The sequence below is a fragment of the Melospiza melodia genome, chromosome 9 (genome assembly GCF_035770615.1).
Source record: "Melospiza melodia melodia isolate bMelMel2 chromosome 9, bMelMel2.pri, whole genome shotgun sequence".
Lineage (NCBI taxonomy): Eukaryota > Metazoa > Chordata > Aves > Passeriformes > Passerellidae > Melospiza > Melospiza melodia.
Window position 1 is genome coordinate 25,069,359 of NC_086202.1, and position 144,179 is coordinate 25,213,537.

At 38.5% G+C, this 144,179-nt stretch overlaps 1 protein-coding gene across 1 annotated transcript; it reads left to right on the forward strand.

Moving 5' to 3' along the window:
• Nucleotides 1-229: 229 nt before the first annotated feature.
• SH2D4B (SH2 domain containing 4B) lies at nt 230-59,011 on the forward strand. Its single transcript, XM_063162858.1, has 8 exons — nt 230-413; nt 13,069-13,228; nt 14,300-14,447; nt 22,011-22,155; nt 28,641-28,845; nt 29,832-29,959; nt 53,320-53,540; nt 56,252-59,011. The coding sequence occupies exons 1-8, from the start codon at nt 230-232 to the stop codon at nt 56,342-56,344; spliced, it is 1,284 nt and encodes a 427-aa protein (XP_063018928.1). The 3' UTR covers nt 56,345-59,011.
• Nucleotides 59,012-144,179: the final 85,168 nt, after the last annotated feature.

Below are 144,179 nucleotides of genomic sequence, written 5' to 3' on the forward strand. Positions count from 1 at the left end.
GAACTTTGTCCCTGTCAAGCCAAGGAGCAGAATATGCCTGCACAAAAAGAGCCAGAGCAGGAATCAAACCTCTCCTGGGCAGGCAGGTGTGGGAGAGCTCCTTTGCTGCAGTTGGCCTTCTGGAGTGCCATCAGTGGGCTTTTGTCACTGTAGTGGGTATAATTGGAAGCAGGTTTCTCTCTCTTTTATTTTTCCTTATCTTTTTTATTTTTATATTTTTGGAGTCATCATGCTGCAGCAAATTTTGCGTGACATGTATATTGACCCTGAGCTCCTGGCAGAGCTGAACGAAGAGCAGAAGCAGATCTTATTCTACAAGATGAGAGAAGAGCAGCTGAGGCGCTGGAGGGAAAGGGAAGAAAAAGCCCGAATGGAGGAGGCTGTGCTGAGAAAGACAGCAAGGCGCAACCAGAGTAAGATTTCTGACCTCCTTCTCTGCTTCACAGCTGGGGATGGTGGGCTTGCAGCTGGCTGTGGTGCAGCAGGCATCTGGAAGAGATTGCAAGGATGAGTGCCAGCTGTCCCCATGGGCAAAATGACAGTCTGGGACTGCAAAAGCTACGTGTTCCTGCTCCTTGTATCTCCAGGCTGCTCCTTTGTTTTGGGAGTATCTTAGTGATGGAGTAAGGGGAATTGTTTTAAATGCCGGTTTCAGTCAGGAGTCACTGCTGATGTTCTGTCAGTGGTAACTGATGTATCATGACCAAGTTTCTCCTCTCCTACTCCTAAGGCTTTTCTTTTATCACCTGACATCCTCATTCTAGGTCAGGCAAAAGCCTGTGCTGTTGCAGTTTCTTCCCTTGGCATCAGGCTGTAGTAGGAAATAATTTTGAATTTGAGCTTGTTATGAAAGGCTCTTTGTGAATAAATGTAATACCAAAAGAGCCATACTATATGAGACTAAATTTCCAACTGTATTAGTAAATAGTCTCCAAGAGATTGTTTAGGGAATAGGACAATAGTGTGGCAAGCCAACAACCAAAACCAAAGAGAAGGAACCAGAAATGTGTTTGCATACAATATATAGTTAAAACATGGAGCTCCTCCCAGAGGCTGCTATGAATGCTGAATGTGTGTGTTGACTTGAAAAGTGAATAGCACAATGGTGGAAGAAACATCAGAAAATAACTTCTCCAAATGTCTTTTCCTATTGACTGGCCTTGGGTCCAAGTGGTTTCAAGTAAACAGAAATACTTAATTCCTTGCTCTTTTTTCTGAGTTAGTGCCTTTCCAGCTCTTTCCCCCATCCACAGGATGAAGTTGATAGGCTGGTGTAAAATAGAAAACCTTTTCATCTTGGAAATGTAACTACAGTGATTCCTCACTCAACAAGATGTCACAGGGATATGCAAACCACCCATTTCCCTGCCAAAGATCTTATCACATATTTAAATCTATTAAAGCTTGAATATTCAAAGTTTCTATTAACTTTTGGTAGCTGATTTTGAGAAAACTCTGTAATGGTTATGGGACTGCAATCCCATTTCAAATGTTGCTTATTTGAACACAGCCATGGTAGAAACACCTCAATACAGAGATATTGTTGGATTCAGTTGTCAGACTTGAAATATCTAGAGCTTCTGAACCTCACAAAGTGCTCCTTAGATAGTTATAAATTCAAAGACTATTATTAGAAAAGTGCTTCAAATTAAAACTATTTTCCAAGACTCACTTGAAGCACAGACCTGCATGGAATGACTGGAACAAGTTACAACAGTAGCCTTAAAATGAGGGAGGAATGACCAGAAGACCCTAGTCAGCCATAGAAGGGTTGAAAATGACCCCTCAGAGATGGCAAGGTGAATGTTGGAAAACGTCATTCTGTTAAATATTTATTTTTTTCATGTTAGTGCTCTCACTGTGAATGGCCCTCTTGAGAGGGATGGCATCAGAACAGCTTCTCTCATACAGCACAAAAGCCTTGTTCATTTTGATTGATTTGTAGCTGAGAAAAAAATTAAAAATGCAGTTCAGCTCCATATACCAAAACAACATCATATCATTGAGATAATCTGTATCATGCTCATTCTTTGAGGGAGACAGATACAGAAAACTCTAACTGCAAAAATATTTATCTGATGAATTGTCACAGTGTTGACACCTACATTTCCATATATAAATTATACATTAAACCTGTTCAGCTTCCTACTGCAGGAGACCATTTTCTGGGTAAGTAATTTTCTGATTTGTAAGTAATAGGAGAAAGGAGAGCAGCAGAGTACCCTATAGATTTTATTTGCTCTAACAAAGGTAGTCACAAATGCACATTGAGTTAAATTTCATAAAAACCCATTTCCATTTTACCTTCTTAAATTGCCAATTAAAGGTATTGCTTAGGTTTGACTTTTGCCCACTGTTAGGGAATTTCTACTTTCTTCAGAACTGTAGTGAAGAACTATTGGAATCAGATTTGCAAGTCAGGCATCTGGTTCTGCTGGAAATATATTTTTACTTTCATGAACTGATGTGCACCAGAGTTGGAAAATAAAACTTCTTTCAGGTGTGCTGATCATTAACTGTACAGATACTTGTAATTGATTTCTACTGCATAGTTCCACAATGTGATGTTAAATGGTCTCTCAGTGAAGATGGTTTCTGGCTTAAAATAAAAAAGATAAAAAAGCCAACTGCAAATTATGGATATAAAATAGTAATTACTGTGCAATAGTCTTGCCCATAGACTCAAGTAGAGTAGATGACAATAATATTTTTTAATCTTAAAATATTTTTTTCCTAGAAGACAATTGACATCATAATTTTTTGTACCTTGAAGCTGCTTAATTTTAAGTTGCCCTTAATATATAAATGAATTTCCAGACCTTCTTCCTCTGCTACATAGCGTGGAATGTAGAGTGTTTTTGGTCCAGTTTTAAATTAGTGTCTGTCAAGAAATGCAAAGCTACCCCAATTACATGTTCTTTATTCCCTTGAAACTGAGGGATCTGAGGTTTTTCACCTGTGGGTTTGGTTTTGACTCTGCTGCATGACAAGTTTTATGTTCATGCTACCTTTTTTAGGCCAGGAGTTACTCTGAGTTTATAGATATTTTTGTAGCCTGAAAGAGTAAAATAGATATGAGACTTCAATATTGCTAATGTTGTGCTGAGTTTCTGAAAATGTGAATGTTGTTTGTGAATACAACATAGCATTTGTATAAAATAATTTTATTCTAATTTAAGTGGAATTATCTTTATAGCACTGCCTTTCAAATCCTTCTGCTTTCCTCAAAGTTTGAATAGCCACATAAGAAAACTTTTCTTCCCATCTCTTTGGGATGGATATAAGATTGAACAAAAGCTGCTAATGGACACTTCTCCAATTCAAATGCTCTGAAAAGTGCCTTCTGCTTGATCTAGAGTTCTATATCCCAGCTGCTGCAATTCCCCATGGATTCAAGAGCTTAGCTACCGTGGGATGTGTGCACTCAGCAGCACAGCAAAAGGATTGGATTTTTCAAAACAAAGCAGTGATTGTGAGTTCAAGTTTGATTTCCTATGGTGACTTAAGGATGAAATGGTCTTATGTTTTAAGTGTGCTGTCCTATGGAAACTACAAGTGCAGAGCTGGGGGCAAAAGGATTGGCATTTGCAGGTCAGAAAGGCTAGACTTAAAATCATCCTCAGACTTAGGGAATGATCATTAACATGATCATTTTTTAATTGTTTGGAAACTAACTACCAAAGGCCCCAAATCTGCATTTTTTAAAACAGTGAATGCAGGTTGTCCATAAATGTCCTATTCAGTACCATAAAATTTGCTGTTTAGAAAACAAGTCCAAACCATGAAAAAAGATGTAAGTTGTTGAAGTTGTTGAGAGTGTTTAGCAATCCAAATAGGGCACCTCTCTGTGTAGCCTTATTCCTAATTTCTAAAAAAAATATTAGTCACCTGCAAAATGTAATGCTAAATGGTGCCTGCTTCTTTATTTGGATTGTTTGGTTCCTTGTGTCTTGAGGAAAGGTTAAAATTGAAGTGAGTATCAGAATGAGTCAGTGTTGAAGGAATTATTTCATTTTGAGGGTGAATGAATTATATTCAGATTATTGAACAATTTTAATTTCTTTGCCAATTAAAAACCACAGATTGATGTCTAAAGGGAAGCAATGTATAAACATCACTTCAGAATTAAGTATTTCCTTTATATTTATTCCTATACTGAATAAATTGCTCCCAATTTCTTTTTTTTTTTTTTTGCTATTTGTACCTTGCCTAAAATTATTAGTAGAATTTGGGCATTATATGGGTCCTACCAAAGCATTTAGTGAGCTTATTCAATGTAAAGGAAATCTTTTGTAGCTTTAATTGAATAATGACTGCTGGCTGGTGCTGGAATAGCATCACAGGTGAGCTGAATTCTTGGAGGTCCACCTTCAATTCACTTACAAATTGCTCCTGGACAGATGTTTCAGGAACATACTTCATTGTAATTAAACACTTTGCTTGTTCCTACTGTGCTAAAATCACTGAGAGAAGTCTCCTCAAAATGTCAAGATCCTTTGGGATTCTCTGAGATTTGAGTGACAGGCAGCTTTGCAATTTGCACAGAAACATATTTGTGTGATTAGGCAGGAGCTCTTTAGCCACTACAGCTGAGCTGGGAGGAAGCAGAGGGCCCTGCCAATTTTGGTTTTGACACTGATGCAGTATCCAGAGCTGCCAGCATTCCCAAAATGAGATCTCAAAAACTATTGAGCATTAGGTAGCTGAAGGACAGTCATGTGGGAGGGGAGACAATGCTGGTCTGCTGCTGTTATTTCTGCCATTTATTCATTGTGAACTGCAGCTGGTGGTGCTCAGATGGGAGCTATTTGTAAATGCTCTTATTTACCTGTCCTTAACAAGAGAAGCTGGGAGAAAATAGGGTAAGCTTATCACAGCATGGCTAGAAAATAATTTATCTATCTAAATGACATTTGTGTTAGAAAGGTCATTAGAGAATAGATGATGCTGTTTGGAAGCAAGTATCTCAAATACACCAAGTGGATGGCTGGAGAATACATCAGTGTCAGAGGAAGGCCAGTGACTGAGCATGTGTTTCAGTGGGTGGACATGCAGTGACATTTTTCTGACTTTGAACTTGGAAATATATTCCTTATTTATGCTCAGGCCTCTACAGACCCTGGAAATACTTAGCTGAGATTTTATCTCCCATGGAGACAAGTTCCTGTCAGTGTTCAGTGTCTCTTTCTCTGTATCACTGGATATGGATCTAACCAGGGACGTCAGACCTCAGTATTTCTGAAATTTTTGGCATTATGTGATCTTGAACTCTGAACAGTGCTGTCCTTTGTTTCCAATTCAGATATAGATGGAAAAGTAAAAAGAGAACAGGAGCAAGAACGTAAAAACAATTTTTGTTAGGGTACAGAGCCACCTAATTTGAAGTCATTGGACAAGTTTTAATGTAACACACAATGTAGAGCAGCTTGAGATGTGCTGCAGCTTTGTTATGCTCTGTACCTTGGGCCAGAACTGAGCTGCTCAGGGCCTGTGCCTGGTGTGGCTGAGTGTTGAGGTAGGGTTAGAGAGCAGCTTCTGAACTCAGTTCTCTGAACCTGGGGCTATCAGGAGACCTCCAGCTGCTGGATGACCTAGGTATGCACCAGATGGAACAAATCCTGAGGGATTTCTCTCGCCTCCTATGATCTGCAATAAGTCTGTGCTTTTCCGTTTTCTCTCTTGTGCAGCTGATTTCTCTGTTTTGCAGAAAAGTGACAGCAGAATATTGCTGCCTACCTGGGGCCTTCTCCTGCAGACACGCAATCCTCAGTGCTCCTGTTCCCTGAGACATCTGGCATCAGGCATTCTGTGAGAGAGGCTGCTGGGTTAGTGAGCCTCTGGCACAGAGGGCAGTGCTGTGTTTCTCTGCAGTGTCATGTTCCTCTTCCTGTCTGACACAGCAGTGCTGGACTTTCTCCCACATACTGTGCCTCAGTAATGATATGAGGTTGTGGCTGTCTGCAAACTCATGAATACTTGATATGGAAAGAGGGCAGAACTGTGGCCAAGGGAAGAATAGGATTTGCCCAAGCTAATTCAATATTTTCTTGCTGATTTTGCCATTTTTTTACATAAATGACTAAAACATTCAAGGACAAAGGAACCTGGTTTTGAGAGCAGGATTTGGAAGGTACAGGAAAACTCAATGTGTTCGAGTCAGCAGTGGATTTAGCCAGACATTGATGGCAGTTCAATAACCTTTGAGTCCACTTGTTCACAGTGGTGCAAAAAAGCCTCACTGTAGGGTAAAGTTCTCCCTGCTTCCCTGGTCCTGTGTGCCTGACAAAAGGAGTGAGTGCAAACCTGGCACGCTGCATTAATCAGGAGAGCCTGGTAGAGAAAATGATCCATAGCTCCCTGTTCATTCTGTGACACAGAACCCTTATCCTCCTGCTTTGAGTCTCCAGCAGACCCTGAAGCTGCCATAAAGACTTGGTTTTATTTTCTCAAAGGGAAAACCTGGAAGCTTTGTGATAGGTCTCTGAGAGAAACCAAGCCTTCTATATGGATTTTACACTTTACAAGATTCAGTTTGGATGAAGAATCAGAAAATATGGTGCTATGTTTTTGAAATTTTTTAATGAAGAAAAAAATCTCAAATGAGCAATACTGATGTGAATGATTTTAAAACCTTTAATTTTCCTCTGATGCTTACCTATATTTTTATGCTGTTTACAGTGAGAAGGTCAGCCATTAAAATGGACAGACAAGAGGCTGCCTCTAGATTGTACAAGGAGTTAGAACAAGGTCTTTAAGAAAGAGTTTTGAATGTTATCTCCTAGTTGAAATTGGCCAAGTACAAAATTGTTACATGTAACAGTGTGCCTTGGCCAGGGAGCGACAAAATTGTTTAGAACATACTGGGCAGATGCAGCTTAAATGGTATTTTATTTCTGTGTTTCTTTTTTCTTCTTCTTTTTGGTTTCTAACCCTGTGTGTGTGGTACATATATACATACCATGTCCTCATGCAAACCCACTTACCTTTGAGTGTTGTGTACAGTTATCCCTGCTACATTTGTTAATTACCAGAGTCCTGTGTGAGTAACTGCTTCCTCCCTTAATATTTGCTCTCTTCAGTCACTCTTCTTTTATTTGATGCTGCAGGGGTTTATTGCAGCATAATTATTTCCATGGTAACAGGCTGTAATTCCATAAACAGAAGATTGAGTTTGTTATATGATCAGGAAGCAGCTGGAGAGCCATAAAAGGCTGATTTTTCAGCAATGCTGAAATCCTGCAACCCTCATTGATATATTAATGTAATCAGCTGAATTTCTTTCTGCCTTTGCAAATCCTCCCCTCAATGGAAAGGCACATAACACAGTATTGAAATTCAAAGGTGTGTAAATTGAAATGTCAGGGGCAGAATTTCCCCCCATTCTTCTAAGAATTGAAATGAAGGGGTTTTTTGAACGTGTTTTGGGAAGAGAGGGATTCTATGGTCCCTAGCATAGAATTAGCAGAGGCAGAGCACAAATTAATTGTAGATCTTCAGTTTATTGTGAGATGATGTTATTTTCATTACTTTCCTCATTACCATCTAGTTCTTCTCTGTATATTTTAATGGATTTACAGCAGTTATTGTTTTGAGAAGTGCATTCTGTCCTTTGAATAGCCTCTCAAAAACATTCACAGTAATTTCCTAGGTTTTCTCCTTAGAAAGAAGTGAAATTCTGTTCGTGTGTTTGTAAAAAAAAAAAAAACTAATTCAATTCTTATGTTGGCTAAGCTCAAGGAATTGAGAACAGCCTAAAGCTCACATGCTCATTTTCATCCTAATCAATGAGCTTCTAACACATGTCCTCTAGCTAAATGAAACTCTGAATGGAAACTCATCTACCCTGCAGACTAGCAAAATTCATGCCTCTACTTTAAAGAAACCATAAAAAATAATTTGCTTGGAAAGCCAAGAAATCTCAAGTAAGGGACATTGTGCTTAGACCAGAGTATACCAGATATTTGAATTGCAGAAGAACAAAAAACCACAACCTTACAAACACAGGAAACTCCATGAGCTATGGTTTAGCTCTCCATGGCAAAAGCTGATCGAGCTGATCAGCTTTTAATGCACATGCAGCCAGTTTCAAATGCCTAATGAATTTCAGGAGTATTTTTCTAGCCCAGAGAAAGAATAGAGATGTTTTCTGTAGAGACTCAAAAGATACTTGGTGTGACTGCAAAGCTTCCCAGCGGGTGAGGAAGGACAGTCAATTGCTATTGCAGAGATTTGTAGCTTCCAAGCAGGAGAATTACCGTGGAAAGCCCAGAGAAACAAAGCTGTTCATGGAAATAGCAGATTCTTTAGTACATCATTCAGCAGAATTTGAATGCTGTCCCGTGGTTCTGAGATTATAAATCAGTGATCACAGAATTTGCTGAATTTATGCCCTGTGGTGTTTCCTACCACAGAAAGGCAGGAGGGTGCTTGGTGCTCTCTGTCATTTTGCTGGACTAAGCTAACAGAGTGGGTGATGGCACAGCTGGGAATCCTGACACCAAATCAGGCCTCTAGCCCCTTGGAATAGCTCCTGTGTAAACACTGGGGATGGATCACAAATGGAGACTGCTGGGGATTCTCTAACTGTTAAAGCAATGGTGACCAAGCTTGGAGAAAGGAAGCTGACTCCAGCAGTATTGTATTTGCTCTAATTACCATTATTTCCAAAGCCATTTTATTTGGTGATGTTAAAAAGGAGGCCAAGAACCCATAAAACTCCTGAACCCAGTGAGTTGCTCAGCTCTTCTGCTCCAGCTGGCAGAGGCAGTGTGGGGCTCTGGTCTCCTGGTGTGTCTGTGTTTGTTCCAAGCCTCAGACACAACGTGGAGGTCTGAGCTGATAGGATTGGAACCCAGTGAGCCTGAGGTGGGATTCCCTGGTGCTTCTCTCTGTCCCCAGGTGTCCAGGCAGTGTCGGTGCTCCCTGGCAATGTCATGGCAGTGACAAGGTGACAATGCCCTGCTGGCCCTGGGGCAGCTCAGAGGCCAGAGCAGCCTGTGGTGCCCCATGTCTCAGCTCTGGTAGCACTCCAGCACTCTGCGGGTGGGATCAGGCGTGCTGCTGGCAGAGCCTCGTGATTCTTATAGGTGAGAGCTCGACTTTCCAATTGCCCTCCCGGGCATTGTTTTACACTTTCATTGCTGTTATAGAATTGGCTGTGCAAATAACAGACGAATAGAAAACATGATTTGGTCTTATTTTTGATTGTGTGCATTTATATGTACAAACTTGAGTTGCTGTTGGTTCTGGCTTTAGGTCTCCGAGAAAGTTTTTGCTGTGGTCCCTTTGTGCTGCAAATTTGAAAGACCTGATTTTGCATTTTCTGACCTGGTATTTGTCTGGAGTAAGGAGCCAGAAGCCAGTTTATTGGTCTCAAAGCAGTATGAGTGTAGTTTTAGGGGACCTCCATGTGAGATAGTAATTAATGGATGAGCTTCAGGTGAAAAGAACTTCAAAAGTTTATATTGTCTTTCTTTTGGTGCTACAAGGATATTTTAGGTGAAAAATGGCGGAAGAGTAGGGATGGCAAAGACCTAGTAAATTATTCACTAAGTTTTCCTAATAAAACATTGCTTGTTTCTAAAGTACTTCCATTTCCACTCTCCAATCCAGACTAGCTTTGATGTCCGCTGCTTCCTTAAGGTTATTATTTGCAACTTGTCACAGTCTCTCCAAGAAGAAAAAAGTACTTTTGTGGTCAAGGCACAAGACTGGGGCTGAAGAGGTTTAATTTTTGTTTCTTGACTCTGATTAGGCTCTGTGACTGGGCTCAGCAGCCTACTGCTGACCAGGAAACATGAGCCTCTCTTGCCTCCTTCTCATTTACATTTCAAATTTGTTTAGTCAGGACTTGTCTCCTTTTACATTTAGTTGAATTTTTCTTTTTTTTTTTTTGGTGTTTTTCATTTGGAAGTAAAGTGTATTAACAAAACATCTTATTTTGCAGAAAAAAGTTAATACTCGAGAGGCATTTTAAAGCAGGAATTATTTTGTAATAATCAGCCCTAAATAGTAGTAATTCTCTGCTTGCAAAGCAGGCAACACTAGTTTCCTGCAAGTACTAGGGGAAATGATTTTCTGGACTTTCTTGATCTTGCCATAGGTTCTGCAGTTTAAAATATCATTAGCCTAGAAGAGCTGACCCTCTCACTGTGAATGTGATTCTGCAGGCTGCAGAGGCTTTTTGTATGGCAGAAATTCTGCTTTCACAGTGCCAGATTTTCTCCCTGAGGTGCTCTTTTTTTTTTCCCTGCACAATCATTTTTGATGTTATTTTGTGCTAAGAATCTACTGAGTTTTATGATCAGATTGTACAGTAAAGCTCAGCTGCAGCTTTATAGGAACAGAGGTTTAAGAAGGTTTGCATGGGAGTAATTTCTTGAAGCAAATTCAGTGGCTGGATGTGAAAAGGCCTTCTTTTCTTCTAGAGAAAGATCTGAATTAGATCATCTGTGCTCAAGCTGAATTATATATATATATATATATATATATGGGGGTATGTCTGTTTAATGATGAAGGTTAAAATTGCCAGGTTTTTTAATACACAAATCTTTCAGTTTTGACTATATTTGAACATGTACTTTATGCAAATACAGTAGTACTATGTGTAGTACTGAACCAACAACACTGGTGGTTTCAAAGGAGTTTATACATCTACTGGCTAGAACTTTATAAAAAAGATCCATTGTTTTAAAAGAAGAAAGAACAATTTCTCAAGACACATCGACAAATCAGCTATTTCTTTTATTGGACTGGGTTGCAGTGGGTTAGTTGTGCCTCTGAGAAACACATTAATAAACCTTTGGCACAGAAAACCTTGAGAAAAGCAAAGATAAAATTTGTCTGCTTACCTGAAAAGTTATATTTTTTTTTTTCATTCCTAGTTCCCTCTGGCAAGCTCATAAATTAATAGAAATAGTGAAATTGTCTCAGAACTGGAGTAGTATTTTGTATCCACCAGTTATGGTACACATCAATTAATACAAGGAGTGTTGTTGTCTTTTCCTTAATGTACTAAATGAAGGAGAGACACTAGGATATTCAGACTCCTCACAAGCAAGATGATGTGCTGTGATTTTAAAACAAACACTGCCTTTAGTTTTGTGGAATTAGTGTTCCTGGGAGTACTCATTCCATACTTCTCAAGATACTTTACCAGGAACTGCAGTAAGAGAAAACCTTGGAGTCAAGTAGTGATATGGCCAGTCAGGTCTCAGCAGATGGTATTCCAATGCTGTATCCAAAAAATACAAGTTCAAAATAAATGTTGTGCTGACAGGAACACAATGTACAGAATAAGAACCACAGTGAAATACATTCACATTTATAACCTGAGACATAATCTGATAGACTGTGAAAGAGCAAATGCTTTTGAGGGTTATTGAAGGAAAACACTATTAGCTTAAATTTCCACCCCTCTTTGAAGTTAGTACCGTTAGGCCAACGCTGGGGATTCGTATAAATTACATTTTCAAATTTGATATAGAATATCAGCTTTCATGGTGAGATCTGATCCATTCATTGCCTTCAGTCTGGATTGTCAACACTTGTGAGTGTGGGCTGGTGCTGACACTGCTGCTGTCAACAGCCCCACTCCACTGCCTCCTGCAGTTTTCTGCCTTCAGCCTGGGATGTCAGAAACACTTTATTGATTGTGCATTGGGAAACTTAATCCGGTTAAATGGATATGTCCTCACACAGAACAAGTGGTAGCTTAAGGTGAGAGTAGCTAAGCTGATGCTGCTAGAGAGAGATGGAGGAAAAGTGGAAGCAAAGCCTGCCTGTTATTTGGCAGGCCTGTTATAAATAGGATAAGTTTCTTTTGACTCTTATGGGAACACTGGAGAAAAACTCCTTAGGAAAATGGTACTCTGTCCATTTCCTCATGTTTTCACATGAGACAAGGTTTCTTTTAGAAGATAAAGATTTAGAAGTTTCCTTTTGTGATGCACAATTTTCTCATATCAGTGTTTGGGTAAGAGGATGAAATCTAGGGGACTAATATTCAGGGAATGATGAAAACTGCTGACCCTTTATGTCCTTGTAGTCTGAATTCTTTGAAATAAATCCAGTATTCATTTGATAAACGTCTTTGTGGCAGAATCTCCTTTTGTGGAGGACAGTTTCAAGAAATTTGCAAGAAATGAAACATAAAAATTGATGCATAAGAGGTGTTTCTACAAATTCCTTATTATGAACCTCTAAAATGCTTATAATATTTGACAGTTGTATTTATCAAAGCAGAAGGAAAGACCAAACCACACTAAGTCAGGTAATGTAAATAACTATTAAAATGGGTTCAGGTAGGATCCAATCTAGTGTCCTTTGTAGTCCTACATTTGTACTTGATCGCTCACCAAATGCAGTCTGTTTTGTAAAGAGCTTTTCAGGCCTTTTGTGGTGTTCTTAAAATCACTCTGTCAACACAGTAATCATAGATTTTTGTGTAGTTTGTGTCATGAAAACTGAACCAGAAATTTAATCCCTTTCAATTGCCTCTGTGAGCAGAATAGGCTCTGCAGCACTGAGTGGTGTGCTCTGAGCATGCAGGCTCCCTGAAACTCCTGCTTCACACAGTGGGAACACGAAATTCCTGCATTCTTTGAAGGTGTTCCCATGAAGTTTCTCTACCTGTTCAACACTGGACATTCTTTGTGCACAAAGCATTTTTAGTCACATAATATGACTGGTCATTGCCCATCTCTTTTTCCATGCTCTTCATTCATCCCTTGTTGAGTGAAGTGAGCAAATATAGCAATTAAAAAGGGATTATAATACTGGAATTCTGGGAAATGCATGCCTGAATTAATAATTTTTATTTTTGTGGGACAGTGAGTCTTTAAAGATTGGGTAATCCGCAGCATGAAAACCTTTTAATTTTTTTTCCCCAGCGTTTGGCACGATCTGGTCAAATCTGAAGATTTCTTTGGACCTCTGAGCAATGTTTTCTTCTGAATTGTAAATGGCAAGCTTAATGTTTTCTAAGTTGCAGATTCCCCAGCCTTTCACGTGTCTGTGCAGGATCTGAGGCGGTGTTTACGTTGTGGTGTGTTCTCGGTGGTGTTGCAGGTAACGGCAAGCGCGTGCAGTGGCTGCGGGGCCAGGACGGTGAGGTCTGGGTCTGGGTGATGGGAGAAGCCCCGGGGGACAAACCCTACGAGCAGATCTCGGAGGAGCTCATAGCAGAGCGGGCCAGGCTGCAGGCACAGAAGGAGGCAGAAGAGCTATGGTGAGGATTTAAGAGTCTGAGTTCAGGGTCCACTCGGCATAATGGGGAGGCATGACCTTGTAGAAAGGTGGGAGGTAATGGTGGGTGAAACTGGTAAGTATGTTTTGTGAGCGTTTGCTTTCACTTGCTTTTTCAGGTTTTCAGCTTGTTAAAAATGTTATTTTGCTTTTATTGAATATTGAAAGCCAAAAACCCTATTTGCAAAAAAAAGTGGTGCCAACTTTTTTCTCTGTTGGGAATTTAGCTAAACCATTGACCAGCCTGCAAATAAAGAAGAATGAAGCAGTCTGGTTTTGAGATGATTAAATTAGATATGTTTGTTATATCACAGTTGAGAGCCCACAATGGGGGTTTAGTACATAAAATCCTTTTTGAAATTGGTTTTATTTGCAATTTGCTTGTATTAATTTTTATTCCAGCAGTTCAAAACTCATTATACAAAGTGCCATGTGGTGCTTCTAGCAGGGCCTCTTCCAGGTTTGGGGGACATTCAAAAGTGTTTTGATGATTGATATTCTTAGAAATTAGGCCACCTGCCTCACACACTTCCCTTTGTAGTGCAGCACTGAAAAGTGACTCTTTAATATCAGGTTATTCTGTGTTATCCTTTTTCATATGAGATTATTCTTGCTTTGAGTGCTTGCATATTTAAGCAGGGATTGAAACCTTCAACCTGTCCTCTGAATTCCTTTTACATTGTCAGTATGAATAAACAATCTAGCATAAGAATTTGGAAGACATTTTTACTGGTATTTGAAAGATAGTAAATTTCCAACCATGCTTTGCTAGACCAATAGAAAAATATAAGGTATGACTTAAAGACATCCAAGAAGTACTTGTCTAACTTAGAAGTGCCATTTTAATTATCAAAAATTGTAAATTGTCTGCTTTCTGGATGGTTTATTAAAATATGATTTGTGCGAGGTCTCTTGTTAAATACATTTTAATTCTTTGCTTGCATCTTTCCATGAAGGCTTATGCTAATTATTTATTGCAACCAGTGTGTAAGCATTGATCCTCAATTTAAGAAAATTAGTGCATTAAATTTTTTTTTCACATTCTTTTCTGAAGGAGACAAAAGGAAGCTGAAATAACAAAGAAATTCCGTGATGCTATGGCTCAAGAAAAAGCCAGAATAGTGGCAGAAAAATGGAAAATAGAAATGGAGGATCGGAAAGCAGCCAAACTGGAGGAAGAAAAAATTCAGGAGGAACTAAAGGTTTGCATAGAGAAATTTAAGGATTTTTTTATAGTGTTTTCATATGGATTCACAGTTTTTGTCACCTTCAGTGCATGCTTATTAATAAGCTTTAAAATCCAGAGTTGTAATTTTTCATTCTGGAATATACAGATAGCTACATGGTGTTCAGCAGAACAGCTGGGTGAGCGATGAGAAAAAATTACAGGTCTCATTCAGAAGTGCCAGAACAATCAAACTGGTTATTCAGCTCACACATTAACAGAATTGTTCAGTCAGCTGTGCTGGATGAATCATCCGGGGGAAAAAATGTACAATTGGGAAAGATCTCATTTTAAGTTAGTTTGTTTGAATGTATTCTGTGTATCTTGGATGAGTTTGTTCACATAATGAACTTCAAAACTGTGCCACTACTTCCTTCAAAATAATAAGGGGTGGATCCTTCCCCTACTCCACATATGGGAAAAGTCCAGTTGGCTTTTCTAGGAGAAGTTAATTTGCTTGATTTTTTTGACTTTACAATGAACTTTTTATGAGCTCAGTTACGATATTTTAATATTTGTTGGAAATAATATTTTTCACATTTTCTAGTTGCAAATAGCAATTTCAAAACAAAATAGGAAACACATCTGTCCACCCTTTTCATATTACTTGATAAAGATAAAAACTTGTTTAAAAATGAGAAAGTGAAATATAATGGGTTCATGTAGAGAAGTCATGACAGTCCTCTGAGAATGGGATGTGCATGCTGGGACTGCACGTGGTTGGTGAGGCTGTGTTTCCATGGAGAAGGCTTTAGAAAATCTGACTCTGAGGATCCATTAACTTCCATCCACCCTCCTCTCCCCTGCTGACAGCTTGCTGTGTCTCTTCTTCCTTTCCTGGTGCAGTTATTTAAGGTATGGAAAGAGGGGACAGACTTTTCCCTTTGGCCCTTTGTGATGGGAGGGATGCTGAAAACTTAGTGTTAAGTTTATGTGGTTTGATTGCAAATAGCAAATTTCTTGTCACTCTGCAGACTGTGGGCCTGGGATTTGAGGTGGTTGTGGAGCACAAAGCCAGGGCAGTTCCTGCAGAGGAGGCTGCATAGAGTTGCTGATTTACCTTTGCACAATTAATTTGAATTCACAGGAGAGAATGGGGCCTTTGAAATGTGATGTCAATGAGTAATGAAAGTATACCTTGCTGCTTTATTAATGTATGAATAATGAGCAGAGCAACTAATTAAACACTCTTTCCTCTGCTCTCTGGAAAGTAAAGCCCTCTTGAACAAAGGCTGACAGTGTTCACTCATGTCTATGTGGCTGACTCACAGGACACTTGATGGGGAAAATGTCCACAAGCTCACTGCTACTGTTCTGTTTCAAAGAGACTTTTTCAAAGAGTAGAGTGAGCGACTTCTGAGACTTTCAGTGGCCAGTATTCATAGCTTTCTATTAAGGCAAACTAGTTGTTCAGTTGTTGATAAAATTAAAAGGAATGGCACTAAATTCTGTTCATGTTCATGTTGATGGAAAGGCAATGTCACAATGATCTGTGTTTCCACTGTTTCCCAGGACATGAGCAGGTGTCCTCCATCCAGCTGTGTGCCTTGTAGGAGCACTGCTGGAAGTGGGATGAGATTATGGTTCAGTTTCTGCTTTGAACTTCAGATACTTAACTTCATCTGGGATTTCTCTATCTTCCTAAAGTTGCCAACATATTTGTTCTGCTAAGGAAGTAGAAACCCTTTCTTTCCCAATGGTTTCTCTTAAATCAAGCATTTGAAGATACAATTTGCAAAAATTTAAATAAAAGGACCGAAGTTTTCAAGACAAGACCCAGCTGAAAGGAACTCCTGACTTAAAGAATTAGTTTGGAAACCAGATGTAGTGATTGTTTCTTTAAATGCCCTTTATCAAGTGTTCCCCAAACCAGATATGATGTAGTGATTGTTTCTTTAAATGCCCTTTATCAAGTGTTCCCCATAATTTCCTGTATTAATCCAACAACAGAGTCTAATTCCACTTTCAGCATAGGCTCTTCAATTAGGCCTATAATCTGAGATCTGCTGGGAGAGACTTGGTCTGGCATAGGGTTCCACCAGCAGAAATCCAAATGCAGGACTGATTCCTTTGACACTCTGCTGCTCAGAAAAGCAGCTTATCTGTTACATGCTCTTGAAAGATCAGATCTTGTACACTGTGCATGGTGCATAGACAGGAAAAGAAAGTTGTCTTTCTGGCATCCACGTCCACCTAGAAGGAAGGAATACAACTAGGGTTCAGGGAAAAAGATGAATTAATGAATCTACTGATGTATGACAGAAGTAATTGATAAAATGAAGAAGAGGGTGTGGAATTTGATGTAGATCTGTAGGCAAGATTGCTGCAACAGATTTAAAATATTTAACACACTGGTAATCATCCCTCTGTGATGATGACCAGGCCATGTTTAAAGAGGTCTCCAGACTGAGGTATGGAAAGTCCAGTGTCTGCTAATGCTTCATCCTCATGAAGCACTTTGACTTGGGAAATTGAAACTGTCTCCTTTCTGCTGGCATGTTTAATTTCTAACCAGATTGTGTCACAAAAACTCCTTTTTAAAATGCTTTTATTCCTCTTGACCAGTCATGGGACGTTAGGGCTGTCTGCACTAGATAAATGATATCTTACATATCAAAGTGAGTGATGATCCCTATTTCCTTTTCCGACACTACTCCAAAAGTATTGCTTTCCTTGGTGTTTCTAAGCAGAATTGACTTTAATTTACGATGCTAGAATGTAACATTGACTACTTTATTTTTGCAGTTTAAGGACAGCTATTCTTTTATGCACCTCTTGCAAAGGACAAATAAGAGAGCCAATTACTATCATTAATCTTTTTGCTAATTCACAAAGGCTAGGAGCTCATAGGCATAATTTTCTACGGTTATCAGTAGCTGTCATTAAGAGTCTGAACAATGTGCAGAGCTAAGGCAAATTGAAGATGTGAGTGTCATCCAGCCAGGGGTGGGTATCCTTCAGCTACATTTAGAAATAAAAGAGATGTCTCAGTTCAGTCTTCACGTGGTCTACATAAAGCAGGAGAATATTAATAGTAAAGTACTCTCCTTATGACAACATCAGATACCTGCCAAATTTAATAATATAAGCACAGTTGACAGCAGAGCTAGATTGCCTCTTAAAAATTCCCTGGGAGATGAAATGTGTCTCATCAAAGAAGATAGGTTCAGAGAACAGAACAATTAGCGCTTCTGTTCAGGAAATATCTAATTAACCTTATGCTCAGTAGAAAGAATACACTTTCCATTGAGCTTGGATAAGCTTTCAACACATGCCTGCATGCTTAACTGTGCCCCCAAGTGCTGTGGACCTGATTCTTCAGAAAATTGCTGCCAGATGTAGAGTTTAGGAATACAGTGAACTGTCACCATTGCCATTTGGAGTACTGTGGGTTTCTTATAATAGAGCAGTGAGCATTCTGTCTTGATCTGAAAAAACTCTTGTCTCCAAGTAAACGTCAACCACTGTTATCTCCAAGTGCAAATAAGCTGTAAGTTCAGCTCTGTGCTTTGCTGTGCCAAGAAATCATTGAACTCTTTTCCAAAACCAGCATATATATAATTTAGGAACATGACAACAGCTTCTTGCTGGGGTTCAGCACCCAATTCATTCTGGAAGTGCCTTAGTTTGGTTGTTTCAATGGCAATTACAATAATTCATTTTGCTTCCTTTTGGGTCACTACAATTCAGTAATTCTTTTTTCCTCCAATGCTGCTGTCTCTTGAACAATGTTGTAAATGAGGAAGTTGTTAGTTTTGGTTGGGAACTGAGTGTTCAGGTTTTATCTATCCTACTTGCCATTGATATTAATTTTAAAGGAAAATATCTTCCTCAGTGACATCAGTAATGATTGCACTTCTGAAGCCACTATCTTCAGTCTGGATTGCTGGCAAAAGCTAGCAAAGCTCAGGTGTTTTCCATGGGTTAATGGCAAAATCTGAACCACTAATGAGGGTAGCTTACATGTTAGGAATTCAAGCTGTGAAGAGTCTCTAAGCTCCAGAGACAAACTTTAAGTAGATGGTCACTGGATCTATGGTAAATTACTTGAGCAGAGCCTGTTCCAGCATGTGCAGCAAATGTCAGATCTCTCCAACCAGGAGCAGTCCTTGGCTTTGCTTTCCAGCTTATGGAACACAGGGTCTTTGTGATCAGAGTAGGCTGATACCTCCTTGTATGTGTGAATAGCATGTCCTGGGACACACCCATGGCAGAAATCTCGTAGCTTCTGCATAAAGCATGAGTGCAGTTCATATGTTTGTCTCTGTGCAAATGCATGCACAGTGAAGTGATGCAAAGCCTGTGTTCCTTTTGACAGACACTGGTAGTGGAGAAAAAAGTAATGCCTCAGCAAACACTTTATTTTCTGATGCAAGTGAGAGAATTTTGTCAGAAGAAGTCTGGGAAGGAGTTGGACATATTTCTGCCTTTACTCAGAGCTCTGTTGGCACCTGTCAGGTGGGTCTGGAGAGATGTCTCATCTCTGAACACAGCTGGCTGTGTCAGCCTTGCTGAGAGCAGCCTGTGCTGCAGCTGGTGACCCTGGGGTTCCAGATTTCCTTCCTCAGAGCAGGGTGTCCCTGAGGGCTCTCAGCTGTGTTTTAGGAGCCCTGACTCTCTTGCCTGGCCCAGGTGGTTGCTGAGTGGGCTCAGGAGGTTCAATGCAGCTGTAGTGCATCCGGCTGGCTGCAGCTTTCAGGGCTGCCAAAGACGCTGCCTGCCAGCCTGAAGCCCTGAGAGAATCCCAGGTAGTATTTGCTTCAGAGAGGGCTGTTGTAACAAGCACACCTTGTGGGTTTTGCCCTGAGCAGCAGGAGGGTGGTCATTCAGCTGCCCTGCAACATGTAACACTCCCCAGAAAGACCCCAAGAGCTGTGGTAGCCAGAAGCCCAGTTTTCCGCTGTAAAAACCCCCACTTCTCTATTTTACCTTTTCTTCAGTGTATTTTTTAAATCTTTCTGCAAAATTTAAATGATGACCTAACTCCTCTCATCTGCCTTGGACTAAAACATTAAAAATTAACCATGGCTAATATTAAATATTATTTAGAGCTGCTCATAGTAAAGCTGTCAAACATAGTGAGATACACATAGACAGAAACAAGTTGGTGGTAAATTCTCAACTGCCAGAGGATATATAAGATCATTTAGCATGTTCAAATTCTCCAATGGAGTAAAGGCTGGAGAGGATTACTGCTGCCTGTCGAATTGCCAGTGTGATTTGTTTCAGCAGCTTGGTGTTTCACAACAATTTGCAACTCTGAACAGAATTGTCACTTCCTAATTATTTTGGCAGAGCTAAAAGGGTCAGGCAAAGAGTACAATCTCTCTCAACTGTCAGGCAGAAGATGGTGTTTGTAGATATTAGAGCTCTTCACTCCCAGCTCTGATGGGCAGGATTAGATTCCTGGGGAGGAGCACACAAACTGCTCGATGTATTCTTTCAGTGTAGTAAATAAATTCAATTGTTGTTAATTTTAAATACAAAAACACACTGTTTAGTTGTACTTGACAAAGGATGACTGTTCTTTTCCTGTGTCATACCAGCAAGGATTGTTACTTCTCACACACCACTTGAGGGAGTTGGACAATATACCTGCACATCTCTGCACTAATTTAATAAATATAAGTTAAATCTCCTCTTTCTGTAAAAAGGAAAATTATGTGAAAAAGATTTGGTGAATTCAGAATCAACTGCCCATGTTAAGCTTTTGTTATCTCTTTGACTTAAATCTCCTTTTCAGTTAAAAAGGTAGGATTTTCTTAGTTTGCATTGTTACCTTCCATTAAGAATGTAAACTCTACCTGAATTCTAGATTTTAGTGTTGTGTGGGGGTGCTATTTGTTTGCTTTTCTTAGACCCTTCCATCTTTTTGCTAGAAATGTTTCAACAACAGCTGCATTAAGAAACAAGCCCAAACTTACAACAAAACTCTTGTGTGATTCAGGGAAACTGCAGTGAGATTGATTTTCCCCCTCCTCTATTTTAAGTTTACCTTGTGGTTTAAGATGTTGAATAGAAAATATTCTGATAACCCAGGATTGCTTCTGTGTCTGTCCATCTTCCTGAAGGATAGACTGAATGTATTGAATATTTTTAGGTAGTGAAGCTAAGTGAATAAATATTCTCCTCATAAGAATAAAGAACAGTTGATCTCATATTTTTTTCAAGAAGAGAATAGAACTATTTACTTGCAGCTAAAATGTGGAATCCCTAATTCTATATTAAAAAAGATAATTATTTTTTCTGAGGAAGCTGCTTGGCTTTGAAATTAGCATTGTCTAAAAGCATTGACTTCTCAAAATTACTGAACTGTCCACTCAGCTCATGTTTTTAGGAGCCAGGAAATAACAATGGAAGGATGATGCTAGAAATAATCCAAGATAGTAGCACTAGAATTGTCTGAAGAACAACACTAGGCTTTTATTTCTTAGAAGTAGTAAGAGCAGTCTAATGCATTGTTCACAGAATCATATAACATTAAGGGCTGTACTCTCAACCTTCATCCTAGAAATTTCATAGGAGAAACGTTTTGCAACAACCTACTTGGGTTTCCTGTACTTATAGTTTAGGTCAGGTAACTAGGATAGTAATTCAGGGTGATTTTACTCAGAGATTTTTAAAAAAATTCTTACCTGTATGTTTGTTCCCATAAGGGTATAGTGCTGGTTCCATTATAAAATTAAATAAAAACTGGTTTTATTTGTTATTCAAGTTATTTCAATAATATGAGTAACACTTAATGAAGTTCAGTTTTGAGGTTTTTGTGGGCTTCAATTAAACAATATTATTTAAATCTACTTCTTCACTACCTAAGAGATTTGGGAAAACTCATTGGAAAACAGATACAGATTCCTAGCTCTGCATTAATTGAGCTCCTATGTTATTGAAAATGTGAAGGAGGCCAACTGAAGACACAGTCTTTCTCAGATTTCCATCTCTTTTAAGGCTTTCTTGGAAGGGAGTTTTTTGGCATGTTACTCTTAGCTGCATTTTACAAAGTGGCTGTTTTGTGCTGAAGGATCTGCCTTTTCCTCCAGAATGTAATGATCTTAATTTTTGGAAATATTATTCCCTGTGCTGGTTATGATGACACACTGGGACAGTTGCTAAACCAAGAATAGCAATAAATCAGTTCCTGAATTCTAAAGTTCTGTGGCTGCTGTGTGTAGTGCTTGAAGGCAGCATTCAATGGGGGTACACATGGACTTAAACCAAGCTTTCCTCACAGCCTGGAGAATAGCACAGGCTTTGGTGCCATGTGATAAAATGTTTTCTGTATAGTTTTCAGATCTTAGATGCTTACAAGTTCCTCATTCCTTTGATACCTGTGGTCTCAAAATGTACCCTCAGGAATTCCTAGGAGTTGGGAAAATTCAGTGATGCCACTTGTGAGAGGCGAGAAGACCAAAGTTAGAAGAGATAGTGATTTGTCCAGGGTAATGCAGCTTCTCTGTGATAGGAAGCAACTGAAGCAGCGTCTCAGCTTTTGGCACATTCTACCTCTTTAGTCACTTGTTGCTTACTTCATTTTCTCTAGAAAAGAGAAGAAGAGGAAAGACAGAAAGGTGAGGAGCTGATCAGGCAGCAGGAAGAAATCCGGGCAAAGGAGCTGTACCTGAGCCTCAAGCAAGCTCAGCAGCACAGTCAGCACAGTGACGACGACCAGGAGTGGGAAGAACAGTGTGAGTAAAACTACCTTCACAGCACTCACAGATTTCTGAAAGCAGGTAAAAAGACACTTGCAGAATGGAGATGATGTGGCCAAAAAAACTTCTACCTAGAGCAATACCAAGTGCTGTATTATTTTGGTGGAAATTGCCAGCTTAAAATTACAAACAGGAGTTTTGGATTTCTTCCTGAATCTGTGTCAATGTCTTATAGAAAAGTTTTTGTGTACAATGACTGAGATCATTAAATTTTGTCTAATGTACTTAATTAACAGTTTTGGCTTAGTAATAATAACTCAGGGCATAGTTATTTTGACAGCTTGTCCTCAGCTATCTTTGAAGAGATAGAATCTGTCTTCATCAGTATTTTAATTGCTTCCATATGGTAGTGGGGTGAAGCTATGGTATCAATGCTGAAACTCACTTCATTCCAAAAGATTACAGTAAATCATACTTAGATTGTTGCTCTAAAAAAACACCTGATGATGATGATGATCTCATTCTATGGAAGTACTGTTCCTTTTAGATAGCCTGAAATTCTTTATGAATATCATAATTGTAATTAATTTCAATTTTCTTGGTGATTTTAAAAAGTGTATAAGGAATAGAAAAACTACATTATTATACAGATGTACACATTAATACTGTAGACAAGTAATGGCCCACATTATGAATAAATTTCAAAATATACAATTAGTTTATTTTATGGCTTTAGTCATCACTTCATTAATTCCTGAGGACTAATTACTGTAGTGCTATTACCTGGAATTGATCTGATAATGAATCACTGTGTACAAGATGAATTAAATCTATATGATACACTGGTGCCATTTTCCAAGCTCATAATAGAGTATGTTAATTTTGATCAACAAAACCTCTGCATATTACACTGTCAATAAAGATAAAGTAATTATTTTCTGGAGAATTATCTAAATCCAGGTGTACATGTTTATATGGAAAGGAAAACTAACTTTCTGTATTTTGGGTATGTGAGAGTAAACTGAGTTGAGAAAAAGTTGCCTTTTAGGTCTGCAGAAAATCAGCACCAGCTGGCAACCCAACATAGAGGATGGTATTATGTACTTTAGGATTTCTTTGATACTATATAAGGAAAGAAAAAACATTTCAATCATAATATTAAAAGAAAAAAGTAATCCAGGTTACCTTTGCATTGAAATAAAACAAAATACTACAAACACTACTAAAACCAGGTATCATTTTCTTACTATTGCATTAATGAGGTAACTCATGTTTTGAATTGTTGCCTCTGTTTTCTTGAGGAACACTGCTTGTGCAGGGATAGACATCAAAAATGCTGTAGAATAATTATGGGAGAAGGGAGGGAGAAAAAGGAATAAGCTATGGAAAGTCTTGACCAGGAGTTCTGTAATGGCATTTTTGGTCTGTTAAAACACTTGTGACTGCATCACATGCTGGTGGGGATGGTCTGCCACCAGTACTTTTTCTTGTGGAAGCTCTGGGGTATTCTGTATGCTCTGGAGGAATTCAGTCACCTTGTCTGTCTGCCTTCAGGCCTGTCCCCTCAGCCAGAGGTGGCTGAGAGCAGCTCCGGTGGCTCAGAGCTGCTGAGCCTGGTCACCAGCAGTGGTTCTGCCTCAGCACCTTCTCTCCTGCTGCTGGGTTTGCAGCCTGCTATAAATTGTGTGCTGCCAGAGTTATGCTGTTAGCAGTAATTGATTTAGCATTAAACTAACTGCAGACTAATGACTGGAGTGTTCCATATCCTTGTTTATCCTCTTACGCTTATCTCAGTGTCTCAATTTATCCCTGTTGGTTTGAGGGCTCAGAACCATGCTCCATTAGCAAATGGGTGCAACAGCTGAAGATAGGAAGATGCAGTGTTCAGTGCCTTATCTGAGACCAGTTGCTGGCTGGCTTAGACTGTGCTATCAAACTTTGTACTGAGTTTCCTCAGGTGTATTAACATCTTCCATTTCCTTAACTTTACTGCAGGACCCAAAATGTGTAGCAGATAGCAACAAATATTTGGAAGTGGGAACATCTAAAATTGCTATGAAATTAGTTAGTACCTCAGGCTCACCAGATTTTTCATTTTTTATTTCAGTTCCAGACATATTTTTCTTTTTATGATAATCCTTCCATTTTGTCTGCAATATTCCTGTGGGGCACTGAGAGGAAATTTAGTGAAGTTAGGCAAAGCTGTCCACGAGTCAGCTTTTCTAAGCAATAAATAAATGCATGAATGCATAAGAGAATTACAAACAGATGTAGTATTTATATTTTTTGCCACTACAGACCTGCAGTGGAGATCATATTGTCTATTAGGAACAAGACCAGGCTCCTTTGGGTCTTACCTCCTTGAAGTGAGCCCTGCCCTGTTCCACAGAGCTGGAGCTCAGTGGAACAGTAGTGCTAGAACAGGTATTGGGGAAAGGAATGTAGCAATGATATTGATGACACTACTGATTTGTTTAGTAGATAGAATTCAGAATGTGATGGGGATTCATCTCTCCTCATCACATTATCCCCCAGCTGTTTATTGCCAAGGCAATAAGCAAAGTGATGCTAATATTAGTTTCAGTTGTTCATTTCAGTTTGCTTCTGCTATTTGCCAGAGAACAATAATGGCCCATAGAATTACTGTGTAAACTGAAATACATGATTTTAGGGCTTTTAGTATACTAAATAACAAGTGTAGAATAATTTGGAAAATCTGTGCTAAAAGGGAAAAATTATGTTGTAAGAGCAATTACTTTGATTTAATATAAAAGATATATATTGGGATATTTTAGAGGGCAGTTGTAAGTTAGCAAGTTGAGCAGGGATATTGGTTGGTAGGATGTATTGTGGAAGACTTATTCAGAGAGTTTACTGTTCAAAACTCTTATTTTTGAAATTGAAAAGCAAAACTAAATTTGGATAGTAGAGGGTACATATTCTCACTAGTTTTGGACATTTCTGTGTGCTGTCCATTTTTAGGTTTCTAGTTTATTTTAGTGTGACCGCTCTTTGAGAAAGCAAAAAAAGTGTCTGTGAAACATGATAGGAAAATCTGTAGAACAAATATTAATCTTATTGAATATTGCAAAAGGCATTCTGTTAATACACTTACAAAGCCCTACAAACTGCATCAGGTAGGGAAGTGCTCAGATACCGTCTGACCAGCTTTATTCATCTCCAGAAAAAAATTATTCCAGTAAAAATGAAGACAGAGATGAGTGAGTTGATCTATTCTTTTGCCTTTCCCTGAGCACCTACTTTTGGTCTCTCTTGGAAGAAGGATACCAGGCTGACTCATTATAGCTTCTTTTATAATGTTGTATTTTTATGTTCTTCTACGAATGTGTCTATGAATTTAATTTTGCCTAACTTTTAAAGGAATTCATTGGGTATTTATGTTCCCCAAAAATTCAAGTGAGCTTACTGGCAGGAGCATTGATAAAATGCTGAATTTTAAAGTGAGTGGTCCCCAGTTCAGCTATGCATTAACTAAGCAAGTGCTCAACCTTACATGTATGTGCCCTCTGAACTCCAGTAGGTCTCACAGTGCACAGTGAATAGGAATGAGATTATTCATGTGCTTTCAGATAAGATGGCTGAATTGAAGCCATATTGCAGAGTATTTGTGGGAAGTTATATTTTCCACTTAGGAAAGGGAAAAAAACACTGAGTGATTTGTATGTGCACTCAGAAAATCTGAAGATTGAATTTTATCTATTAGCTAGTCATTTTTGAATAGCTCATAAACAAGCTTCCAAGAATTTTTAACGAGGGGAAAGTTTAAACAAAAAAAAATAAAATCATGATGGATATTCATAGCATATGTTTGGGTTTTTTCCAGCTTTCACATATCTGACTGTAAATCAAAACTAGATTGATTTAGAAAATAGATTATAGAAAATGGAGAGGTCCTAGTCTTTCACAAATTATTTGATGGAGTTCAGTACCAGCGTAGTATGAATTAATCCTCATCTATATCAAAATATCTGGTATTAGAACTTTGCCAGGACTGCTAATAGGGATTTCCCAATCCTAAGAAGATATAGAAGACAAAAGGCACCTTAGGTTAGCATAAGGAAAGAAGAGATTTTTATAAACTGCTCATTGAAAACAAGGTGATCCCAAGCCAACCCCTCTAGGACCCAAAGAGCACCTGCATACCCAGCTTTTTGAGCAAATAATCAAAGTCACTGGCATCAATAACCATGTTTGGTGACTAGAAATAATATTGGGGATAAAGCCATCACAGTCAGGAATCTACAGAAAAGTTTCTCACTACATATCAGACAAAATGATATATACCACATGAACTATCCTCCCATACTGACACTTCCTACAAATTTATCTATCTTGAGAAAGTCATTTAGAGTCTGAAGATAAATCTGGGTATATTTTTGTAGAAGGTTTTTCTTACAATAGAATTTCATTACTATTCCTATCTTTATGGCTTAGAACCATCTCACTAGGAGGGAGGGTTCTAAGCCATAAAGAAAAATATGCTGCTCAGAGAGGCGTGTACCATTGTGATTGCAGCCTCAGCACAGCAGGTGAAAAATGGGTGACCAAGCCCTCCTGGAAAACTGGCAAATACATCCAAGACTGGTCCATGCTGCCATCATTGGCTGGTTGTCATTAGTAGAAATGAACAGTTCAAAGCCAGCTCAGAGATGTCTCTGTGACATGTAGTGTGAACATCCTCTTACCAACAAAGAGCAAACCACAAAGTTCCAGGCAGCCTGCCCTCAATGTGAATATTGTGATGGTGGCAAACAGTGGAGGGTTTCTAGATGTCTTGCAAAGTTGTATCACACTTATCTTCCTTGCAGTCTCTCCTTGTGCTGCAAGCAAAAAGTTCATTTTTAAAGGGACCATTATGTGTGGCTTTATAAAGGATAAATTACAGAAATACTGGAGCCTTTGAAGAACTATATGTAAATTATGTTATCTACCCTTAAAAATAATGATCTCTAAGATAAATAGTGTAGTCTGCTACTTGTGTTTCCTGTGCTGTGCATTTGTTTGTTACTGTGTTTAGCCAAAGCTGCAGGGTATGTAGTTAAGTAAAACTGAAATTCTGCCAGTTGTATACATGTGAAGCATCTATGACTCATTCATTATGCTATCTTGATGAGCTTTTAGTCCTGCATATCTTCCTGCTTATGATAATATAAGTCTCAGCTTAAAGGTCTTTTCCCTTTCCCTCATTTGCCCACAAGGTTTTATTTCATTTCATTTGGCTTTGAGTGCTTTTATTTCTTGATTCCATTAAACCTTCTTAGAATTTGGGAGTTAAATCCAGTTATACTTCTGCTTGCTTTAAATTGGGAATGTAAACCAGAGAGATGCAAACAGAGTAATGAAATGCAGCTGTCTGGCATTATATCATGCATTCCTAGTCACAGGTACAGTCACAGGGGAGTTGGAAATGGAGTGCTCACTTTATGAACTGGATATGATCTAAGCCAGGATAGTCATGGTAGGATTGATAATTGCTACTGGAGGCCATAGCTAGCTTCTTTAATATTTGCTTCACTGCATGTTTAAAGGTTTGTTTTGCACTGGAATAATTTGCCTGCCTGCAGTTATTTGTTCAAAAACATCATCCAAGTAGGGCTTGAGGCACCAGAAAAGAGCCGATAGATGACAAATATTTGCAGTAGAATTCTTGGTGCATTTAAGTTATACCATGTCAAAGACAGGATTGTTGGAACATTAAAATGAAGAAGTTTAGTGAAAGATGCCTGAGCCACAGTGGCCTGACCAGCAGTCTCATTGCAGGTTACAGAAATGGGTAACTCCCTGGCAGTGCCCTGATTAGGTGTGTATTAAATCTTCCAGTACAACTTCTGGTTCTCCATATACAATTTCAGAGACTGAAGTGTGAGGCAGCCCCATCCATAGCACCAACATGCCCTTTACAATGGCTGTTAATTTATCCATTGTTACCGAAACCCTTTTTAGATTGTGAATTTCAAGTTGGAAATGTCTGTGACTATAATACCATGACCAAGATAGCATAGGCCTTTCAGAAACAAACAGTACTGACAAAGTGCAACCTACATGTCAGTTTTTATAATGGTAAATTTTGGGAGTTGACTCTTCAATTCTAGTTATGTTCATAGTGGCCAAGAACACTGTTAGATACAGACTTAATTTAAAGCAGTAATTAACATCCTTTCTTGAAACATAGAACTTGGTGCATTTCCAGGGGAAAAGAGATCCCCAAGCAGAATTTCTCTTATTACAGCCAAAAGAAGTGTCAGATTTAATCACAATATGTAGAAGCTCACTAATTGCCAGCAGTGGTCAGATCATTGATAATTTGAGGCTCCTTCTAGAGGCGGGCCTGTGTTTGAAGCATCAGGGAAGCCATCCAGTTATCTGCCTTCTGTAATGTGGTGCAATTTATACACTCTTAAAACAAGCTCATGTAGGAATAAAGGCACTAAGCTGCTGTGAGCAGAGGGCTCCATGGCTGTTTGTGATTCTCAATCTCTCCTCCTGTTCACCCTGCCCAGTGCGCCGCTCCAAGGCTGCGGACGAGGAGAGGAGCCACAAAGCGCGCAGGGCGCGGGACGAGTACCGACGACAGTCCCTGCGCGCCATCCAGAAGGGAAGGGTGGCTGGCCTCAGCCATTTGTTCCAGGGGACAAACCTGAGCAGCGATCAGGACATCAAACTGAACAACAACAGTGCGACTCCTTTGTCTCCTGCAGCGTCCAGGTTGGTTTGTGCTGGAGTGGTTTTGAAACGGTTTTCTCTTGGATTGCTCCCTCTCCAATCCCTACCATTTCAACAAGCTGTTCTTCAGGTTTGGGGAGTCCTCAGTCTTGCTATTTCCTGATGATCAGAAAAAAAGAATGTTTTAAGGAAAAGAAAAAGAGATTTGATGCAAACTAAATGTCATTTATCTTCAGGCTGATTTCTTACAATTCACACAGATATGACTCCTTGAGAAGACAGTATGAGATCAGTATGTGAGGCTGAAGTCAAATGGACAAATGTCTTAAGCCTCAAGCCTAAAATTGCCTGCTGTTTTGCTGTTTAACAGCTTTTTTTTTTTTTTTTTTTTTTTTTTTTTTTTTTTGTACAGACAGCAGTCCTAAGTTTCAGAGGCTTTGTTTTTTGTGGCATTTTTTCAGGCAAAACCAAGTATCTAAGAATTCAAACTGGAGGATGATTCCTACTAACTAAAACACATAAAAAGTAGTAGAAAGAGTAAGGCAGGCTGTCAAGCAGAGAATGCAAAGGAAACATAAAAGTTTAAACTAAACATTCCTTCTATTGTGCTTAGTGCTTCCTGCTTGGAGACACAGTGTATTGTAGCTGATAATGATTTACATCTTTTTGCCAGTAAAAAGGAATATACTCAAGGAAAAAGAGTTGCTTGTCAATATTTACATTGGAATAAAAATGAGGTGGAAAAGGAAAGCTGACTGAAATGTCCATTGTGGTAAATTGTTTTTTCAGTTTAAGTTCTGTAAGAAAATGTTTAAGGTGCCATTGCAAATATAAAAATCACACTACTGTGGTTTCCATAAAAACACAACGTAAATTTAACAAATTTTAAAAAGTTGTTCAGTGAGTTGTACTAGCAGAAGTTACGCTGACCATTTTGCAGCTGTATGCTTTGTCAATATGTAAAAAGAGGCCATTATTTATGGTGTCCCCTGTTTTCCCACCCTGCTGTGCTCTGTCTTTGCGTGCAGTAACATCTGGGAGCGCCCTGCTCGGCCCTTCTCCCGCGACGTCATCATCCGCTGGTTCAAGGAGGAGCAGATCCCTCGGCGGGCTGGCTTTGAGAGGAGCACCAACAGGATTGCTCAGTGGTTCCATGGTAATTCCCTCATCTCTCATTTGATGTATAACAGGGCTGTGAGCATCTGTTCAGGAAATTAATCTTGCCAGCTTCCATCCCAAAAAAGCAAAGCCTACTGACATGGTGAAAAGGAGTGCCTGTTAAAACAAGATTTTTGCATCTTTCCTACAATTAGCATACAATCTTCCTGTTTTATTTTTACTAATTAAGCAGACTAATGTAGGACTCATATCACCAAAGTTTTATTCAGGAATATTTGGGCCAAAATATACTTGCTGCAAAATAGCAAGTCAAGCGAGAGTACTGAAACAAAGATAGGGTTAGAAGAACTCCAAAATTAACTGGAAAATACAACAGTTATGTGGTAGGTAGATGAGTGATGTTCAAATTTTTGATTTACCTGATTTGCAAGAATGACTTGAACTCATATCTTTTAAATCACTGTTTTACTTTATAAACTGAAGGAGCATTTTTTTCTTTCTTGCTTTCTTTTGAGAACAAAAGTTATTATTTTTTTTTCCTCAAAAATAATTGAGAGTATATAATTTTAGGCAGTTTTCCTGAAATAGGACTTGTGCAGATCCAAAATTCGCTGTCTTATCTGCTGGAGTTGCTAGCATCTCTGAGACTTTTGTTTTGTATAGTATTTGCAATACAGCTGAATCTTTGATATCAAATTCACAGGTAAGATGTCTTATTTTCATAGGTATTAGCAATGATCCTTATATTCAGTATTCTTAGACATTAAAAAAAAAGTTCTGGTTTAATAGCTGACATAATTGAGGGACCAGCAAGACTTTAAAGTTAAAGATTTTAAAGTTTTTTTTTTATTACTGCTTTTGATGAGTCTATTGCTTTGTTCAAAGCACTAAGCTGACCCTCATGTCATTCATGATTCTCTAAGCCTAAGATGAGGATGTGTGGGTGTTTTGAAGTGAGTCAGGCAGGGAAGATTTCTGAATAAGTTTAATGTTTCATGTATTTCAGATTTCTGTTTATGATACACAAATCATTATGTGTTAAAAGACATCAACAAGCTGCTATTTTCATTGGCTTAATTGGTCAAAGACATTGAAGTCAGTCATGTACAGCTTGTAAATTCTAAATACTTTCATTTCTTAGGAACAGTGATGCAGACAGTGTTATGTGCTTCCTTAGGGAAGACATTAGGTGTGGTTGCTTTCTGAGAGACAAACTGATTAAAATTTAATTTGTGGACATTTGCCAGACATGCTTCCAACCAGGATGTTTCTGTATAAGTAGGTATCTAGGCTTGAGCCAATGCACGTGCAGTCCTTCTACTAATTTTGGTGGCTTTTGGATTAGTTTGTTAATCACTGAAAGAATTGAGACCTTCTTGATCATTCATTAATTTCCCAGACAATGCTCTTCATATCTCGAGAAATTGAATGCAATGACTTATAAAAGTGAGCAAAGTACCTAATTTTTCCTTCTCTCACTCAAGGAGCCAGACAAACACAGTCAAGTTACACTCCCAGCCTAAAGCTCAGTTGTTTTCTTTGCAGGGACTCCTGTGAGCGCTGCTTTGGTACCTATTTGCTGCATGAGTTGTTTTGGCTTTTGCAGCTCTGGTCAGATTAATTGCAACAATTGTAAATTGCGAAAAACTCAGCTGCCTTGTAGCTCTTTTGCAGTGGTGGAATCTAAAGAGGCTATTACAGGTGCAATAACTAGTGTTTGGTAGTGTTAGCTGGTGTTTGTGTTACTGTTTGTAATGGACACAAAAATCTGAGGAAAGCCAAACAATCACAGACTGCGCTGAGTTGGAAGGAACCCACAAGGATCATGGAGTCTGAATCCTAGGCCTCTTTTTATTTTGTATTGTATTCAGGGAATCAAGATACATTATGAATTATTTTTTCTATGAGCAAATATACAGCAGAATATATTTGACTTGTATAAGAAATTGGGAGTACAAATGAAAGCCATTCTGCAAAGCCCAGAATTACAGCTGACAACTCGAGCCACTGACTCGCCTCAAGCATCTCTCACTGCAGGTATAATCAGGTCCTTCACATCCTTGAGCAATTTCTGTATTTTCTTATATCTCAGTTTTGGACCACAAAATGGGAGTTTAATATTCTGCCTCACGTTAAGGGTTTTTTGAATGCAATGCACTAAGAGAGCTATTGCAGCAGTACTGGAAAAGTAGATACCAGTTTATTACAGAATTACATGTTTTTGCCAGGGTCAGTAGAGCTTGGCTGCCTGCTTTGACTGTCAGGCTGTTCAGCTTTTTAGCTGAAGTTAAGCATTAGCTGATTCACTGTCTTCAAATTGTACTGTGGACATATAACTTATTCCAGTTATGCAAAGATGAAGCTTTCAGACAGATGTGTGTAGCTAAAGTAGCAAAGTACAAATCATAATGCAAGCATCTTTATCCTCATATATTTGGCTTATTTTCCACTTTAAGTCATCAAACCAATCTGGATTCTGTTTAAAAATACACATTGTCTGAGGCATTTTCATGGTACATGGAACACGGTAACATATGGCTTGCTTAATGTACCTGAAGTTTTCCTTTTGTCTTCATTTGAAGAATCACTACAAAATGTTCATTTGAAGCAAGGTAGTAAAATCTGTAGTAACAAAGCTCTTTCAAATCAGAACATTTCTTTATTTATTCACAGGAACTTAAATAAATATCAGCTTCAACTTCATCCATCTCTATTTGTCTCTTGAAATTATCATCAGTTATCTAAATTTAAGCAGATGTTTTTTAGCTCATTTGAAATAGGCTTTACTGTTTTCTTCATTAAAAAAATTGATGTTAAGGATGCAAATTGTAACATACAGCTGAATTCTAGATGTAAATTTAATTATTTTTTGCTCTGTTTGAATAATAGATGCCTGCCAAAACCCAGTTCATTTGCCCTTCCAATCTAGAATGATTTTCTTAAGTTTGTGAAGAAAAAAAAATACATATCTATTTTCAAATGTTTTATATAAATTAAACTCAACTTTAAGTCTGTCCTAAATCATAAAATTATGACATGACCTTTACTTGTGAAGCAATGAACCATTTTTTAAGTAGCTTATGCCCACTTTGTGGCCACAGTGCTCAATGCTCAATTATCAAACAGTTAAAATGAAGAGGAATCAGAGCCAGTGATTAAGGTGTCACCAGGACCATCTTGGGATTGAATGTAATCAGTGACTATTTATTTTGTATTGTCTAATAGTTGCCTTAGGTTTGAGTGAAAAGAAATATTATTTAATTTTGCTAACTATGAAAACTAAGAAATTGGTCTAAATTTAAGTAAAGGTAAGTTCTGTACAGTGTGATAACCAGAAAGTTAGTAATTGTATTCTGATTTCCGACCTGCTAATTGATGACTATAAACATATTAATCAAACTTATATGGGCATCCTAATGTTGTATCAAGTTGTATGAAAGGTTTTAGTTAATTTGAAATAAGAGCATTCTTTGCCAAGATCCCAGTTGCTGATATGCTTTGAAAGCAGGGAAGTAAATTGGTGTTTAGGATGGGAGAACTGTCTCTCAAACGGGCTGGAAAGAGGGACACATTCCTTGTTTTTCTAAGTTTAGCTTTGAACAGGATTTTTCTTTTCAAACTCCTGTGGGACCCATGCCAAGTAAAGGGAAAGTTATCGGTCTTCCCCTTGCACATGTTGAAGAGTTTTGCCAAATTATCACAGACATTAGCAAATTGTGCTTTTCAGTTTATTGTAGGCATAAGACACTTGCGATAGAATTCCATATGGCAGCAAAACTGAAGATCCTTCCTCCCCTAAGTATTTAACAAAATGTTGCTGGTAGCTAAAGTGTGTATTATTTCCATATTTGCTCTTTCATTTGTCTTTTAACCTTTCTCTTATGGTTGCAATCTGCTTCAGAACTTTTTTCTTCCCATTCCAATTAGTTTGTCAGCTGTTACTTTTGACAATTTTGATAATTTTAACTTCAGATGTTAGACTGTTCACCCTCGCATACTTTGTTCTGTGTTTGGTTATTTTCTGTTCAGAATATAGGGTGCTGGTCTTTACATCTCAAAATATTTCCCCAGGTTTAGTTGTGAGCAATGTTTTATGATTGTTGCTGTTTACACACAATACAACAGGGATCTCTCAGGTGTGTAGTGAGCACAGTACAGAATTTATTCATTGCCTGTCTGTGGGTGGCTGTGGGCTTGCTTGCCAAGCATCTGCTGCAGCACTATCAGATCTCCAGTTGCCTTCAGGTTGAAAGGAAAGTTCAGAGGCTGATATCACAGATCTGGAAACATGAGGTAGTTGCCCTAAAGGCTGTACATTTAAAATGTAATTGCAGGAGCATGGGTGCTATTGTGGAGAACCATTTCACCAGGGCAAGTCAGAGTGGTGATGCAGTTAAGGGAGCGGGAAGCTGTGGAGGAGTTGATCAGAGCAGATCAAGGGATGGATTGAAAGAATTCTCAGAGATGCAGGAGTTGAATAATCTCTGAGGTCAGGGGAGCCAGGAAAGAAAATTTTCAGTTTATCAGGAATGTGTTCCAAACATTTCCAGATTAAGGTTTAACCCAGATGGCTAATGCTGTTTTCAGGAAGAAACTTGTTTCAAGAGGAAAATCTAGCACACCAAAAGAGTGATAATAGTTCTGCAAATCAGGTGTTCTCAATAAAGGAGATATTTCTGAAAGTCTAATTATTCTGAGTCCTTGAACAACAGCGAGGGCACTCAGAATATTCATATAGCTGAACCGTAGGAAATATAACATGTAGTCTGTGTTGTAATGTTTTTAAAAGACACAGAAATGGCAGTGGTTTGTTTGAAAAACATCTAACAGTGAATAAAGTTTGCTGCTTTGAGCACAAATTATGTTTTTTTCTTCTGCTCTTGAAGAGGAGCTTTTCAGTTTTTCAATAAATGCATTTTAGGAAGATGTAAAGCAAGTGTTGTAAATCTAGCAGAAGTACAGCCTTCTTGATATTAATGATCTATTTTTGTAATTCACTGCTTTATCATTATCTAGGTTTTACATCTATTTGAGAAAGTGTACACATAGACTATTTGCTTAAGTAAACAGACCCTAGGGGTCGGGATTTTTTTTGTCTTCTAGAATTGTAGCTGATGATAAAAAGATACAAACTTTGTTAAAAATCTCCTGATTTCACTGAGAGCTTTTCACTGTCTTCCACAGGACTTCAAGGATGCAAACTAATAGCTATATGCAAGGCTTGGTATCTGAAAATTTCTGTGGCTAGGAAACATCTGGAACAGAATCAGAGAATTCCTGACTCAAATGAAAATTGTGACTATCAATGCACCTGTTGCATACATTTGCAGGACAGATCCAGTTCTCTAATTTATGCAAGTAATGAGGAAGGGGAAGTGAGATTAAAAAAGAGGGTTACAGAATATAAAAAAATTATTTTGAACCATTGTCTGAGAAATAAAAAAAAAAGTGATACTTTCAAGATGATACATTTAGAAGAGATTGTGTCTTACTTCCTTTATTAAAAAGAGAGTTCTCTGTTCTCTGCCAGTCAGTTCTGAGGATGGACACAGCTGTGATCAGCTGTTCAAATATCTGTAGGCTTTGTGGCTTGTGGCTGCTGCAGGGATACAGCCAGGTCAACACAGGCTGCCAGATATTGCCATCTGGTTGATTTTGTGTGAAATAAGTCATGCCACACTCAATTAGTATCAATCAGCATCCCCAATCTGTGTGGTTTTCTCAGAAAAATTAGGTAGGGATGGAAGTCACCTTTGCTGGGAATCTTGGCAGGAAGAATAGACATGTAATAAGTTTGGACACTGAATTGCACTCTCATCACATAAACCTACATTAGAGAAGTAGTGAGGCCTGAGTGGGAAGGCAGGCTCAGCTGTCACCTCTGCTGTCCCCAACCTGTGGTTACACAGAGCACAGGAGATTCCAAGGCTGCTTAGTCCTTTCCCCCACTGCTGAATTGAGGCACAGAAGGATGATATTCCTTCACAGTGGTGCTGCAGGATGAATGAGAGCCCTCTGATGTATTGTACAGAGGGGTTGCTAAGCCCTCTGTGAGGCTGGAAAATCTGTCTTGCATTTCGAGGACTGAGGATTGGCTCACGTTTAGTTTGTACCACTGTCTTTAAATAGTAACACTATTGTAATTTCACTTCAGAATTATTATAAAGCAGTAATTTTTATAACCTACACATACAGCTTTTAATGCAGCACCAGACATGAGCCAGTTTGTCCTTGCAGTTTTATATATATTCTTTACATGAGTGGATATGAGCATGAGAGCTGTTATTAGAGTCATGATAATCTTTTACTTAATCTTTTACTTCCTGTGAGATGGAACATTCTTTTTCTGTATTTCCTGAACATATTCTTATCAAACATTTACTGGATAGTATTTTCTAAAGATCACACAGTATTTGGAGTTAAGTGTTGAGGTCCTATGGTGGATTCTGGTACTGGATTATTTTTGTGCTAAGTCAGACCCATAACATGAAAAAACCCAAATGCTTCCTCAGCTTCAATTCAGCTCTTGGCTACTTTTTTAAGAAATGAGAGGTGTTTTTCTGTTTTCTGAGAAATAAGATGATCCTTCACACACTAATTCATTCCACTTAGGTAATAATGATTGTTTCAGTCTGTCAGTTCTTTTGAAGGCTTTGGAATTGTTTTTCTTACACCATTAGAGTTCCAAAGTGTCTATGCAGACAGGTTATTTGCAAACAAAATAAATGTTTTAGACTCATGGCTCCTCTTGGAAGGGAGCAAAGTATCAAAGTGAGGTAATGTGAGCTGTAACAGGCTGCAAGGAGAAAGGAAGCACAAAAGAACAGCAGGGAAATTGTAGAATGAGGCAGTTGAATAATTAATGTAAATAGGCTAATTGCTAATGTGAAATGAGCTTTCTTATTCTTTTACAACACATTGTCCTTCTTGACTGCTTTTTAACTGGAAGCTATATTCTAAAGATTTGGCACTTTCTGAAGATAGAAGGCAGCAATTTTTCTTGGCAGGTAAGGCAGACATTTAGAATGAGAGATAATAAAAAACATGTGAGCACAAAGAGGAAACAGGTGTGGTGTGCTAACAGTTTCACTGACACAAACAGGTCAGGTACAGAGCCCAGACAGTAACAGGGTTTGCTAAAAATAATATTTTTTTAAAAAGAGGATTTTCAAGTTTATCAGGCAGTTCTTGACATAAGTGAAGAATATTGAGCAGCTTTTTCAGAGAGTTTACTCCCAGGTGAATTTACTGAAAAAATATTGAAAATCAAATACCTTTACATTTTGAAGACCTCTTCCCCTTTCACTTAAAACCCTTTCAAGATTTTCTTCTCCATCTGCTACTGTTAGAGCATGCCATTGTGAACAATTTTGATTTTGCTCAGTAAGCCATCATGGTAGCTTACAGTGTTTGCCTGTATTTTTTCACTACAGTTCTGTCTCCATTTTGAGCTGGTCTGTGTGTGAGTACATTTCTCTGTTGCTGCAGCTTCTTCAGGCTTTATCACACTGCATAAAACAAAGAGAGGTGTGTCTGGACAGAAAGCTCTGCTGTTAGTGCTTAGATATGAAGAATAATTTATAAAATCATGTCATGTAAGAGCAAGAGTTATTTGGAAGAAATCATATGTGAAGACATAAAGTCACATTTTACACAGAATAAAGAGTGTTACACACAAGTAAAAAGCCCAAAGGTTGCTTACAGTAAGACTGGAAGGAATTCTGATTATTTGATGGTGACCAAAGCAAATGCAGAAGGCCTTATTCATCTATCCAGCAGCCTGCATCTGAGCAGTGTACCCTTTTCCCGGTACTGTAGTCTGGTCCTTACCTGCTGGACCATGATTTCTCCTTCTAGTGGCTTTGTGGATGTGTCTGTTGGAGTTTTTATGCACAAGGCACTTTTAGATACCAGTCACTACCAGCACAAGATATTCAGCTCATACTGTGTACCTTTAAGTGCTGTGTCTGTCTGTTTCCTGATCACCCCCGCTAGCATACCACAGGTATCCTGTGCAGAACCTTGTTAGTCCTGGATGAATTGCTCATATCCTGCTCATTGTTATCTATATCTGAGTGTCCATCGGCCATGCCTGCAGCTCTTGTTCCTTTGCCTGCATGCTTACAAGAATGTGCCTTCTCCTTCACAGGCTTCTGTATATTTTTTCATCAGCTTACGACAGACTGAGTTATATTTATTATTTTATCTATTTAAAGCCCAGTAAAGACTTGCAGACCTGAGGTCAGTAAATTTCCCTGATTTCCCAGAAGCTGGATGCCTTATTGGTCCTTCTTCTTGCTCTGCTAAGCATTGAACCTGCAGTCCTATTGATCCAGCCTCAAGGGAAAAGATTACAAGTTATTAGTTTGACAGCTCCTCTGAAGTAATACTGTTTTCCTGCTAAGCAAAGACAACTCTCTCAAACAGAGTACCAGCAGGTATTGTGTGTAGCCATTCAGGGGGGAAAGCGTGGGCCTGAGAGACAATGTGTTGTTGGTTTAGCTTAATTCCAGTTCACCCAGTTAGAAGCAGATCAGGACACTTGAACTGCTTTCCCTGCAGGAGGTAAACAGTAGGAGATGGTAGAGAAAGGAAGAGAAGGGATTTCTGTGACTGTGTGGGTCACTGCACTGTGTGCTGCTGGCATGGAGACAGAATGGGGTGGAGTGAGGGAGACAGAAATTTGCCTTTGCCTTGCAAATATTAAGGGAATGACAGCTTCTTCCCTTTTCAATTTCAGAAAGGTCAGTTCTTCCCTCTTTTCCTGGCCTTTCAGTGAATGGGATTGTCAAATCACAAACTCATGACTCTTTTGAAAAGCTCCAAAAGAACAAGTTGGCACACTGATTGGCATTGGCTCTGACTGCTTCAAACCCTAGCTCTCTATCCAAGATTAACATCCAGAATAAAATACACAAGAGTTCTTAATCCACAGTGTAGAGGACTGAGATCTAAATTGTATGTAATTCCATGGCCATTCTGCCAGTGCTGCTACCACTGCTTCTCACAATTAAACACAGCATGGATATTTCATGAGTGCACATGGCTATTATAAATTCATTCCAATATGCTTGATAAATGTAATCTTTTCAACTTGAGGTGTGCTATAAACATTTATAGATACTCAAACCAAAGTACAAGAAAGTATTAGCTCATTAGTCATGGGACAGAACACCCTCTCCTATTTTCTCTCTTAACCATGCTACTGTTTACAGGGTGGTGACAGAAGTTTTGAGAATCTAGACAGTGGGAGGAACAAATTATTCTGCACAGTTGCTGTATGAGTGGAGTTTCTTTATCATGTTTGATTAATGAAATTTACTGTAAATGAAAGACACTTAATTCCAGACTTTGAATTCAAAAATTTAGTAAAAATTTGTGCCTGCTTCTGTTTATAATTTTTTTTTTGAGATGAAGTTGGTTCCTCCACTGAAGTAATTTCTGTTTCTGAGTAGTGGTTTCAAATCCCTCATTCAGATTCTCCTGCTGTGAGTTTGAGCCTAGCTGCTAGCTCACTCACCTTAGCTCTACTGCTGGTAGGAAATGAGGCAATTTAGTGCCTGGTTTTGGGTGGCTTAACTGAGAACTGTGTCAGACCCCAGGGGATGTCCAGAACTGGGTCAGTGGTAGAGCTGCACATGGGTCCTACGCTGCCACTTGTTAGGTGTGAAGTTTTTACTATCCCAATGTTGTTCTCATTTGACTTTCAACAGTGCTTCAGTGTCTGGCTCACTTTATTGAGTGATTAAAGGTAACTTTTCCCCCGAGGACCAGTACAAGAAATCAATGCTCAAGAATGCTGCAAGCAGATAGAAAGCACTGTAATTAACAAAGCTAGCCTAAGGTTCCCAAATCTAGCCAAGTGTAGGAGAAGAAAAATTAGTTATCAATATTATGTCTACATTTACTTTTCTTTGAGCTAGATAAAGAAGTACAGTTTCTTAAGCAGTTACAGAAAATGCTATGTAGAAATCTATCTGGACCTGCTGCTTTAATTTGAATATGGGAAATTACTCCAGATATACCATGATTTAAATTTGTACCCCTTTTAGCAATAAAGGTTCTAATAATTACTTGATTAAAAAAACATGTAGAATGATTTCTTAGGAGATTGGTGATGTCATCTGGAAGCTTCTCACAGTTAAAAATAGATTTCAGATTGCTAATGTATGTAGAAAATAAATGCATTCTTAAACATGACACAAAGGGAATATATTTAAGGAAGAAACCATTTTCCTTTACCTGGGAGGAAAGCATGTAAAGCAAAGAACACAGTATATTTTCTGCCTAGTTATCTGTTGAAACATTCAGCTGTAAAATTTGAATTTTCCAGGGCTCCATGTCAACTGTGGCTTTTGTTTTTCTCCTCCTTTTGAGTGAGCTCTGCTGACACTGTGATTTACTAGTACACTTGTCATTTAAGTTTATGGAAAATGTGTCTTGACAGCTTCTTCAACACCCTTGGGATCGTAGCATTCTAGGTGAGCTGTAAGATATATGTGCTTTTAAAGACCATTGTGAGCATGTGTTTCTGGTTATATAATCAGGATTTTGTACTTTTTGGATCTATTAATTCAATTATAGAAAAGACAAGGACTCATCAGTAATTTTTGATTGTGGGCTATATTTTTTGTTTTAAACTGAGGGCTTCCTTATTAGATAAAAGCAAACTGAGAACGCATTCCACTACTTTTCTTCTGTCTAATTAATGGCCAAGAAGGGTATCAGTAAAACCTCCTGGAAAGCTTCCTTGCCTTGTACTCGCACACTGCTGTGGTGACTGCAGAGCCAGCTGCACCATGTGACTGCCTTTATCAGCTGCTATCTGCTCAGGGTGTTCATGAGAGGCTATAAACTGTGGGCCAAATCTGTGGCACTAGTCTGGGTTCTTCCTGAAATTCAGAGTTTCACCTGGGAGCATGCAGCAACCCTCAGCTGTGTCATGAGGCACGTGGAAAGACAACACATGCAGAAATGGCCCCAGGATCTAAAAGCCAACTCTTGCTGCTTGAAGTCAAACTAGAGGTCTAAAGAATTCTGTTGGATGCAAGAAGCCAAACCTAGCTTCCATGTAGTCATGTAAAAAGCATAGATACATCAATAAAAATCAGTATCAATATGTAAGGGCCAATGAAAAACATTAGCAACTGTAGCAAGTTAGCAGCTTGTCAGAGGCTGTAGTGTAATATTTTGTTTACTACCATGTAACTCAATTATCTTCTAGACATTGCAGTGTTTGTTCATTGGGCAAATGCTTTTACAGTGAGGCTACTGAATTAAGTTTTATTCATAATGCATTCCCTGTGTACTGAATAGCAAATCAATATTAGCATTGATTTAGCAAAGAAAGAATTTAAACTAGCAATGCAGAAGGAAGGCTCCCAAAGAAGGCTGAACATTGATAATGCTCAAAAACAATGACCAGCTCAGGTATCACCTCTCTGTTAGTAATCAGTAGAGTTACAAAACCTTTCCTAGCCACATGTATTTTGTGTTACACTATTCAAGACATTTGTTCACAGCAATTTGACATGCGAATAAACCTTACTAAGCATGGGTGTCTGTGGAGAGCTCTGGGTTTCAGTTTACACACAAGCAGATTTTGAATATCTAAGAATCATTACGCATGTCAACATTTTACTTTGCTCTTTCATTGAAGTCATTGTGAAGCTTGTTTGCTTTAGGGAGTACAGCAGATTAATTGCCTTTATGGAAAATAATTGAAGAATTCATTCAGAGATGCATCATACAGAAAATTTTTTCAATCCATCTGCCAGTCTAAAGCCAATGCAGTTTTCTTCCTCTTGGTAAACACTAACATGGTAACTTTTCTTCAGTGTTCTAAAATGTGCTTTCATTCAGTTCATCTCATTTATTTCAAGATTTCTCCTAAACAGGACTAGGATATATTTTCTGTTTGCCTGAAGCTGTAGTCTGTATTTTGGTTGTGTTGTTACATCCAAGTAAAACATGTGAAACCTCTGATAAAGACAGTGAGTTCAGTTTCTAAGTCTGAATCTGAAGTGTTGGGATTTATCTTCAAAAAAATAATGAAAAACTGGAATATGTATTGAAAAGATTCTTAAACATACTTTGTTTGTATAATAAAACATTCCATTGCTTTTATACAAGACATATTGAAAAGCTTTATAACAATGTGAAGAAGGAAAGAATGCCTGAGAATGACCTCTTTCTAAAATTATTTTCCTATTTTTCAAGAGATGAGCTTGAGAAAGTGGCACTCTTGTTTTCTCTGAGTTTTAGACCCTAAAAATTGCAGGCTTTTTATAATTTGGCTCATGACTGAATGCACTGCTTTTCCCTCCAGTTTTTAGTTGTTTTTTTGTTTTTACCTTTTGTGTGTTTTTGTGTGAGTGGGTTTTTATTTTGTTTTGGTGGGTTTTTTAATGCTTAGTGGAGATGACATGATAAAGGCAGAAATACTCATAAAATGTAGTGTTACAGACACATCTGCTTTGCTTTTGTTTGCCTTTTTATAGTTTGTGTCATGTGGCTGCCATGACTTCAGAGTATTCTTGTCCATTTTTCTGCTTTTCACTTGGCTTGATGAAATTTGCGAGTAGCTTCCTATTACCTAAGCAATTAATTCCTTCTCTGCATTTAGTAAATACAGTTACTCCCTCTCCTAGCCATTTACAGCTATGGCAATAGTGGCACAGGGAACTGCACTAGGACTTAATGTTGCTGTCTTGTTAATTTTGATAGAAAATCAGAGCATGTTACAATCCTAAGTAACTTATTGCTATTATTATTAGAAAGCTTTTTGGCAGCTGATTATCTCAGTCCAATCTGTGTGGACATGAGCCTAATTTTTTAATTCTTCTTTATTTTCTGTACTTAATTACATGATGGGAAAATGTGTATAATGGGTCAAAACCTGCCTCAGGATAAATGGCTGCACAGTATACAAGGCAAAGTCGTCTAATCAGGCCCAAGCTGTTTTGCCAGAGTTTATGCTGATTTATTATATAACTTATTCAGGATAATATCAGCCACAGTGTAGATATTATGAAATCCATGGATGCTGAATTAAATCCCGTTTTTCTCTACAAGCGGTATACTCATGCAAATGGTGGGGTAATGTCCTGCTTTTGGCTGGGATGGAGTTCTTTTGTTCTTAGCCCACAGCAGCCTTTCTAAATGAATGCTCATTATTTACTGTGTCTTCTCTATATCTGCAAATGTGGCTGTGTTTTTAGAACAGGTTACACAAAGGAGCCAGTCTGCATTGCAAACTTAAATGTTTGTGTGCCTAAGCAACCAAGTATTCATAATTCAGAAGCATAAAAAATAATTTATGTGTCAATACTCTTAATGAAAAAAATATATATTTGGTGTCAGTATATAGTATTTTTCTTATGTCAAAATTATTTGAAGACATCTTACTTATTAAGAAACATCAATATATTAAATGTGTAGTGCAGAAGCAGAACCTGGTGCTAAAATAAGTAAATATATCCATTAGCATTTAATTTTTAAAATAATGATTATGGATTTACGTGTCCTGTAAAGTATTCCACACGTCAGTCAGCAATGCTTATTTCAGAGAGAGTAAAATATGTAGCTGTTTTAAAAGACTGCACAGCTGAAGTTTTGTGCTTGACTTGTCTTTCTTGAGATTAAACACCTATAGATTTGCAAGTACTAGTATTTCTTCTGACATTGTTTTTAAGAGAAAATCCTCGTGGTTACATGTGCGTACAGCCTTGAGAGAAGGAAGATGCTGCAAGTAAATAAAAATCTAAGGAGACAAGTTTTTTTCCCAAAACAATCCCTGAGACTGACAGTAGTTTTAACACTTGGAGTTTTTCACCCTTGTCTTCCACTTGCAGGCAGTGGGAAATGGTAACATCACGCACTGAGTGAGCAGTGGGTTGAGTTCCAAATGCAGCTTGCACAGCAAGTCAGGGAACTGGCACTCGGTCCTCATCGTGGTGCCTTCAGTGAGTGAATTGTTCAGTGACTGCTGAGTTTGAATTGCAAAGAATTTCTGCTTTTACATATTTCTTTAAATTGTTTTTTAAAGGAGCCTTTGATTCCAGAAAGAATTACCCTGAGCTTCACAAACTTTCCTTATTCTCTGTGTATTCAGAGCTGTGCCCCCATGCCCCTACTGCAACTGCCCATCAGCCAGTGCTGGGCTCTGAGATCTCTGCAGGAAAGTCATCCCAGCTGAGGCTGCCTGGCAGCAGCGCTGCTCCATGCACTGTTCTTGCCTTTGGTACACGTGCTCCCCATGGCAATGAGAGTCCCCTGGCAATGTTGCCTTGGAATGAGTTGTACAAAGCCAGGAGGGTTCTACTAAAAGACTAATTCTTCTACTTTAATTTTTCTACTTCTACTTTTCTCCTTTATTTCCTTTGTGCAGAAATCCAAAGTAAACAAGAATCTCGCTGTGAGCTTTGTTTTGTTTTGTGCAATTGGTTTGGTAAAAGCTCAGTCTTTCATGTTTGCTCATGTTTGTGTTTCCCTCAGAAGTATTTAGGAGAAACAAGAGCCTAATGATGGCTAGAGTTTTGAAAACATAAATCGGTCCCAAGAGGGCTTTTTCTCTTCCCTCTTCTTGCACGTATCAGTGTTCTCATCTTTTCCCATTATTTAGATCTAATTTGCATACTAGAAGGTTTTTCTCTGTCATTTTCAAACTCAGTAAACTTGGAGAATTTAGATGAGCAGTAACAAGGTGAGTAATATAAACAAGTGAAATGCTTGCAAAAGATGACCACAAACTAGAATTTCCTGTTTCTTGCTTCGAAGACCAAGAGTGAATAAATGAAACATTCTGTCTGCCTGGAGAAAAGATGATGCATACTGCCCACTAACCTTTTTAAAAAAGCTGTCCCACTCTTCAATTTGCACACAAAACACAGTATCAGTGACTATTGTACCAGGACAGAGGTGTTTCAGTTTACTGAGCGAGGATAAGAGCATAAATCAGTTTCTTTGCTCTGTGTTTATTACTCCCCTGTACAATTTCTAGCCCTGTCAGGTTTAGTTAGATATTTGTGTGCTTTACTGATTAAGCAAATTTCAATGTTGCAGTACATAATAGAAATAAAAATTCCATCTCATCTGTATTGTAAGGAAGTGAATGCATCCTACAGGAATAATATTTGTAACAAAATTCCCTACTTGGATTAGTGTACTGATATTTTCTCAAGTTTGAAGACATCCTCATGCATATTTTTATTTCCCATCCTACTTACATGGCAGGTAATGGCAGGTATCTATAACAGAGTGTAGAACATTTATACAGGCCTGGAAGTATTTGCTGATTTAAAAACCCAACCAACAAAAGCAAAACCAAAACCCCAATCTTCCTGTTGTTGATCTTCCATTGAGTTCACTGGAACATTGAGGCATCTGACTTTGAAACACAACAGTGTTCCAACAGTGAAAACAGTACAAAATGAAATATTCTTGACCCATACTTTCTGACAAGTTACTGATCATACATACTAAATTACACACAAGATTTTAGTTTAAGAAGCCACTGAAATTGAATGGTTAACTGTTCCATCTTTTAGCATGAGCTTCTTTGCTTCTTTTCAGAAGCTATTTAGACAAGAAGAGAAAACTCACAAAAATTAAAGGGTAGTAGCAGAGATTTAATGCTGGGATTTCAGGTCAGAAGAGCCTATATCTAAAGCAAAAAAAGATATATATATATATGAGATAAAAGGTTAAAAGTATTTTGTGCTATATTTTTCTTCTGATATATGACAATAATGTAAAAAGAGAAGAGAGAGATGAACTTGTTTTCCTCCCAGCTAATGCATTCTATAGGCTGTTCTAAAAAGAAGGAAGAGAAACCAAGACAAGGTTTTGAGGAGACATTAACAGAAAAATTTACAGCTCTATTATACACTGGTATAGTCAGACAAGTAATGCCAACACCTGTCTTTTATGTGCTGCACTGCTTGCTAGTGAATAAGGTGTAAATGTTTTGACAGTGGGTATAAAGGGTTTTTACAGTATTTGATAGTTGGATGTAGAATGAACTCTGAAGGAGACAATTAAGAAGTATATTTTCTGCAGAGTGCATAGGGAATGAACTGTGAGCTGCACTGGCAACAATGGATGTTACACGCCCAATTTTCTGTAAACCTGAAGAAAAATACTCTTTATTACTGCCCTATTCATTTAGATGGAATTTTTTAAGATTCCCAGGGGAGTAAGGCATCTATTCCTTTCAGAATTTCAGTAGGTTTTTAATTGCTTTAGAGAATCTTATTCTTAGGGAATTAAGAAATCTTCTGAGGACTGAGTTTGCTTTATTCTAAGAACTGCCGTGTCTCGACAAAACAAGGAGATGAATACACATTGGAAAAAAAACCCCAAACCAACCAATAAAAAACAACTACAAAAAACCCTTTTAAAAACTCCACCCAAAACAAAACCAGTCCTATATATTTTTTTACCTGTGATACTTTTGCTTGAATTTCTCCTGTATAGAGATTCAAGATATGCATCAAGTCTTCAAGGAGAGCTCATTTAGCACATGATAGATTATCAAGGTGCCTCATCCTTGCCTAAAGGGATCTCTTGCCATCAGAAATACATTATTCCTCTGGGCCTTGGTTTGCTGTACATGTCTATGCATAGCCCAGGGCATATTTCCTATAGTGAGGAAGGCACACTGGAGAGTTGGCTGAATCTCACTGAGGTGTTGCTTCCCAATTCTGCATACACCTGAAATGTGCCAGGGTGGTTACAAAGGAGAGGAATGGTGAAGAATGGCTAATGGGCTCCTGCTCACCTTTCCCCAGCACAGAATTACCTCTATGTGAGGTTTGTTACTGCATGCTCAACTCCTGAAATTGTGCTGAAGAGGTGGTGAGTGTGGAGCAGAGAAAACTTTCTCCAGAGGCTCCCTAGAGAGTCTCACTTTGCTTTGCCAATGTAGCTCAGAGAAGGCTGGCCCCATACTGGCCCCTGAGTCCCAACAGAACTCATCTGTGAGTTTATTCTAATGTGTGTTTTACCTGTTGATTTCTAAATACAACCCAGCTTTGTCGACCAGTGCAGTTCTATGGAGACAGGAAGGTTTTATTTACACATATTTATGTTTTGCTTTTTGTGACCTTAAATATTACTAGTTACTACCAACCTGCAGCGCAGCATGAAAAAGCTGCATTCTTACTAGCTGTAAATAACAAAAGCATTACATAAGAATTCAGAACCCCTTTGCTCTTGGGTTCTTGCCATCGCACTTCAATACAGAGTTTTGAAAACAAACAACAAAAAATTCCCCCCAAACCTCAGCAAATCTACCCATCATTGAGCTGTTTTTTTGTTTGAGTTTTTAATTGAATTTTTGTTGTTTTGTTATTTGTTGTTTTTATTTTTTTACTAAGCTTGACCATTTATTTCAATGTCTAAACGGAAACAGAACTCTTTTGAAGATCTAGTCCCATGTGAGTTTGTTCTGCCTTAACAGCAGATGGTGAATAGCTTCAACAGCTTTGTTTCTATTACCAGATGTCTTTGATTTACTCCCTTGCTTTGCTTTTTGGCCTTTATTGCTTCTATGCTGAAATAGCAGAGGCAGACCTATTGTTACCTCTCAGCTCTAGCTTTTCCCACACAATACTATTGATCTCTTCTTGTGGCATCATTCAAAAAAGCATTGTGACTAAAAGGAAGGAGAGGGTGAAACCTCTTCAATAGCAGTACACTGTGAGATCCTATTGCTACAAGTCTTTGTGCATGTATTTAGTTGTGCATGCTACTCCTGCTGGAAACACCAGAGAAATGACAATGTATGACTTTTTATAATTAAAGGCAGAATGATCTTTTTATATAGACATGACTATTATATGTGGTACTTTAGACCCTTTGTTATTTTTTGACTCTTTCAGTTGCAGCACAGTCCATAAACCACTGTACTGATAACAGCATTCTTTAAATTGTGTGCGACATTGGTAGTCTCAAGGATGGCATAAAGTATTCAGTCAAGACATCACCCTGCTGTAGATTAATTGTGACCTTCCCAATGAACAAGCAAAACTATATTCAGTCAGTTTCAGAGTCCAAGTATAGACTTGCACCTGTGGAAGAGAATTGAAAAAGTCAACCTGTGGAAACTTGCTTTGAGTGATACTTGGTCTTGAGAGTATAAACCATAACTGCTCTAGTTCCTCCACTGCAGGGAAGCCACTACTTCATCTTCCCTGATTTTATGCTTTTGGTCTTTCTGAGTGGCTGAAGGAGCTGGGTTTTTCACCCAGAGATGGTAGCTAGTGTCATGCATTTGAGTGTTTGTTTCAAGTTTTTACTATCCACCTTATAGTGGGACCTCAAAAAGTCAGACCTTTTCTAAGTTTTAGTTCCCCAGTTTCAGTTTTCATCTTACCTTGTATCGGCTCCTCATGAGCATCTTCATCTTCTGTGGGCTCTGGAAGCTCTGCCCCCCTCCATGAGGGTCTCAGAAGCTGCTCTTGCTCCTCCTGGCAGTGGTTTATGTTAACCCTGCCATGTGACACAGCCTGTCAGCTCCTCTGAAACCACACTGGCTGCACTTGGATCAATCCCTTCTGAGTTTCTGTTTACTTCTCTGATTATTTCCTTCAAAACTGATTGCCTTCATTCAGATTTTGGCCCCAGGCAGGTTTGATCTTTACTTCCAACTGCATGATTTTTTAAAGTCATAATGAAGTAAGGAGAAAAACATATAATGTATTATCCTCTCACTAAACCACAACTTTTGATTCAAAATGCCCAAGACCCAAAACTCTGTTCTAAACAAAGTTATTTCCTAGCTTCTATAGTGGTATTTTTTTTCCTGAAATTTACTTCAGCTTTTTTCTTTTTTTCATTGTGAAGTGCAATCCAACTTTTGACTTTCAAATTAAGTCTTGAAGAGAAGTTGATTTGGAAATTTTTGGAAAAAATTTGCGATTGGGGACTTTTTTATTCTAAATGCTATATTTAGAGCAGTATGTCTACCTAGCTTAGTTTTTCAGTTTGAAAAAATGGAAGGGTTTGTCTGATGCTGGGCAAACTGCTCCTTCTCTCCTATGGCCATTTTATCACTATGTTTCAAATGACATATATTCTTATATATTCATATCTTTTCTGATTAGATCTGCCTGTATAATTGAACAAATATAGTCCCAAATATAGTCCTCCTATTCAGGAGTTATCTGCTAATTCCTCATAATTCCTTGTGTTTATTTACTACTTACACTTGCTCTCAGTGCAATGTATTTTTATGACCTTTAGCATGTGAATCATTCATGTAATGATTGCCAGGCATATTTGTACTCATTTGGGCTTTGATCTAATCCTATTGAAAACAAAGAAGACGCTGGTATTGGCTTCTCTCTGTTTTGGATCCTGATTAGTGACCTACATCACCCTGGTTAGATGTCTTCAGTTGTATTAACAGAATGGTCTCTTTCTTCTGCATTTATTACATGTGAATATTCATAATTGTTCATCAAATCAATTTTGCACAAGCTAGAAAGCTTTTCATAATGGCTGTGAATTCTTTTGCCATGAATTCTTTCATTACATTGTTCTAATTTATTCCTGCCAGTATTTGTAGCACTTTTTCTGAGTAAGACCTCATGCACTGGAGTGTTTGAGGTCAAGCTGATGGAAAAAATACAAAAAGAGAAAATATCAGCTCAACAAATAGCTTCTATTGCCAAATGGTAAGTGAAAGCTTCTGGGCTGTGTTTGTACCTGCTGTCCCTCTAACCTTAGCTGGCCTCTTGGCATATGCACATATATTACAATATACATGTATTATATATAATATTTATTTTTTATATATGTGTGCGTATTAAAATATATTGACCACTAAAGACTAAATTATCATTTTATATGGACATGACTATTACATGTGGTACTTTAGAGTCTTGGTAGGTCACAGCAAAGGGTGTGATGTTACTTTATCTGTATAAACGTGAAAAAATAATTCTAGACTTTTATTACATTGTCTATCTTGTTGGCAAAATTTATCAGCCTTTGGTTCATGCTTGGTGTGGCATTTTTGCAACAAATACATACATACATCTTGAGTTTCACTCAAGGATATATGTAGGATAACCCTGAAGGTAGAGTGGGAAGCTGAGGTGTCATTGCAGAATATTGCAGAATAGCACTTTTTGCTGCTGAGGCTCCTGTAAACTTGGAAGGCAGCATTAGGATTTCTTCGCTGGGCTCATAAAACTACTAATGAACTCACCACTTTTCACATGAGCTTAATACATTCTAAATGTTAGGATGTTCTTTTTCCTGTTTGAAAGATTGGTGGCAGTAAACAGAACATAATTACAACAAAAATGTTAATATGTGCCTATCATCATCTAAAACTTGTCCTGTATTTTAAAAATGAAGCTGTTAGTTAGGAATATGTCAGTTGATGATGAATCTTCTATGATTTGAAATAACTGTCTTAGAAAATGTTATTCTCTCTGCTAAGAATCCAAGCTGCTAATATATATAAGCATCAAAAACTGGACTGGGCTTTCCCCTTTTTTAATCTTTTTAAGAGATTAGTAAGAATGAGAGTGAGGGGAAATTAGTTTTCAAAGCATCAGTGGTTTCTATTCAATATAATATGTGTCGTTATATCCTAACTAGCACAGATAAGAGCATTTGTGATTCCATACCTCATATTGGAGCCTTGGGAAACCAAAGACTCTTGATTTTAGTTAAAACAATTTTAAATGTAGGCGTTTCACAGATGTTGTCTGCCTTTCTACAATCATCTCAGGAGTGAACAGTGCCACTCTTTTTCCAATTGTCTTGAGAACAGGATAATGTTTTTTAAAGGGTAGTGGGAAACTTTCATTGCTGTAATAACCACCCTCTGAAGTATTGAACTGGAGAAATATAAAATAACTGGGAGGCAAGGAGAGGGAGGAGATGGTAGGGAGAGATGGTTTCTTGTGAGCTATTAACAGAATCAGGACAGCAAAAGGGAAGAGAGTGGCTGGCTGATAATTTATTACACCATCTTTAGCAGAAAAGAGAATGAAAACAAAAAAAGAGAAAAAAGAACTTGGCTTTGAGCAATGCAGCATTTCTTACCTACTCAATGATATGAAGTGCCTAGAACACAGCTAAGGTCTGGCAAAGAAGATGGCATTGTGTGGAAGCCTCCAGTGTTTTAGCTCCACTGCTGGGAATTAAGAGCAGATGAACAGATTCTTTGCCATTAAACTAATCAATGCTAAATGAATTTCATGTTATGTGCCTGATAGAGATTGAAACCCTAGAAATATCCTAATAGTGTTCACTGTATAATACAACCACTCTTTTTTTATATTTCTCTATGTTTTACAAATTCTCTACATTCACCAAGTCTGAATTGTCAAGTCTACCTCATTCCATGTCAGGTCTGCATAACAATTCTGGCGCTGCCTGGAGAAGAGATAGTTATAACACCCTCTTCCTATCTCAAAAGTTATAAGCATGCCTTCAAGCTGGAACTACAGTGTAAATACTGATTTATGGTAATTAATGTAGTATTTTCTGGTGATGGCACTGTTTATCCTTTCCTGTCATTAAATGCTCTGAGACTGGTAGTGTGGCTCATCTACATTTATTTCCAGCAGAGATTTGTCAAGGAAGTAGCCATTATAATCGCTAATATCACATTTCATGCATACTTAAATTAGACCAGTTTGAGAGAAGACTGGGTTAACAGATACTGTGATTTCAGAATCAGTTTTTGTGTAATTCTTGGGTATCTGGTATTGGGATTTGGTGTTGCAACTTCCCATAATACGTTTCCCATAATATCATATGGATTCATATTGGTACTGTCTTTTCATTTGAACAGAGTTCAAAAAAATTTAATAATTCATCTTGGAACACCTCCAATAAAAGTATTTTTAATTTTGGAAAGTGCATCAATTGACAGTGTTGCTGAGCAGTTACTTGCTGTTTCTAAACAAATGCTTATGTTTGGACTACCTGTTTTACATGTCTGGTGCAAAGATGATGCAATATCCTTCATAAAAGAGAAATGGGTGTCACTCAGCAGACTACATATGTGTACCTTTCTTCTTAGTACTAGGGTATTATCAAGGGGACCTTGACCCCCATTGAGACTCAGCCCTTTGTCACTTCACCAAGTAAAATTGTAAAAGAAATTCATATTCTCAAAGTAGACAAAAATTGAAAGAAGGAGATGTTTTTCTACCTTTCCAAATATCGCACAGTGCTTGCTTTTAGTACCCAGACCTCCTCAGTCCCTTCCTATGTCTCCCAGATGCATAATTTTCCTTAAGGACTTAATTAGAACATTCCAAACGTTCAGATAAACCCTTCTCTGTGCAAACTGATAATCCCTGAACTATGTTTGTTATTACACTGAGACAATGTGGCTTCATGGAACTCTCTCTTGGACAAGTGTAGGTTTCTAGGATGACAAGTAGTTCCATTAAATATTACATGCATTGTTTGGAGAAAGTTATCCCCACAGAGAGTAACTCTGGAACATGTACATACATTATTTACTGATGTATGTGCCATGTTCACACTCAGAATGGCCTAATTCAACATCTGCTCCTGATGAGAGTGAGCAGCTGGTGTTTCACAGATAATTGAGACATGAGCTGACTGTCCTCTAGGCCGACCAGACAGACTGGAACCAGGCTCTCTGGGTGCATGGTAAGACCTGGTTCAGTGCCAGGTGCAATTCTGATCACACCTTTGTTATGGGTTAGGATTAGAATAGGTTTTATCTTTTATAACCTCTATGCAAGCAGAAGTACTAGCAACTTCAGTGTTGTGCCCCAGAATCAGAAGGAACAAGAGAGATGAAGATTTTTCCAACACAAAAGAACAAAATGGGACAGTTTTTGAAACTCTACTGCCATTAAACCTTTTCATCCAATTTACCTATGTGCATCTATGCATGTGTATGTGTGTCGATGTACAAAAGAAGAGAAATTCTTTTTCTCCTGGCACTTGCTTTACATTCCTTTTGTAGGACATATAAAGCAGTTATAAGACAACAGAGTCTGCAGAACTGCAATACAATTGCAAATATCAGCAATGCATTGCAAATTCAAGCTGCAATGCCTAGCTGTGCTAGTCTGCTTAAATGACAGCTTGTCCAGAATTTGCTGGTTTGATAGGCCAGTTGTATTATTTATCCTTTGAAAAAGAAGTAAGGATGGGAAAAAGTAAGTCCTAATCATCAAATTAAAAAGCATATCCCACCAGACTCCATCAAAACCCTTACAGCTATCCTTCCAAAGCAAACAGCATAAACGTTGTCTCCATCTCCTCCTAGAAACAGTTCAGCCTTCAGAAGTTACCCCATTGTGATTTCACTTCTGTTCAGTGTTTGGTGCGTTTGATTGCCTCTGGCAGACCTGTTACCTGCATAACCATGGGGTTTTTTCTGGCCAGGCATTATCAGCCGTCAGGAAGCAGAGGAGCTGTTGATGAATAAATCTGAAGGCGCGTTCCTGGTGCGAGTCAGTGAGAAAATCTGGGGCTACGCCTTGTCCTACCGCCAGCAGAACGGCTTCAAGCACTTCCTGGTGGATGCTTCGGGGGATTTCTACAGCTTCCTGGGGGTGGACCCAAACCGACACCCAACGCTCACAGACCTGATTGATTTTCACAAGGTAACACTTGCTAGGTGGAGATCAATAGCTGAGTGGAATGGATTAATAATTTAATGAGCAGCCATGTAGCTTGAAACCATGCTGGAAAATAGGAATGACCACAGTGGGAAAGAATATTGTACACTAAGCCCAGCTGTAACATTCATCCTTCTGTTGCAGTGAATCACAATGCTTTTCCCCTTCTTTCAAATGCTCCAGTATGTACTTGTGTCCCTTTATCCAGTGTGTACTCTCCTTGGCTACAAATGGCCTAATAAGGGCTGACAGATGTAACGCTTTCTGAGCCTTTTGGCTGTGGAAAATTGGATTTGAAATACCATAGAAAGGTCTTTCAATGAAATTTCAGCATTTTTCTACCTTTGATGTGAGGGCTGTAATGTGCAAAAGCAAGAGAGTGTGACCCTGCACTAACGAAGGGAACATGGAGGGGCTCTCTTTTAGGGGTATATTAAGGGTCACTTCTTATTACCCAAAACAATCTTGCAAGAAGAATTTACTATTTGACTGTAGATGGGTTTGAATTACTTTACCTCTAGGTTCTGTTTCTTGTTGCCAGACTGTAACTAAATAGTAGCACTGTTTCTGAAAGCATAAATTTCTGGCACTGTTTCTGAAAGCATAAATCATCTGGCATCTCCCTATCTTCATCAGTTTTAATTCTGTTTTTTTTCTTAGCCACCCTTATAGTTCCTCTTATCCTTTCTTTTCTAGTTCCCCATCCTATTTTATCTTTTTCTCACACTAGTCTCAGAGTAATTCTATAAATTTTTTGCTCCTCCTTTTCTTCACAGCTTTTAATTTTTTAAGTATTCAGTCTCAGGTTACTTTTCTTCTAAATTCCCTGTCTTTTAAATCTTGCTTTTATCTCACTTGTTTTGCAGTATCTGTTTAGTGTTGCCTTAGTGTCCCCTCAGAGATCACTATGATATTAAATGTCCACAAATTATACTTCTACATGGGGAGATGGTAGGTGTCACATTTGACTAAAATATATGTTCTCCCCTAATTTAAATAAAACCTTTCTCAGTGGCCACCTTGGAAACTCCAATCCCTGACACCCTTCTTGTACACAATGTCCTTCTGGCCAATTTGGGTTAACCAACTGGGCTGCGTCCCCTCCTACTTCACCCTTATTCCCAGCCTATTCTACCAGCAGGGCCTAAGTGGGAAAAAGAGAAATCCTTTGTGCTGTGTAAGCAGTGATTAGCAATAGCCAAAACTGCAGTGTGTTATTAACACTGTTTTAGCCACAAATTCAAAACATGATGTCACAATGGAGAACAGGCAGCTGTGAAGTTCCATCCCAGCCAGCCCCCGTGCACCTGGAAAGAGTCTAACCAGGGCTTTGGCAGGGAAAGAAAGCAAACATGCAACACCTCGAATCCAGATTATCAGGTGTTGGATGTGGAACCCCTGGCTAATGTAGTTTCCCCTCTGCCCCTGGTGATGGTGACAGCCAATTCCAGCCATCTGTGCTCCAGCCATGTTCCTATATTTTCATCACAGCTCATGTTAGGCAATCTCTGTATTAGGAAAACATCTATGTACAGACAGCAGTACTGCACTTGTCAGAAGCAGAATGGCTTTTAGTTCCTGCCATTTAATAAAAGAAAAAAAACTTGCTTAGGTGTCCCATGATAAGAATTAATAGCTGCCCCAGTAGTAAGCCTATGAGGGAAACCAGTTCAGCTTTAATGCCAACACACAGTTCTATTTTCCCTGTCCAGCTTATGGCTGTATTAAAACTGGTACCTTTGGCAATCACCTCAGGAGGTATTTTATCCCGTCTGTCACTTGGTTTTCTTAGAGGCTTTTCTGCCTGCCCTCTCTGGTGAAGTACACTGTCAATTGTCCCAAAGCCTCCTGGTAACCCCAAGCAATCTGTATATGACTGGTTGTGCTGCGGGCACATTTTCCCTTGCAGCTATTGCTATATATTTTGGAAAAGGTGCTGCTTTCCTCATGACTATTTTTAGCAAGAGTATACTTCCCCACCCCAGAGGTTGCATGGAATTTTTTGAAGGGCCTGAGGAGGGCTGGCGTAACTGATTTTCTACTTGCTTGTACTGATTGACTTCATTTTGTTTCATTTTGATTGAAAAACTGAGAGGTCACTCAAACAACTCAGCTGGCAGACACAATGGGGTGGTAGCCATTAGTTGGAAGAGCAAACCTTATAGAATGTGGTGTGAATGTGCATCTTCTGTGCATAGTTGCTGTGAGTACTGACTGCCTTTTCGTAGCAAGGGTGATGTCTTTCACCTTGCTGTCATCAGTCAGAAAGCTGTTACTGTTGTGTGTGAGCTCACTAAACACTGAGCTCCTGCTCAGTCTGCCTGGGGGTAGCAGCATGGAAGACTGGCCATGGTAAATCTGTCGGTTCAATTAACCCATGAGAATACCCTCTATAAGCATCTGTAGGTGACTTCCTAAATAGTGCAGCAGCTTGCAAGTAGTACAAATCAGTGTCTCTTGGATGTGCTGATTTCACTGCTTGATAATAGCACAAGTTGCTACCAGCATAAATAACACAAACAGAGCATGAAGAAAATGATTAACCTGTAAAATCCTTTTGCTGGTCTGTAATTATTTTATCAAGTGTTTATCTATAGTTGCTAGCCAGTTACAGAGGAATGATGGCCTTCATTGCTATACTTAGAAGGTAGATGCAGTTTATATCTTTGATATTTTAATTGGTTTTATCATTCCAGGAAGAAATCATCACGTCCTCAGGTGGGGAGCTACTCCTGGAGCCATGTGGACAGCAGAAGAATCCACCAGACTACAGCCCTTTATTTGAATAACTGATCCAGGACCAACAGGAATGCATTCTGGATATCTGTAGTAATAGATAGTTACAAAAGTAAACAATGGGAGTAGTTAACCCACTTTCAAAGCCACTGGTCTTGTGGCCAAAAAGTATCCTCATTAGGAGGCCTAAAATATTTCTGGTTTGCATCTGAATTATCAACATCATTATTCATACTGCTAGCACTTGAAAGGTGAGAACTTACCAGCAAATTGCAAAAGAGGACTACTTCCAAAAAGTTTTCAAGGGGTTGTAGCCAATTGCATAGAGTGCTAAGTTCCTGTCCTAATTTTCTCATGTTTTATACTGCAAGAAGCATGGGCAGGAGCCATTCACAGAGCACTGTATGAGGTATCAGTGTTGGTGAACAGATTCTGTGTTCCAAAGCAAGGTTTGACAGTTTCTGTTGACAATTTCATTACCCAATGGTGCACTTTGATGACAAGAGAAGCAGCCTTCAAACATCCCTGTGAAGTTTGTGATTGTGTATGTAATTACGTGTAGTTTGAAAATTGCCATTATGCTTTTGAATTCAGGCCTACAAAGTTCCCCACAGCAGAGACAAAGGTCAAACACATTTTATTTACACTTTCATGAAGCCCAGCAGCCTTGGCAGGAACTTTTCTCCTGTACAGTAAGTGGTCAGTTTATTCTAAAGCAAACTGATTTGCTGCAATTCTCTCACTGGCCTTGTCCTGCTTTCCACTTTTAGATGTGCAAGAGACACAGTGGATATTGCTAGCTTTACTTTGCTATAGGACTAGGTATTTTCCTTTTCTGAGTTATGAGAAAAGGTGGGGCTGGTATATTTATATATAGAAAAGGTACAGCTAATTACATTATCATCATGCTATGTTATGTGTTAAACCAAGATGCACACAATGTGTTCCTGATCCATTTACTATAAATATTAACCCTATGAAAATTGAACAGAAGCCTAGATCTGTGGGGCAGTTGCTTAGTGCTTGGACTAGAAAAATAATAAAATCTCATCACAGTATACACATAGGAAAGGCACACTGAGCATATTTTTATGAGCTCCTGCTTTGGGCAGTCTCTGAACCCTGTGGGGTTCTATTCAAAATCCAGGTGTGACCTCTCCTGAACCTCCTGTCTCCTGAATCCTTTCTCCTCAAACAGTCATTTGACTCTTGATTCACTGTTACCTCCTGTACTCTGTCTAGATCTAGATCTAGATGGTAAAGTCAACCAGGAAAAGAAACTTGTCTTATCCAAGCCAATAAAGCACACTAAACATTTCAGGTGCTACGACAGTAAATATTTGTGGTGGTAATAACAGTATTTTTTTATAATTAATTTTATGGCTAGCTCATATTAAAGTACAGATTTTTGTACACAAGCTTCATTCTTGGTCAGGAACCTTTTCTTCTGTTGACATTGGGTTTTGTGTGATTTAATCCATCAATGTTTGTGGCCCATGAAAAGAAAATTCTATTGAACTTCCCACAGAGACAGCTGGGCAGTTTCTGTACTAATCACTTGGCACACTGGCTCAGGAGGTTTCAAATAGTTACTGTTAGCACCTCAGAACAAAGCAAGTCAGGACACAGCAAATAAGCAAAAAGATCTGCTTTCTCTGAGAAAGACAGCTCTGCACTTTCTCCCTCCTTCAGAGGCATCTAAAGAACCACCTCAGCCTCAGGTTATCCACAGCTGCACAATTTTTTCATGGAACAATTCGACCTTTATTTAAAGGACAATGGAAAAGGACCTTTAAAATTATAAAAAATATAAGTATCCATAGACAAACCTCTGAGGTCAGAAAGCAGTAGGTGACTGTCCGGGATTAGACACCTAGGGGTCATTACAGACCAGTCTTGTGCCTTTATGCACTGAAGAAAACCCCCCAATAAACCAAGACCAACAATAAAAAAACCCCAAGAAATGCTACTTTTTCTCTGGAAAAGGCACTAGGTATGCTAGAGGACATGCAAATTCCAAAGTTTTCGGAAGATTACTCAACACAATGCTGTGAATGTTTATAGAAGAATACTGAAGAACTTGTTCCACATGCAATTCATATTCAGAAGCTGATAATAATACTGCTATATATTTCTTGTGACACAGTTCCCAGCAACTGCTTGTGTTTTATTTAGCATTAAGAAGGCCTAGAAATAATAGCTCTTTAGCCTATGTGGCCTCTTGTGATGTAATTAACATTATTTTCACTTCAGAGCACATTTCCTAATTCTAATTTTCTAATTTTTGTCTGTCATCAATTTCTCACTCTGTTTCACCTAGTTTTAAAATAAGGTCCTTCTAAGTTCCCTTGCAAAAGGTATTACTTGGAATACTACAATTTCTCCTGAGAGTTTTACTCTACTAATAAATGGCAGAATTCACAAGTAAAGGAATTGCTTGTTTTTTCTCCCTTAAGCCCCACAGAAATAATAAAAAGTATTCAGCCAATTCATAGAGTTACCAAGAAAGAAATCTAAACAATATAAAACCAGAAGCAGCTGCAATGAAATACTGTGCACTTGGCTGAAGACAAGTTTTGAAGGAAACAAAAGGAGATCATAGCTAGCAGGAACTAAGAACAGCTTTCCTTGGTAGAGATGTGCAGCTGTTGCCAATATACTTGAGTGACATACAGGTGTGGAGATGTTTTCTAAGTTAACAGGTGCATCTTGTTGCCTAAGGGGGCAAAAGACAATAAGGGGACTATGAAAATGTAGCCCAGTTAGTAGGAAAATAGGAGATAAAGCAGTGAAGGAGTAAATATGGAAAATTAGGAAAATAAGAAAGGGGAAAATGTGCTTATGCTGTTCTTTAGAAAGCATTTTGGATTTTTGCTGCTCTGGGAGGAAGACCAGGCGCTGCTACCTCTTTTTCTCTCTGCACGTGTGGAAGCTTTCAGCTTTGAGCTAAATCTACCGTGGAGGTAGATTTGGCACCCTTGAATCTGTAAGAGCGGGGCTGGTCTGTGCTGCAGCCTTGAATGCTTCCCTCTGTTGCCTCTCCATGTAGTGCTGCCTGCAGCTGTTCCTCACTGGCTGAAAAAGTGTCCTGGTGCTGCCATTTCCTTGGCTGCCAGGGGGAGATTTAGCTCATCCTCTTGGGACCTTCCAGTCTTGTTTTCCTAGTGGTAACTATTGGTAATTCATAAGAGGGGCGTGTTATGGAATTTCCTTACAAGATTCCCTGTCACTGTTTCTTGCTGATGCGACCACCAGGAGTTCACTGAGAGTTCTGCTATGGTAATTGTGTTTCATAAAGAAAAACGCCACAGCAGTAAGGTAAACTTTTAAACTTTAAAATGAATTAATTTTTCTCATATCTGTTTCACACCAATAAAATATGGCACACAAGGTCCAAAGCTTGTTTGCAGGTTTCTTTGAAAAAAGTATCTCTTGAGGATTTATTCTTGCTTCTTCACAGATCCACAGATTCATCTGTTCTTTTGAATTTTGTTTTAATCTGTTATTGCACACAGATATCTTCAATTTAATATTGCCCTCTTCTCTAAAAAAGAACAAAAACCAAGTAAAGAAATTGACAGTAATCATGGATGAGATTTCCAAGGCTACTCAAAGAAAGTAGATGCCAGTCTAACTCTTGTAATTAATAGAATAATTATGTAGTATGAGTTTTTGCATACTAGTTTTATAATAGATATCCTGGATTATTCTTTTAGGTAATAAATCCCTATTGTTCTGAAAAAAATCCTAAGATAAATAAAATAACACCTCCCTCAAGAAGGAGATGCCTAAAAATTGTTTTTAATACAGAGATTCATTTTCAGGCTGAGTAGAAACTACTTAAAAAAAATTCAGAGGGAGAATTTCCACTAGATTTCAGGTACCTTGAATCAAATTAAACCTATTTCTTGGCTGAGGTGAGGCAGTATTAATACACTGACTACAGTAAAAGACTTCATTTTTGTATGAACTAGGAATCCACTTCTGCTCAGACTTCTCTTGAAACACCAGACACCTGAATATTGAGCATTAATGAAGTTATACCTCATTTCACTGCAGTCTAAATGCTTCCATTTACCACAATAAAAACCTGCTAGACTGTGGTTGTTTACAGTGGGAGAAGCTTTTCTCTTTCTATTAATAAATTTGTTTCCATAATTTACAGGTCGGAGCTTATTTTTCAATGATTTTCAAGGACTGGCTTTCTTTTATATCTTATTGTGGCTTTGCTTTAAGATTCATTTTTCCCTTCCCAAGGGGATGGGGTAAGTGACCTCTCTGAAATGTGTCCCTGGCCAGGCTATCAATTGCAGAATGAGGTGTTTGCATTTGACCAGATGCTTGCTTTGTGTTTCCTGAGATGAATCTCCTGGATACATACTGTCAGATGATAATGATGCATAATTGATTTTTATAGCTAATTTCTTGCCATACAAGTGCTGTGTGAAAGCATCTCTTCAAATATTTGTTTACTGCTAGTGATTAATCCTGTAGCTTGTATATTTACATGATGGCCCGTAGCTAATGCAAATTTTCTACTAGGCTGGAGCCTTCAATGCATTTGGGTTCTTCTCTCTTGGAATTTCTTCCAGTAGTTTTAAATGAAGGTAACATTTTATGGTGTCTTTATTATACAACAATAAGTGACTTTTCTTAGGGAAGAGAAATAACTTCAAAAGAGATTGGACATTTAGTTTGGTCCTATTTGTGTCCTTGTGATGGATGTACAAAGAAAACACTTGGCATGTTAATGTCTCCTTTAAAGTTTAGCTGCCATTTCTCCTCTGTTCTCAGTTTTAATGAGAACTGTGGGCGGGAGAAGGTCCCAGGCTCACAAGTCACAGAGTGAAAAGAGAGGAGGCAGGACTGATTTATTCCATACAGGTTTTCATATAACAGCAGGCAAAGCTTGGATTAAGTACTTCCTGAGATGCACAGGTTTTCTTGCTTACCATTCAAACTAGTGTGGTCACTACTTTTCCCTCACACAACAGCAACAGCAAGCAATTCCTGGTGGTAAGAAAAAAGCCCAAAGTTGTTCAGTAAGTGCATTAACAGTAACATTACAGAGCCCCAGGAGTGATACAGATGGAGTGTGGATCAAGAACACAGTGAAGACATATTTTGTTTATGGGTGTGTAGAAGGGGAGTGATTGCAAATTCTTGTTTGGTAGAAGTTGATTCTTTTAATGATTGTTGTCATTAATGGTCAATGCATGTGAAGATGTGGCAAGTGTAATGTACCTTCTATTCCACAAGCTGGTAGAACATGGACTGCCCGAAAGGAAAATCAGACATAGTTGTCTTAGACAAAAGTTACTAAGTATTCTTGTAGTTTATTTGGGGCAGAAAATTGTAAAATGTATAATGCATATCAGGATTTACAAATGTAGAAACCACGTACTGCTTACCATGTGAAATATGATGAGTTTGCCAGTGTAATTTTCACAGCACTTCAAAACTCAGTGAAGAGTAAAGGTATCCCTGGTTATTCTGCCCTCCTGTAGGAAATGTCAGCATTGTAAACAAGAAAATATCTTCCCATCTAGGAATTTAATCTTAATGGACTACAGCAAGTAATTTCTGAGAGCTGTACAGTGAACACTGCACTGCAATTAGTAAGACAGCCAGCCTGTTGCACTTATGTCTGTTCTTGATTCTCAAAGTCTTTTTGCTCATGATAGCCAGATGCAAATGTGAAATATGTTTTTTAGGAAGTCATTAAAATCCAATGTAATGAAGAAGTTAAAGTATATGTTTCATTATCATTTTTATTGTTGACATTTTCTCTCAAGGAATCCAAGAAAAAAATAAAATTCTAACAGCAATGCATAAGTTCTGGTCTGCCTTCTAGAGAATATTTTGCTACCTATTATGAGCTGTACTCACATAATGCTGCTTCATTTATTCTGAATTTCAGTAGTCTATACGGTATATTGGAATCTATCTGATTTTTTAAGTAAGAAAGCAGTAGAGACAGATGTAGGCAAGCAAACCATTCTGTGGGACAAAAAAATATTCACTGAATTCCAGTGCTGAGCTCCCACATCATTTGCTGGAGTTCATGTGGCAGTCTTTATTTGATAAATATCAATTTTTTTTATCAGGGCTGCCTGTTAAAATCCCTTTTCACTTTCCCCAGGGCTACTCTAAAATCTTCCATTGACATGGAAAAATCTTCTATTTAATGGAGAAATATTCTGTTTTCAAAATACCAAGCTTCAGGAAATTGTTTCAATTCCTTAGAGTAAAAAAAAAAAAAAAAAGAATAAAATTATCTAAGGGTGTTTTTAATTGCAGAAAATATGAAAAATGTGCTCAATTTTAGCACAAAAAAATTTTATATTTTTAGTAATCCCTAAAAGAAAATGTACTACTTTATGCTCCAAATTCAATGCAGATATTCAATGTTTTTGACATTTCATTAGGTATCCATTCTCTCCCTTAATGCTAGTTTCCTTTTAAGGGAGAATTAAAATACCCAGGGAACAGTTACTCAAAATGTCAAGCCCATTAAATATCTGATCTGATGACTGAAATAAATTTGTGAAGGTTTAAATAAGACCCCAGATAATTTTCTCCAGAGAAAAAATGAAACTAGGAAAGTGAGTTTAGAAAAAAAAGTATGGATGCATCTTGTCCATAATTTTGAATATGTTGTGTTACATGCTTGGATCTTTGGAGTGTGATTTACATTTATACACTGCTAAAAAGTCTGAACATCAAAAAGTAATTAATTTAAATTGAATAATAAATAACATAAAGGAAATTAGACCTACTGTTCCAGTTTCTCTGAAAAAGGCTAATTCTATCAGTGGTTATGTAAAAGACCAAGCCTATTCATGAACATTTGTAGGAAAAAAGAATCTAATTTTCCAAACTGTCATTGTGATCAATCACAATAGAAATCTCCTTCTGGATGAAAGGTTGTGATTAAGAAATACAAAGTTCAGACTTCACATTCAAATACCAAATGGAAACATTTGCAATGTACCAGCTCCTTGCAAAGGTGAAACATCTCACAGAACAGCTGTACTGGTGTAGCAAAAATGAGTAGCTTGGATTCCAGTTGTTCTCCTCGGGCTGGGCTAGAGACAGGCGCTTCAGAGTTCCAGGTCAGTGTTGTATCAGCTCCTCTGCCAACGACCACTGATTATTTGAGAAGGCAGGATCAGGAGAGAGTGAGAAAACTTGTGAAACCTTGAAATACTACTATGAAAGGAAAAAAATCCCAAAAAGTTCCCCTTCCCCACCCTAGATAAGAATCAGTTTGTAATGGGGAAACAAGGAGGCATTGTGAAACTGGCAGACTTTGTTTCCTGTTGGGGAGGAGACGTACACAATTTGTTGAAGTCAATGAGATGGAAGTGGGGAATAAGGATTTCACAGCCAGGTCATTTTTTGTTCATTCTGTTCTACAGCAGTGTACATACAGCCATGAAGTGCTTGGAGTGCTAACCCATCTGTTCAGTAGCAGCTCACATCCAGTGGGCTAAAAATACTCGGTCTGCCAAGGAGACAGTCGAGGTACTTTGAGAAGTCTTGGATGCTTTTACTTTGGGCCACAGATAAAGGTGATAAATTAAGAGGCATTGGGGTTCTTTTGTTAAAATCTCTTTTCCTCCCCCAGACCTATTAATAATGAAGCAAATTCAAAACAATGAAGGAGAAAACTGGCTGCTGGCTAAGACTCTGCTTGTAATCCTGGGTCTGCACCTGCCCACCGTGCTAAAGTTCAATTCAAGTTACACTGCAGTAATTGATGATCACTTGTCATATCCCTTTATAAAGTCTTTTCATCAATGTCTCTTGTGGTTCATTTTCTATCAGCAGCAAATCAATGAAATTTTAATGGAATAGAGAGCCTTCTTGAGACTGAATTATGTTGCTTTACCTGTTTTAATATCACGTGAAGTTCTCAAAGGCTCAGCAGATAATAGTTTTTCAGATTTTTTCTTTGATAACTTTGTTTCTGCAGAATGGTGGCATCTTTGTAATCCGCTGTAATCAAGATTGAAGGCATTAATGAACTGTACTGTTAGAGACAATAGGAAAATGTGGGGCTTGAAGCTGACAGGCAGATCCTTATGAATGCTGCAGCAGTGTAGTACGGAATGCATTAACTCCTGGATGTGGTGATTCTGGGAGAATCTGAAATGGTTTAAAAATCTCCAGGGTAATGCAGTAATTACCCAGGCACAGGGAAGTACAAGGTCACGAACTGAGCTCCCTTCTTGCAAACTGCAGCGGGAGCTGTATTGCTCTCAGAGCAGTCCCGCCCATCGCTCCAGGCGCAGAGCTGCCCCGGAGCCGGGTCTGCGGGCGGGGTTGGGCAGCACTGAGGCGGCCCCGCGGAGAACATTCGAGACAAGTGTCAGTCAAACAGCACACCTCGCTTTTCCTGGGGTAAAATTCACTGGGTGGATTTGAGCCCGCTTGAACCGGTCAGGATTTGTTGCCTGGCTTTGCTGCATGTCGCCGGTTCGTGTCGCTCCGCCCGTGTCCCGCTGCGGCCGGGAGCGTGAGGGGCTTTGGGGGCTCCCTCAGCCGGCACGGCCTGCAGCCTCCCGGGCTCTGGTACCGCTGTGCCCTGCGGGCCCTGCCAGCCCGAGCCGCCCATGGCCTGTGAGGGCCCGGCTCGCACGCTGAGGCTCTGCCGCAGATGGCGGAGGAGCGGCGGCCGCGGCCGTGGAGAGGGAGCGTGTGGGATGGAGCGGCCCCGCACGGCTCCGCTCCGCAGCGGGGGCTCGGGGCTGAGGGCCCGGTCTCGCAGCTTTGCTCCAGGAAACTTCCCGAGCAGTTTTCCTCAGCCCAAAGCCTCATGTTCACCGAGCCCTAATCAGCTCCCGAAATAAAGGCGTGATAAAGTCGTGCCCCGTGGGCTGATTCCTCCCAGGTTGAGCAGAGCAGGTAATTTACAGATGGACGAGATGAAACTGACATGAAATGCCAAACTCTCCTGGCTTTTGTCCTGGTTTAAGGACTCTTCACCTGCTGGAGGTTGGGAAGCTCCAGGGAAGGAAGCTGCCCTTTCGTCCCCAAGATAAGGGAAGGAACCCTCTTCTCCAGTAATACATGATGGAGGCAGACCAATAGGTAAGATGTTTTTTTTTGCTCTAGTTTGGCTTAGCTTCCCTGAATTGCCAGTGTAACAGTGGTGGAATGCAGGAAAGGTACCAGCTGATTGCTGAAACAGGAAAATCACCCACAGGGATTGCTGAGGAGGTCAGTGTTCACTGCCCCAATTTGTTAACCAAGTCCAAAGTTTGAGTCTGATGTAGAACAAATCTAAAGGAAAAATTTTCCAACATGTTTGGATCTCCATGAAGCACTGAACACAAATCACATATCAGTTAAGTATCAAGGATGTTTACAAAAATGTGATGTTTTCCAATTATTCTGATGGGTCTTGGGTCAAGCCTTGAATGCAAAAGAAAATAAACCTTCTCATCTTCACAGTCACAGCTGGGGCACACACTATCAGGGCAGTTTGTGTTTCCCTTAATGGAACTGTTTCTATTTGATGAAGTAAACTGTATCATTCTCTGAAACTGTAAATTTAAATATTATTACTACCACCTTGCTCCGGACAGCACTAAACACAATTTCAGATACAGGAGAGGGAAAACTGTTTGAAGACTTAGAAATGTCCAAAATAAGAAATGTCCAAAATAGGATTGTGCTAGAGAGTGGAGTGGCAAACAGCTGTGTTCTGGTTGATTTGATGTGCTTTGATACAGCCTATAAACCTTCAAAAACTATTTAACACATACTGAAATAATGCTCAGAGATGTAATGCAATAAAGCTTTTGTATAAAAAGGAGTGTAAATGGCCATCAAGAATGCAATGTTGCCTGGTTTTCACAATGAAATTATTCTGTTTTGATTTCTCTGTCTGAAGTAATCTCTGTGCATCCTTTTACCACAGAACAAGCTTGAGAACATCTAAACAAATTTAATGCTTTCTTAAGTAGTTCAACTGATATGTTTATGCTTATTTAATATTTTGTGAGTATTTTTCATGGTAGTTTAATTTTTAACAAACCAAGGAGTCCAATAGAGAAAATAAAATGTAGACTTATGGCACTGTAATTGTATTTGATGAGAAGAGCAAGTAAAAGGTGAAGACTCTCCTGGCCTCATTCTACACAGCACAAAACTCAGGTAAAGAACTTTTGTGATATGAAGGAAAGGAAGATGCTTTTGACTCAGCATGGATGAATTGTGGCATTTTAGAATAATTTGGGATTTTAGGTGTCTTTGGAAGTCATGTTTGTACTAAAATTTTAGGATTGTGTCTCCTGGATTTCAAAGAATTAACTTAATTTTCTTTAATCTTTCAGCATCTGGACTTTCATTTTTTTCCTTGTCATTGCACCCTCTGGAGGACCATAGCTGTCTAATTTATTGGTCCAACTAACTGATCTGCCCTTATATTTTTAAGAATGTCTTTCAGGCTGTCATTCCTGGAGCTTATTGATCAGTGGAGCTTTTGTTGCACACCCATTTTTTTTAACTTTTAGTTTTAAACTACAGTTTAGATGCTGGACTTTGTTATGTGTGAATATGGGCAAAAAGTTCCATTGAAAAGGGTGAAAAATATTTTACATACCCTAACTTGAAATTCTTGCCCATCTATTATTTTTGCACTATGAAACTTCTTTATGTATAGTCATAGAGCAAGAGGAGAGTTGTTGATTTTGTTGTTTTGTTGAGGTTTTTAACCATTGGTTTTGTATTTGTTTTATTTAAAAAAAGAAAACAACCTGCGATGGGATATGAGAGGATTTGTTGAAGGCTTCATGAAATTTCTTCTTAAAGCTTGATATTTTACAGTGATTGTTGTTGCTGCATGTCACATAAAATGCCTTTGCTTTGAGTTCTGTAACAGCTATGGACATGACTGAGGTGTTGGGAGGTATATGGGAAAAAAAAAAAGCAGCCCATTTCTAACTAAAGAATGCGAGGAAACAATTTGTCACTGCTGACAGCAGGAAAATGAATAAATATTGCAATAGATACATGTATAGACAATGAATTTGTACAGCATCTGAGTGATGTCCTCTCTCAGGAAGGTGGGCAGACCAGGGTTATTAACTTCCTTTATGGAGAGATTTCCTTTCAGGCAGGGAGTCTGTGGTGGAAATCAACAGCTTGGTTTTCCTGCATTCTTTCTCTTTCTAAAGTACTATGCACATTATTACACTACACTATGTTAAAAAAACCCAAAAAAACCAACAACACAGGGCTTAGTTGCCTGTTCAGAGCTAGGCTCCAAAATTCACATTTTGGCAACACAATAGAAATGGACAAACTAAGAACTCTCAAATATTCTATGTAGCTGTGTATGTACAGTGTATGTTTAACATACTGGAAAAATTGTGATTCAATATAGTCATAAATAAATTTTGAGCTATGTTGAGGCACAGAAATTTCTGGCAGCTCCTGTCAATATATTTAGGCACATATTAGGAGTTCCTTATCAATATTAATCATAAGACTATAAGGAATGGATCATGTCTTCTAGAACAATAAACAGCTAATAATTGTAGCACAAAGCCTGTGAACTGCCTCACTGTTTCTTCATTATTTTTACTTCATTTTTCTTGTTGCTCAGTTTTAGAGGTCCAGGATCTTCTGCCACTTTGCTTCTTTCACAGACATAGGCATCTCCCATTCTTGATTCCCACCTCCTGCCTTTTCTTTTCTCCTTTTTTTTTTTTTGTTTGTTACAATCTAGTGTTTGTCAGTGAGTTGTCATTTCAGTGCACCATTAAACTGTGCATATCACATTCCTTTGGCAAAGGTGCCAGAACAGTTAGTATAGAAAAGTTATTGTAGAAGTAGAAGAGAAGAAAACCTTGGATAAACCATTTAGTTAAAGAAAACAGAACTATTTCAGGCAAACTGAATTCATTCTGGTTTTATAGGTAACCATAACAGAACTCTCTTGAAGTTTAAGAATAGTTCAGTGCTTCTACTTCCAGTCTCCCTTTAGGGCCTCATAAAGTTCCTGGTTCTTACTAGTTTTGATCTGAGTGCTAAAAGGATGCTCTGTGAGTGCCTGCCTGATCCCAAAGTCCTGAAACTCCATGCAGGCTTGCCTTTATCTTCCTTTTACAACCTGTTACAAGAAGCTATAGAAAGAATGGGAAGTCTCAAAAGACCACCTTGATGGATCCCAGAGACCTCAATTCCATGAAACACTTTCAGATGAAGCTCTGAACTCCTGTGCTTCATATTAAAGCATCTGAATTTTTGAGAAGAGATAATCTCTAATGAAAATGTCCTTATGTATTTTTTAATTTGTTCTGCTATTTTGGATGCTAAGTCCTTTAAAAACTCTTCAGAATACATCAAAATGTCATATTGTGCTGAACACCCACTCTTTTCCCTCTGGATCCTAGCTTAAAAATGAATGCTGTAGAATAGGAGATCATTTTGGATTACAGAACAACTTCTCAAAATGTCAGTTGTAAATAGTCAGCAAATCCCTCATTATCAATAAAATGGCACTGATATGCAGTTGAAAAGTAATTTGTAATACTTCATATCTTCACAAGCCACTTATCTTGTAGCAGTCCTTGCAGCACCAAGCAAAATACAGTTTAATGCATGAGGGATCTTGGGGGTTTTGCATGCCTAATGAACTAAAGGTTTTAGAAACACCTGCTGGACAAAGTGATTTTAATAGTGATTTCAATAGTGATTTTAATAGTGTTTTAAATGAAACCACTCAAAGTTGGTTTTAAGTCATCATCTTTCATCACTGTAATGGATATAAAATCCTTCAGTATGTGTTCAGATACCATTCATTTCCTAGATAAGAGTCATTATTGTTTATGAAGCTGCACTGCTCACAATACAAGCTTGGATGTTACTTAATTAATATTTTTGAGGTTTTTGATTTCTGACTCGTGTTTAGTTACTTTATCCATTCACTCATATTCCTTAAAAGGTCTTTATCATGTGTGAAGAGAAAAAACCACCTCTCTAGTGTTACTTGTGCGGAAATTGTAACTCAATAGGCCTAAAGCCAGTTTTTCTTCAATGTAGGTCAACTGTAAAAATCCCATTGACTTAATTGGCAGAAGAGTTAGACCTGTATAAGATGCAGAGAAAAAAAACAAGTCAGTGGAAAAATAGTATGAAAATTTTATACTGTCAGAGAAACTGTGGTGATGTTAAAGCAGAAGGTGTGAGCACAGTGCTAGGCATTGGTGTTGGATTGCAGAGTGCAAGCTCATTTAACCACAGTGCTGGTCATTCAGCACCATGTTACTGCAAATTCACCTTGTTTCTGTAGATTTTATGGCTGGAATTTTACTCTGGACTTTTGACTTACCTGCTGAGGTTTTCTGACTGCTATTTAGGTGGCTGTTTACCCCTTAATGTAACACAGCTCATCTTACATTAGCATCTGTAAGTGAGCAGCCTGAACTGAGCTCTCCTCGAATAAATGACTCCCAAGGGCAAGTCCTGGTGTCTGGTTGCAAGCTGCTGGCCAGTCAATCATGTGTGAAGTATTAGGAAGCTTGTAAAAAAAGTTTTTCAGGAGATAGATGGATCTCTAAAAATTTTGCTAAGAGAAATACAAGGAAAATAATCTTGTAAAATGCATCTGTTACATATGGTTGCTTACCAGCAAATATGCTTTCAGTGACATGCAGTACAAGGTCTCCAAATATAGATACTTTTCAAAGGAAAAATTCTGAAGTCTTTGAATAAAACTGGCTAGATTTGACCTCCAGAAATAATCCAGTCTGAGTAAAATAGTGCCACAAATGTGTGTGAGAATAAGTTTTTCTCTAAATACCAAACCAATTTAGAATCAAATTCATGGATGGTAGCTAAGTTTCAAACACATGCATTTGTTTTCAAAACATGATACTCACATGCTCATTAGAAAAGTTTTGTAGACCTCTAGTTGACTTCACTAAAGCCTGAAATACCTGCACAGCTTTTCTTGTGGTTCCTGAAAGTATTTTATGAGTCTTTATCCACCTTCTCTTTTCTTCTCATCTCTCAATGTTAGTTCATAACTGAGCAGTCAGCAATGCTGGCAGTGGGCTGTGTACCTGAATCTCAAAAATGTTTTCTGCAGGAGTCCAGACTAGATTATTGCAGTGTATTCCCTCATCTAACATGAGCTGGAAACAACTAAGGCTGAACTTGCTTGATTATCTCCATCCAAAAGGATGGAACATTGTAAGCTCCAGAGAATAATCTTGGAACTCTTCAAAGTGTAGAAAGTAGAACTTTTAGAGGTAAAAATGTGGTCTGAGGTTTGGGGATCATCACGACAGGTCCTCTGAGGTAAAAGTAAATGCAAGCCTTTTCCACAGTCAATACCTTGGGTGTTTTTATTTTAGAGAATATAACCCCCAGCTTCAATTCATTCCCCACATGGGAATGATGTTTTAGATTATCTTCTCCCCTTCACATTGCCCAGTCCTCTTGTCCTATCAGAGAAAAATTCAGCCCCACTCAGAACAGCAGCACACAGCCAATGCACATCTCAAGTACTGTTCTGAAGCTTCCAATCAGCTGTGCAGGGTGACTTGGTATCCTGGGAAAACTGTAATGTTGCCTTGCCATGAAGGCAGTGTTTCCATAGCCTGTAGGACAAGGCAGCTGGATGTGGGCTGGAGACATAATTGGAAAGATTGTGGGCTACATGATGGACTGAATTCCAGTGGAAGACCACCACAGCAATAAGGTAATGATGCAAGAACTTCAAGGCAAACACTAAATACTTTCATGCAAAATGTTAGGTACCAAATATTTGCTCGCTGGGAGGATATATTTAATGCTACACAAACAGTTTGTGAAAAGGTATGTGCTGCCTAAGGAGGAAAAGTGCAATTAAAACCTCATTAAAACTGTTCTAAAGGGAAGTGCTTTGAAAAACTGACTCTCTCAGAGGTTCAGAATTACTAATTTCTTTCCTTTTGAACCTAGAGTACAGGATCTGAGAATGAGACTATAGTCTAAGTACTGTTATTCACACAGATGTGAGTGAAATCTCTCACTTTGCATATTCCTGCTGCAAGCAGACGTGGAAGTGTTCTTGTTGTGCTCAGAGATCTGAAGTCAGTGAGCACAGTGTTGAGGCAAGCTGCAAACCCTGAGGCAAATGAGTGCATATTAACTCTGATATTTGTTAAGCCTAGCTCATAAATTTGGGGGCTCACTAGATGATCATCTATAACTCATAGTGCTGGAGTCAGGAAACTTCTGATGGGCCAAAGCTGAAGGAGGAAAGCCAGATCAATTTCTTTCCCATTTGTTCTAGGTATAATAGGAGATCTTTAAGTAACTGATATCATCCCCTTCTATTGGCTTTAAAAATATATGTATATATATATTTATACTAGAATAAAATCTTTCTTCATATAAGATAAGGAACCTCCTGCTGCAATATTCTGCCAGGATTTGACAAGGGCTTGTAACTCATCATATATATCTGTGATGAGGGTAGTTTTGACAGGCATGGAGTCAAGTAGGTTGCATTCAGTTTTCTTCTGGACATTCACAATTAAACCTTTCTCAGGATTTGGCAGACACAGCCGATGTTTCAGATCACAGTAAAATTGGAACAGGCATAAAATCCTCCTTAACTAGTGTGTCCCTGTCACTGCAAAAGGCCTGAGTTCTGAAATGTCAGTGAATTCACTTTCTAAGCACCCTTCTACTTAGAAGACAAGCAGACAGCAACTTCTGTAAAAACAAATATTTTAATAGCATTTGGTTATTTGGCTTGCACGTGGAGTTATGCCTTTAGAATTAAAGCCAGAGAGCAAGACAGAATGGAATTGTTTTATAGAAACAGTAGCCATTTATGGACCAGGGTGATTGTATGCCCTTCCAAGAAATACAGCAGACAGGGTTGATCATTTTGGCAGCACTCTGCAGTTCATATATTTGTATCTCAATTTCAAGCACAATCTTGATTTGTAACATATCACAGCCCAATTTTTCAAACATGATGAATAATTTTGTATTGCCTTGTTGTGCTAGAGATATTTTATAAGGTTTTAAATTTGCTAGTGCTCTACAGAACAATTCTTTCAAATGAACTTGGGCAAAAAATTGACGCATCCAAAATCTGTCATTTTTTGAACAATCTTTCTTTCAATATTATTTGATAAAATCCTTCTTAACAGTTCTTGATTAGAACTTCTAAGAAAAATAAGCCTCTGAATATGGTTATCAACAAGAATGATCAATTGCTGAATACTTTTTATGTGTGTTAAATATAGTACACAAATGCAATGCTGCAGCCCAGCCTAATTAAGAGAGTGTTTAGGTCCTATCTGTCCCACCACTATCTCCTTGAGAAGATATGGGGATGTGTGGCCAAAACACAAAATGCTGCTCCTGATCTGGTGAGGTGTAGAGGAGTTTGTTTCTGCAGGAACAGAAAAGTGTTTGCCCTCAAAGGAGGGGCATGCTAAGAAATACTTCAGCCCTTTTGGCTCACTCAGCCTCAGGGGGATGTGGAGCAGCTGGAGGACAGCAGCTGCCCCTGGTCCTCAGGTGAGAGTGGTGGGAAGTGATGAGAGCTCTCTTGCCCCACCAGGCCATTGGCATCTCTGTGGGTTCATATAAACTTGGGACATCCCCTTGTTCCCTTTTCAGTTTGATGGGAATGCATGGGAAATTTCAGTGCAAGGTAAAAAACCTCACAGACTGAAATGATGTGAAAAGAAAATCAATCCCTGCTAGAAAGTGCCTAGGCAGTAGTTAATCTAGGAGGCAGGCTGTCCTTTCCTCATGATTTGTTGCTGGTGCTTCTTCTCTTCTACATTACCACTGCACAGAGTTGTCCTTCTGACTGTGGGAGCTCTCAAGGTCTCCAGGTAAGTGCTATTAGGAAACTTATGTTGGCTTTTTTTTTCATTAATTACAAGGATGGACTAAAACTATGATTTTTCTTTTGATATCTCAAATTAAATTTGGTATTTTAAAATTTTCCTGAAAATCTTGAAAGAAGTTTACCCAGAGTTTCACAGCTGTGATGACTATAAAAATTATTTGTATTAATGGATACCACTGAGAGCCAACTTAAAACAAGAACTTGAATACCAGTCTCTTACATCAGGTTGCTGCTTAAATAATTTGCAGGCTTTTGACTGTGTTGTCTCTTTTGTCCCTTCCTTTCCTTCACTTCAGTATTCAGAGGAACTGCATTTGTGTAATCAACTTACATTCTTACTGTACCCTGCAGCCTTCTGGCTGTGCCACCAGCGCTGGATGAAGACACCAGGAACAGATTTGTTGTTTGAGGGGGAGGAGTGTGTCTATGGGGAGGTTCTCAGGTTTTGCTGTGTTCTCCTGTGGTTTTTTTCCCCACAACTTGAGTAAGAGGTTCCTAACTGAGAAAAACTTAGGTCATGAAGTTGGTCATGGTAGTAAGTAGATTGTTAAGATTGTCAAGGAGTCCTATTTTTTGGGAATGTGGTGGTAATACACCACAGCACTGCCAAGGCTAAATTACAGACATAATGGCTTCACGAACACAGCACTATTAGTCACATTTACTAATTAAAAAAATTGCACTATTCTCTCAAAATATCATTAGAGAGAAATTATACAGTATTGACATTTCCCTGAGAAATCAGCATTAAAACCAGCGTTGTTGTCCTCATAAAGCAAGTCATTAAATGAGGGATAAAACAGCACCAGCACACATTCCATGGGCTTCACACATGATAACAAGGGATGTTGTGAACTGGGATTTAAAAGAGAACATGTCTACTGTGAATACTTCATCTCTCTTTTACCCAATTTTTCTACAATACACTAGGCAGATTTAAAATATTTGTTTTGAATAGCAGAAAATAACTTATCTGTTACTTGAACTCTTTCAATGGCTTAAAAATAAGCTTAAAAAATGAACAAGCTACTAATGGTAAAATTTTCTATTCAGGGGTGGCATACCCATAAGCCTGGGAAAAGTTACTGTTACCTATCATTCTTCTGTAAAGCTGCATGAATGCGTACTGTGCTCACAGCTTGAATGTACTATGCAGAACAGGTGATGATCAATGCGATTCAAGCACTTCAGGGACCATCTGGGCCTTCAGTTATTTTAAGATGGAGAAAAAAAAGCTTGACATGTTTACTGTGAAACTGCAAATACCAGCACTGTACAATATTTTTCAGTATTTTGTTTTGTGTCTTTTAGCAGAAGAATGCTTACAAATCTTGCAAGTGTAGCACTAGAGAGGGACCTTTTTATCCAGCATGGCTCCTTTCAGTGAGACAGCATTAATGAGAGATGTTTTGTCCCTTACTGTCTAAGCAGTGACACAACTTCCCTGGACACTAATGATAGACATAGAAACATTGTGAATTAGGAATTTCTTTTCCACACTCCATATGAAATCTCTTCAGCAGGCAAAGTTTTTTTTTTGTTTTTCCTCCTCCCTGTGAGACTGGGGAGCAATTTATTGCTATAGCACTTTTACCAGCTTTCACATCATAGAACTGTTGTCATGTTACCTGTAAAATCCCTCTTGTCTAGACTAACCCTGCTGAATTCATGGCAGCCTCTCCTTTTAGTTCACATTTTTAAACCTTTGACTCTTAATGTTCTCTTCAGGATTTGGTAATTTGCTTTTGTCTGCCTTAAGCAGACAGGCCAAGCTACAGTCAGTGTTCTAGCCAGGCTCTCACCAGGATGATGAAAAGCAGAGAATTCCTCAATTTCGGATTTAAATATTTCTGTTAATACAGTTCAGAATAAGTTAACTCTTATTCAGGTTTAATCTTAACAACCAGAATTTTCCCTGGTAAATTCTGATGGTTTGTTTCCCTTCTTTGTATTTACGCTCTTTATTTCTCTTTACTATGGGCCGTGCTTTGCTCTGGTCCTAATTTAATTCATCTTACTGTCTCTAAACCATTTTTTCTGGCTTACCAAGATTATTCTACATCTTAGTATTTTCCTTCAATATGCTTTTAAATTATCCCAGTACATGGTGATGTGTTAATTTTCTGCGTTATTTAATTACTCAAATAATTTACAGGTATTATGGCTTGAATAGTAAAAAAAAAGTAATCACAGGGCAGACTTCTTAAAGATCTCAAAATCTCCTAGTCTGATAAGTCATAAACTGCTAATTTTTGAGATTGTTTCACTGGCCATCTCCAAATGTTTGCAGTTTGTTGTAATGCCAGTGTCAAATGCCTCACTAAATCTGAGAGGTGGCCCAACTATTGCTTAATCTTGTTCATTAAGCCAGCTGGGGGGAAATTCACTTGCTCTAGTGAGACGTTTTGTTTACATCATGGAGGAGATTATTTTATTTACTTATCGCTGCGATAATGCTGCAAGTCTTCCAGGATCTTCCCAAATCTCTCATTCAGCTGGGTGAGCTGTAATTCTCAGGTATTTCTTACACTTTTAAAAATAGGTTTGCTTTTCTCCCTCTGCTTTTGCCATCTCAGTCATACTTTTCCCTCCGCATCAGGACCAGTTTCTGATCTCAAAACACAAGTATAGGTACTGTGTTTCTGGGGGAGCTCCTTCCAGCTGTGATTTTATTCATCTTGCAGGCTCACTGCATTTCATTGCTGTCACTCTGTGCCTGCATGCATGTATTCAGGCACTCCCAGAAGCCTTTGTGTGAAAGAAATGAGTTCAGAAAAAGTAGGCTAGAGCCCACAGAGAAACAGAGTTTTTTCAAAACCTATCTCACAGTATCACTATTAGAATAAAAATATACATAAAGGAATGTTTTCAAAGATGGAAATTAACTTGTATGTTATAAAACGGGTGTGGTGCTTGCCAAGGTTCCACATTATACATAAATGTACGTGAAAAGTATTGAACATTGGATAATTATTTATTTCCACATCCTAAACTTATGAAGGAAATTAACAGAAGTGTCTCAGAAAATTGTGAGTTATGGCTCTTACTACCAGATTGGCAGTGCTCCTTCTCTGAATTAGGGCATGGAGACAATATTGAAAGGTGTTAGTACAGGAAAACCATAGTCCCAGCATGAATTCTAGAAGATTTTGTTTATTATTAAGCAAAACTAAGCCAGTATGTATAAATGAATTTGTGATGCCAAACATACCCTACAATCCCCACAGAATCAAAAATATTCGCCTGTTCCATAATGGAGGGGCAGGGAGAGGGCAGGGGCACAGGTGTGCCTGTATTTTTAGTAGTTATCAGACATTGTAAATGTACTTGGATTGTAAGTTACAAGGCAGTGGGTAAATGATGATGTTTTTAGTGAAATACATGTTGTAGGAAGTCTCCAATTGAACGAGATGGTGGAAAATGGTAGCAAAATAATAAAGTATGAACTATGTACTTTGCAAAAGCTGTCTTTGCTCCATAATTTTCAGTTTAACAACAGACCAACACTGTTGCATGGGTAGTTATTTTCTAGTATTTATTTATGAATTGAAACAATAGTGCCTGCACTGTTAGAGCCTGCATATTGTCACTGGAATGTGTAAGCAAATAAAGTGAGAGCAAAGGTATAAAAAACCAATTCAGTATATTTTAGCCTGCTGCAATTATTTGGAGAAATTGATTAGAGCATATGAAAATCCTCAGGGTTTGTCAGGGCTAAGCTGTTAGGTGTACATAAAGCACATCTCTGAATTCCATGCAAGGACACTCCAAAACAGAGGTCCTGCATGGGAGCTCAGGGAAGCACTGTGCTGGGTGGAGATGGCAGCGCTGCTGGACGGTGCCAAGGTGCTGTTCCTGAGGTTTTTCTGTGTGCTGATGCAGCTCAACTTAGTAACCAGTTGAATTTAGGAGCTTTATGTTCAATGTTCTCAGATTCCAAAGAGCACTATTATGTTGGAATGGTGATAATGTGTGCCCTTGATGAGCTCTGGTGATAAACCTGTGGCTCCAATTTTGCAGGTGAAGCGTGTTGGTTTATAAGAGGATGGAGCAGTCAGTCCATGTGGGGTTTTTTCTGAGGTATTCCTGGGAACTGCCTCACTTTCAGTGAGAATCTTTGCTGGAGCCTGAGACTGCTGCAGGGTTAGGGAAAACACTCTTCAAGAAGGAATTATTTTGAGGTAAACCTAAATGACTAATTAGTCATTGATTAACAGCTTAAAGGAAGACAGCTAGGAGTAGTCAATACTCTCTTCTGAACTGGATTCTGTATCTCACAGCAGAACAGAGTTTTGCAAATTCTCATAATCAAATATAAAACTTCAGTACAGGTTGCCCAGCTTCCATAGGATCAGTTAAACTGTAGCTGTGTTCACCAGCTGAGATTCTCTCCCATGGAGCTGTAGCAACAGAAGCATCAACTCTGAGATAAAATTGGCATGTCAGGTTTCCTTTTTGGGAGCTACAGTTTATCTGGGAACTAAATTCGAGCATTACAGGGGAGAAAAACTCTTTTAAAAATGAAAATAATTAATGAACATTAAGCAGCAACTAAAGCAAACTTGGAAGTGGATAATCATGCCTTTCAGTGGTAGTTCAGACACAGTGTTGTTATTTTTCTTTCAGAAAAAAGTCAAAAGGATTGAATTAGGGAAAGTAAGATAATTATTTTAATTGTTAATACAGACTTCTACATCAAAGACTCAATTTCTGCTTTTAGTAGCGAGTAGAGAATATTTTGAGGATTTAACATCTTTTTCCTAAGCCTGTGTTTTGTTCAACAGAAAAACTGATTCCACTCACCCGATATGTGGTCTTTCATCACACTGTTAACTCTGAGAAAAGTCTTTCCAACATTTCAGAAATTCTTTAATAGAATAAATGCCTACAGTTGCAATAACTGTTTCTTCTGACCCATGGGGGTTTGTGTGTCTGATGGCTGAGAAGCAAACATCTTTTTAAGTGTTGAAAGGGAAGAATGACACATTCAAGCTGCGATACATTTTATTTCCTGAGACTTCATCATGTGCATTAGGCCTTGAAATTAAAGCTTCTTGTTAACCAAATGTGCTTCTGCTAAGATTTGCCTTGATAGAAGCAGGAGTTGCAGTGAAGACGAAATGACTTTGTTTGTTTGCATTGTTTTAGTAACATTGAGAGTTACAAGTCACATATGTTCATTTTTTCAGCTAAGTCAAAAGCTGCTGTTTAATAAAACATTGACACAGCTTTAGTGATAGTAGATCAACATGATAATTAATTTCCCCATGTTCTCTAAAGGACCTCCTTCATGTTGGAGGTGTGGGACAGAAAGCCTTGTATATGCATCCTTTGTGGCTTCTTAGTTCCTACTGCAACTTTGTGACTTCAGCTTTACAGCATGACTTGTTTCTTCCTCATAAGAATATGGAGAGTGAGAGCTGAAAAATTCTGGTGCTGAATTTACAACATCTATGTCTGAATCAGCCAAATTCTCAGGAGTCCTTTCATTAATTTCAGTGACACACTGTCAGAGTGTTTTAAGGCCTGATTTGGTGACCTGGGACTATAAAAGGACTTCAAAAATTCTTAATGATATCATTCTAAGTGGTGTTACTTTTATGAACATTTGAGGTATTCATTCGTTTTTCATGATTATGAATCTATCTATCCCTAAATGAATATCGGTGCCATGTGTCCTCAAAAGTGTTTGATACGTTCAACAAAAGCCTTGTAGGGTGATGGTTTTTGAATTAAAAATTGCTTTTGATTTTTTAAAGTAGCTGAGATGAAGAAGGTAAAAAGGAAAGGAGAAATTTAAAAAAAAGAGTGATATATAATTTTCCATTTTGTAGCAAATTGCCTGCAAATTTTCTATTAAAGCAAAGTAATTTTTTCCTCTTGCTGTAGTTTTGAATTGCTTTAAACCAGAAGTAGTAGCTCAAAAAGGAATAACATTATGGCAGAGAAGACAATATTGAGTACATTTAGCTAAATGAATAAACTGTGTCCCTAGTGATTTAATGTAGCACCAAGATTTTCTGTTACCACCTTTTATTTTTTTTTTTTATTTCTAGACTTATGCACACAATTGTTTGTGCTCAAGTGTGTTTGCACAACTTGCACAATGTTTTTCAATATATATAGAAAATCACCAGTGATAATCCTGGCATGTGTTTGAGGCACACAAGTGGAATTATTAATCTTGTTCTCAATTGGAGGTCTCTAATAATTAATCTTGTTCTCAATCTGAGGTCTCTAATATTAAAAAAGAGCAAGGTACATTGTGTATGCCTCAAAGTGAAACTGGTGTCTCTTAATCACAAAATCAAACAGGGAAGAATGTCCAAAAAAGGTGTTAGTAGCTGATGCAGAAAGGAAATGGTGCATGTGCAACAGTCCCCATAGTAATAAAATAGAAGTTCCCTGCTTTAAATTAATCCAACATGACTAGATAATTTCCTTATCCCTTGCTAAACATTTATTCAGAATGAGCCCTACAAATAATCATTCAGAATGATATCTATAGATTAATAACATTCAAGAACTCTTTGGTTAATTTTTTGGTTGACAAATTGGGAAGCTGTAGAGATGTACCATGAAACTACTGAAAAGAAATAAATCATGCTGGCTCAGTTGACATTAAAACCTGGAATGAACCTGTACATGACTTAGATACCTCAAGGAATCACCTTTTTTTTTTTTGCTATATACCAAAGTCATTGTGAGTTGTAACTTCCCAGGAAGCTCCTAGTGCCATGCAGCTGCTGATACCTGAAATAGGGGCAGTGGAACCTGGGTATTTATGTTCCCCTGCTTTTGGAGCACATGCTTACCAGTAACTATTCCAAAGTTCACAGCACAGTGTCAGAGTTGCCATGTAGAGAGCGAGCTTCATGCTGCTTCTGCTGTGACTGGAGCTTGAGTGGAGTAATAAAGCTGGTTTTGCTGTTTCATCTGGCTCTGACACCCCACAGTTAAGGGTCAGGACCCTTAATCAATTCTCTGGGAGTCCTGTGTTTCTGATTTCACACTGCCCTGAGCCCTTCCACAGAGAATTTTTGCAATCTCTTGCCTACTTCTATTACCGTCAAGAATTTCTGTTGGCACCCTGCAAAATGAGGTCAGGAGAACTGAAAGCAAATCAGGTAAATTTTGGTGCATTTTAGGTAATCAGTGTTGTACTTCAGTAGAAGTAGGCACACAGAAAAATCCAGTCTGAAGAGCACTAAGACAATGCTGTTTATTTTAGCACTTCAACAAGAACAAAATGGCAATCTTTAAAAAAGATATGCCAGAAAATTAAAATACACCAATTACCCATACATGGGGGAAAAGGCTAAACCTTCATGATAGTTTGATTCCAAATTGAGAAAAAAATCTTTCCAAAGGTGTTTGGCAGACTGATGGTCATTGATGAGACGGAGTATGGGAAAACTAGAAAAAAAAAGAAAAAAGGAGAAATCCCAAATGCAGACTCATTAATAGCTTGCAGGTAGCTTTGAAGATCTTAATCTAAAAAGACAAGAACTTTATTACTGTTCCTCCTGTTGGTGTAAAGCATAAATAAACTCACTGAGTCATCCTGGCTGCAGATCATGGTGCTCTTATCTTGACTCACTCATTCTCCACATCTTTACTACTATTCATGCCAATTTCCTACACGTAGTGTGTAGGCTCCCATCCTTAATGTGCTCTTCTGACAGCATTCTGCCTTTTTCCAATCAAGTATTAATTTCCCTTATCCAACATGGTTTTAAAAGTTATTTTCTATTCTAATGTTATTCAGGAAATTTTCCTGTGACAGTCTTACAACATTGATTGTGATGTAACAAACATCAGTAAGTTTAGTGCCTGAGGTCTTAGAGAAAATTTATTAAGGTTCATATAGAATTTTACAAGAATAAATGTTTCAGATAAAATCCCAAGGACAAGGCAAACAGCATTTTAATAGAAAATCGGGTTTCTATTAAAGTTCTACAGGGAAAGCTCACATTTGAAAGCTCTTGTTACCAAGGAAAATGGGTATTCTTACTATCTAGTCATATATTACAGGTCTGTTTGCTTTTTTTTGCACAGGCATTGTGTGAGAACTGAGGTGATGAAATCTGCCTGGAATCTAATTTAGTAAGGCCAGCCTTATCAAAGGTTTGGTACCTCTGCCAGATTACCTGGGTTCTGTTTGCAGAGTGGCAATAATGCTCCCAGGTGGCAGCCCGTGCTGTGAAAGGCTGAGGAGGATGACACTGAGGGTGCTCTGGGTGCCCACCCTGCACAGCCCTGGCTGCTGCTGTGGCTGGGAACGCTGTTCTGCATTAGAACATTATCTGCTTTCCACTGTAGTGTTGTTCTGTGAACAGCCCTGGCATCCCCTGGCTGTGCATCACGTGCCTCACCAGGACACAGCACTGAAATTCCATAGAGAGAAGCTTCTCATTCCCTCTGCCAGCACCATCCAGAGGCAGAAAAAAGCTATCTTGAAAAATGAGTGAGGTTTTTCTGTGCAAAATTTTGCATAAATTCCCCTCAGCAGAAACATCTTTCCAAAACCAAGAGATTTAAAACATTCGCTCTGATATTGTTTTGGCAGTTAATGAGATCTGAAATTATAATGAATTTGAGCTCAAACAAATTGATATTTTCCCCCTTAGAAGTATAAAGGAAAACAAGGTCATAAATAAAAAATATTATTAAGGAGTTATTTATATGATTATCTGTTTCAGGTTATTCTGTCTGTCCTCATTGTTTTGGATATGACTCCCTTTTCCCTTTCCTTCGTTTCTGGCTGAATTATACTATGAAAAAAATAACACTGACTTCAAGTGTCGGATTTGAGGGTTTTTTGGGTTTATTTTTAGGTAGGATGTATGTCAGGAAACTTTAACACATTCTAGCCTGTTTATATATCAAGGATATATCAATAAATCAATATCAATATCAATAAATATCAATATCAATATCAATAAATCAATATCAATACATATCAAGGATATGGCTTCCACCTTTACCTTCCTACTACACAATTTATGCAGTATAGAATTCACTAGTTTGTTCTAGTTGCCTCTACGTGAAACTGAATGGATATATTGGTTTATTATTTAAGATAACACCTTACAGATGGCATTAGAGGTTATCTGCCTAGCTGGTCAATTCAATGCAAATATTCCACATGTTCTTGTACATTCACTTTTACACAAGCAAAATTAAAGTCAACTGCCACTGTCATCTTGCTTATAACTGTTAGAAAATTTTCTCATCATTTGAAACTAAAGGGAAAATTATATTTTGACAGACTAATCATCAGGGTAGAATTAGTGCAGATTGAAAGACGTCTAGGAAAATTAAGTAAATTCACCTGACAAATATATTCATCTTTCTCCAAAACAGCATTGCATTTGCTAGTATACAGTGAAAGAAATCAAAAAACCTGTGGTAAAATAGGACCTATTTCTCCTTTGGAACAATTTGCTTGTAGAACAAGATGTCTTGTATGCCCTACTATAGACAATAAAATTCAAAATACTTATGAAAATAGTTCTGCATGTCACACGTGCAAGCTTTCACATACATGTGTTCCTGTGTGTACCCTGAAAGTTCATGTCACAGTTACACAGAGGAATAAAAATGGAAGGAAGCCTGGGATAATACTGTGATGCTCAATGGTAGTGAGGTGATATAAATAGTTCACACACTTGTTATTTGCTATTCAGACTGTAATTCATTTTTCATCATAGCAAAAAAAGAGAACTCCCTCTCTTCCTTCCCCCTGCCCTTCCTCCCCAGGAAGATTTTAAGAAGTGAAGGGATGGCCAAGTCCAGAGCACCCTCCTATAGCCAAGCCATGTAGGAACTTGTGATCTCAGGCATCATCAATGGCATCATTGCTGCTTCAGAACCGAACATTTATGTGAAAGAATTCCTTTGAATAGGGGTGTAAACTGTGTCCATTTAAAAGTGCCACAATGGGCAAGGGGTTTTGGTGTTATGATTTCTTGGAACACAGCATTTGAAAGAAAAAAACCACCACAACTACACAGAAATGCCTTTGTGAGGAAGCTTGGTGCAGTGTTCAGTTTTCATTTACTCAAAGATCATGAGGATTAGAACAGAATATTCAGATAAAACAAAATACAGTGGATCAAACCACTTAATTTTGTAGTTTTATGATTATTTAAAATCATGATAGATTTCTTTCATGGGGTCCAATTAATATCCTTTGTAATGAAATATGAGTGACAAGCCTAAATCATCAGATTTTTCTCTCTCTCTCTCTCCCTGCCCTTTATTTTGTTTTCCTCAAGTACCTACAAAGACTTCAAGGAGAATCCTTAGATCTGATACAGTGGCTTCAGTGCAGTGGAAACTGGGTGCTTTCTATGGGCGTGTTTTACATGATGGGTCTTGGCAGTTGACTGAGGTTGCCAGTTTCACTTTAAAACGTGTGGGTCAAGATATCCTTCTTTGCTATGCCTCTGGACGCTGTGCACTACAAACTCTGAGAGCTGCACTTGATTTTTCTCTTCAGAACACTCCCTGAATTAGACTTGCTAACAGGTTATTTGTGCAGGCTTCACTTCCACACTAGGAAACACAGTTGCCCAGCCATGAAACAGATGACTCTGTTTTCCTTCTTGATGCTTCCGTTACTTTGGAAGATGATGTGTGGTCTGTGGTTTCCCCCCTTATTTGACTTGGCCATGAGATGTTGCAGGGAAGAAAAAGCAAACTCATGTGCTTCAGTTTCCTGAATTTTCCATGTTTCAGGACTTGGATGTGAATGGTGATGCTGATTATATGCATAGAGGGATAGCAGGCTATGCCTTACAAATCATAGTCCAAGTGTTCTGGAGATGCAAGATTTCTGTTGCTTGGGCTCCTTTCAGGCGCTTGAGGACATCTCCACCTCCCATTTCTGAGTGGCTGTGCCACTATGGTGAAATAAATCCGGTCCCAAAGAGGATTTCTCACCTCAATATTTGCCCTTTGTCAGATCTTGACCCTGCTTGTGAGAATTTTGTTTTGAGGGTTAATAGGAAGGTTGTGTTACCTGACGCAGAAGCTGAGCAGCGTTGACACAGAATGAGATTTTTTGACGTGAAAATACAGAAGACCTGTAGTTTCTTCAGTTTTATGAGCTTGACAGTAGAAACTATGTTTTGCCTGCTTCCTTTCCTTCCTTCATACCCAGTGTGGTTTTATGTCTCTCTGAAATATCTTGTAAAAAAGGAAAAGAGCTCCTATTGCATAAATTACTAGGGGTGACAAAAGTCTGATTAAGCTAAGGAAAGACACCATATTAAGAATAAATATGGAAGGATCCTTTAAGATGAAGATGGATCCTTTAAATCCGCTGTTGTAATCTGAGGAAGAGACAGATGGGTGATGTTCACCTTCTAAACCACACAGCTCATTTGCGCTTGGGCCGAGCCTGATTTCTAGACGGCTGCCAGACAGAGGCTGTCGCTGACAGAGTGTGGCCACCTCTGGAGGAGAATAAAGGCGGCCAGGGGCAGGAAGGGCGGAAGGAAGGAAGGGCGGAAGGAAGGGCGGAAGGAAGGGCGGAAGGAAGGAAGGGCGGAAGGAAGGAAGGGCGGAAGGAAGGAAGGGCGGAAGGAAGGAAGGGCGGAAGGAAGGGCGGAAGGAAGGGCGGAAGGAAGGGCGGAAGGAAGGAAGGAAGGAAGGAAGGAAGGAAGGAAGGAAGGAAGGAAGGAAGGAAGGAAGGGCGGAAGGGCGGAAGGAAGGAAGGAAGGAAGGAAGGGCGGAAGGAAGGAAGGGCGGAAGGAAGGAAGGGCGGAAGGAAGGAAGGGCGGAAGGAAGGAAGGGCGGAAGGAAGGAAGGGCGGAAGGAAGGAAGGGCGGAAGGAAGGAAGGGCGGAAGGAAGGGCGGAAGGAAGGGCGGAAGGAAGGGCGGAAGGAAGGGCGGAAGGAAGGAAGGAAGGAAGGAAGGAAGGAAGGAAGGAAGGAAGGAAGGAAGGAAGGAAGGAAGGAAGGAAGGAAGGAAGGAAGGAAGGAAGGAAGGAAGGAAGGAAGGGCGGAAGGAAGGAAGGAAGGAAGGGCGGAAGGAAGGAAGGAAGGGCGGAAGGAAGGAAGGAAGGGCGGAAGGAAGGAAGGGAGGGAGGAAGGGAGCCGGGCCGGAGGGTGAGGGCGCCCCCGGGCCGGGCCGGGCAGCGGAGCCGCTGGGTGCTGCAGCCGCGGAGCGCTCGCAGCAGGGGGCGCTCTTGAGCCGGCCAGCCCGGCACCGCTCCCGCCGCGCCGCGGGGCTCCCGCCCCTCGCTTTTCATGGATTATTGTCCTTTAATATCACGGCGATGTCTTCCGCGTGTGTCTCACACTGCAAGTCATGGCAGGGTGGTGCTGTACGGCTTTAAATGCAGAGGGCAGCAAAAACGCTGTGCAGGAACGAGGTCTTTGTTCCCGCTGAAAGTCCATTTCTTCCTGCAACCATGATAGAACCTGTTCTGATTCTGAGTTGTGCCTACTTGTATCATGTTTTTAAGGACCAATTTTATTCCTTGGACAGCAATGGACAGAATTTAGGATGTTTCCATCCTCCCAGCATCCTGGCCTGTGCACCAGATGCAAAATGAATCCTGTGGGGGGATATCTATGGAAGCTGGCCCCAGCATAGTAGGGAATTGCCTACCAAGGATCCTGTAGCTAATACTGGCAGTGCCATCCTGCACAAGTATTAATGTGTGAAATACTTTAAAGAATAGGAATATTGTGGTTACCGTAGCTGCATTTTTAAGTTTCCCTGCACCTGTGAAACCAGTTTCCAATGCTTGAATGCTCACATTTCACCCCTGCTGCTTCCCAAGCTATGAGATCCTAGGACTGTCATTGATGTAAAATGGAACATAATGAAGGTCTAATCTGCTAAAGTTGATTTGTATTACAGCAAGGTTTGGATTTAAAGGAGATAACAATTCCTGATTCATTCTTGTATAGCTGCTGTCTGAATTACATTCTTCCATTTAAATGTATGCTAATTCAGAGCTGTGTACTTTTTTTTTTTTACTTCAAAAGAGCAGCACCAATGACAGAAAAAGAATAAGAGGAATCAGGAATAACAACTTAGAATAAATACCCCTGCAAAGCCTCCCTCAGTCTAGTTTGTAGGAGATATTCTACATTGACTCAAGAGGAAAAAGAAAGATAACAGACTGTGACTAAAAAATGCTTACAACTGGAATGTTAGTATTCTTAGCAGGTAAATAATAGCATCCTTCATACTTCCTCATTTATGTGTTAACAGGTGACAAGTTAAAAATAGATTCAACAACACAAATGTGTCTGTGTCACACACCAAGGGGTTATTTCCACTCTTTTTTTATGTTGCTCCCACCCAGTCTGGGCTAAACTCTCCCATAACACAACACAACACAGATGTGTTTGAGTTATTCCTGTTCCATGTGACATGTTCTTTGCCTCAGTCTTTAATAGCACGAGCATTGGTTCTTTGGATGCCCAGCCCCCTGAGATGGAAGACAGGGGTGGAGAGCAGGATGAAGCCCCATGATCCCGGGGAAATGGCCAGGGTCCTGCTGAACCACTTGGACACACATACAAGTCTGTGGGCACAGGTGAGGTCTATCCAAGGATGCTGAGGGAGCTGGTGGAAGTGTTCACTGAGACATTTTCTGCCATTTACCAGCAGTCCTGGCCAACCAGGGAACCCCAGTTGGCTGGAAGTCAGGAACTGTGACGCCCATCTGCAAAAAGGGTTGGAAGGAGAATCCAGGGAACTACAGACCTGACCTCAGTGGACTAGTAGATTCTCCTGAGTGTCATCATGAGGCATGTGCAGGACACCCAGGGGACCACACCCCGCTAACGTGGCTTTAAGAAAGGCAGATCCTGCTTGGTCAACCTGATCTATGACAAGGTGACATGTTTAGTGGCTGAGAGAACAGCTGTGGATGTTGTCTGCCAGGATTCAGTACAGCTTTTGACACTGTTTCCCACAGCATTTTCCTGGACAAACTTGCTACTTGTGGATGGGATATGTTCTAATACCCAATCTAAGCCTTCTGTTGTGCAACTTGAGGTCATTTCCTCTCATACTGTCACTTGATACTTTGGAGAAGAGAGCAATTCCCACCATAGCACAAATTCCTTTCAAGAAGTTGTAGAGAGCAATAAGGTGCCCTCTGAATCACCTATATCGAGATGTCTTAGTCATTATTTTTAATACCTTTTAAAAAATCAGCTGTATTCCTATACACAATTATATGGAAAGAGAACACTTTGTATACTATGTGTTCAGTTTCCTCAACTTTGTACAAGCAAAGAAGAAATGAAATATCACTGAGGCATGGTCCATGCCATTCTGACTGTGGTCTGTCCTTAGCTGCTTGAAAAACTTGGGTGAGGCCATGATATATTAAAATGTATTATGAACAACTAGAATAACTGTCTACTTTTAGCAAGGATCTTGGTATTTTCTTCAGAAACCACCCAAAAATCAGTTTCTGTCCAAGTTTTACACTTCATGAAAAAGAGTGTGTTTCTTTACTCATCACTTCTGAGACACTGGCAGCTTTCCAGGCAGGTATTCCATCTAACTGGAGACTCAAAAGGCATTTTGGAGCAGATGTTTCTGCAACATCTGATATGACTCATCATGGGTGAGATGCTGCTAGAATACCAGAATTTATCCTCTCTTAAGACCAATAAGAAATCATCAAACTGCAGAGACGGTGCCCAGAGGTATGAAACATGACATGTTTCAGGGATGTGTCTCCAAACCTTTGTTGCTCAAAGGACATATGATGCCTCTAGACAGAATGGTTTCCCAACACAGCATAGAACAACATCAGCACTCTCATAATGCACAGCTGTGGGTCTTGTACCCTGTGGAGCTTAGTCTCTGCTCTGGAGAATTGCTTACATGACATTGCCATCTGGATGCATGCAAATTATTTTGTTCTTGGTTTTATAAAAACATTAGCCTTGCTGCTGGGGGGAGGTCATTCAGGGTGTCTTTATCTACATGTACATAAACACATCTTCCCTGCCCAACTGTGTATAGTTGCAAGGACATAAGAATTTTGTGATGCTATAGGCACGTAAAGAATGTAGTGGTTTTCTTACTTTATTCTGCTAGTGGAGACTGTCATTGCAGCAAGCCTCTTCTAGTTGTCTTTCCCTTGTTGCAAACTACATCTGATGTGTGGCAAGCCCACCTTGCTGGGTGTGGGATGAAGATATCTCAGACTGTATATTTTGATCATCCTGTGCTCTTACTTGCCTCCTGCTGACCTTGCAATTGCAAGACATCGTCCTTGTAAGCATAGTGCTTGATTAATCACAATTCCCCTTCAGCCAGGCTTCCAGGTGCCCTGCTTATGCTTCTTCAGAGCTTAGGGCTGTGTTTGCTCTCTGGTTTTGTGGAGTCCTGAGCAGATAGCACCCTCTTTATTTTTTTTTTTTCACCACTATTTTGGCTGGATGTGAATTAGCAAACTGACTGTAAAAAGGATAAATAAAGTGTAATTCAAAACAAATTGTATTGTTAATTTGTTTTATCAGTTGGTTTATTTTTTGGGGAAGGGTGACTTATTTAATTTTCTTTTAAGAAATGTCTTAAATGGAATAATGTGCTAGGATGTGTTTGTATGTGCAACGCTTCAGGAATGTGGCAGGTTGTGTGTGCATGCTGAGGTGTTTGCCAGCCTCAGAAAAGAAATTGTGTTTTCTTAAAGCTGTTCTTGGAATAAGTGCTCTTAGAGAAGGAGAGGATAAGGAAGAATATTTCTCAGGTGCTGTCATGCTTCAGTCGTTTTAATCTCTGTACTTCATGCACTGTGCATGAAATCTATTTCCATGCTGGTTCCCCTGGTTCAGAGTACCTGACTAGTGAGGTCTGCTTAAACATTAAGTGATTTCACCCTGGGCTCAAATTAAGGTTTAAATTCTTGAAACTCTGACACCAACATGTGACAGGTTATGAAGTTAAGATCAGCCATGCTTCTTAAACGGCATTAAGTAAGAGAGGTGATAGATTTGGGGCACCTATGTGACCTCTTAGAGGCTGGAACACTGAAACTTTCCTGCTGTTTTAGTTTTTAGAATACAGAACAACAGAAATATGTACAAAAAGATAGTTGGTGTTGCTTTTTAATATCTCATAATTTTCGGGATTATTTTAACAGAACAAGAAATTATGGTGTTAATTTATGGTATTAATTTTTCTCCTTGTTCTACAGGAAATAAATAAGTCATCCAAGTGGTTTTCTTCACCCATAAGAGTTCCCTTTAGTAGCACAGCATTTCTGCTCAATACAATCCAGTTATCACTTCTTTTTGTAGAAAGGTACTAAATTCTGTTTTGGCCAGAAACTATGAAAAAGGAAATCGCAGTAGTAGGAAAGATTTCTTTGGCAGCCTCATGACAAAGCATTTCTTCTGTTTCTCCCTGTCCCTGACATATTAGCATGTTGACTTTTGTAAAACATGACCGCCAAGAGTATTTTATGATTCTGAGGTGAAATTATTGGAGATTATTAAGGGCTTTAAATTTCTGCCCTTTTATTGGTAATTACTTAAATAACTGCCCCTGATCAGAAAATTTATTTGATCAGTTTAAAAGGTGTGGATGGTGAGTATTAGAACTCCATATGAGTGTCTATTTTCTCTAAAGTGGTGCGTTGTACAAGAAACACAGATGTCAGGGTGGGTAAACAAAAATGAGCTTTCAAGAAAAAGCTGTTGAAAGAGCTTTAAGGGAGTCCTTGGCTGTTTACAGTGGAGACTGGTGAGAAAGGAAGGACTTTGATCTCTGCTGCAGGTAAGAGTGATACTGAAATTCTGTGTGAAGTTGCAGAACTCATGCTGTTGAAGTGAAGGGAGACGACCATCCGATTGATGCATCGAACTCCGATTTATTGATCGATCAGCCACTTTACATAACAGTGTTAATTAACTTCATGCATATTGCAAAATCCAAGCTCACGATAGGTTAACAGAGAAAACTCTAACCACTCCTTTTGTTTTACAATACCTATGATTGTTTATTAATAACAGAACTAGCGTTCCCACTGTGATATGAAAGGTTCCTAAAACTTCCATATCTATTCCCAGGGAGCTATCTTTTCCCAGACTACCCAGGGACAGAGTGTTTAACTTGTTATGGGAAGACTGTCTGAGAACCTTATTGTTTATAAAGTGATGCTTGAGAGAGCCTAATTGTTTATAGAATCAAGCTTGGGAACTGCTTTACAACTACCTTTTTATTTTTCCCTCTGCTGTATACCTTCATGGCCTCTTTCTTTAGGCCATGCTAGAACCAGACTCTCCACATCATGCTCTTCAAAAGATGGTTGAAAATCTGACAGTGCAAAAAGGAAAAAAAGAAAACAAACTGTGTGGATGAATTGGAGTCTATTATTTATAGAGAGACAAAAGAAGTCAGCCTGATTAGTTGACCACCAGGCAAGATGTTTCCATCTGTTAACTTTTTTTGTATAATTGAGAAAATTATACATTTCCATCTGACCTTCATGATCAGTGACTTTATATAGCCTACGCTCATTTCAGCCTACACTGTAATTCAGTAAAGTTAAAATGTCAATGGGTTGAGATTTGGAGGGAATGAGTGCTGCCTTCCTGGTTTGTTTGTGCGTGGAAACCGAAGCAAGGTTTCTGTGTCTCAGTCAGAGGACAATGACAGACACTGTTTATTAGTCTGAAGGCAATACAGGGTCATCAGACTCTGCCATGCCAGCAGATATGAAAATATGAGGAAAAAGAAGGCACACTTATTTAGCATTTTAACGCGATAAAATATTTCTTTTTTGTGACTGTCTTCTCCAGTGACTACCAACACTGCATAATAAAACACCTAAATTGTACCTAGGGAGTCTCACTGTTCTATAACTGCTGCAATGAAGGTGTTTTGTATGCTCTGATTGCTTACCTCTATGCTCCTTTCATTTGGGAGACACTGAACCTCTTCCACAAACAAATTTCCATCCTGGACTGTGTTTCATAGGCTGCACAGGAGATAATACCTTTAAAAGAGCAGGGTCAGAAGAGGGAAACTGAGTGAAAAAGTCAATACTGAGAAGCATCTAAATACTTTGTCACACCAAGAGTAAAGCAGTTACAATCTGAACAACAGCTGGGGCTTCTTATGATGATTTCTTGCCTTTCTTTCTTTGAATTGTAGACCAGCATGCAAGGTGCAAGCTTAACTACAGTGCTTTACTTCAGAGATGCTCATAGGCAGTGGAGCGTGCCAGACTTTATTGGAATTTGAAACTGCAGTCAATGGCATTTTCTGCTGTTCTGCTGCTCATCCTATTCAAAGAGTAAATTTGCTATCTAATCACAAGTTGCATTGTCAGTCTAAACAGAGTAATGCAAGGCTTCGAGGCAAAAGGTAATCCAACAAGAATGACAGCCAGTGGAATTACTCTTGTGTTTGCTTTTGCATTATGGAGGAAGCCTTTGAACTTTCAAAATTGGTGGCCTTATATTCTTTGGGCCTTCCCAGGTGTGTGAGTCTAAGTTATCAGACAGCTGGTCAATTACTACTTTCTAAGGCTAAATAGTGCAATTGGACATTGATGAAAAGCAAAATGAAATGTTGTGAACACTGTAATTGCTTCATCAGAGGCAATAGGGCTTTCACTTTGGGCACTTGCACACAAAGGATCTGTAATTGACCCAGGAAAAGAGTTCATGGTCCGTGACCCAGTGAGTATTCCCTGCTCAGTGATGCCCACTGTAACATTTTGTATCCTCTTGGCTCAAATTAAGGCTGGCACAGAGGCCTAACAGCCCTGGAGAATGGCTGATGGTGTTGCTGGGAAGTCATTATTGACCTTTTAATCTTGTGCATTATGCACCCTCAGGGACACCCTCAGGTTAATGGCATTTTAGAATAACATCAATATTTTGACATGACAACCTTGCAAGGACTGTAATAGAGACTTAAGTCAGGTTTTACAAACAATTCATGTACTGCCAGATGCAGAAGGGGTATGCTTAGTATTGGAGGCCACACACTGTTCTGCATATTATTCCTTTTGCATGCTTGGTCTCAGATTTAATGTTGCTGAAATAACTTATAAAGTACACTTCTAATGATTCATGTAAATATTTAGGGGGAAGAGTAAACACAATAGGTAAGACCAAATTTTGCTGAAAAATGTAGCTTTGAACTTATCCATTCCTCCCTCATACATGTGATCTGATATTGGTACCTCAGAGTAAGATGTGCTTATCTAGATGTTGAGAAAGGTGACTTAACATACTAGACACCTGAAATTATAGTAATCTAGAAATTTATTCAGTTAATTGGAATTAAGAATTTGACGTTGTTTTCCTATTTCTGACACAGCCTTGCCTGGTAACTTCATTTAAATAACTTAATCTTGTATGGTATTTTTGTACTAGAGACATAATAACTTCATCAGGAAGAAATGGACTAGAAATGAATTTTTTCATGTCTTGTGCATTTTTCATGATGAGAGCTTTTTAGGTATATCCCAAAAATGAACGTTTTAGAGATCAGTGGTCTCCCTTCTTGAGGGCACAGTTTACCCTAGCAGAATGCTATGCAGAAGTGGCTGTCTGAACCACTGCAAAAACCACCAAGTCAGGGTATGCAACACTGCACAAGAACAAGACACAATTGGTCCAAGAACAATAAGACTTAGAGGACCAAGCTTCTCTGTGATTCCATTTCAAGCCCAACACATTTAGGGAGATTATACTTCCACTGTTTATGCTGCACCTGCCCTGAGGTGTCTGAAGAATTTGTGTTCTAGAGCAGTGCATGTGGCAGTTCTCACCCAGGAACAGGCTCCTGGAAACCAAGCACCTGATGGTGGGAGCACCATCAAGTTTGCCTTGAAGAGTGGCCCTGCTTCTGCTCCTGTTCCGCTGAGCCAAGTGAAGTTTTAGACTGAGAGATTTCTCTGCTGCCACCCAGAGCTCAGTGAAACCCAGCCTTCTTTCTCCATTTCTTAGTGCCTCATCCATGGGGTGGACACATTCAGTGTCACCTTCAAGTTTCCTTACAACCATTTTTTTTAGTATAATCTGAGATCTTTGAAATAACACACAAAAAACCTATGAATTATTATAGAATATAATTACATATATATTTAAGATGTTAATGCAATACAGACCTTGGGTTATTTGGGCCCTTACTGGCCTGATTTTTAGAAAATTGCATACCAAACTAAAGCTATTTTTTAAGAGTCCATTAACTTTTAATGCAATGACAGATTTCTTTCTCTTATGTGAAATAAATCAAGGCTTTAACAAAGGCTGACACACCCTACAAGACTAATGTTTGCATGACGAGTATCAGGAACAATGACAAAAATAAATATTGCTGGGAAACTGATTTATGAGGCTTGTTTTTTAATCTACCCAAATCGTATTAGTCTGGACCTTTTACTCAAAAGCTATTACCTCATTTTGTAACCCTAAAGGAAACTGAAGAGAAGGACAAATATTTTAATACCAGGCTGTAACCATTTATATTGATGTGCTTATGTACAGCAACAAGGTTTTGATTTATTTGATAGAAAAATAAACTCATTATCTAGGAAGAGAGGTCTAGTGGTTAAAACCAAAGATGTGTTTTTATACTTTTCATAATTGGTTAGGTGGCACTTCAAAGAAATTACCCATCCAGTAGAGAAATGACATGAAAGATCTAAATTTAAGCAAAAAAAAAGCCAAGAAATCTATGCATTTGTAATTTAGCAGAATAACATCTAGCAGTATAAATCATTTCATCTTTTTTTTTTCTCTGAATTCCTCTTAATTTTAAAAACTACATGCAATTTGAAATCATTGTCCTTTGTGCCATTATTGCTTAAATCCCCAAAATTTCAAGAAGAATAGGACAAACAGATATTTGTCTAGCTTACTGTTATAATGCTTTGAACAACTTTTATTCAAGATTCTTGGGGAGTTGTATGCTGGCAAAACCAACTTTTCTGTCTGTCCCTTGGGAACAAAGTTCATATAGATACATTTTTTCAAGTGGATTTTTTTGATGGCTAAAGCTACAAAATGTAAGCTGTTATGACTTTTAACATGTTTTTTTCTTCCCACAGAAAAGGTGGAAAATAATGCTTTTTATATATTTTTTACAAGATGGTATAGAGTTTATTGTATGGATATTATTGCATTGTAAGAACTGTATTTGGGAAAACAGATGCCTTCCTAGCATCTGCTATTCTCTGCTAATCAAGCACAACTTCTCCTTAGACTAAAGAGAAGGATATTTCACAAGAGTCATGGATTTGTCACAAATTTGTGATTTCTTGACTTACTCACATGACAAAAAAGTAGCTTTGTTTAAGCATAAACTGCAGTGCAGAGTTTAAAATGATTACACAAAGATGTTCTAGTGCTAGTAACTTACCAGTACAGGTATGAAAGGCAGAATTTGTTTTTATAACAGATAATGCTGAGTGACAGCTGAAGTAGCTTATAAGAAATACACAATTATTGAGCTCCTTCATTAGAATACTGTGACAGGATCCAGACATTAACTTTCTTTTGTTGTGGTTGTTATTGTTGTGGTTTTTATTCCTCTAATAATAGCATCAATTACATTAGTAAAAAACTGCCTTGAGTATGTGTGGGAAGTCTCCTCAAAAGTTCCTGGGTGCTTTGTTTATGGGATATCTGATAGAGGATAGGCAAAGAACCCGTGCAGTTTTTCATGAGTGATGTTAAAGGCTGGCTGCTACCTGTTCAGCATGGTTTAGGTTTCCTGTCACTGTGTCAGATTCCTACAGATTGGTTCTCTTCCCATACTCCAGTGGCTTTAGGGTCAACATAACTCCTTTAACTGGCCACAGAATATTAAAGTTTCTCACTGTAATATCCTGCCCTATGCCATTTGAGCAACCAAACCTCTAATGGGTGGCAAACTGACCACCTGCCACCCTCTCTTTGCTTTGTAGTATATAATGTGTAATATTGTCAGGTTTTAATGCCTTTCTCCAAACATTTTTGCCCTTTTTGCTGTAGCAAGATGGGACATGCATTGAAGGCTCGTCCTTCTGTAGCAATGGAAGTTCAGCAATGCCAGCCTCTAAATAGGGTGATGACTCATGTTAATTATTTACAGATTAATTGTGTGGAAAAGGAGATGATATCACTGGTGAAAAGCTGTATTTCACAACCTCCCATCCTGCTCAGACTAAGTGGCAGTGACATCTGCAAAGTAGAGCCCTTGGACTAAATGATGTAAAAGGTCTCTCTTCATAATTGGTACTTTTTACTTTTAGCCAAGGATACAGAAAACTAAAGGAGTGACAGTTAGACTAAAAAATATCTCAGAGAGTGTAAGAATATGGATGAGAGTTGGTAAAATTTCAAGATTTAGTGATGTGTTTTCACCTGTTGTCCAGGTGCTGTCTGCTTCTCCTTCTCTTTACTGGTGTAAATCAGCTTGAGATACTTAAGTAATAAAAGACCAGACCAACTGTTTTCTATGGAATCACTGTAGTAATTTCAACACTACCAAATTCTTCAGGCATTCAATTAGACACAATGCAGAGTTCCACTGTAATTATGTGTAACCTGTCAAAAATCATAAATGGCCACCTATATCCTTAAAAAGTGTTACAAAAGGATTTTCTTATCTTCAGCTACAACCAAGACTCTTGAGGACAGCAGCTCTAGAAGACCATTGACACCTGTATTTAACTTGTGTGGGATAATTTGAAGAAAATATTTATTTACACTGCATAGCTGTGAAATCATTTGTTTGTTTGCTGCTAAATAATGAACAGTTATTGCTACCCTGTAGCATTAGTGAGAGCAAACATTTCCCAACAAGAAAAGAAAAACAACCCTGAAAGAACCTCACACAGCTTTGTATTTTTTGATTTCAAGAGCAAAAAGTACTGTATTAACTTCCTTGAAGCCAGAGAGCCTGGTCTATGTCATATGTCTTTGTTAAGGGATTGAGGAGCAATAACTCACTCCCTTATTTCTGTGTGACAGCTGGCAATATTTATGGTATATCTGCAGAGCTGCTGCTGTTCCCCCAGATAAATCATAGTAGGCCCAAACATTTGAAATATTTTTTAACAAAGAAAATAAATAAATCCCCATTTCTATTTATTTTGTACATATTTTAAAATCCTTTCGTATTTTAGAGAGTTTTCCATCACCCTAAAGCCTAGCTTTATTTTTTTTTTTAATTGTCATTATCACATACTTGAAAGATGAAGCACTTTCAAGGCAAACAAACCATTGCAGGGTCTGACACAAGAGTGGAGGAGGGACAGGACAAAGCCAGACATCCTCTCTGAGCAGGCACTAGGGAAACTCATCTTGCATTACCCTGTACAGCACCACCCTTCAAGGGCAGGGAGGCAGGCCCTGACTGTCACTGCTCATTTCTCACTTTCTTCTCTCAAAATGCTGAGTCCTCACAGAGGATGTGCAGAAAATGAAGCAGCAGCTCAGTGTGTTCCATCATAACTTCAGAGAGCTACGAAAATAATCTTCCTTGAAAAGTCACCATTGTGTTGAGGAAGGTGAGAAAGAGGTGTCACACATGCATGTGTGAGAAAGTGAGAAAAAAGTAGTTTTAGGAGGAATCGCTTATATTTCCCATTGAAGTTTGAAAAATTTCCAGTGCTCTGTGGCATTGTTGTACCTATTTGTCAGACAAGAAATGTCAGAAACTTATAGAACTGGCACAGATTTGATTATATGCCTTTTTAAGGTATGAGTGTTTATGTGAGCACTTCTTTTGTTGGGAAGGAACTGTGGAAACTGAATGTTTTGTTTAACCTGTCAGTACTTGTTTTGAGAAAGGCATCCTTAGCAACATATTTTTTTTTTCCCCCAGGACTGACATAAAGATTTTTGGGGTCCAGATCCTACTGTTATTTTCTGTCCCTGTTTCTTTGAAGATATGCTAATTTTTCTACACCAGGATACATCCACAGGAAACCCTAGATTCAAATTTTTCAAATTATTGGACTTAATTTTATATTATAAATTAAAAAAAAAATATTATTGATCTGTTATTTTTTAAGCAGTTTTTTCCCTAGAGTATTCAGATTTTAAGCTCACTTTCTATCCCACCTCAGCCTCCTGAGAATAACTGTTTCTGAATTAATTCAGCTAAACAAAACCCAAAACCAAATCATTTTTGCTGCCGTGGAGTGGCTTCCAGTAAGCTATGAGGGCTTGATTTCAGGTTACTTGCCAAGATATTCTCTACTTGGAAGTTGATTTAATCTCACAATAATTGTATCCTTGGTGTGCTGTCTCCCAAAAGTTGGTTCTATGAGTAGTTTATTTCTGCTGTTGGTTCCCACTGTGTGTGAAGCATCTCATTCAGGATCAGGCTTTTTCTTGGGGCTTTTTTTGTGGAGCTGCTGCCTATGAGTGCACAGCCAGGCTGGCTGTGGCACTGGGGTCAGGATGGCTCTGACCAGCGTGGCTGTGGAGGGGATGTAAAGGGAGAGGGGCCTGGCAGTGCCTGGCACCATGGAATGCTGCAGTGAGAGCTTTGGATGCAGTGGGGGAGGATGCAGTCAGAGCCTTTGAGTTGCTTTGAGCTGCTTGCCTCACAGCCCGCTCCATGCATGAGGTTGGGAAGCGGGCTCCTGCCTTCCATCACACTCTGATGGGTGAATAGAAACCATTTCTGTCTCGTGAGGGAGAGAGGTTTATGTCGTCCTCAGTGTGTTTGGAGACCTTGTGCTGCTAATTTATGTTTATAAGGTAAATTTAAACACTCATATTTATAAACTTATATAATTGTATGTCTAGAACTTCAATGATTGTCCATAATAAATTAAATGCTTTTCTAAGAATACGATGAAATACGGAGTCACACTAAAGCACTTCCTGCTTCTGTAGGTGAAGCTATTGACAATGTTCTAAATTTAATTCTCTAATCTCCCAAAGCATTCTAAATTAAATTTTCTAAACTCCCTTTCAGTTGGCACTTTTTTTCCCATGTTAAAAGGCGAGTACCTTAACATTAGGACGAAAGCCTCATGCAGTATAGAGTAATTGACCATGAGATAAAAATGAATCTTTTAAAACATGAGATGAATAAATATCCCAAGTCTGATTTGAGCTTTAGCATTGCTGACACACCTGCTGTTAAGTCCATGTCAAATAAAGCCTTGTGTGTGGCTGTAGCTTTAACCTGCACAACCACTGTGCAGTGGGTATCTAACATACATTCAGGCACTTTGTCCAGTAGCAATAGCAGCATATAGAGGAGCAGGACATAATAACATATGAAAAGGGTAACAGGCACAGCTTTCCTATGATTTTAAACTAATGAGCACTTTGGAAATGAATTGTCTGTGAAATGTTCAAAGAGTGGACTTGACATACATAAACATGGAGAGACAAAGGAATTCCCATTCTGCCCTCAGCCTCAGCACTTTCATCTCACTCTTCAATCTTCCATTCATAAATGATAATTAATAATGAATTATAATTACTAAAAACTAATTCTATTTAACCAGATAAAAGCTTGGACTAAGATGATTTAAGATATTTTTACTTGGAAAGGTGAAATCAATAACTGTATCACATTCTAGGAGACTAGTGGGTGGTCTCTGCATTCTTCTGTACCATAGTTTACTTGGAAATATCTTTGCTATCTCAAAACCAATATTGTCACCATTAGAGAAATCAATAATACCTTGTGGTGTGTTATCCCTCATTTGTGGGAAAATGCAGAGCAATACAAAAGTATTAATATTCATTTTTGCATTAATTTTTAAAGTTTAAACATGAAGGCCTGGGAGGAGGAAGAAGTGCTTCAAATTCTTAGCTAGAATCAAGTCTTTCTTAACTTACTTATGGCTGATCAGGAGGGCCAAGATTTCATTTGTAATGATGATGTATTTACACTACTTTAGATAAAATCTTAGTGCATTCAGGGAAATGTTTGCTGTCTGGATCTGTCTCATGAGAGTTGGTTGAGAGCAGTATTAGTGGATTAGCTAAGACTTTATTGGCCTTCAACTCAATACTAGCATTACTACAATGAGTTTAGTAGATTTACAAAGTCCTCACTCAATACTTAGAAATCAAATAAAGTGGAATGAATTTTAGAATTTTTCAGAAAATTCAATGAAGGAAACAGTGCACTTAATTATGCCTTTTACAGCCATGGGCCATTCATATTATCAAAGAATATTCATCTGTAGGTCAGAGTAGGTCATTGAATATTCATCCATAGGTCAGAGTAGACAGAAAGATCTCCCCATAGACAAGGGAGAGGAAATGAGAGAGTCCATGAAGTCTCAGATGGCTTTGCTGCTTTCAGAGAGTATCACCAGCAAAGGGACTGTCATGGGCAAAGTGACTGTGAACAGGGTGTACTGTAGAAAAGAATTATCATCTTTCAAGATGATTATTATCTATCACAAGAAGCAGCACAGAATTAACGTTATTACTGTTTCATGGTAATGCTGTTGCATTATCAGTCATTGTTTTTTGTCACTGTCTGTTCCTATAGGACTAAGTTCACATGTGTCACTTGTCACCTACTTTCAGGTACTTGGGATACAAAGTACCAGTTCCAAATTTGCCCTGTGTTTGGGCCATAAAAGATATCACAAAACTTGAAATTTTGTTGCATTCTAAAATTTCATCGCTTGCTCTTTTCTTCTTGTATAAAATTCTAACATAACACTTGTGAAGGATTTGTAGAGTAGGCATTCTGTAAAATGCTGTATTTGTTTTAAAAGAAAAAGTCCTGTTTCTGACTTAATTCTTTGGTACAGAAATTGGATTTCAGGGAATGAAATACAGTTGTAGTAAAAGCAGCTAATAACACACTCTTTATATATCCATGGGAAAAGCTACTTTTTTTTTTTAATCCCGTTTTAACATTAGATTCCATATTTTGCTCCCACCACTTCTTCATGTCAGGAGCTTTTTATCCTTTCTTATGACTCAGTTTTGAGGTTTTGGACACATCAGAGAAACCAGAACATTAGAAGATCCAAAATGCTGTCTGAAACGGGCTTCAGAAATACTGCATTGTGTTTGCATGTCTTTATACTTTACTCTTTTGTGTATCAGTCAACTTCTGTTTATATCCAAGCATATTTCCCAGTCTGAGTGTCCTAGCCTGTGCTGTAATCTATTTCACTCTCTGACAGTCGCCACACACTTTCATTTCATGTGATGTGAGTGACTTTCCCTCGGATCCACAAAAAATACCTTGAGCTTCTTTTATGTGGTGTCATCACTGAATTTAACTCAGGGCTCAAAAGGGCAAAAGCTTTCCTAATTATTTATTGTGCCTCTTGCTGAAACATGGACTAGAAAATGTCTGCTTATCAATCTGCTAAATGCTGGGAAATTGCATTTTTATGTGCTGTTATTGTGTAACCTTTTCACTGCTTCCCTATGCCTTACATTCCTGATGTCTTTTTCAGATGTTCTGAAAATGTCATAGATCAAACCTTTCAGTAAAGATGTAATACAGAGCAAACCTCACTTGTTATGACCTTAAGACCTGATTTGTTTGAGCTGCATTATTTGTGTTTACAGAGCATGGCTTCCTAATCTGCATAGGGCAATATTTTTTGGTTTTGGTTTTGGTTTTTATTTTGCTTCCCTGTGTTTGAACTTAGCATAAAAATGCTTCTACCCTGTGGAAAGAGCATTTCTTGCATAGAAATCAACCTTCTTCTTAAATAAGGAATGAGTACCAAGTATGGACACTTTCAGGGAAATACCTTCCTCTAGTCCCTCCAGTTACGTTTACACTAAGAAGGCTTCACAGGAAGGAAAGAAGTTTGTAATTGGTTTGTGTATTTACATTTTGCCAATTACTCTGGCAGGCCACTGAAAATGCTTCCTCCCAGAATGCTGTTTTCAAATCAGCCAAATTCAATTTCAAACAAGCTCTTTTACCAACTGCATCAGTAGCAGACTAAAGAGAGCAGATTTTAGCAAACAGGATTATTCCTGTCAGTGGTATGAACTGCTCCACTGTCACTTGTTTGGGTTTGGTTCTCAAATACTTGAGCCTTGACTGTAGATTCTAAGAGGAAAGCTTGGATACAGAGGGAAAGCTGTGTTTGGACTGGGGCACTGCAGTTAATGTAGTTTAATTGGCTTCATTGATTTTCCCTCTTTTTTGCCATTGTAGCACGATAATTGTGAAGCACATTCTAGATATTGTCCTCAGCTGTCATAACTGTCACTTCGCTAGAGAAAAGTGCCATTGTAAACATAAACATCCACATTGCAAAATGAAAAAATAAATATTGTGTGTTATACTGTGCAGTATCTGTGAAAAGCAAGAATTGTTTTTACATTATTCATTTATTTAGAAAGTGCAGCTGGCCTGCTTCTTCTTATAAGTCCTCTAACATGCCTTAGGAATGTCAGACTCAGATTCCATTGTAAGAAATCTTATTGCAAAATTAATTCTTTATGGTCACCTATGCAGACACTTGTAAAGAGGGTGACAAAAATGTCTCTTACCAAGCACAAATTACAAGGGAAGACTTCTGAGTCCTTTTCCAGGACTAACCTTTCCCAGCCACGAGGTTTTGCTCTGGAAAACTTTAAAGTACACCATGGTGATTTTCTTCCAGCTGGAACCTGGGCTGTACATACACCTTAATCTGCTTCCTGGCCATGGTTTCAGGAAAGGATTTGGTTTTGCTGATGGTAGTTCCTGACAGTTTAAATGCCCACTGTGAAATTGTGGTAGCCACTAATCCAGACCAATTCTTTCCTTAGAAGCCAGAAATATCTTTGCAAGACATGATGTATGTGCAGAAGCAAAAGCAACCCACAGCTCCTCTACCACACTCCCAAAGCAGAAGGGTGTCGTGGCACAGTCCTGGGAGCAAGTGCTGTGATCCCTGCCCCAGGAGAAAAGGAATTCTGATTAGGCCATGAAGAAGTCTGTTGGTTCAGTTCTTGGCATTGCAGTTTGCTTTTACAAAAACCTTTCTCTGGGAGGAGTTATGAGTTTTCTTTTTGAGAGAGCTGAAGGAATGTAAAGCATTTTTTCCCCCCCAAGCAAATTGTACTCTACTAGTATTTGGGTGGAAATAATTAATTTGGATGTAATCACAGTAAATTTTGCCTATACAGCTATAAGCATTGTGGCAGTCAATTACAAAATCACTCAAGTAGCTGTTACTGAAGGAACACAGTATGGGAGAAGAGTATTAACGTAGTAACCCAAAATTAAATTAGCCAGGAGGAAGAAAAATAACCCAAAAACTCTGCTGAAAAAAAACCTCTTCAACTTTTTCAAAAATTTATTCTTTTCACTCTTTCCCAAGGACTGTCAAAAAGTTTTCTAGACAACTCTTTTCCCCCAGAAATGTAATTGAAAAGGACATCTCATTTGCAGATGAACTATGTCTCTGAATACATTAGTGAAGATTTACAGCAGCCAAATCACCAAAGGAGCATGTATAATGAAGAGATTGTCATCAGGTTCTAGAGTGATATCTGTTTGTAAATTCATGTGTTTCAAGCTTTGAACAACGAACAAATCTCCATGTCAGTCAAACCCATGGTACCTGTTTGATTTCAAGTGAATTTTTGAGGTCCACTGAGACCATAAAAGAGCTTCCCATGTTGGAAGTAATTTCCCAGCCAGGTCAAAAAGGCAGAGTTCACCAGGGTGACAAGGGGCTTAACATAACTTTTCATTTTACAAAATTTATAAATCTTTGTTCCCTCTGGAGCCCTCAGGTCAGTGTGGCTGCACATTGTCACGGGCCACTGGGTACTCTCCTCTAACAGGTTTCTGTCCAATTTGGGGACGAATAAAGAGCTTTGATCCTTGGGTTGGGAGCCCTGAAATGGCAGCAGTCAGGTCTCAGTGTGTGTGACACATCCTGTTTTGTGAACAGAATTCGAGGCTGGATAAGAATTTAGGTCTATCAATGTATGTGTGGTCTAATAAGGAAGTAATGGCTTTCTTGTATCAACTTAATCTTTGCTCACCACATCTACAATGCCATGTATGGTTTTCAGTGCTAAAGGTGTTGGTATGGGAAGCCTTTTGTTTCAAATTGACTATGAATGATACTTAGAAAAAGCCAAAAGCGTAACACTTCTTAATACTGTACCAAGATTTAAGAAGTTTATTGTTTATTTTCCTACTCCAAACCAGATTATTTTTCAAAACAGGTATTTACATAAGAAACACAATTTGTGAGAAGGAAATGTTTATGTAGAGGAGGAAAGCCATTAAAATAATTTCTGGCAGAATATTTGTAGCTGCAATGAGACTGATGTACAGTAGGAATTCTCAGGGAGGTTTGATTTTCATTTACAGACCATAATGAACTTCAGGTGGGGTTTTAAAAGGTCTGTGGTGCTTGGCAATCCTTTTGATGGTAATCCCTTGGAAAAAAATGTGAAAGAGAATACAGGGGTTTTACAAATGGAATTTATGTTCATAGAATCAATGTATTACCTATGTGTGAAAAAATCTTATTCCTTCCTTTCCTTTTGCCTTGATGTGTATTGATGGAGCCCCAAAGCAGCAGAAGTATATTTCAAATGTGGGTAGCTGTGGCAGACAATGCAGTGAGCTGGTGCAAGGTGTCAGGATGATGAAGCAGCAATTCTCCGTGCTTCATTTGCAGAGCAGGAAGAAAGGAGGAATGCTGGAATGAGCTATAAGTGGGGGCAAAGGATCCCTGTAGTCATAGATCATCAGCCAGATGCAATGTCATGGGATGAACACCGCCCTGAGTCCTCAGCAGTGCCCCTTGTGTGCTTATGTCTGTCCTTTGTGAGCTGTGGGAACATTCCACCACCTCCAGTAACCTTGCAAAAATCCCATTTAAATAGAAATTGCAGAAGGGACCAGTAGGACACTAAGTTAATACATGTCTAAAAATCTATATGTTATAGTAACTATGATGCTATTATCAGGTGGCAATCCTTACACAGTTTAGCATGCTCCTTGAGCTCCATAATGTCTTCCACTGCCTTAATTATTACATACAAAACAGGAAGGAAGAAAAGTTTAATTTTTATTTGCTTTCTCTGCCATAAGGACAATTACAGGCCTTAACAGACTAGGTTTAAATCAGTTATTGTCCATTTTCTGGTGAAGACATGAACTGAGCCAGTAGTTGATAATTTGAAGTGATCAAGTAGCAACTATTGTTCTCTGAGACATTGCTGAAGAGCTGAATTACTGATATCTGAATTACAGATAGACCAGCTTCTATCTTTGTTGGTTTGGTACTTCTTCAAAATCTGTTTGTATTGAGCAGCTTTGATATTATCTTTGAGAAAGGAATGTGATGAGATATTAATTTCCTTCCTTCCAATTTTCCACTGTGGATTATTTTGCTTTGCAAAACTAATCATAATCAGTCCAATGCAAGAGTTTTTTCATTCAAACTTCCTTTTTGCATTACTTTATGATATATTAACATTGCACATTTTTGCACACCTGATTCATAATTTTCTTCAGTAAAAATAGAGGTTTTGAAAAAAGGTTGAGTTTTCAGATGCATAGTGTGCATTGCTTTCACTTTTTGATTTGAATGGTGAAGCAGGACCTGTGGCTGAAACTTCTGGGATATGTCATAAACTGCAAGGCATAGAATGGATTAGAACTGAGACCAGTGGTGTTTCAAATTTGCTGTGTCTACTTTTAGCTATTGTATAATTTAGATCTATCTTATATTCTGCCTGAATACTAAATACTCAGAGCAGTGGGATCTACAAAGTGTGGCTAAAAACCTCGAAAAAGTTTCTGTTGCTTCCTCTGCTGAAAGAAAATAAACCCACAAAAACACCCCCACCCTCCCAAAAAAACAAAACAAATAAAAAAAAAAACACACCAAAAAAAGCCCATAAAAAAACCAAAAAAAGCCCCAACCCAGACATGTCCCCACCCTACCCCTCCCCATTATTTAGAACTCCCCATTTTGTTTCCAGAAGTGAGTACTGTAAACTTCAGTTCCTAACAATGCTGTGCTTGCTCTCTCTACTGAAGTCTTGGTCAAACTCAGTTTTAACTCACACAATTTAGACTGAAAATTGTGTTGATGATCTCACCAGCGTGTGCTAGAGTCAGAAAAAAAAAATTCTAGGCTTTGTTTTCAAAACTTGCTTGGGTGTGTTTGGCTACAAATACCTCATGCTGTTTGAGCCTGTGGATGTTCTGCTAAGGGAGCTCCCAGAGTGAGGGAATCACACCAGGCTTCCTTCTCAGCCCTGTGTTGCAGACCTGTGAGAATAAATACTTGTGGACAGTGACTTGCAGGTGCTATTAAATAGATCCATTCTGCACTGCAGTCACCATGCACTTCTAAACTACCTTAGATTCACAATGCCTGTCCTATTAACTTTATATTCATCTTGGAAATGCTGTCTTCTGAAAGCTCCCCTGTAAGAATGGGATGAGCATGAACAGGACTGTACTAATAGCTGAGACTGAGCAATTGCTCACAGCTATTGAGGTTCCCAGACCCTCCCTCTGCTTTGTTTAAGGAAGGCAGACATAGGAGACATCTATGTGATCTGTCTCAGCCTTCACCCCTGACAGCTGTGTGAAAATTTTGTCAGTGTGAGACATAATTCAAGAAGAGCACACTGAGTTTACCAGACTTGTTATAATTAAGCCTGTCCTGTCTTCAGTGATAATCAAATGTGGTATTTTGTGTTATAATTGTAGGATTAAGAAGTACGCTTTTCAGTGTGTGGGAAAAATCCTAGTAGTAAATCCCATTTTGATTTCATGAGAATTGTATTAAAAGATGTAGTGTGAGAAGCAAGTGTGAGTGACAACTCATCAAAGATGGAATAATTTTCAACTCTGAAAATACACTGTTTTAATAGTAGTATGTATTAGTAGTGAATTACTGCAAATTAAATAATCATCTGACTCAGGAAATGCTAGATATGCAGTATAAAAAGAATAAAGGGCCAGCATATGACACATCTAAGAGTGATGAATAAATAACCTGAAGGAAACTAGAAATAAATTCTATTAATTTGAAATTAATTAACTAATTAAAAATAAGTAGCTCTTAAATATTTGACATTTTCATGCACTTAAATTGTTATTGCAATAACAGTTGCAAAAAGTGAAAGTCACATAATAGAAGATTGATGTAGCAGCTCCTACCCCTCTGTGGCAGAGGCACAATGCTCTGAGCTGTTTGGGTATTTCTGCACCAAGCAAAAGTTGAAATTTCACAGTCTTAGAGCCCAGGGTATTGAGGTAAACCGAGGCTATGCTCTGGGTTTCTGTAATGCATCAGGCTGTAATTTGTGGTTATTCAGCTGCTGCCACAGAAATACTTGCACTTCCCTGTAGTCAGCTGGAGCAGGACTGCCGGATTGCCACCTCAATGCAAGCTGTCCTTAGTCATAAATCTGAGCCCTGGATATTTTCAAAAGCTAGGATTTAGCAAATTATCCCCATTACTCTTATTTCTTGGCTAGTTTTAACAAGTTCTGTGAACTGATTAATCTACTCAGTCATTAAATGAGGGAGGCAGCAGACTTGTGGGCTGTTCTGGATTGAAGAAGACAGCTGAAGGGTACCACCTTTGGAGCTGAAGGTAAGCAAGTGTTCCTGCATCCTCCTCAGGGGTGGGGAAACTGAAATCATGGCACTTAAATTAGTTCAGAGAAATCCCTAAAACTGAACTGGGATAGATTTTCTCAGAAAGATTACATAAGATATGTTACATATAACTAGTATTACTCCAGAACTAGTTCCCATTCAAGAACCTGGAATAGTCTTCACTTAAATGCTCCGAGTTGTCCACTGCAAATAGAGTTAATAGCTTGAGAAATACATGTGGTGTGGTGGTGGGAGCCTGAGACAGAAACTGTGAACTGCTGATCCTTTGTGTGACAAAGGGCTTTGGGGACCTGCTGAGGGACACTGCAGGAGCCCAGACTTTCACACACTTAGACTGTGAGGGGATGAAAACTCAGGGGTTCCTTTTTTGGGGTCCCTCCTTGGAGGCACCAGCTCAAGCTGTAGTTTTGTTGTTTAGTTATTGCACCAAGAAGAAACCATTTTAATGATCTGGATGTCTGAGACTCTGCTGTGGGAAACCTAGAGTAAAGAAACCTGGTCTGACTCTGTGAGCAGGGGGGTGCAGCTGCAGAGGGGCTTTGGTTCCAGTTCAGGCTGTGGGAGTGGGACTGCAAGAGTGGCTCCTGGATGGTCAGAGAGGGAGGTTTCCTTAACACTAATGATACTTAACTTTCCCTGGAAGTGTTTGGAGCAATAGCTAAATAATTTTTCTGGAATTGTGAAAAAGTGTAAAGCTAGTTACATGATCGTCTGTAACAGATGGAATTTAGGGATTGCTTGTTCTCAGGTTTCAAAGTAACCTTGTGAAGTGTGTGGTATCAGGTACACAAAAAGTGCCACTACCACCAACTGAAAACTTTTGACCTGATTTTTTTTTCTTTTTTTTTTTACTGGTATGAGTTCATATCTCATATAAACTTTGTCCAGCTGCTATGTCATGGAGAAAAGAAGTAAAATATTGAGATATGTGAAGCTGTACTTCACAGAGCTCAGATCACATATTTTAAACCAAAATCAGGATCAAACCACTTTATTGAAGACTTAACAACATGTAATTAACAATCAGTTAACTATATATTATGAATCAATATCAGATAATCAACAAAACCAGACATTTACAAAATGTTAACAGATGGCCACAAATTTTGAAGCACCCTTTGTAACTAATCCTACCCTCAGTGTCGGGCTCAGATCCCTTTCCCCTCAAGCTCTCCACCTTCCCTGAGTGATGTGTAGCCCCTCCAGGTTTGAGTACCTACTTGGTGCCCCCAGGGTCTCTCTCCTGGTTGCATTGTGACTGCTCAGCATGTCTGATGATGAAGATGCTCTGAGAGGCCTTGGCAGAGGCTGTGCCACTTGTGTAACCACCTGTGGTACCATCAAAACACGTTTTGGCCACCTCTGTGTCAACCTCCAGGTCTCCCATCTCTTACAATGTTTGTGCTTCAATAATTCTTTTCAGGCTTGCTTCTTTGTTTCAGAAGTCTCTGTAATTCCTCAGTTGTTTACTCCAGATGATGGTTCTCTTTCACTTTAATATGAACTATGTGGGGCGAACATCCTCCCAGACAGTTTTGTGTCATATGAGTCACTCAAGCTGTTTACTCCTGAATTTCTGCCATTGCAAGTGTTATTCAGGACATTTGTCAGAGGTGGACCATGGGAGCACTCACATATTATGCAGTTGAAAAGAAATATTTACAGTAAGTGTTATGAAAGCTTTTGGTTAGTTCTCAGCTGTGGGTGGAAGGAAACATTGTGATGAAAATAGCAATTCAGATGTTTAAAGACAAATGTGAATGCTTTGGAAATTTTCACCCTGTCATAGATTTGTCATGCACTTGCCCATGTTTTTCAGTCTGTTAGCACAGTTCATCTTTCTGCCCTTAGTAGAACAGAACCATATTGAAAAATCAAGGATAGATCTAAGCAGTATTGTGTGTCCTTGATAATAAATACATATATATGACTCCCTTCATGCCTATTACGCTGTTACGTAACACAGCTCCCAGTTTGCTCTTTACATTCATTTATATTTTCCAGTGTGTTAAGGCACTTCAAGTCTTGCATTATGATCATATAATAAACAGTTGATAAGATGAATTATGCTTCATTCTTTTACTTATATGGATTAATGAACATTGTATTTTCTGTTGGAAAGGACATTTGCTCTCTGTTCTATCTTTACTGTGTCTGCTTTGTAGTGATATTTTGTAAAAGCTTCAAAACTGAATCTTACCCATGTGTTCAGACGTATGTGTTGTGGTGATATCAAAGGGTGGTTTTTTTTACCTCTAAGTGGGATTCCTCTTAAATCACCTTTGGCTTAGCAAAAACACACAAGGGCATTTAAATGCTTGGTCAAAATTTGCACTTTTGTTTTACAAGTTTGTTTATATGAAAAAGGTAAATAGGAAAGAGCAAGTAGAAATCATGAGAACATTCCTTTCTTCCTAGTTTACCTGAAGAGAACACTTTAAAGGATAAACACAGATAAACAGAGATCCATTTCTGTGGGTTTTTATCTCACAGATGAACAGAGATTCCATTACTGTGTTTTTTATCTCCAAGCCTTTCCTGCAGTACCTAGAGTAGAATTTAGGTGTTATTTGCAGTGTCAGTAGTCTGTAGGAGTGAATAAACTTCTCATGTTTAGCAGAGGGCCAAGTACATTCAACACTCATGACAATGTTATAGCTAAAATTATTACAGGACTTGGTGAAAGTAATTTGCATTGTTTTGGTTGAAGACTGAAAAATTGCACCTGTAATGACATAGCCTCCAAATTGTGGAGAGCAAAGCATAGTCATGGTTTCTACAATCCAGGACAGAGATTCTTTCTTTTCTCTATAGCCAAAGAAGCAGAAAATAAGAGGAATGTATTTGTGCTGCAAAAGTAATTGAAGTACCTTGGTATTGAAGAAATCTGCTCTTTCCAGTCCTGTCAGAAGAGGGAATAATGAACCTTGCTACAACCAGGTAAGTACTTTTTCCTTTTCCTTCATGGCTGGCATTTTGCAGCAGCGTGTATATCATTGGCAGAGACTTGATTATGGTACCAAAGAAGATTCACACATTCTAGCAGGGATGATAACTTCTGCCTTCTGCAGACCAGTCACTATTATTGCTGTGTATTTCTTGTTTTACTTTAGGTAAAGCCTCTGATATCTTTCTTCCTCTTTCCTACTCTGTAAAATGGATTTTACAGTATGTCCTTTTTCTTTTTCTATTACAAACTTGTATACGTATATGGGTGGGCTGTTGGGTTTGGCTTCTGATCTTTATTTTAGTATAAATGATGTTAAAAATCCAGGAGGAAAGAAACAATCTTTATTACTTTGATTTAGATTTTTTTTTTTTAATACAGCAAATCTGTGTTACCAAAGGCCATCTTAATCAGCTTCCAGAAAATTTAGTGCAGTGGGTGTCTATGCATCACTGCCCAACACTGGGCTCATTATAAAGTCTTTTCTATACAAAGTAGCTTATCTTTAACAAGTAAATCCAGCAACAAGAGTTACAGTAGGTATTAAAAGCTGAGGTAGATAATATGTCTAAAAAAGGTAATGCAAGAGACGTAGCTCAAAACTCTATTTCAACCCTCATCCTGCAGTTGCAGTTGATATAGGAAGAACTTACCCTTTGTCACAGCAGCAAATATTGACAAAGCCACAATTGCCCACATTTTCTCCTTTTATAACAATGTGATCAATGGCAGCTAACTATCACAGCTGCAGAAGTTTCCATGAGCTACAACATCTCCTCAGACATATGGAGAAGAGAAAATATAGTAAATAGTAATCTGAGCAGGACATAGATAACTGAGAATAGCATCTTCTAAGCATTGTGTGAGCCAAGGGGATGTTACATAGTTTTCACTATTGTGGGTACACCTGTAATCCAGAACTGCATCCTGTATATCTCTAATTCTTATTCAGAATCTCCACAATCATGGATTCATAGAATAGTTTGGGTTGGAAGGGACCTTTTAAGGTGATTATCTTCCACTCCACATACAGTAATCAATTGACTTACAGGTGTTCCTTTTGCTAAAAGCCATGCAAAGAGAAAAGCATGTGGCAAAATAATTTCATTAGTTTTAGATTAACACTTCTAGCCCTGCAGCTGAACTGTGTGGTGAGTCTTGGTGAGGGCAGTATTTCATCATCAATACAAAACAAACAAACAAACAAAAAAAGGCAATAACAGCAAAAAAACCAACCCAAAGCTGATTTTGTTAAACTTCTTCTTAGGATGAATACTTGAACATTCAAACAACATCAAAATTCTCTACTTTATTTTGACATTTTGAAATGTATTTTTATGTACTTTGCTTGGTATGGGATATTAACAATTCCATGTAAACACAGGCTTTTATATCACTCCAAGAATTCTGAGGACTTCAGTCTTCACTTACAGTTTTGAATTAATATGTATTTTTAAATCCCACTTTTTTAGTGAAACTGCCATTTTACCCTCTGTACATTTCTGGTTATGCTCCTCTCAAGGCTATAAAGTGCAGAGTGGTTCTTGATGATACTGTTGGAAACAGTGCTTAATTTGTATACAGAGATCTGTAAATGCAGTTTCAGCCCCAGTAACTACTGAAATGAAACACCTCCTTTCTTCTTGTTAGTGATCCCCCTTTTTTTGATCATTGCCTTTTCCATGACCACGTGGTAGCTTTTTCTGTACTTCTAGATTGTACTATAACCATGGCAATTTGCTCCAGGGTAAACAGAACATGTGCAAGCAATTTCTATTTTGTAGGCACTTGAATTCAAGGCCAGTCCAAAGACAATGTCAGATGTGAGCAATGTATTCAAGACAAAAAACCATGAATCATTGCAGCTGGAGGAATGGCCCATTTTCAGAGCTCACCACTCTTCTCTTCCCTGCTGTTATTGCTCTGGAGATGTGGGACATATTTTGGATCATGGTGTTTATTCAAAAGCCTCATCTCCCTGTTCAGGATGGAGTCTGAATTTCAATTCTGATGCACTGCCGACACTAGAAACAGATGGCTGTGAAGCCACTGGAGTAAAATAGCTGCTGAGAGAGGTTAGCTGAGTTTGTGTCTTCTGTTTTGAAAACAGAAATGTCAAGAGCCAAGGAGATTTATATCTGTTTCCCAAAATGAAAGGGTTTAGTACTTGCATTGCTTATTTTGATCACAATCTACGTTTTGAAGTCATTTAGACAATCCCTTCTGGTGGTATTTCTCTGAGAAACAGTCTGGAAGAGGTGAAAAACTGATGCCCTGTGTCTTATGACAATCAATACATCCTCAGGCTTTTCAGAATGGTTTGAGGCTAAAAGCTCTGGCTTAAATCTAATTTGTATCTGAAAAAGGAATGTGATGTCATTTCAATATAGATAGTGATAAACATTGGTTTTCAGTAATATAAATAATACAGCAACTAAACTGGAGGTCAGGGACTCAAAAACCTTAATTTAGACCATAAATCTTTGTAAACTCTTGCTGGGAAATTTTTCAATTCTTAATATTTATTTATTTATTTAATAATTTGTTGTCAAAAGGAACAAGGATGCATTTGAACCACAGGGAAAAACTCATTTCCGGGGACTAAATGACGCTGGGAATTTATGCCAGGGCAATACATATATTCCAGAACTATCCATAGGCCTCACCTACTATCAAGATTTCAGAACCTAAGAAGAATGTATGAATAAGAAGGAGCCTCTCCCTCAATGGCCAGTCAGCACAATTTAATTAACAACAGAGGTGATTATGTAAAGGGAGAGGATTCTTTGTGAATGGATGTGCTGTCTGGAGGTTTTCAATTGCTCATGTTACTTATCATATTCAGCTTATTGGCTGAATTTTGGTGAAGGGGTTAAATAATCTAAAGAAATTCTGCCACTGCCCCATTTTGGCAGAGTTCTGTGGCTCTGTTGCCCAGTGCTGTCTCCTATAGCTATATTGATAAGCTGCTTGTTTTCTCACCTGATCTTAATTGCAGTTCTGGTTATTTTTTCATGGCACCACTATGAATAAAAAAGTTACACTGTGCCTCAGTGGAAATTCATTGAGGTTCTTCCCGTTTTGTTATTTGTTTCTGTTGAAATGATTATGCACAGTGGATTTAAATGAAGTTCCAAAAATGTCTTGGATGTGCTTCCAAGTACCTGGAAATCTCCATTGTTCACTGCTGTCCATTGGCCACAAAGGCCCAGTGAGCCCTTACAGCCAGAATTCAAAAACACTCCTAGCCTGATTATTTCCTTCTTGCTGGCATGTGCTTACTGAACTTATGTTGCCATACATTAAATAAAGCCCTCCAAAACACTGAAATGGAAATAAAAATGGTTAAAAACAAAATGAATAGTGGTTTAAGTATAAAAGAATTCAGCAGCCACTGTACTGGTTCCCAAGTAAAATACTGTTTTTCTACCAGTTGTAATTACAACCAAATAGTGGTAAATGCACAACCTTGTTTCATACAGTCATGCCTTTAACAAGGTTATTCCTCTCCTTTATCTTTATTTAACAGAGCCTATTGTGTTCTCATGTATGGCTTGATGCAAAACCAATGTACTCTCTAATAGCTTTTGAAGGAAACTTCTTTAACAGGTACCCACAGAAAGACTTGTGGAATCAACATATTTGCATTTCAATACAACCCTGTTTAACTGGCTCAGAATGAGGTCGACTGTCCCGCAACTCGTATCTCTGTAGAAAGGCTATTTTTAATTGCTTCTCTCGGCAATTCTTTCTACTTTGCAGTGCATGAAAGTACTGACTTACAGTCTGACCCCTGCTTGTGTGTACATTGTATTATTAATTTCATGAGGCAAATGGACATTAGTGAGAAGCAGAGGACGACAAAAACAGTAATGTATGGCTCTGAAAATATTTTATTCTTTTTAAAGGCTGTTTTGATTCAGAAGATATTAAAAGCTGTAATTTTCATAAAGGCATTAGAATGCTTTATTATTTCTTTTCTCACCTGTGCACACACATGCATGCCACACACAAATTGCACAGAGTAATAGCAATAGCAGCAGCTCCCTCTCATCACTGGTACCTGCTTTAGTGTTGGAAGAACTGATGATACCAGAATATCTTGTCAGCCTTAGGCAACTGCTTATTTCTCTTAGAACTAGACACAGCAAAAGCCAGACAGTGCTGCAATGCTGCTTAATGGGTATTTACCTCCTCTGATCATTTTTTAGATGGTAGATTTTGTCTACATCTGCTCTATTAGATATGCAGGCAGTCTTCCCACCAGTGTTGGATGGTTTGAGGTTTTTTTCTGAAGTTTTTCGGCGAGGTGTTTTTGGTTGGTTGGTTTTTGTTGGGTTTTTTCTTTTTTAAATCTATGTCTATTGTTGAGTTTAGAAATTCAGAAAATACTCTCTGTACCTTCCAGAATGTTTTTTTTAGTTGTGAAAGCACTCCAAGTCTGGTATAAGGAATCATGGAAACATTGCTTTACTTTAATCACACAGGGGAAAAACAATGGGGATATGAAACCCTAATGATAGAAACAATGGAATAATTCTTGCAGAAGTGCAAATTACTCAAGACAGCTTTGTACTACATTTAGAAGGACTTCAACCTCTTAGGCCCTGTAGTAATGGAACATTTGATTCAAAGTTACTGAACTTCAGCTTTTGTTTTATGGAAAGCTTATAGTCTAGGCATGGCTTAAATGATGAAAGGTAGACAAAGAGACACCTTTGTTCCTGTTCTTACCTAAAAAATACACCTTAAAAGGAATGTGAACTGACAAATCAAAGCTAAAGAAAAAAATTAGCATCAGATTGGTCTTGGATGGAAAGAAAAACACAAGCTATAAATATAATGGCACAGAGATATGTATGTGCTTGAGCCTTGAACAACTGGTTGTAGCAGATTAAAGAAAAAGATCAAAAGGAATTAAGAGAAAGCGTTGGCAACTTGAACAGAATGCTGAGTGCTTTGTCTATTTATAGTTTGTAATGCTGGAGAGATCATTGCAATTGCCCAGTGTAGCTACTTGTGCAACTTCTAGTCTGAAACCTGGTAGGTAGAAGGAACCATTGCAGACCTGACTGACTGTAAATTGCCCTTCCTGGGACTAGCAGTGCTCTCACTCACTCACTGAGCACAGCAGGGTGTACAGGGACCTCTCCACTTGAGTACCTCAGCATTGCCCATCTGCTTATTCCCTCTTGTGACAGGCAGCTGAGCTCATGTTTGAGCATGTCATGAACATTATTTAACCCTAAAACCTTTTACCTGATTTAAAAAGAGCTGTCCAGAGATACCAGAGACATTTGTGAATGAGTTTCTTTTTGTTTATAACAGAAAGTTGTCTTGAATTTACAGGCACATACAAGTATATGCATACACACAGGCACAAATGAGAAACATGAACTCAGCTGGTCAGAGCATGGTGCTAATAATGCCAATAATACTCTAGGTAGCTTTACTTTCTATCTCAGCCTGAAACTGTCTGGATGCATGGTTCAACCCATTTCAAGATTCATGGAATTTTAAAGGAGAAAAACTCCTTGGATATTTAAAAATAGTTTTGCTTAGAATCTAGGCATCTCAATGTACATAATTCCCCTTTTTTTTTCATAGTGCTTTACACTTCTGATGTTCTAGTCTAAATTTTCTATCAGTTTCTATCCTGGGAAATCACAAGTTATTGTATAGTCTCTTTGTTGATCATTTCTCTGTCTTGTTCTTAGCCTACCTTTTTCCTCATTCTTATCTCTAAAGGAGCAGGACAAAGCAGAGCTTCTTCCAGAGCTCCTAGCACGTAAGAGATCAAATGTCAGAATCACAGGAGAAGAGTACAGTACCTGTTTTCTGTGGCAAAGGGTTTCCAGGCCAAAATCCATGTGTTGTCATTTTTTAATTCCAGAGTATTTGGAAGGAACATCCAGCAGTTTGTGCCTGCAGGCCCTGCCCTTGTATGTGGCCCTGCTAGAAATAGCAGATGAGGGAGAGAAGTGTCTGTGGTCATCCTCTCTGAGCCTTGTTCTGCTTTCCAGTTCTCCCAGCCCTGGCAGCCTGTCTGGCTGGTTCTGGGGTGGGTATTGTGACCTGGTCTGGCTGGTTCTGGGGTGGGTAATCTGACCTGGTCTGGCTGGTGCTGGGGTGGGTATCATGGCCTGGTCTGGCTGGTTCTGGGGTGGGTATCGTGACCTGGTCTGGCTGGTTTTGGGGTGGGTATCACAAACTGGTCTGGCTGGTTCTGGGGTGGGTATCCTGACCTGGTCTGGCTGGTGCTGGGGTGGGTATCATGGCCTGGTCTGGCTGGTTCTGGGGTGGGTATCACAGACTGGTCTGGCTGGTTCTGGGGTGGGTATCACGACCTGGCACTGTGCTAGGGAGCAGGGCCTGTGCCACGCTGTGAAGGCAAGGAGCTTTCTTTTCATGCCTCATTTATGTACTGCATCTACTGAGCCCATGGAGCAGAGGCTGATACTGAGAAAATGCAACAAAGCTAATGAGCAGGAGAACTTTTATCTGTTTATTTTGGATTCTCAGTACAAGGAAATACATACGGAAGTATGTTCACTTTTGTATAGATTTTGAGTCTTTTCATGAAGAGAAAAAACCCATAAAAGTTACAGGCTGTAGCCTGTGATGAAGATGAATTAATTTTTCAAAATACAAAAAATCAAATTTTTCAAATCAAAATATGATCAATATCCACTTCAGGACTTGTCTAATTAAGTGTTACTTGTGTCACTGGGTAAGAATTCTTGTTGTATTAGCTGAGCTGAAGATTGTCACTGCTTCCATCACTGGGAATTCGGCTGATGGCCTGGTTGGGAACAAGACTCTCCTTTCCCTCCTTGCATCCTGTGATGTGTTGCAGACAGATCACATCCTGTGTGCAGACAGCAGCACATTTTCTCTGACTGCAGAGATTGCCTCTATTCTGCTCCAGGGCAACAACAATTTGCAGATTAAAATGCCCAAAAGTTGCACTTGTGTCTTACCAGTGACAGGAAGATCAGCACGCTCAGCCTAAAGCCAGTAAAATTTTTGTGCTGTTTTGTGAATTACTGCAATATGTGGCAAAACACAGACCAGAAGGTTTGTGCTGTTCTACAGCCTCTAATTATGGCCCTGTTTTTAATTGTCACTTTCAGAAAACAATTCAGTTGAAGAAATTAGAAGGCATGACTCAAGGTTTCCCTCCTAGAAAAAGCTCCCTGACCCCTACCGTGGCTTCATTGACCATTCTGGCCTCCTTAAAGCAGGCTCATCTTCTGTCTGTGTCTTATAAAAATAGAGGGAGAAATTCACTTTGAGAACAGGATTCTACATTCTGATTCTGTGTTGGAAGAAGGGTCTTCTTTCAGCCCTCATTCAGGCTTTATCTATGGCTTCACTGGAGAATTTGCAGCAAAATAAGTAGGAAAAAGGTGAAACTGTTTCATGATCATTATGTGTAGAGATCTTTACCTTTCTGAGACAGACACCCAATTCAGTTGTTTCTTTTTAAAACAAGAAGTTGTGCTGTGCTTTTGCTGGAAGTTCAGTGTGGTTCAGTGATAAGGCAGGAAGAAATCCCTTCTGAAATATCATACCTCTCTCCCATAATAAGGTACAAGTCTGCTATTTAGTTTTAGCTGAGCAAACTAGTTGAAAAATTTGCATATAGTAGGCAAGACAAAACTATTTAACTTTAAAACTTAGCCCTTTAAATTAAGGTCTAGTTTCCTAAAACATACTGCACTGGGGATTTGTTTTTAAAAGTCTTTTATCTCGAGTTACTGTAATCTATATTTTCATTCAGGAGAGATTGTATAAGGGAAAATACAACTGAGTGTCTTTCAGACACCCATTAGATGCAGCAATCACTTATTTAACCTTTGACAGTTAAAGCTGTGGGATTTCATCTCAGATGTAGGCTTTAGAACAATAAAAGTTAATAAAACCTTATTGTGAAGGTTGTATTATTTTCTGTGGTGAAATCATTGGAAGTTGAAAATTGAGCTCTACAACAGAAAGAAAGTAAGGGAGGGAGAAAAACATTACATACAGATGAAATATAATTCAAAGGCAAGAGAAATTTATAAAGTCATACCCAGTTGAGCTGTCCTAGTCTATTTATTGATTTATTAAGCAGAATAGTTAAATGGGAAATGGTTATGGAAGATGCAATTTTTACAGATATTCTCAGTCATGAAAAAACATTTGTTATGTTCAGCTCTCAAAAGCCAAATCTGTAATACAATGCAATGATTTTGAGGAAGAGGAATGTCTTAGTATTTAATATTTAGCACAACAGCTCAGAGCTTTTGCATTCTGTGTGTGTATATGTAAATATACAAACCAATATTAGCACTGTGTAATTTATGTGCTGTGTAATATGAAACTTGTTTGGTCACAAAGTCACAAATTTTGGGGAAAGCTGATGACCCTAAGTGGTGAATGAGGTGATGTAAATGAGACACTTGTAGTAGCTCAACAATTGCCATGGGAAGGGTTGCACCACCCTTACCTTTGCAGTAAGGTAACACAGTGTTACAGCTCCTGAACAGGGTTACATTTTGACTGAATTAATGAATTAACGTCAGAGCTGTGTTGTGACAATGATTCCTGTAAAACTGCACAGAGGCTAAGCAAACATGGATGTCTGAACCATCAGATTAGACATGTGTATATCCATAGAGAAATTAAATATATTCCTAGAGCTCTTGGGATGGTTTGTTACAAAATCATCATTCATTGCAGGCATTTATGGTGTGTTCCATGTATCCATACATGCGTTTTTGATGGTAGCCTGAGACTGGAATGCCAGGGGTTTGACTAATGAGATAACCTTTGCTGTCCCTAGCAGCAGTGATATTTTTTACATAAATTCAGGGTGGCATTTTTAAAAAATATATTTGCAAACACAGAACAAATATATGCACTTATTGTTGAGACCTTTGTGCAGGGAATTCTGCAATTTCACCTACCCCATTTTCTTAACCATTCCTTGGAAGATTTTCTGTTTCCTTCTTTTTCTCCCTCCATTCATTCAAGGGCTGTTTTAATTTTTTTCCCCTTTATTACATGCCTGCTAATAATGAAAAATATGTAAATAAGATACAATTAATATTCAGACCCACTCTATGAGCTAAATTAACCTATTTTGTTTGGAAGATGAAATTGATTATCTTTTAGCAATGGTTAAAATCAAGGTTAGGTAATTAAGAGTTTCCTGTAGGCTCAGGAAATGATTTTAGTAAAACCCTCCTGAAAAAGTCCCCTGAGTGAACAAAGCTGGAGTTAAGAATGCAGACGACCTGAAGATGATTACTGCATTACTAATACTGCAGCTTGTTTTTCAAGTCTTCTTTAGAATATTTACTGTGATGGTTCAACCACACACCACAGTCAGCAATGCACTACAGCTGATATTTATTTCCTCATTTTAAGCCCATTTTAAAAAGTAGACAAAACTATACCTTGGTTAAAACAGACACTTGGCAGTTGTAGTGAATAGAGTATTTTTGATACTGTATAGCAATAAGGAATAAAATTAAGTTCCTGCTGATAGCTCGTAATTGGAAATTGTTTCCTACAAGAAGAGAATAATTGTCCTTCTAATTTTTGTTCCTTAAGAAAACCACTCTTTTTTTAAAAAGAGACAAATTTTATTTTTGTCCCCTTCCCCCTTTTATAATTTTCTTTATATTTTTTTTCCTGAGAGTTATCCTCAGATCCTTAATGGGTAAATTGAAAGAAAAGATAAAACTGCTGAACTTTTCATATTAGAGGAGGTGGCACCCATACAGCTCTTAAGTGTAAATAGGAGTAATCACCAGCATAACATGGTGTTACTTCAGTATAGGTCTTATATTCCTTTTTATGGTGATAACCACAATTTTAGCAAACATTTTGCTTCATATTTCTGAAATCAAGTTCTTTTGAAGCACAAGAAAGGTCTTGATTCTAAGAGACCTTTTGAAGATCATAGTGCAGCTGGTTGTGCACTTGGAAAATGGAAATTCCTTTCTAATAACAAAAGAAAAACCACAAGTTTTCCTGGAGTAAGATACTCGGTTTTGGTTGTGTTAAAATGGAAGGTAAAAGAAGCATTGCATGACAAATTTTTGTACGTGTGATAGAGATTATACTGTGTTTCTTTCTTAAAATAAATATGACGTCTTAAGATGGCAAAAATGTGGGCAGATCTTATGGGTAATACAGGTGAAAAGAATGTTAAATTTTTTACATCCCAAGAGTGCTCAGGTGCCATGGGATCATTTAATATCACTTCCTATGAGTTAATTAGACCTCCAGTTAGAGAAATATTCTGCAGCTCTGTGTTCATTAGCCTGACAGTTGCAGATGAAGTGCTTACACTTCATGCACCGTTTAATCCCAGAGCTATGGAGATGTGGGAGTGTGGAGGAAAGCCCTCCTGCCTTTGTGTGTTCAGAACTTTGGCAGAGAAACTGTGTTGAAGGAATATTGATGCAGCAATAACAAAAGTTGCCAAAACTTGTTTTTCTGCCGTGAATGTGGCTACTTGCTTTGTGGACAATTCATGCAACTTTTTATTTATTTTGTACAAGATAAATATGTTCCAGGAAGATTGTGAGTGCTCTCACTTCCAAGCTGTTTTCCTGATAAATGAGTGAACCTACATTTTGGATCCTAACAGAGCAAAAGTGTAAGTTTTGAAAAATTGGTCCTGCATCTGGGGAGGTGTATTGGGATTTGAAGTGACCAAATGTCCCTTCTGAATTCAATCACACCTGATCACACCTTGTGACCTTGAGAAAAGACATCTCAGTCTCCTTCAGTTGGAAATGCAGGAATATTTTAGTTTCAATACTTAGATGAGTGAAGCCATTATTTTTTCAGTTAAATTTCTCACTGACTAAATAAGGACTGCATTAGTTCCTATCTCGTGTGCAGGCTGGTCAGTTCAGTAATGGTTATGGGATTCTATTACGTCATGTTTCTATCTAAGAAAAACTAAAGTTAGTTTGTACTGCAGCAGTGAAAAAAAAAAAGATATTGTTCAAGGGCATTGACACAATGAAGGTCAGCACATTGCAGGCTGTCAGATGTGCCAAGTGTAATATTTTGACAGAGCAGTTGACAGCATCTCTGAATGGGTTTTTGCCTGGGAGTTCATAAAAGATAATGGTGGTGAGCAGATGTCAGAAGCATAGAGGCTTTTCTGAGAAAGGGAGAAGAAACACTAGGAGAAATGAGGAATACACGAGAACAGGTGATCACAAAATTAGAATGTCTGCAGGCTGACAGCCACAGGAACAGATGGAAACCTTGTTCAGAATAAAGTTGAAAGGAAATACAGAAAAAGAACAGATTGTCTTAGAGTAGTATAGTGCACATATGATCTGCTGTACTATACATATGTGGGTGTTAATGCAAAAATAAAAGGCAAAACCATGCTCCATACATATGAATAAACCTGTGGATTTAAATGTTGCAGAACTCTACAATACTAAAGTAAATTGGCCCAATTCTTACCTGTTTCTCACTTTTCAAAGTGGACCTTAAACATTACTATACTGTTTTGGTCTGATGCCTGAAGTTTTAGCTTTCATATTTTCCAGATTCTGTGCTGCATTAGTGTGTAACTCTGAACTTCATATAAAGTGTTAGCAAGTTCTTTTCACAGTTTAGTTAGACAAAACAATCCTTTTCCAGCCTGGGAACCAAGGACACCATTGCAGCTTCAGGCCCAAAAAGTATTAACAGTGGCAAATTGAGGAGAGCAGTCTGAGAGGATGGGACTTCATAACCTGAAGCTGTAACTGGACAATTAACCCCAATATGTAAATGGACCAAAACTTATAAAATTGTGAAAACTTGTAACTTTGCATCCATCTTGTGGTAGCCTCAGCCAGGCTCTTGTGCTGCCCAAGGTGTATCTGTTGAAGGCCTTTTTATTAAATCCCTGCTTGTTTCCTTTAACACTGTCTAGCCTCTGTTCCTGGTAGCCTCTCAAGGCATCAGGTCCATTAAAAAAGATTACTTCTGAAAGGGCAAACAATGGAACAATAAAAAATTCAATAACATGTCCACATGAATGAGATTTGCATAATTTGAATTTTGTTCAGTATCTAGTTCTATGAGGAAAGTTCTCCCAAGCTGAAAAGTTACTTTTCAGGGACATTAAATGATGCGACTAATAAGAGTAAGGAAGGGAGAGGTTTGCCATCCTCCTTATAGGAATGATCCTATAGACATGAAACATTGATGGAGCTGCTGTGTTAGTGGGACTCAGCTGTGGGAAGAGAGCTGAAGGATGCAGGCTACCAGAAAGATTTCACTGCCACGACATTCTGATTCTGTGGTGTCAGTAAGCCAGGTGCTCAGCTGCCTCTGATCTGCAGGATCAGGCTCTCCTGGTACAGCAAAGGCAAGGGGCAGTCATGCTCTTTACAGGCTGCAAAGTGTGGGGATAATATGGTAACAGGAGACATGCAAGTGCTTTTCTTGCACTGATTGTTACCACCTGGAAATTAAGAGAGAAACTCGTGATCCTCTCATTTCTCAGGGCCTGTTTGGATGAGTTTGTAGGCCCCAGTTGCAACACAAGTGCATACTACTAAAAAACCTTGTAATGATTAGTGAGTGGCCTCCATGAAGACTCAAGAGAAAGGTAAGGATTCTTGTGTCTCACTTTTTAAAAAATCTGTTTGTTTTTTTTTTCTCTGCTAGAAGTGTGCTAATGTAGAATCCTTTCAGCAAATTTACTTTCATTAATCCAATATGAAAATGTCTCTGTGTTAGCTGATTTTCTGTGTGTCTGTAAAACTGTGCCTCCCCATTGTCCCTGTCTCCTCCTGAATCTTTGAGTCCCTGGTAGCACAATGGGACTAATCCTATGTAGGTCACCAGTGTTTCAACCAGTTGTTCTCAGCCCAAGCACATGGATATTTTATATTGTTCCAGAAAATGGGTTTTGCCATCCCCTTCAACACAGGCACAGGGAAATGGGGAGGACACATCTTTGGATATGCCTGCAATATTCAGGTTAATAACCTATTAATAAAACCCATTCAGGCTAGTGTGCTGCCTCTGAGACAGCAGTGTGATATTCAATAGCTGTTACTCTTACTGGCAGATATGATCAAATTGCAGGATGTTCCTTTGTTAGTGACTGCCTCTTCACACAGCCCCTTTCCTGATCTACTGCATCTGCTTACTAAAAGTGGCTATTTATAACTTTGCATTTCAAGGTTAAAACACTGCACAAAGGTCCATGTATTTTCTACATTAAGCAGGACTGAAGACAGGTACATCCTGAGTACTCTTTTTTCTTGTACTTAATATTACAGTGCAGTGTGACAAGTACACTATTGTTGCATGAACGTTTTGTGGATAGAGCTAACTGCAAACATAGAGAATGAGAAAGATTTTAAGGACCTTGGAAGGTGGAAATAATTTGTGAAGTAGTATTTCATTATATTATTGTTACAAGGATCACCTGAAAGTTCAGGGAAACTTCTATGGTAACAGATTTATCATGTTTATTTGAAATTGCTATTAAATTTATCCATTATTATTTTCTTGTGAGATAAAAGTGGAGGGGCTTTTTTACAATTATTAAACATTTTCCTACCTAAAGAGTGGAACTACAAGCTGCTTCTGTGAATGAAATCAGGGTACACACAGACAGCTATAAGTTATAGCATATGCTTACAAAGAAAGGGAGACAATTACTTTTTTTTTTCTCCCTAATAAACCAAACTATATTGAATTCTGTGTGAGAATTCACCAACTTCCTGCAGTTCTGTGCTTTGGTGTGAGTGTGGTATGTGGTAGAAGTTGCAGAGCCAGGCTATTCAACACTGTAGTCCAATATTACATTAAAGACAGAGGGACATAATATATATTTAATGTCTTCCAGGATAAACTTGGCAAATGTAATTCTCACACCTAGGGAATGGTGTGTTCAGAAAATGACTTTTAAGGTATCTAACAGAATATATATATTTTTGCTACTTGACATATCATTGTTTTGCTGTATGAGTTCTCTTACATCATGGGTTTCTTGCGGTATTTTTTATTATCTCAGAATTTTATCAAATGAGGAAAGAAATGCCTTATTTTAGCATGTGTCTTTTGGGGAAAAGGATAGTGATGGAACCAACTTCTTGCACAGGGAGTAGAATAGTCTTCCTTGGTCTTTCTCAGAATATACAGTCCATTTTCTAAAGGTATCTTTAAAGTAGCTAGAGAATAAAAAGAAGATTTTTCAGGGGCACTTTGAAGGGTATACGTGCTTATATTCCGTATTGTGCAGTTCAGTGCTACAGCTCCAATTTCTGGTATCTGGCACTCTGATTGGCTGCCACCCAAACTCCTTTTTAACAAAAAGAATGCCTACAGTCATACCCACTAATATAAAATGCTGCTTGCTAATGGCCCAGTCCACTAAAAACCCATCTCCGCCTGGCTGCTGATAATCCAGATAAGGAAATCTCTGCCTTCAGCATTTCACAAGCTTTGGTGTCAGTCTACTGTCCCTATCCCCTACCTCCGTGTTTTCTCCCTTTATTTTTCTGATTGCTTTCCACCTCAGTTCTGTAAAATTGGTAGGTTAAAAAAGCTCTTAGATTCTAGCTTTTTCCTTTTATTTGTTAAGTATATTCTGTATTAGACTATGGAATTGCATTAGGGAGAAATCAGGTGAGCAGAGGTGTGTGGGCAGCAGCCTGAAGGAGATGCAGAGGCTCCCACCATGAAGATTTTGGTAACCAGATTAGCCACACATGAAATGAATTCTTTGAATGTGTCATATCTGTTTGTAAGGTTTAGCTCCCCTCTGCAGTTTGCTGTGATTCCAGGCCCCTCTGGCTGCTCCTGTGGCACAGGTAGCTTTGCTGTCTGGGTAGAGACCTGAGTAGCAGATGATGATTCGGATGAAAGGGAAAGGTAAAAAGAGTGAGGGAATGAGTGGGAGGAGAGAGAGTCTGGGGGAAGGGAAGGAGTCTCAGTGGTTCCAGTGAAGGTGCAGTGAGGGGTGATGAAAGAGGAGGAAACAGCAGGGAGAAAATCCTCCCAGAATGAATCAGCCCCTCCACCCCATGGCAATCCCAGCAGTGTCGCTGCCTTGCTGTGCCAGGATCGGGTGGGTGGGACAGCCAGGGCCCACAGTGATCTGAGGGGATTTCATGCCACCACTTCTGTGTCACCTTACTTTAGGCTAAATGCCTCTGAAGGTACTGGGGAAAACACAAGGAAGAAATTAATATCAGATTAAAAAAAAAAAACAACACTGGAATACATTATGAAACCAACTTAACTGTACCTGAGCAATAAAAGTCTTGCTGCCTAGCATGCTCCCATACAAGCAGCTTAATTAGGCCTGGTTAATATGGTTTGGGACTCCTGGTTGGGTAATAGGTGCTGCTTGAAAACCACTGTTCTTTACATCTTGTTTAGGTATCCCAAATTAAACTACCATTGGAGTTCTTTATTAAAGAAAATGCCAATTAAGCAGAAAGAAAAAGAAAGTGTAGTCTCTGAAAGGGTGTTTAACAATTGGAAGAAATAAACATTATAAGTTTTTTGCAATATTCACTTACTTATTTAGATTATCCAGTTTCTTGAAAGTGTTTGTGAAGATAATTTTCATCAGAGAGATTCTTTTAATGAGCACATTAAAAGAATCTCTGTATATCACTGAAGAGATGTGTAACATATCCTATGTAATGCACATAATCATACATAGACTATCCTATGTAATGTATATAGTTATACATATATAATAATAGGTACATAAAAATATCAATCAGTTTAAATTATTGGAAAGTTGTTTGTGAATCTGAGTGGTGCAGGGAGGAAGTTCAGAGAGTTGTCCCCAGAAGGAAATGTGCCTCTTTTATGTGCTGAGATGGTTTAAAGGATGTGGTTTATTACTAAAGAGTGGTTGTCTACAATGCTGTAGTAGTCCTGAAAGTGCACAGGCCTCACCATACCAAAATTAATTTTATATCATGGATGATATGCTGAATTACCCTTGGTAAAGATCATGCAAAATGTATCTAATTTTTAATCAGCTTTATTCAGGGAAAGAGCTTTGCTAGCCTACAGAAATTATATATAATGTTGGATAGATATTGACATTCTGCCCTCATTAAGAACTAACATGAAACAAAACCCCATACACAAACACCTTCACTCTAAATTCATAAATAAAACCTTGAAGAAAACCGCTCCAGTGCTGACAGTCTCACCCTGCAGCTTTCCCTGGAAAAAAAAAACAAACCTTCATTTTGATGTGGTCTTGTTCTTTCTTTGGTATTTATGGAATTTGAGTGGAATATGGTCCAGAAGATGAGGAGATAAATGGCAGAAGTATGATCTTTTGCTGATAATTGGTTCTCTACTGTTTTTTCCTCAGCAGAAAATTGGGGGAAAATGGGCAAAGGATAATTTATGTAACAAATTTTACAAAATATTCAGTAATTTATCTTTTTTTGCTCTGATTTTGGAAAAGACATTTTTGATGACTGGAAATAACAGAAGACTCACCCAAAACTTAATTATTAGAAGATTATACATTATGAGATCAAGTTCTCATCCCACATTTTCCCATGGATTTTCAAAGAAATGAAACTAATCTATATTCTGACAGCTACTTTAGAGAGAAGCTGATTCTCTGAGGTTAGGAGCATTTGGATTGTCTTTTCTTGTATCTGCTGGGCCTGCCATGCAACTCACCTGCCACTGTAATCCTCATTGAATGCACATTTTGTTTGTCACTTATGAAATGCGTTCTCTTGCATCATGAGAAGTGAATTAATACTGTTTATACAGTCCCTGGCTACTTTTCAAGACTAAAATATCTTGACTAAGTGTAAGCAAGGGTTGCAGCCTGGTGGGGTACTCTCAGTCCCATTGTGAGTGAAATGCTGGAATTCAGTTCCCATCTGTTCCAGGGAGTGCTCTCACAGGGCAGTCTTGGCTTCTGTGGGAATGTGCGTGGCTAAACAATGAGCCATGATATTAAAAAGTGGGTTTTTGGTCCTTGTGGTTTTTAGGTTAGGATCTCTCTCTGTGCTAAAATTTAAGGACACATTTCTGCAGCTGTTAGCCTCGAAGGATGCAAATCCATCCCTTGTTGCATTCTCCAAAGCTTATTTGCATCTGGCTATGTTTGACTTCTCACTGAGCACTGAGGGTGTTTTTGTTCTACTTAGCAGTTCTGTAAACTGTCAAGCATGCAGAGTTTAGATTACACAGCCCAAATATTTTTCAGGGACAAATATTAATTGAAATTTAGAGGAAAAGAATTAACGAAAAAATGAGCACCTGCACTGGAAAATATGTGCAATATGAATTTCACGGGTGTGAAGCATACACAGATTTGTTTGGTATCAGTGGTAGCTGAGGTTCTTCAGCATCTCTAAAAATGAAGCAAAAGAACAGTTACCATGGAAATGTTATTTTTGTGAGTGCTAACTTAGGTGGAAGACAGGTCAAGATAAATGTTTTGGAAAAAAAAAAGCAAGGTAAGTTTTCCTTCATAGAATATTTTTTGTCAGTTTTGGCTCTAAATTAAACCTTTTGTGCAATTTGAGTTGAAAAACCCCATTTTTGCATTAATCACAATAATTATACATGCTTTTCAGATAGTTTTCAGACTCCTCTGGAGGCACACCTATTTTAAAAGCAAATGATATATAGTAGTTTCTTAATTAAAGAGAAGATATTACAAAATGAAGTAGAAATGTAAAAATGGAAGTAATTTTAATTGAATATATATCTACCATAAAAGGTAACCTTGAGCTGTGTTTCTAATTATTTGTTTTTTATATACACACAGATAAGATGTTAATATAAGCAATGTAAAGCATTCTATTTACATGAACTTCTGTGAATGCTTTTTACAGATGTGCAGATTGCCTAAAATGTAAATGGAGAAACTCCCTCAGTAATTGATTAACAAAGAATACTTATGTGACTCTTATGTTGTTAATTTGGATATATTTACACATTCTTTATTTGTTAAGGGAAAATAATAGTCAGATGAACACTATAAAATTTATTTGGCAGGTGCCTCCTTCAGGAATTGTTTTTATCAGCCAATACAAACAGACTACAGAATTTAGGAGGGAGTGCGCAGGAGGCCCCCAGAATCTCATTTGCTTCCTTTAGCTGGTCTGAGTGGGCAGCATCACAGGAGCATTCCAGATTAATTAATTGCCAGCCAGTGTTAAATTACAGCCTGTGCCAGGACTGGAGCTGCTTTGTCAGAGAGGGCCTGTAAATTACAAAGCTGCTGTCACTAAAAGTGGGAACACTTCTGGGATGGCCAACTCGGCATAAAGTTCCATTTCTCTTTGCATGTTTGCAAGTTCAGAAGTTCGATTTTTTGTTTTTTGGGGGAAACTGGAAAGCTTTATTTTGAGTAAGTTTATTAGAGCATCACAAAGGATGTGCCTGGATTTTCTTTAGTGGCTGGCTTTGAGTTTAGAGGGTGAATACCTCAAGCTGGCTGAGCTGATGCTCTTGCTTGTGTGGCTTATGGCAGAGTTTGTGAATGAGCCACACATTCAGTGCTGATCAGCTGGAGTGAGAGTCGAACTGTAGGCAGCAGGAACCATGAAGAGGTTTGGGGTTGGATAGAAAGCAACTCTCATAGTGAACATGGAATGATGAAGGTACCAACCTCACATCTGTCCTGCAGGAAGGGAGAACGAGCTGCAGTTTACTATTCCCCTCAGTTTTGTGATTGAATTTTCTTACCAAGATTGCTTGCTGGTTTGTGATAGCTTGAAAGGAACAAGCACGTTATGGGTGGCAGGAATCTGGAAGGTGATAGGAACTACAAAACTCTCAATAGGGATTAATATGCAAAACAACAGAGGGACTCAGGAGAATCGAGCAGCACAGAAGATTTACCATTTTCCTCCGTTCAGTTCTTTGCTCTTTGAGCAACCTGCTGCTGCTAAAGCCAAGTTTCTAGAGCTTGTTGGCAGCTCAGTGTGCATCAGGCAGGCATTGGCTTCTGCCAATACTTACTTATGCCAGGAGATTGATCCCACATCTTGCAAGGATAAGGAAGACAAAGAAGCATCTTGTTCTATAGACACTGTGGGGTGTTCCTCATCCACAATGAAAAGCTAAAACTTTAACCTCTATTTGCTACACTATCAGCTTAAAAATGCATGCACAGGTATAATCAGATGAGGAGAGAATCCATTTCTTGCACTGGAATACAAGATTGCAGCAGGAGAGCCTATCTGGGCAGACACTCAGGAAACCACTGAGACTTGTAATCCCATTAATAAAATTCCATTCCTCAAACATTCCTCCTTGCAAACTTATATTTGTAAAAGGAAGCCGCATCTCCTCTCCAGCTGACCTACAAATCTGCTCCTTCTTTTCTTTCTCTTCTCTTTTCATTAAGCTTTTTTTGTTGTTTCAGTGTTGCTTTGTCACGCATAGAAGAAGACATTTGAATAATATTTTACAGTGCATCTATCCATCAACTTCCATTTTGCTCATAAATGGAAGTAAACATGACACAAAAGGGAATCTGGTTGCATTTTAAACAGCTAAGGCTTTGTGGGATTCTGCTACTCAGATGCAGCCTACATAAAGTGTTGGGGAGGTTGCAGAAATAAGTGTTCTCTCTCATTAAACATGTAATTTCTTAGGGAGACCATTTTCCTAAGCAAAAGCTTCATCTCCAAGAAATATATAGAGAGATAACTTTTCTTAAATCTTTTAACTTGGCAAGTAAAATGAATCAGCTGTCATAATATAGCAACAAAAGAGGTTTCCCTGTAATAAAGACCATTTCTATGACACAAAATATTTCAAGGGTGCTTTAGTAAAGGAGATGAGGATATCATTCCAGAGCTGAGTATTTTGCTTGCTCTGAAAGGCAGAAGAAATAATCAGGGGCAGCCCCAGTGAGCAGGGCAGGAGTGTGTGCTCTCACCCTGCTCTGGGAGCAGTGGTTCCTGGGCAGGCAGGGAGGAGCACGCTTGCTCAGGGCTGCGGGCACTCATGGATCTGCTCCTCTTGTCACTCCATCCTTACTAGATTCCACTGTATAGATGTTAAACAAGGGTTTGGTGGAGAGCATTGTTAGAACAAGGCACTGCCTGGGATGCCGAGGGCACCCCTGTATGAGCAGTCCATTCCAGGGAGGAGGAGGAGAAGAGCTGATGAAGCTCTTCAAGAAAAACAGGATTCTTATTTTAAGCTGTAAATGTCTGAAGTGGTAGATTTAGGAGGAAGGGGTTTGTTTAGAGGAATAAATAATAAGATGTGGACAGCCTGAAGCAGAGGCAGAGGTGAATTTAGAGAAATCAATCTGTTGAAAAATAATTACGTGCAAGCTCCCCGGCAAAATATTTTTATCATTTTTATAATTCCCTATTTCAACTATACCTGTAAGATATGTGCTATTTAAGGCTCCAAAAGTGCAGGTATTCTCCCAAACCTGTAGCAGGGAGCTACCTCTGGAATGGAAGACTGTGAGTGTTCCCTGAAACAATGCTTCCTTCTCCACTGTTAGTCATTCTGTCATGTCTAAAATGAGTTCTGGCAGAGTCCCAGTTTGGAGTCTGTTATGGGGAGGGGGCATGGTAAGCTCAGTTTCATGTGCTGTTGAATAAATAAGAATGCATCAAATGATAAACAACACAAAGCAATAATTATAATTAGTATTATTTTACAGAGTATTCTGTTTAATTACAGCTGGAGGGAAAGACTGTTTCATAGCCATAAATTTTAGGGGTCCCTGGGTTGCCCTGGTATGCCAAGATATTAAAAAATTGTTCTTTTGGCTGCGAAAATATTGCCGGAGTATTTATGAGCTACTTCATACTGTTAATAGAAGTATTTAAAATCAAAACAGAGCAAAAAAAAAAATCATTAAAAAAGTCTCAAGTAGGGCTAGTTAGTTTTGCCATTTTTCTTCCCAGTTAATTACAAGATAGACTTATAGACTTCTGCAAATCATTGTGTAAACACTTTCTCTTGAAATGTTCCACTTTTTCAGGAAACTTAGCAACTCCGAACTTGAGTCTGTAAGTTTCCACCAAACTTGCATGTCATGGCCCAGTAAAAGTAAAGATTGTCAGTTAATAGAGAATCCCTATTTAAATTATTTACTTTTTGTACAATGCACTTATACTTCCATGTAAACAATTTTAAAGGAATTTTACCTACCTAATTCTTTAATCTGTTAAATTAATTATTCAGTGATTGTCTAATTAAAAACTACCACAACAAACCAAGCCACAAAGTTAAACACAAACTCAGTCATGTACAAAGAGTGGAAGCAATATCTGCAAAAGCCTGACATCACTCTGCAGGGTGTAATTTTTAGAAATGCCCTGAAATTATTTCAGGAGCACAAGTTTCCATGGAAGACTTAAGCATATGCAAGAGTAATAGCTTCAAAATGTATTAAATATTTCAATCTTACTGAAATATAACAGAAATAGCACTTTTGATGCAAGACCTGTTGCATTCATGAGACTTTACATAATCTTTTGGAAACTTTTCTCTGTGATTTTCATGTAGGACTGGAGTCAAGAATTTGTGAGAGGAAAATTAGATTCAGGGCACAATATCCTTCTTTCCTGTGCATCTCCTACAACCCCTTGCATAAGTGCAAAATATGCATAAAGTACAAGTAAATCAGGATGGGAATGAGATAACAAATTTCTGCAGTCATTTACAATATTTCTGAGAAAGACACCCACATTTAATATATAAAATAATAATTAATATTGACCCAAGCAATAGACTCTAAGAAAGAAATTTACTCCAAGTCCAGACTGCAGGATTCAAAATTACCTGAAAAATCAAATTTTGCAGGTCTGAAGGGAGGGAATCTCCAGTAACTCCAATAAATTAGGGGGTTTTTCCCCCAATGATTTCCAATGCATTAGTGCAGTACTTTAGTATTTTTTTTCTTACATTTTCAGTTTTCAGACTAGTTTTCTAACAACCTGCACTGGATTTTCCTTTGGAATACTATGATGTAGCACTTCTGAAATATATAGAGATAGACTAAGCTTGGGATATTTAAGAAGGAAATTCTGTAACATTAGAAAAAAATTACACAACTGCCTTTTCTCTGGCATCTTGTTTTCCCAGTGTGTGGCACTTACTTGGCCAAAGAAATACTAGGAACTATATAATTTAAAATAATATAGTTCCTCCTATAATTATATAGAAGGAACTATATAATTTAGGATACTCATTCCAGTATATCAGTCATGAACATATCAGAATCTTGAATGAGGAGCACCAAAAGCAGTTTTCAAATGACTGTGGGCTAAAATGCCGATACAGAGCAGCTACACCAGACGTCCTGTTCCCTCAAGTGGAGATTTCTTTCTCATTGTTTTTTGTTCCTGCAGGGTCTGTAAAAACGGTGCTGGTAAATCTGCAAACAAAGAATTACTGTAATCCAATCTGAACACAACAAAAAACCCCAATGTGACTGTAAGAAAGCATTTCCTAAATCCTCTGGGGTAGAGCAAGATGTAATCCTTGTTATTTTTGTCAGATGACAACAAGCTGTTTTAAAATGCAATTGCAGTGCGATAGTGGCTGGCAAAGTTGGAATGGGTGCATTGGTTTTTTAATCCTTGCACAACAGAGTGAGGCACTGCTTTTAGGCAATGGTAACTACAGGCACTGAGAATCTTCAGGTTTTTCTGGATTAGCATTTTCTTCTTTATATTTTCCAGCAAAAGGGCCTTGTATGCCTTGCTTTGTGCGAGCTGCTTTATTTCTGTGGAACCTCTCTCCTTTTACCAGCCTGATATGTAAAATAGAATTATCTGATATAAAAGCAAGCCCACAATGTCTTGCTGTCATTGTCTCCATCTGCAAAGTTGGAGAAATTTCTATATGAGTTATTATGAATGGATTCAGAGGAAAGCATGTAGGTGTTTAGAGAAGAGCATAAGCAAAGAGGCTGGAGCAAAAATGCTTTTAGCAAGGGTCATCAAAATTAAAATGATTCAATTCATACTCAGACTGAAGCAGCAAGTTCAGGTCCTTTGATATTCAGTGAGCCACCATTGCAAGGCAGACCATTGTTATTACCTGCAGAGCTGGGATGATCAAGACTTTATCTAAAGTGACCAGGAAGGATTTTTCTGCAGCACAGGCCTGATACTTGGTCTTGCATAGAGTACAAAGAGGAGACTGTACCTCATCTAGTCCTTTAGATATGAAAAATTCAAAACCAGAACATTTTTGGAAGAAGTACATATCCTTAGTTTTCACATTTTTTATGAATAAGAGTTTTTGTGTTTGATTTTGAGGTTGTTGGTTGGGGTTGGTTTGTTTGGTTTTGATATGGGTTGTTGTGGCTTGGTTTTTGTTTGGTGGGGTTTTATTGCCTTGTTTTATTTTTTGTGGGTTTTTTGTTTGGGTTTTTTTTTTGGTTTTTTTTTTTTTAGTGCAAGCTTTTAATTTAGAGAAGAAATCTTGGAGGGCTTTTTGCAAGTCTGTCTTTCCACAATCAGATTGCTTATCATGCCTTTCTGTTCTTCCACTCCAACCCCCTCATCTTCTGCCCTTCTCTTAAAATCTAAAAAGAACCCACTCCTATTTTAGGTTTATAGGTTTGTAATTCTTTACCCCTGGCCCCATCCTTTTTCAACTTTTTTCCTTTTCTGTTAGGGATAAAAAAAAAATCAAGAGGTAGTGTTTGGAATGGCTACTGAGTGTAATAGTTCTGAAGTTGTGGCTGAAATACAGACAAGAAGTTATGTAGTGTGTTGTCTGCAGCTTTGTCATCGCTGCCTAATGGGTATTAGAGCAAACTAAGAAAGACATTTATAGCTTCATGGAAGGAGACTGCAAACACATTTGGTGTAAATGTGTACAGGTTAATGAAGGCTTAATTATAGTAAATGGAGAGAACATTTGCAGCCTTTGCTGGAGGAAATGAATTAGAAATGACCAGCCCAAGGAGGCTATAAAGAAAACAATCAATAGTATTAAAATGGAGAAAATGGCTTATTCTGATTCTTAAAAGGGCAAAAAATGAAAAAGAGTTATGTTAGTGTTGGAAATTACATACTAGCTAGATGATAAATTCTATTTTTAAATTTTATAATGGACAGTAAGATCAAAAAGTCCTCATTTAGTTTCAAATTTTTGACCCAAAGATTTCAGTTTAGCAGGTGTACCAGTGACCCATAGTGATCTAATTTAAGTGTTATTAGAATTACTGCACTGTAATGTGGGGGTATAAATAATACAAGAAAAAGAACAATTACAGCAATTAACCATGGCATGCACCACCAAAAAAAAAAAAAAAAAATTAAAAAAAGAAAAAAAAATAAAAGAAAGAAAAAAAATCACCCTGCAGAAACTTAGAATTTATTAAAGTAGCAGAGAAATCACTGATTTCTCAAAACCTGGTTGCAGAGGAGAAGAAACTCTGATAGATTTAAATGAAAGAGATCAAAAAGAATCTTTTGTGACCAAAGGGAAAGAGGCATGAAAGAACTAAAGGAAGGCATTGGGAAGAAGAAAGTTAAAATCTGTGGAAATGTAATAATATTGTTTTAGACTCAAGTAATAACGTGCAGATTCTGAATTGGAGACCTCTTAATACAAAGGTAAGACTACATAAGCCAAATGTAATGCAAGACTGTGAATGAGTCTGACATTTCTGGTGATTATGGTGCAGTGAAAGTAAATACTGTCTGAAAAGAACTGAACTCTATGAGAATAATAATTATACATAAATGGAGAGAGGCTCCAGCCAAAGTTAGAAATCTCACAGACAGCCTGTGAGATTGGGTTTGGTTTTGTTTCTTGCAAACTCTGTCAAACTCTAGAAAATTTGCTACTTTCTCGTAAAGCAGGTCTTAAGATTAGTCAGACTGGTACAGAAAGATAAACAGAAAATAAAATTGCCTACATCACTTTGTCTGGAGGCAAATCAGAATTAATTCAAGGAGTACCACCTCCTTATTTTCTATGGAATCAGGAAACTGCCATGTGGATGCCAGATATGATGACCATAATAGTGTTTCAAAAGGTGCCTCAGTGGATGGTTCTTGTACCTGCTTTAATCACGTCTCAATAACAGAATGATTAAAAAATTGCTTGTGCGCTAGTTGAGGCTGTGTTGCACTCATCCTCCTGCCCTCTTGATCCATGTTAGAATTTCACTGAGCCAGCATGGCAGAAATAAGGTTTAGGGAAGAGATCTGTGATAGGAGACTGTGTGGAAATGAAAACTGTGCTCCAAAGTCATGTTAGGCATTCCAAACAAAACTACTGGTTTGGGACTAGGGCAAGGACAAAATAAAAATTAATATGGTAATAAGGTGTTCCAGTGAATTCACTATGTGTGCTGAATGGAGCTGGTTAATACTCTGTGGAAAAACATTAAGTGGTGCTTTAGACAGCAAGAAAACCATAATGCAGAATGTATATTAAATAATGAGGGAAGAGATGTATGGACAGACACTCTCCTGTATTGGGGATAGTGGTGGTAAAGACAGGGAACCAGCCTTTTGCGTGTGGCAGTGTAGGGGGATAGAATATAAGAAAATAAAGGCAGTAGAGAAAGTACTCTCACCTCTAAGGAGTTGCACCTGTGCCAATTAGCAAAGATTAGGGGCAGGCCTGACTTTAACAGGCCACAGCTGTAAGCAATGAGAAGCAGATGCTGTAAAAGAGTGGGGTGGCTGGGTGAGAGGGGAGCTGGAGGCAGTGGCTGCTTTGTGGAGAAGAGTCCGTGCTCTGAGGAGCTGCCCACAAGAAAACACCAAGAAGGTATGGAACTTTTGTGAAAAGGAGACATGGAACTCCTGCAATATAATGACAATTTGGCAGGAAGGGCAAAACGTGGAATACTCATTTGCAGGGGCTGGTGTGTTTTCATTGCTCCTATTCCATTCTTGTAATGCCAGTGCCCAAGGCTAACACACAATTTTTATGTTCCCTGGGTACAAAGTGGGATCTAATCCTTCCACACAGGTGTCTGTTTGGTCAGGCCCTTCATTTCCTTACTGTGCAAAAAATAAAAGACACACTTGGAGAAGTTTGTAAGTTTTAATGAAAGGAAGTGAGCTAGGCTTTAGTGCATAAGAATATATTAAAAATACAGAGCTGCTACCCAGAAACATTATTTCAGTGGAGCTACTCAAGTGTGCTAGAAGACCTGTTTTTTTTAAGTGCTGTTACAGGTTGAGGTGTAAAACCAATAAGCTTTAATGTCTCTTCAAACAATGCTATTAAGGTCAGACTGCTCTAAGTTACATAAGATTCCTCCCCGATGGTATTTTTTCCCTTGTTTCCTCTATTACATTTTTGGCATGAAATCTCCCTGTAGGCCTTTTCTTAATTTTTCCCTTACTGAGATCATTAGTGTTGACAATTCTTTTATTATAAAACTCACAATTATGGACGGATTTTATTAACTCTTCAGGTCTCAGAGAAATGGGATGACTTGAACACCTTGCTTTCCCTTAAAGAACGCAAATAATTGAAATTTTAGCCTTGATGATTTCAAAGGGAGGTTTTGAATTGTAAGGTAGAAACTCAATAACTTAGAAATCAATACAGCCATTTTTAAAGGTGCTAAAATTTTTATTCCAGTAGCATGATAATTTTGGGGCTTATGTATTTCAAGGTAAGCAATGTTATTTTCTCTAAATGTTTTACATTTGGAAGGCCTTCATGGAATAAAATTGTGCATTTCCTTTGCAATAGGTGATTGAGCAGGTGTGGTCTGCACGGATTTTGTCTGTGTAACGCTTTGTGGATGCATCACATACTTGAATCTCTAAGAAATTGTAGGTGCAGATCTGATTTTCAGAGCAGAATATCCAAAGAGAAAGGGTGCAGTTATTCATATTTGCTTTTACGAGAAGTTGTGTTCCAAATTTTTAATTTCTTTCAGGGTTGAAGTAGTAAAGAACATCTCTTGGCATCTGTTCCTTGCCAAGGAGCACTATTTCATATTTGCAGTACTAATTTTTGTTACAACCTTGTGTAGCAATATGTTCTTTCAACACTGGCCTCTAGGTCTTGGAAGGAAAGACTCCTTATGTCTGTGTTGGCCAGAAGAAAATCTGTAACGTGATTTTTGAGGGAGTGTATGCTCACACTGGACTTCACTGGATTTACTGATCTTGTAGAGAGGTAAATCCCAGTTTGTTATCATCACACAAACTCTCCTAGCTGAATAATCATACACACTAACTCAGAAATAAAACTTTGCAGGGCTAAGGTTCACCTTGGCATAAACTCCTCAGTGGCTCTCTAATTGTGTGGTTTCTCTTGCTTGAAACGTCTAAGTCAGTAAAATGGCAAAACTTGGAAAGTTTAAATGATGTAGCAAGCATGTTTTCCACTGTGTTCTGAATAGCTGGTGTGTCAAACTACAAGAGCATGTAATTTTTAGGTTAACATTCATAGTGCAAATACAATTGTTTATGATTACTCTCTGTAAAGTTCTTTTGCAGTTAAATTTAAATTTCCCTGTCCTGGTTTGTGCTTAGTTAATAGCAAGTGAGTGCTGCTATAGCTCTGTTTGATCACACAGGTCTTGAAAACTTAAGGAACATTTCTCCTTTGACTTTAGTCATGTTTCCAATCAGCATCTTTTACAGTGTTTATACAACACTGCTAAAGTTTTATATGAAGTTTTATTCAGTGCATCAGCCAATCTCTCTGAAACACACCTTTTAATGTTTGCTGCAGCTTTCTTAAGAGATTGTTTCCTGAAGGACCTGGGCCCAAATACTTGCCTGCTTTTAACTGTACTGATACTTCAACTGTATGATACTTATGTGACCTGTTGTTGTTCATAGATCACGTGCTATTAATATAGACAAGGAAACAAATCTCCTGCATGTTGCTGGGCTGCCTGAGAACACTGCAATAATAATAGGTACAGGATTTCCAGCACAAAATTCTGTCAGTATAAATTCCTCTGTACATGAAAAAGTCTTGATAAGTGCAGTGTCAGCTCAAAAATTATACCTTTTTTTAATTCCTGAAAAATAAATACTGGCACCTTGTATGCAGTGAATGCAATGGGGAAATACGTAGTTCTAAAGAAAAGTTTTGGAATTGCAACAAATTCTAAAAATCCTTATATCTACCTTTTTAAATGGATGTTGAGTGATAATTTGTATTATGATACTGTTGAGGAGGGTTTATAGCCACCTATTTGATTGTAAATTATGTTCTCAAATATTCTTTAAAAATTTTAAATTGCTAGATGATTTACTGTTCTATGAAGTTTGTTGCAGCAGTTACAATATATTTTTTATCACTCAGGAGATTTCCTTTAGAGAGAGGATCATATTTCTTTGCTTTCCATTGGCACATATAAAAAATACAACAGAAGAAACTGCCTGGTCATAAAATACCAACTGTTCAAGACTGGCTCAGGGAAGAACCACAATAAATGTTAATTGATAGGGAAAAACCAGAGGAATTAAAAATCTGCAATATTTTCCTGGAATACAATAAAAACCCAGCCAGTATAACTCAAATTTGGAATATCAGATACCTTAATCCATTAGGAAATGATATACCAGGAATTTATAATTGCTATTATTACAGACATTGTTCTGCAAATAATAATTATTCTTAGAGAAAATTCTGAACATATAGGAAGAAATGATTCAAGGGTGGAGAAGAAGTAAATGGTCCATTTAGGCAGCCAGCACTTTGATTTGCCTTGAAATCCCGTGCTGCCCTTTAGCCTGGTTCTGAGCTCACTTGTGTCTCTTCCAATCCTGGTTTTGTGGCTTGCAGTTGGCTCCAAGCAGAGCAACCTGTCCTGCACCTGTGTATGGAAATTCACGTCAATTCTGTCTGAGAGTTGATGAAACATTGAACAAAGGGTCAGTGGTGTTAGAAACTGCAATGTGTGCATGTATGTAAATATTTAAAAACAAGGAGAAGGATGTGTGTAAATATTTTATACATGGATGAATAGAAAATGCAGAATTTGATTCTGCGATGGGAAAATGAATTTTGGTAATTTAGAGACTAATGAGAGTCTTGAAAATGGTTGAGATTAAATTTTGATAGAACAACAATCTAATAGTTTTAATTTAGTGCCAGGTGTGAAATTTAATTTTGTGCCAGAATGAAAACTGTAAGATATTTTATCTTTTGTGCTGAAATGGATCACTAACACAAACTGGCATTTCTTAAAGGAGATGGTATGTGTGCTGCCAAGTGCTGCAAGAGGCTAAAGAACTAAATAGCCTTGGTTTTGGCAGCAGGGCAAGGTGCTATTTATTGGCTTTTCAAGAATGATAAAGACAGGAGGGAGCACTCATGAGATGCAGATTCTAACTATATTATCAGTTCTCTCTGTCCCTAGTGTCCTGTAACACTGGAGGACTGAATTAGTTTTGCTGATACGCTGTGGATTCCCAGTACCATATTCATATTTGCTTTAGTGTGTTTAATGTTTTAGATATGTTTCCTCATTGTTTAATTGTCGGGTCATGGTATTGTTGTTTGTGGAGGTGATAATTGGTCACAGCAGGAGTGGAGCCTGCTGTGTGTTCTTGTGGCTGATGGGGTACGAGGGACAGTAGACAGCACTGGCACCACATGCAAAAGTAGGAATTGAATTCCAAGTAATTAGCTGACAGCACACAGATAGAATGCACCTATGAGAATTGGGAAGTTGTGAAAGGGGATGTTTTTTCCCCCTTCACCAGGAAATGTGTGAAAAACATGTTGTAAGGGTTTTTTTCCCTAATCAGGAAAACTGCTGCTGACTTTTAAAATGTAGAATGAGCAACACTAACTTCAATTTAGTTATAACTACATTCAAAGGCAATTTATTACAATTTGTAAAACTTTATCATCTTTATGCTCTCAAGGAGCACTTGATTAGATAACTCAAAGCCACTGAATTACTGAATCAATGAATAATACGCTATTCCACTTAAAAGGGAAATGAAACACTAATTCACTTTGCTATAAGTAAAACAGATACAGTGCCACAGTAATCTTCAGAGCAATAAAGAGCACTTTAGCTGTTAAATTCTGATGGAATAATTATTACATTTGGATGAATAATGGATTCCTCAGCTTATTGGGTGAATTGGAAAATTAAGGCAAATCTTGAGTGAACTAGAATATATATATATATTTTAGTTCAGGTGAGTTTGTAAATGAAGCTTATTGTTTCAAATAGCAAAGTCTAAAGGTTTAATTTAAAAGGCGTCAAAATCAAATGTGTCAGTGTTGTACCAAAGAAAGTTTAATCAATCCTGGTTCAGCACTTATTTTCAAGTCCATGAAAAATATTATTCCACCAAATATTTTTTCATGCAAATTTAGATTTTCTTAGAAGTTAAAAAATTATTTTCTCTTGGTTATTCTTTGACTTTCAACTTCATTTTTAGCTACAATCACAAGACACTGTGCAGTGCTGCATTGTGTGCACTTAAATTTAGACTCTGGAAACTTTATGTATAGGTTACTCTTTTGCTTCTCTGTTTTATTTTCTGTCACATTGCATAAATAATTAAGAATGCAAATAATTTTCTACACACTTTTCCTTTCTTTCTTCACACCCTCTGGAGCCCCATTTCTTGAAATACAATTAACAGCTAGCTAATTTTGTTAGATATTTTTCATTTTGAATTGTAAATGATGGAAACCCAGGATTCAGGGAGTTGTTCTGCTTGCAAAAACCCCTTAGCGCAGGAGAGGTTGTAAAGCAGAATTTTACTGGTTGTTTTTAAGAATAAGGCCAACTGAATATAAAGTGTGTGGAAAGTAGGACTGCCTGAGAATTTTGAGTGCTAAGGGTTTATGAATTTTTAACCAAGAGACCACATGCAATACAAGATATTCAGCAAATAAAAGGAAAAATTTTGTCCTTTCTCCTATTCAAAGTTTTCTATTGCAAGAGTACAACACAATATCCTCTGAGGGCGTACTCTGAAGACATAACAAAGCAAGTGTCCCTTTAGGCTTCATTATACTGATACCCTCGTTTTAGCTGGCTTCTCTGCTGTCTCCCAGAGTTCTGGCTGCTTCGTGTAACAATTCCACTGCCAGGGACTGGGCAGGAGCGAGTGCCCAGTGCAGAAAGCAGAGGGGATTTGGCTGTCACCTTGCACCAGCTCCCCTTGTGCTTCTGTCTGTGCTGCTTTGGCTGTGGGAGAGCAGGGGCTGCCCTGAATGGTCCCCAAACTGCCAGTGCTGCTTCTTTTCACAGATCTTGCCAACTTAGTGCTTCGTCTTTGTAACACTGCAGTTACTTTCAATGTCTTGTATGTGTTTGGTTTGGTGTTTTCTTCAGACTGAATGAATTTTGGAGGATTTTTCTTCAGTTATGCTCAGACTCTGATCACTCTGCAAGATTACAGAGTGATCAGAGTTTTAGGGATAGGTACCTACATGGTCTTAATAGTTTCTTAATATTCTTCATGAAGTATCACGCTGTAATCAACATGTGCACCCTTCTCTAGCTTTCTTGGTGTTCATTCAAATATAATATTAGGATATATACATTGGTTACAATATTCTCAAGGTACAACCCCATCAACATCCCACTCCTTTGACGCTATGACTGAGAAAATGACACTTGAGTTCACCAGTGGAGAAAGGACTGCTGATATTCCTTTGCAAGGGGATAGTGAGCTAAAAAAAAACCTTGAGAGACAAGTTGCTGTTTGCCAGGAAACTGAACCAGTGATGTAAATAAGGTGGTAAAATCTGTGTATCATGTATCATGCAAAATCTGGTATTATAAGAGCTGCTCATTATGGCAACAATAATAATATTTTTGCATGTATGGTAATGGTGTAAAACCTTCTCTGCTATTGTTGTGTGCTTAGTGTTTGATTGCCAGAGTACTGTGGGAAAGCACTATCAGGTGATTACACAGCAAAGTTAACACAGGCTTGATCTCTTTCATAAATTACCACGGAGAAGAGACATCTTTTTATGCATAACTCTGGAAAATGTCCCTCTCTTAGTGTGAAATGACATGTTTCAAGTGAAATATGGCACTCCAGAGTTCTGACATTCAGATGACATTAAAAAAGCGGGATTTTGTGATTTAAAGGTAATCCTAGCCAATTCTAGTCTGTGAATTCTAACTTGGAAATTATTTGTGTTAGCCATTGTTAGGAGCAATTCTGTGTGTCTGGCCTTCGTATTTGTAGATTTATAATTCTATTTTTGGGTTTAGGTTGCCATACATTGTGACAGAAAACACAAGCTATTTCACAGCTGGTTAGGAAGAAGTTTAATTGTGCGTAGCATAAGTGTTTACTTATTTAAACAGACAGTTGTCCAGAAAAATAGATGCAAAGAACATTTTATTCACTTACTTGAATGAAGTACTACAGAAAGGAAGGAGAAAATTTAATTATCAAAATTGCCAAATCTCAAATGTTTACTGTCCCTGACTGTTCTGGTGTTCACCTGCGGCTCCTTTCTGTAGGAGACATCTGTGCTGTACTAAAAATGTTGTGTCAAAAGTATTGGCTACAGGGCACAATTAAGATTATGGACAGTGGTACCAGTAAAATGGAAGGCAACAGATCTTGCAGTCGCTTCTGTAAAGACAGACTATCCTTTTCCAATTAAATATTTCCCTTTGCTTTTAGTTTTCATTAGGTATAGATTTTGGAAATGTGATCCAGAATCTTGCTGAACAATACCACAAGGGAACTTCTATCATTATTGAGGCTCCCTATCTCTCCATGCCCTGTGCCAAATGAGATCTGTCTGGAAGGTGAAGCCTTGGCAGAGCAAAGCTGTGGAGCTGGGATGTACCCCATGTTTTATACAGGGGGGCTTGGCTGCAGCCCCACTCTGGGACTTAAGCTGTGGCATGACCTGATAACCCAGCATGGGTTATATAGAGGATCTGTTGGGGCTGCTTTTATCAGATTTCAACTCAATGCTTTCCTTTACTTTTATTCCTTTTTGGACCTTTTATTCCTTTTTACACCAGTCTCCCCTTTTCTAGGACATCACTCAATGTCTCCCTTTTCGGTAGGTGAGTGGTAGTAGTGCCCAGCTTTAGAAATTTCTTGGTGTAGACTTCTGTGGAGTTTTCCTGCTTTCCACCTTTTCCAAAGAAAAGAGAATGTGCTCTGAGAAACTGCATATGCAGGTCTTGTATGTCCCAAAGATTGGATGCACGAGATGCAGCCATGAAAGCAGACAGGAAAGATTGGTGGTGTTGAATACACATGAAAATTGATTCCACCCCAGTTTTCTTGGTAACTTGGGAAACCTCAAGGAAATTATTACAAATAAGGGAATCCAATCTATACAATATACTAGTAGCTTCCTAATTCAGACTGAACAGGTTCTATGACTGAAGCATTTGCTTTGTTTTACCCGTTTAGTTAGTCCTGAACTGTGCTGACCATTGTACTGAGTTCAAACATGGCTGAGAATTGCTGGGTTTAATGCAATATTGCTGAACAAGTTAGCACAAAGATCCCTTAACATGCTGAAATTGTTCTCCAATGTGGTGCTGAACACAGAAAATGAATCTTTATGTAACTATGTGTGTACAGCTTGGTGTTGAGCTTCATGCCAATTCTCCAAAAACCCAGCATGCAGACATAGTAACAATAGAGACCAGGCCTTCTGTGAATGAAATACTTTTTACCTTTGGGAGATGTTGTAAAATTTAATCATTTGGCAATTATGAAGTGCTTTATGTTCTTCAGATGAAATGTGCTATGTAAGTGTGAATTAGTATTATTGATGAGCTTAAGCCACAAGATTGAATGCAAATGAGAACTTCTCAAGATAATAAATACCCATTATTCATCATGAAGGTTGATGAAAAAATGAAATACCTTTCACAGAAGATAGCAAAAGTATGAAGTTTAGCTGTGAGCTGAATCAAGCACAGTGGTTGACTCAGCCTAAGACTATTGTTACCATGACGTGGATCTTGACCAAAAACTGTGGAAGAATCTCCTGCACAATGGGATAGAGAGCAGCACAGAAACTGATGTCAAGGAGCATTCATGTCTGTGCTGAATCTTTTTTTTCTGGCAGTCTCAAAGTCAAGCAGGTGTATTGAAGGAGAGATGATAAAGTGGCAGCCTGGAGCAGTGGAACCCAATGCCATAAATGAAAGTGGGATTCATCTGAATAAATATGAATGTGTATCCCAAGGATGCACATCTAAGAAAGCCACCCAGGCAGCCCGTGTCATCAGTGGTGCAGTTCAGATGATCAGAAGTTAATGTCTGTATTAAATGAGTTACAATTGAACCTTTGATATTTTTTTATTGTTTAGATCACAATCCATATAAGGGAGCCTGAGCTGACCAGCTTAGATACACATACCCATGCAGCAGGCTCCAAAACCAAAATCCACGCACACGATCTGCTGAGAGCCTGTCTTTGGCTGCTCTTTGTGAGAAGGGTGGTAGCTCTCCAAGATAACATAACACAAAACAACTACTCCCTTCCTCTACTGTCTCAGCATCTTCTCCTCACCACCAGGATAACTGAATATGCAGCAAACCATGGAGTGCAATTCCAGCTTTTTCTGCAG

Bases quoted from the DNA above. Each gene is read 5' to 3' on its own strand.
- SH2D4B (XM_063162858.1), top strand. From the start codon at position 230: ATGCTGCAGCAAATTTTGCGTGACATGTATATTGACCCTGAGCTCCTG. The intron at 22,156-28,640 runs GTGAGTAAAACT...CACCCTGCCCAG, and splicing joins CCAGGAGTGGGAAGAACAGT to TGCGCCGCTCCAAGGCTGCG. The intron at 28,846-29,831 runs GTTGGTTTGTGC...CTTTGCGTGCAG, and splicing joins TTGTCTCCTGCAGCGTCCAG to TAACATCTGGGAGCGCCCTG.